At 32.2% G+C, this 122,902-nt stretch overlaps 13 protein-coding genes and 1 pseudogene across 21 annotated transcripts; 3 read left to right on the top strand and 11 right to left on the bottom strand.

Moving 5' to 3' along the window:
* Positions 1-1,612: 1,612 nt before the first annotated feature.
* Positions 1,613-3,287, bottom strand: LOC100788853 (multiple organellar RNA editing factor 9-like). 2 transcript variants are annotated; one of them, NM_001369244.1, is made up of 5 exons: positions 2,886-3,287; positions 2,615-2,712; positions 2,469-2,534; positions 2,211-2,384; positions 1,613-2,023 (listed from the first exon to the last, which is right to left on the bottom strand). In NM_001369244.1, the coding sequence occupies exons 1-4, from the start codon at positions 3,224-3,226 to the stop codon at positions 2,212-2,214; spliced, it is 678 nt and encodes a 225-aa protein (NP_001356173.1). In that variant the 5' UTR covers positions 3,227-3,287; the 3' UTR covers positions 1,613-2,023; position 2,211. The 2 variants fall into 2 exon arrangements, with proteins under 2 accessions (NP_001356173.1, NP_001240266.1); NM_001253337.3 differs by having other exon boundaries at positions 1,613-2,015.
* Positions 3,288-19,512: 16,225 nt separating this feature from the next.
* On the top strand, positions 19,513-22,626 carry LOC100805087 (transcription factor bHLH112). Of its 2 annotated transcripts, none has more exons than XM_006594582.4 (7): positions 19,513-20,152; positions 20,343-20,877; positions 20,992-21,093; positions 21,227-21,292; positions 21,450-21,509; positions 21,655-21,708; positions 21,993-22,626. In XM_006594582.4, the coding sequence occupies exons 1-7, from the start codon at positions 19,818-19,820 to the stop codon at positions 22,146-22,148; spliced, it is 1,308 nt and encodes a 435-aa protein (XP_006594645.1). In that variant the 5' UTR covers positions 19,513-19,817; the 3' UTR covers positions 22,149-22,626. The 2 variants fall into 2 exon arrangements, with proteins under 2 accessions (XP_006594645.1, XP_003541762.1); XM_003541714.5 differs by having other exon boundaries at positions 21,450-21,515.
* A 5,782-nt stretch (positions 22,627-28,408) lies between these two features.
* LOC100788328 (probable NAD(P)H dehydrogenase (quinone) FQR1-like 1) lies at positions 28,409-30,468 on the bottom strand. The gene is made up of 2 exons (XM_003543050.4): positions 30,376-30,468; positions 28,409-29,230 (listed from the first exon to the last, which is right to left on the bottom strand). The coding sequence occupies exons 1-2, from the start codon at positions 30,396-30,398 to the stop codon at positions 28,645-28,647; spliced, it is 609 nt and encodes a 202-aa protein (XP_003543098.1). The 5' UTR covers positions 30,399-30,468; the 3' UTR covers positions 28,409-28,644.
* A 2,405-nt stretch (positions 30,469-32,873) lies between these two features.
* LOC100500685 (quinone reductase family protein) lies at positions 32,874-35,651 on the bottom strand. Its single transcript, NM_001251012.2, has 4 exons — positions 35,444-35,651; positions 33,976-34,069; positions 33,440-33,702; positions 32,874-33,344 (listed from the first exon to the last, which is right to left on the bottom strand). The coding sequence occupies exons 1-4, from the start codon at positions 35,464-35,466 to the stop codon at positions 33,113-33,115; spliced, it is 612 nt and encodes a 203-aa protein (NP_001237941.1). The 5' UTR covers positions 35,467-35,651; the 3' UTR covers positions 32,874-33,112.
* Positions 35,652-40,999: 5,348 nt separating this feature from the next.
* LOC100804552 (U-box domain-containing protein 8) lies at positions 41,000-42,655 on the bottom strand. Its single transcript, XM_003541713.5, has one exon. The coding sequence runs from the start codon at positions 42,445-42,447 to the stop codon at positions 41,326-41,328; it is 1,122 nt and encodes a 373-aa protein (XP_003541761.1). The 5' UTR covers positions 42,448-42,655; the 3' UTR covers positions 41,000-41,325.
* Positions 42,656-46,165: 3,510 nt separating this feature from the next.
* On the bottom strand, positions 46,166-50,095 carry LOC100804024 (G-type lectin S-receptor-like serine/threonine-protein kinase At4g27290). Of its 2 annotated transcripts, none has more exons than XM_006594581.4 (7): positions 48,587-50,095; positions 48,230-48,352; positions 47,958-48,115; positions 47,334-47,544; positions 46,980-47,217; positions 46,733-46,883; positions 46,166-46,639 (listed from the first exon to the last, which is right to left on the bottom strand). In XM_006594581.4, the coding sequence occupies exons 1-7, from the start codon at positions 49,857-49,859 to the stop codon at positions 46,331-46,333; spliced, it is 2,463 nt and encodes an 820-aa protein (XP_006594644.1). In that variant the 5' UTR covers positions 49,860-50,095; the 3' UTR covers positions 46,166-46,330. The 2 variants fall into 2 exon arrangements, with proteins under 2 accessions (XP_006594644.1, XP_003541760.1); XM_003541712.5 differs by having other exon boundaries at positions 48,572-50,094.
* Positions 50,096-55,736: 5,641 nt separating this feature from the next.
* LOC100803488 (G-type lectin S-receptor-like serine/threonine-protein kinase At4g27290) lies at positions 55,737-60,091 on the top strand. 3 transcript variants are annotated; one of them, XM_041008329.1, is made up of 7 exons: positions 55,737-57,204; positions 57,522-57,656; positions 58,093-58,217; positions 58,296-58,506; positions 58,661-58,898; positions 59,188-59,338; positions 59,462-60,091. In XM_041008329.1, exons 1-7 carry the CDS (start codon positions 55,911-55,913, stop codon positions 59,744-59,746), a joined length of 2,439 nt encoding a protein of 812 aa, XP_040864263.1. In that variant the 5' UTR covers positions 55,737-55,910; the 3' UTR covers positions 59,747-60,091. The 3 variants fall into 3 exon arrangements, with proteins under 3 accessions (XP_040864263.1, XP_040864264.1, XP_014621330.1); XM_014765844.3 differs by having other exon boundaries at positions 55,738-57,204; positions 58,087-58,217; XM_041008330.1 differs by lacking the exon at positions 57,522-57,656.
* LOC106794219 (receptor-like serine/threonine-protein kinase-like) lies at positions 64,994-69,931 on the top strand (annotated as a pseudogene).
* On the bottom strand, positions 71,359-76,980 carry LOC100802437 (receptor-like serine/threonine-protein kinase SD1-8). The gene is made up of 7 exons (XM_003541709.5): positions 75,414-76,980; positions 73,242-73,400; positions 72,955-73,148; positions 72,648-72,858; positions 72,296-72,533; positions 72,059-72,209; positions 71,359-71,967 (listed from the first exon to the last, which is right to left on the bottom strand). Exons 1-7 carry the CDS (start codon positions 76,699-76,701, stop codon positions 71,656-71,658), a joined length of 2,553 nt encoding a protein of 850 aa, XP_003541757.1. The 5' UTR covers positions 76,702-76,980; the 3' UTR covers positions 71,359-71,655.
* A 3,760-nt stretch (positions 76,981-80,740) lies between these two features.
* LOC102660295 (G-type lectin S-receptor-like serine/threonine-protein kinase B120) lies at positions 80,741-84,457 on the bottom strand. 2 transcript variants are annotated; one of them, XM_006594577.4, is made up of 7 exons: positions 82,946-84,457; positions 82,651-82,761; positions 82,309-82,538; positions 82,012-82,222; positions 81,673-81,910; positions 81,432-81,579; positions 80,741-81,234 (listed from the first exon to the last, which is right to left on the bottom strand). In XM_006594577.4, the coding sequence occupies exons 1-7, from the start codon at positions 84,246-84,248 to the stop codon at positions 80,932-80,934; spliced, it is 2,544 nt and encodes an 847-aa protein (XP_006594640.1). In that variant the 5' UTR covers positions 84,249-84,457; the 3' UTR covers positions 80,741-80,931. The 2 variants fall into 2 exon arrangements, with proteins under 2 accessions (XP_006594640.1, XP_006594639.1); XM_006594576.4 differs by having other exon boundaries at positions 82,309-82,550; positions 82,946-84,455.
* Positions 84,458-89,820: 5,363 nt separating this feature from the next.
* LOC112998788 (uncharacterized) lies at positions 89,821-103,909 on the bottom strand. The gene is made up of 16 exons (XM_026125153.2): positions 102,442-103,909; positions 102,177-102,326; positions 101,568-101,716; positions 101,272-101,482; positions 100,878-101,112; positions 100,640-100,790; positions 100,236-100,540; positions 98,687-98,850; positions 94,448-94,968; positions 91,815-93,096; positions 91,582-91,689; positions 91,210-91,406; positions 90,924-91,134; positions 90,513-90,750; positions 90,278-90,428; positions 89,821-90,144 (listed from the first exon to the last, which is right to left on the bottom strand). Exons 1-16 carry the CDS (start codon positions 103,826-103,828, stop codon positions 89,836-89,838), a joined length of 5,769 nt encoding a protein of 1,922 aa, XP_025980938.2. The 5' UTR covers positions 103,829-103,909; the 3' UTR covers positions 89,821-89,835.
* LOC100801370 (uncharacterized protein At1g08160-like) lies at positions 93,953-95,046 on the bottom strand. The gene has a single exon (XM_003541708.5). The coding sequence runs from the start codon at positions 94,943-94,945 to the stop codon at positions 94,334-94,336; it is 612 nt and encodes a 203-aa protein (XP_003541756.1). The 5' UTR covers positions 94,946-95,046; the 3' UTR covers positions 93,953-94,333.
* A 2,191-nt stretch (positions 103,910-106,100) lies between the features above and the next one.
* Positions 106,101-110,021, bottom strand: LOC100800296 (G-type lectin S-receptor-like serine/threonine-protein kinase At1g11300). 2 transcript variants are annotated; one of them, XM_014765841.2, is made up of 7 exons: positions 108,604-110,021; positions 108,411-108,530; positions 107,885-108,045; positions 107,584-107,794; positions 107,205-107,442; positions 106,938-107,088; positions 106,101-106,825 (listed from the first exon to the last, which is right to left on the bottom strand). In XM_014765841.2, the coding sequence occupies exons 1-7, from the start codon at positions 109,883-109,885 to the stop codon at positions 106,517-106,519; spliced, it is 2,472 nt and encodes an 823-aa protein (XP_014621327.1). In that variant the 5' UTR covers positions 109,886-110,021; the 3' UTR covers positions 106,101-106,516. The 2 variants fall into 2 exon arrangements, with proteins under 2 accessions (XP_014621327.1, XP_014621328.1); XM_014765842.3 differs by lacking the exon at positions 106,101-106,825 and having other exon boundaries at positions 106,960-107,088; positions 107,169-107,442.
* Positions 110,022-117,334: 7,313 nt separating this feature from the next.
* LOC106794168 (G-type lectin S-receptor-like serine/threonine-protein kinase At1g11300) lies at positions 117,335-121,436 on the bottom strand. 2 transcript variants are annotated; one of them, XM_014765843.3, is made up of 7 exons: positions 119,883-121,436; positions 119,584-119,703; positions 118,886-119,046; positions 118,585-118,795; positions 118,203-118,440; positions 117,968-118,118; positions 117,335-117,853 (listed from the first exon to the last, which is right to left on the bottom strand). In XM_014765843.3, exons 1-7 carry the CDS (start codon positions 121,150-121,152, stop codon positions 117,545-117,547), a joined length of 2,460 nt encoding a protein of 819 aa, XP_014621329.1. In that variant the 5' UTR covers positions 121,153-121,436; the 3' UTR covers positions 117,335-117,544. The 2 variants fall into 2 exon arrangements, 1 of the variants encoding a protein (XP_014621329.1); XR_001384203.3 differs by having other exon boundaries at positions 117,713-117,853; positions 117,968-118,101; positions 119,883-121,285.
* Between the last annotated feature and the right edge of the window lie 1,466 nt (positions 121,437-122,902).

Genomic DNA, 122,902 nt, shown 5'->3' with positions numbered 1-122,902 from the left:
AGGTGTTCAGAAAACAAACTTTAAAAAACACAAATATACTATTAAGTATGCTAGACAAACAAATTTTGGGAAACAGAACTATTTTTCAAACCAGGAAACAAACAAATCCTAAAATTGTGTTTTCATTTTTTTTTTTTGAAGAAAAAATTATGTTTTCATTTTAAATATTTTATTTTAAAGATGTGTATAAAATACAGTAAAAAGGAAAATAAATAAAAGAAAAACTACCTTCACCCGTTTTCTATACAAACTTTTGAAAACAGAACAAAATAAAAACAATTTATTTTATAATTAAAAATGAAAACAAAAATGATTTTCTCAAACCAAAAAAGGTCCATAATTATATTTAATTTTTCCTAAACACTAAAAAATCGTGCAAAATCCAAAAAAAATCTCTCATCAGTGAATAATGAAAGGAGAAAGACTTTTAGTTTTTAAATTAGGAGGGTGAGTTTTTTTAGTCCTCAAATTTAAAAATGTTTTTTTTAATCTCTGAAATTTGATATTATTTTTTGTAGTCACTAACATAATAAATAATACTTTAAGGCGATTTTTAGCACTATGTAACAATTTCAAAACACAATTCAAGCAACTAAAAAATAAAAAATAATTTATGCCAATTAAAAACTACCATAAAATATCAATTATATCGGAGACTAAAAAAAGTAATGTCAAATTTCAGGAACTAAAAGAATATTTTTAAATTTCAGAATTAAAAAAAGTACACACCTTAATAAGAATTTTTTTTTTCAATAAAGAATTGTTTTCAATAGAGAATTGAGTTGATTTTCTTACATAGAATCCTCATTTATGTGTGAATAACACATACGTTTTTTCTATAAATACATTTGAAATCTTTTATTAGTGCTTGAGCTGGATGATGAAAAATTATCATATCCTATTCTTTCACAGGATGGATCTATAAGAATTCACCTATCCCAAAAAAAAATTAAAAAATAACTGACTTGAATGATATTGTATTAAGAACTAAATTGACTAAGGAAATGGGTCATAATTATTATGAAGAACCCGCATGGCCCAGTATCGTAGGCTTAGCGGTTCCAGAACCTAGAACCATCCATGATTGGGGACCCGTGGTGGATTCATTTGCAACTCCTTTGGAAATATTACCGGCGTGGTTTCTTTCTGGTGTTTCAAATAGTTCATACAGTACCTAATAAGTTATTGGGTGTTCTTTTAAGGGTTTCAGTATTAACAATACCCTTTTTGAAGAATGTTAATAAATTCCAAAACCCATTTTGCCGGCAAGTAGCAACCACCATCTTTTTGATTGGTACTGTAGTTGCCCTTTGGTTTAACGTTACCTACCGAGAAATAATTATATTTTCTTTTTGCAGCCAAACAAAGCATAACTGTTGCATACTTCCACATAAAAATCATCTCTAGTTGCCCTCGTCAATGCTGTTAAATTAACTATCCTCAACAAAACAACTGCTATATTTTATTTGGCAATCATGGATGGTTTATGAATGCACCGATTTCCAAGTTCTAACAAATTTGCATTGGCCTACTACACTGATGGGGGAGTCGGCAGGATGAAGCCCAGCAAAACTGAGATTATTGTAGCAAGACTAACTTAAGGATTCATCAATTGGCTGCTTAAGATAATGACAAAAGGCTATATATGCATATTATCTAAACTTGTACAGTTCATATCAGTCACTTTATGTGTTAATATTGTAGCTGCCATGAAACTTGCAGAAAAAGTTATCACGAAAACAAACTGGTTGCACGATAAGTAGCTCTCCAAATTACACAGACAAATAAACCTAACAATTGTCCCACATGTCATACTCATAGTCCAAAAGCACATATTCCTCAAGATGAATTGTGAAAATACCAGTTTGAGCTTGCAAGAAACATTGTATGCATCTGATGAGAATTCAACCCAAGTTCAATCTTCTATTTGATAAAATGACCATGAGCATGATAGAGCTGTGATAAGGAGCAGCTTTCACTTGGCATTAGTTACTATCAGCAAAACTGAAACTCACCTGCAAGGCTGCAATAATAGCCAAATCAAGAAATTGCAGAGCTTGATAAAAAAAAAAAAAAAAGTAATGAAACAGTGTGACATTTAGTGTAAGTTAAAAATGAAGCCAAGGATTTGTGATACTTGACTCAGGTATCAATAAGTAACGAGAGACCAAAAACATCCAAAGAGTGGAGTAGATAATTCAATGCACAACCTCATGTAGAGGATGAATCGGAGGCAGCGGCCTCTTGTCTTGGCCTTCTGCGGTCAGGGGGAGGGCCATCTCTCCGTCTCTCATACCTTCTACTCTCATTCTTTGGTGCGCTACGTTTCGGTTGGTAGGTAGGGTACTTACAAGGAATAATCTCCCCATTTATGTACTTGTCACCTAAATCCAAAGAAGAACAACATAATCAAGCAGTAGAATATGAAATACTACAGAAATCAATTAGTGTAGAAATTAAAAAGAAACCTCCGTAGTCTTTATTCTTAACATCTATATAGGAGTCTGGCAGTACCCAAAGAACCCCAGGCAAACCTACAAGCATAAATAAGAGATGGTGAATCAATATTCATCATCAAGTAACCAAACAGGGGAATTGGGAATTGAAAGATTACCCTTGAATTTCTCGGAGGTTGCTTCATCAACAGTGCACTGAAATCCAGTGTAAGTGGTGGTGCTAAAGGCATACATGTTCTTTTTAGCTTCCTCCATGCTGATATACAAGCACAAAACGGAAATTTGAGGAAAAATTGACAAAAACAAAGTCCTCCGCAAAACAGAACTTGCATCTAAATTGGTACATAGACTAATAGGAACTATATGGCGCATATGAATTCTACGTGTATTCCAAATTGAAAGATAACTAACGGTAAGAAAGAGAAGAACCTTCCCAAGACAGTGGCAAGAGTGTCGAGGTACGTGTCAATCATCTGTTCACGGGTGGGTGCAGGGTCCTTTGGAAACTCCATCACAATCAGCCAATGGTTGTAGTCACAACCAGGTAACATTATCGTCTCCCTCTGGTCGTTGTTGTTGCTGCTGCTGCTCCTTTTCGCCGAGAAATCCCCATCCAGCGCCGCCCGAATCCGGTTACAATTGCGGGTTCGGGTCACGATAGAAGGAGGGAGGCGAAGATTCGTTACCGGGGTAAAGTTGGAGATTGGGGTTTTGGGGTGATAAGGTAGAGTTAGGGTTTTAGCGGAAAAGGAAAACGTGACTGTCGCCATTGTAGGATCGGTCGTGAAACTGAACTGAGTCCAAGAGAGCGTAGTAAAACGATAAGGCTCCCTCGACGACAGATTTTTTTTTTTATTTGATACGGCGTCGTCACCGACAATCTTGTAAGAAGATGCTAGACTCATTGGGTCAAATTTTCAGTCCAGTTTCATCAGAAAAATGGGCCTTGGGATGACACTTAAAGAAAATATGAGTGTAAAGAACTACTCCCTTAACCTTTTCCCAAGGCTGCATCTTGGGCCTTCGTTAGGGTCTTGTCTCTTCGTGTTTGGTTGCCTTTGACAAAATTATTATTATAGTATTGCTACTAGTAGTTTGCATAAAAGAAACGAAAAAAGATGACATGCAAAGACTAAATTTCAACGAAATTAACTTCTAATCCACAAAACAATGTTTCATTTAGTTTTTTTATTTTATTTTTCGTAGGGGGAGAAAAAACACGGTTTTTATGTCACATGTAGTGATGTAATCATGCACTTTTCAATAATACATATCCAAGCGCTAATTAATCTGCGTGGTTTAAGTAACTTACCCTGGAACTTATATATGCAGTTGACCGAACAACAAGAAGAGCTCAGTATATAAAGCAGTTCTGATTTTAATCAAAGACTTAATTAAATAACTTGATTCAATTTGGAGTCCGGACAGAATCTTGAGATTAGGTGCAACTTACACCTGGAGGATGGAGAATAATAGATTTCAATTCAACAAAATTGCCATTCCTTGTATGCCAATCATGGTTTAGTCTCGTTAGAAAGTATGTTTAATTTTCACTTAGAAACCTAAACTCATTATTTTAGTAAAAGTTACAAAAATATATTGGCTCAAATTTGAGATTTTCCAAAGCAGAAATCAATTAAAGGAAGAACATTCAAAAGATAAGGAAGAAGAATTATGTTAACTAGTATTTTAGGATTACTTGTTCATAAATCAAATGAAAGTGATTTCTTTTAAAAAAATGTATGATGTGTAATTCGCAACAAAATATTTTTATAATTTTTAATTACTGCTCTTAAAACATTCGTCAAAAATCAGCCATGCTTTGTTACCCTCGGAAACAATTTGTTTGTGGCAACTTGTTGAAGCAATGAGGAAATTGGAGATTCATTATTTACTTTTGGACTCTGGTTTTTCTTCTTTTTATCATTTATTTTTTTCATTGTCGTCTTGTATTTGTTGTTTCTGTTTCGGACAAATTCACGATTATCCTCTCTGTGTTTTCGCCTTCAGTTGAGTTAAATAACCTCTTTATTTTTCCTTTCTCTAAACTTGAAGAGTAGACTACCTTATCAGTAAATGGATAGGCAAGAGCAGTTTAAACTTCTTTTCGTGGGGCAATTGGAGTTTAGCACTTGGATAGTTGGATGTAAGAAGCATTATCGTTTCACGTTTCTATGACAAGGAATTGTTAAGACTTTGGTAAGTGCACCAAATCGTTACAAGTAGTGAATCTCGAAAGTCCGAGTATCGTGTCCACAGGGATTTTATTGCACTTATTAAATACTTCTCAATTTGTAAATGAGAGTAAAATAGTAAAAACAGGAATGAAAGTAGGAATAGAGTGCTATCACAAAAAAAAGTAAATATGATATTCATTATCAATGGTATTCGTGCTACCCACATCTGTTAATTACTTACCCCTGATGCCTCACATTGACAAGCCTATCTTAACTACCTATCTCCCAACTGTTTTTGGGAAGATTCAATAATTAAAATGCATTAGGATTAAGTCCCTAAAACTGATGCATGCATTGAATCTTAAATATTTATTGGGGATTACCCTCTCCCGAGCGAATAAAACCCAAAAAGAAATCTAAGAATGAATGCAAGAATACAAGAAAAGAAATAGAACAGAAAAACCTGGAATAAATTCCTTTGCATTGATAACTCTTGAAGCTCATTGTACATCGTTGGCTTTTTAGGCCTGCCAGGCCCTAGCTAGGGGATTAGCCACTCATGGCCATTAAGAACTTACAACTGGGGATAAAAGGAAGAATGGGGCTAATAAAACAAAGATAGGAGATTAACCACCCATGGCCGTTGAGGGCTTACAACTGGGGATGAAAGGAAGAATGAGGCTAATAAAACAAAGAATAAGAAGAGAGGAAGGAAAGCTCAGACTTAGAATGCTTAGAATAGTGCTCTGAGACGAGGTGATGTTTCCTTGGGACTGCCTCTCTATTTATAGTTGCTGAAGTGGGCTTATGGGCCTTCGTAATCACGCTCAGCGCCACACCTCGCGCTTAGCGCGTTCAGATCGCGCGCTGGGCGCACCATGCACGCTGGGCTTGTGCTTCTATTGGATCACGCGCTGTGCGCCTAGCTGGGCTTAGCGCGCGTAACGGTCTGCTCCTTTGTGCTTAACGCCACGCTTAACGCCTGCAGTTAGTTGCGCGCTTAGCGCTTGATGCGCACTTAGCGTCCCTGTTGGGCTGGGCCTGCTTCAGATTTTCTTCTTTCTTTCCTTTCTGTTGTCATTTTTGCTTAATGTATCCTCATTTTCCGCATCTGCAACCAGAAATTCAGTTTAATTAATTTTTTCAACTTTTAATTATAAATAACTGCTAAATAATTAATTTTAAGTCAAAATTTAACTATTTAACTCCTATAAATTCACAATTATTTAGCAGTTATCAGGAATTATCTCAGATTCTCAAAAATGGTTTGACTTGTTAAATAAACATAATAGACCAATTATTGTATTTCGCTTCTAAGATTGTATTTAAGTTCACTTAGCATTCTGTAAAAAAAAATAAAAAATACTTAGTATTAAGACGATGTTGCGTGACAAAAACTAATAGATCTCAGGGACCATTTTCAGTTTAATTAATTATATCCTATACTTTTACTACTTAAATTGATTTCAGGGACCATTCAATTTAAATTAAAGCTGTTTTGCCTTTTGCACGTATATGTTGCGTGAGGAAAACTTATAGATCTCAGAAAATATTAAGATGATGCCTTAACCAGTAAATTGGGAAAAATGACTTCAAGTCTCTTTCATACGAATTTCAAAGAGAAAAGTATTTGATGGAAGACAACAAATATTGAACGGTAATATTGACCTAAGTTTTTTGTTAATAAATTCTTTTGGCCGTTCAACATTAATTCTCTTATTTGCACAATTATAAATTTTTACGACTTTCTAATTTCAATTTAATCTTTTAGTCTATTATTTTACTTAATTTGGTCAAGTTTTTTTTAGTGAGATGGTTTTTATTTAAGTTTCTTGTTATTTAATTGAGTTTCTTTTTTTTTTTACTTATTAATGTTTTTTTCTTCTTTACTTCATTTCTCAACTGACAGAGAGTTTTCTAAATGAAAATATTTTAAAAAATTTCTTGTTTATTAATTATACTTTCTAACTTATCACCAATTAAATAATAAAATATGTTGGACTTTTATTTCTTCTTCATTTAATTTATATTTTCTCATCACCTCACCAAATCAACATTAGAAACTCCCATAGTAGCTTACAAACCGACACTATCCAATCTCTCTTTTTCTATACTTTTTGTTATCCATTTTGGGCCTCCAACCGTGATTCTAAAATTAGCATTTGATAACTCCTCAGTATACACTATTTTTTATAATGGAAATATCTTTAAAAATGATTATTTAGTAGTTATTTATACTTAATTGTTAAAAATTGATATTTTTCCTATTCATTGCTTTCAGATATAAAAATGAGGGATTCAAAGCCTAAAAGATGAAGAAAATAGCAAAAAGTTGAAAAAAGGTTCAGTCCAAGACACGCTCAGTGCGAAAACAAGCACTGATGCTAAGCGAGGAAGAGACACGCTAAATGCGAATACAGGCACCCATGCTAAGCGAGCATAGCGCGAGTACGCAGACTCAAGTCCACTCCAATAACTATAAAAAGAGAATCAAGCCAAAGAACACACCAAGTCTCAAAGCATTCTAATATACACCTAAAGCCTGAGAACTGTCCCTTAGGAAATTCTTTCTTCTTTTTCATCATTTTCTATTTTTTTTTTCATCCCTTCTCCTCAATCAATTCCTATATCCCTTTTCTAGTGTAAGGCCTCTTATGGTCAAGAGAGACTAAACCCTTAGTTAAGGCTTAGTAGACCTAAAAAGTGTATTGTATACTTCATATTTATTAATGCAACATGTGTTTTCTTTCCTATTAATTATCATTTCTTACTTTTAATTTCATGCATCATTCATCCTTGCATCATTTTGGGGGTTAGGTACTCGATGCATGAAATTAAAAGTTTTGCATGCATCAGTTTTAGGAATTAATCGCTCAACACAGGATAATTTCTAATAGAACTAAAAGAAAGAGATATCTTAATAAAATCATTGTTAGACATAGAATGATTGCATTATGCCCATGCATCAAAGCAAACATCTAAAATTAGAACTTCATACATTTCATCTATTGAATCTTTGCAAAAATATTTAGGAGATAGATAAGTCAAATAAGCTTATCATCGTGAGATATCGGGGACAAATATTCTAATAGACATGGGTATGATAAATTCACCTGATTGATAGAGAAAAATAAAAAAAATACATCTTAGACAAATAAGGCATGATAGGTCCTAGCATTCTCGTCTCATTGAATTCCCTATTAATTCTTTTGTCTTCTATTATTTCCTATGTCTACTAATATCTATTTAGTTAATGTTTTTTTTTTTTACTCATCTTTTATCCCATCTTATATTTTCTTTTTATAAATTAAAAATTATCTAACGTAAGTACAAAACAAAATTCCTGTAAAAATTTATATTCATACTTGTGAGTCTTTACTACTTAAATGTTTGCTACTTAAATGTTTGGTACAATTGTTAAACGGTTAACATCATTACAAACTAATTATTAATCTCAAATTCATCCTGATTATTATTAACAATTTTCATAATGATCTATACGTTTATAATGAAGAATCAAAATATATATCATCTAAATTAAAATTCAAACAAAAGGAAAAAATGATAAAATAAAAAAAATAACATAAAAAACTAAATTTTGATAAAAAAAAATGTCAAAAAAATAATTCAAAGACTTATTTTAAAATCTATTTTTATGTATAAATAGAGTAGTAGACTTGAAGATTACCTCCCACTTTCTTCACTTTTTTAAATGGTTCACCATCTATAATGAGACTCCCATTTACAATTAATGAGAGTAATAAAATTTTCTCACTCTTTTATATCTATGTAATTTTTTTATTTTAATTTAGGTTTAAGTTATAGAAAATATAATAAAAAATTATTAGCAAATAAAATATTTGTTATCAATATATAATATTAAATTTATCCTTATCAAAAGTTATTCATGTCACTTTTAATCCATTTAATAAGTATGTTATAGTATTAAAAAAGGTTTTTAACATTATGAAAATTTGAATTTCCTTTTATCTAAGTACTAATCTCATGAGTGTTTTATTTAGTTTTAAATTATAAGAAGTAAACAATTAGTGAATTGAAAAATACTCTTATCTTTTGAAGTTTTTAATTTAAAATTTATTACTTTTATATTTATTTTTTCAGTTTACTTTAAATAATATATAAAATTTATCGTTGCGTTATATAATTAGAAAATAAAGATTACTTTAATTAGTTTGTCTTTTTTGTTAATTTATACACCTGGCAGGAGTGGAACTAGTAGCAAACAGAAAGGAGAAAAGTAGGTGTGGCTTTGTAAGTTCCATATTCTTTCTTGTGTAATAATGACAAATAGATAAAAGGAGAATGCGTAGATTATTTTCAACACATTACTCAACTCCATTTTAGATTTCAAAGTCCTTTCATCCATTAGAGTATAATTGACCCCACGCTGATCATGAAAAGTAAAAAGTGAAATTTTAGAATGAAAAAAGAAGAAGAAGAGAAGAAGAAGAAGTCACCCGTCGATGCAGTAATGATCTCATAAAATTGGAGTCAACGTTTTTTTGAAAGGAAATTGGACTCAACGTTAAAAAACGAGACACACACACTTCACTTGATGGGGTTTATTTCGTGGTATTATTGATATATAGTGCTATTTTTACAAATTTAAAGTTTTTAATATTTTAAGTCTATATTTTTTAACAAAAATTTATAAGTTTTTCCTATTGAACTAATTAAAAGTTACATGTTACTGAAAATTACAAAGTTTTGTTAAAAGTTGTAATTTTTGTATTTAGAGAAAATCAGATACTGGTAATAAAAAAAATTATGCTATATTAAAAATAGCAAAGTGAACTTGGTTTTGGTTTATTTTATATAGACATGGATGAACTGATCAGTGGTATGAATAGATTGTGAAGAAGAAGAAAAAAAAGATTTCTGTACAATACAACGCACGAGGTTTGAAGAAAGAAGAACGAGAAGTTTGTGGCGACTAGCTAATTGAAAACAGCGAATTTCATTTCAGCTCAAATGAAAATCGAGGATTTTGGATGATAGGCTGAGTAAGAAGTAAATTAACGGATTTAAAATAAAAAACATGAAATTAAGTATAATTAATTTAAATAAATATATCAAAAGAAATAAGTAATTAAGATTTAGGGGGGGGGGGGGGGGTAAATGCTACAATTTAATTAATAAAATGAAAAAATTAAGATTAACTAATTGATATTTCAAAAATAAATTTTAATATAAAATATTATTATAATTAAAAAGAAATTAAAAATAAATTATAATTTAGAATTTTCAAAAAAAATGAAATTTAAAAAATTTCAAAATAAGTAAAAAATGATAATAATTCCCTTGAAAAATTATAATAAAATTTTCCTAATATTCAAAAAAGAATTTTTGAATTTACAACATACAAATGTCCTAAGAGAGGTGATCATGTTTTTTTTAATATACAAATGTGGGACCAAATGTTGACATAGGGAACGTTTCCATCGATCAACAAGGGTCAATCATCCATGTCAACCCCACCAAAGACGAAGATTAATTAATTTGGTGAGATTTCCTTTTGTCCACGAATCAATGATTAAAAAAAGACTTGCCACTCTTTGGAATGCAAGATAACCGTGTGAAATGTGAACACTTGACAGACTTTTCACATTAAGCAAGTCAATTCTGATAGGGATTGCCGCGAGTGGAAACAAACCCTAATTATGATTATCTGCATAATATTTTACAGCTTTTAAACACAAGGGAAACGTATTCTCATACTAGATAACTTAGATTATATTTGCTTCCCAATTGTAAATGCAGCAGCAGAAATTTCAATGAATAAAACGCAGAAATAACAAACTTGCTCTTTTTGAGTTTTGTGTCCCGTAATGATACAAATTCCATTAGAAACGGCTACAAAAACATGGCTCGTAAAACTTGCTTTTATTTTCCATTCTGGGAGCTGATCATACGAATAATTATTTCTCGCATTATTAGGAAGCAGACAAGCAGTCCTCAATTTAAGTTGACCTGAATAGGTAAGCAATAAAATTATAAATGATAAGAATTTTAAGCTATATATTAAGAGTTGATGTCAAAGGTTCTTTATGTTATAGTATACGTGTTTAATTTTCTTGTATATATGCAACTCGGTTTGTATTATCCGGTATTGAAAACTTTGAAAATATGTTAAACTTAATTACAACATATGCTAAATGCTTTGCATTTTTTATAAGTCAAATTAAATGCATCTTCTTAATTAAAGAGTACAAGCAGTATTCTAATTCAGCAAAAAAAAAAAAAGAAGAAGCAAGATTCTAATTCTAAAACAATATTATAAATGAGTTAGGGAGCCTTTGTAGGGTTTTGATGTATACAATTCAAAAATATCCACGTTCCTATGTTTCCATAACGTCAATGCTTTGCATTTTATCCTTATGTATATAACTTCGTTGTTCTGAAAAAATTATCATGATATCTATTTTAAGAGAAAAAAAATATTTATATGTAAAATTTGTACAAAAATTGTTCGATAAAGGGAGAAATAAGAGGAGGGGAAATTATAAGATAAGATTATTTGATGTGAGAAAATAAAGAAAAAAATAATATTATTAAAAAGATATTATATAAATATTATTTTTAAAAGCTATCCTATATATAATTCATTCTCACGTACAACACATATATTGGATAACTAGGGCGGCATGTGTTATGGACTTGTGGAATTATGGCTGAATATATGTTTTCTAAATCAACAAATTCAATTATTTTAAACCCTAGCTACCTTACCTAACTTAACGCATTAAAACGTTTTACATTTTACGTATATAATTTTCAGGCAAGTTCTACCGTGAACTTATGAAGGATATGGTTCACGCATGAGTCGTTAATTTTTTTTATCGTGTCCCAAAAGATACCTTGTTTACAGACGTGTCCAAAACGCACAGCTCTTTTAAAAGTGTTAGCTATTGATGCGGATGAATCCAAAGATGGCTCTATATTTATTTATTTCCTTATGCACGTAGGTTAGCCCTAATATTCAATATAAAAGAAAGAAAGAAAGAAAGAAAGAAAGGCTAGTTCTAGTATTATATATAGTAGTACTATAAAATAATTAGTGGGCGGCTCTTGCTCTTCTGAGAAGAAGAAGCTTTAATTTGGAGTTGACTCGCCAACAACACTACAGGGCCATGGCCACCCTTATTAATCTACAAATTAATTAAGCAAGGGCGTATAAAACACATGTCTTTTTCTGGGAAGAAAATTAATAAGAAAGCCCCATACTAATTCTATTTTTATTTTATACTCACCCATGGAAGTCCAAACTCGTGGCCACAAATCTGCTTCATCTTCATTTAGGATAGGTTTGGTCGCTAGGAAGCCAAGAGAAATTAAAGAGAAATTTTTACTATTTAGTATGAATTTCACATTTATTTTAATTTAAATATTTATTCTCTTTATTATTTCTTTTCATTTTTTTCACTCTATCAAACCTATCCGTAGTCATTTCTTTCTCTCAATTTTCTGCCGATGTATAGAGCTCGTATTCATATGGCCAAGAATATTGTGTCACCTTGTGTATTATTTTCTTAATTTCCTTTATATATATATATATATATATATATACCAGTTCCAGTTTTGTGAAATTGCACACCTCAATATTACATAAGCATGACATCAACGATAGTCACCACATACTATTTACATACAGTAGTTATTCCAAATCTGGCCTAAATTTAATAACTTTTTATTAATGCTACACTTTGATTGTTGATTATTTTGCATCAATGATACACTTATTACTTGATTGTGGTGCCTATAATATAATTGCCCAAATGTAAAAGCTACTTCATTTTTTACTGTTAATAAATTACATGATGTCGGTTAAAAATGATTAAGAAATGTGTTTTATATTGAGTATTATATTAAAGGCTGAACAGGTCTCTGCCGTGACATGAGCAACAATGGGTCCAGGATGGTCATTTTCTCCTCTGTAAAAGGAAGGAACATTTTGGGAACAAAAGAAGACAACAAAGAAGCTCCAAAAAAGGTTTTGGACGGTCATGACCTAAACAAACAAGAAAGCGATCGTATCATCTAGACAATCAATGATATCCTCTTATAGTCTTAACTCTTATGGCCTTGTAATATATATGTTGCTAACGGGGTCAATACGTCTTTAGACGAAAATGTGGATGTAATTTGATCAAAATCATGTGATGCCATATCTCTCTACATTTTTTTCGTAGAAGGAAAAAGATCATTGAATGTCTTAGAGTATAGACACCGTGTAAGAGATAAAAAGACAGAAGAGGTGATTACTATAATTAATAATGTAATATTATAAGAAGAGATAAATGAAAGATGTTAACGAGGTAAAAAAGAAAATGTTTGTGTAATCGGAGATGGATCTAAAGGAAGCCAGCAAGGATTCGAGTCCCCTCAGAAACTTTTCATTTATATATACATATATATTTTAAAGTTAATTAGTATAAAATTATATAAATTATTTTTTTACATTGTTATTATAATAATAATTAGTATAAAATTCTATAAAATTATTTATATTTGTTGTTTTATTGTAATTATTAAAGTGATAACCAGTGTAAAATTGTATAAAACTAATTAGGTGTTTGTTGTTATTATAATAACAATTAAAATTATCATCATTTAATATAAAATTAGTTTTAATTTTATGTGTAAAAATAGTAAAAATATTTTAAAAAATTATATTTATTAAAAAGTTAGATATTTAAACAATTATAAAAAAAAGAAAAAAAATCCAGCCCCCCATATAAGTTTTATAGATAGTTTACTTTCCATAACCACAAAGTCTTATATTATTTTGGAGTCTAAGTCACATGTTATTTATACAAACATTCTCTTCTTTCAATCCATAGAAGTGTCTTTTAAGAACAAAATCGTGATGGTTAATCGTGCAACTAAGTGGATAATACCCTTGGATACAGAGTCCTAATAATGTTTGTGGATTTGAGATTGGAACAATGGCATTATAAAGAGGATTTAAGTCTCTCTTGTCTCTTAGTCTCGACTAGGAACTTGTTTTGATAACTACAAAATATCATATTGCTTAGAAGTCGATGACATGAGTTGTTTATAAACACTCTCTCCTCTTAATCCATTAAGACATGTTTTATATCGACCGAACCATAATGATTAACCAAACACCTAAGCAGATAATACCTTTAATACAAAGAACCCAAGAAGAGTATGGCTATTATTACTCAAATAAATATTTCATTAATAATAAAGGACAATGTAAGGCCGTGTAACCTATTTTAGTTCGTTTATATGCTCTTCTTTTTTTCAAAGGAAGAAATTCTTTTCTTTTTGTCAGCAAATTTATATAACTCATGGTATGGTGGTATCTAAACTCATATATAAAGTGTTTTAGTAGCGACAAAGTTATTTACACATCATTTAAGAATCAAGGTGAATGATCATTTGTAAATACTTTTTTTCTCAACCCATTGAAATATATTTTACTAAAGATAAAAGGGTAACAGTCCTTCAAATATTTAAATGGACAATACATGTTACATATGCTAAATAACCTTTTGTACACATTTTTTAACAATAGGGTTAGAAAATATGCATACAAGGTTATGAGACGTATTATTTTGTTATAAAAACTGAGATTATATCTTAGTAACATATACAACAATGGTTGACACAGGTTATTGATGATAAGCTTTTAATTTTGATTAAAAAGTAATACTAAAATAACTAAAATATAACATTTAAGTTTTGTATTAAAACTAATGGTAGTTAATTATCTTAATATATTGAGTTATATTAGTTTTATATATTTCATATTAATATTTAATAAAAATTATTGTCTAAAAAATTGATTCCTATTTTTTTATTTATAAGATTCAAGTTTAAAATAATGTTTGTTTTTTTTTTTATAAGATTCAATTTATGATATTATTTGTTTTAATTATTTTTAGACTTGAAATACTCTCACTAAAGAAAAAAAGAAAATGTATTGATGAACTATTAGAAGAGAAACAAATATTAATGATAAGGATAATTTTAGAAAAAATTATAAATTTAAGAAAAAAATTTTATTTTTAATTAAATTAATTATTTTTCTTAATTTTAATAAATTAGGTAATTAAGTCTTATATATAGGAATAGAGAAAATTAAACTTTTTTTTTATAAAAATTATAGAAATAAAAAAAAATTATAAGAACATACTTTCTCATTTACTTTTATGCATGCATGAACACAACCCACAAACTTAGATTCAAAATTTGTTTTCCTTATTAAAAAAAGTAGTAGAAAAGGAGTTTTTTTAATAAAATATTATGTGTAGTATTGATTTATGCATAAATTAAAATGAGATTTTTATTGATGATAAATAATTTTTCCTGAAAAATAATTATTCTAAATTACTGGAAAATTAGTAAATAAAAAAATAGAATGCAAATGAAAGAAAAATGAATGGGTAACTGGGTAATAAGTGTGAAGACTTGAGAGTCATACCTTTAGCCTTTGACTCATGGTGGGTTGGTGGTAAGAAGAGGTCCCACTTCCTATTGCACGCGCGCATGCTTGGTGGGTCCGTTGTTCACTCTTGCCGCCTTAACTGTAAACCAGGTCATAAGCATGACGTCATCTTTCCTCGTTTGCAGAATACTTTGGGTCGTAATTGATTTGCTTACTACGTCTAATTAAACTATCCATGGAAGTTTACAAGAACTACTGTACTAGTACTATAGTATAACGATTTTTTTTTAAGACAGGATAGTACAGCGAATTAGTTCCTATAAAAAAGATTATTATGGTTTCAATTCTCACTGTGCATGGGAGATATTCACATTTACTATTTGGCTATATTTTAATTAAGATTACTTATTCTTAAAAAAAAGTAAGATTATTATTATTTTTTCCTGAAAAATTAAGATTGGTTATCTGTGCGGTTTTTTTTGTTTTCTGAATTGCTTGGACAAGTCCCAAAACAGAATTATATATTATTTTTGGTAAAATATTTTCTCATATTATTTTTCTAATATAGTACATTCACAATGAAATAGGAAATAAATTTCCCCTTGATCTTCACAATCTTAGAGACAAGATCTACAAATTGGTTTTCATGATAGCTGAGATCCTCCACAAGCTTAACAACTTTAGTTCATTGAGTTTCAACAATAATTGCTCTATAACTCAAATTGCAAGCCATATTCATACCAAATAAAAATGGTCCAAAAGCCTTCACAATAATACAATGTTTAAGTCTTCTTGAAAGTACTTTCAGAAAATTTTCTTTATCATTTCAGAGCAAAGCAGCACAAGTAGCAAGAATTGTCGATGCAAGATAAAAATCATTACAATTAATTTTCATAGTACCTTATAGAAGTTTCTTCCACCTTCCAAAAATTTCATATTACCATTATATCATTCTTAATATCATGAGTAAACTTAATTCTACTTATATTATGTACATCACTTCAAATACTCGGAACTAGATTTAAAGTGTTTGTTCACTTATTACTGAAGATGAATTCATTTATTTTTGACCAAATACAATTAACAATAATTCTAAACATAGTGCTTCACTTCATTTTTATGAATTTTTTTATATAAAAAATAGCTATACATAATATATACTTGTGGAACTTGAAAGTATAATAATTGTTTTACTCTTTTATGTCACTCTGTATGATATTTTTTTTAATGAATGATTATTTTTGTGCAAAATATACAAAGAGATATATTATTTAGAAATAGTTGTTTATAATATTTTTTACAATACTATTTTACTTTATCATCACTAATCTTATTTAATCTCGCATTTATCTTTCTTTTCTTATTTTTATTTGTTGTAAAAAAAATATACAAGTATGAATAATTTCGCACCTGTAAATTATATATATATAGTGTCTGTTTTGTCTAGTCAAATTTTAAATTTTAAAGAAAATATATCTGTGTCCAAATACCAGCTGGATGGTTTGCCAAACGTTTGAACCTTCAAGCTCCAAAATTGTGAACTCAATATTAGGCAGTGGTCCATAACATAATATAACACGAATATGTTGCATGATTAGTACGTAAAGTAAACCAATAAATTCAACAAGCCACTCTCTGACAAATTAAAATTCTAAAGTTGAATACTTGCACTGTGGGGCGGAGGCTATGAACCATATGAAACAAGCATACTTAGGTTATGTCAAAGTAAACTTCATCTATTTGAAAAATGACAAAGTTTCTTACATGTCAATTTCCTCGCAATTTCAAAAGAAACAGAAACTTATGGATCTGACCTAACTTCTGTTACTGAATCCGAATGATCAAGTCCGACTTTTTTTTTTAATTTCTTTTTCTTGTCCTTGTCAAATATATATTTTATTTTATGTTGACAATTTTGTTTTATAATGATATTATAGTTGCTAAGAATTTCTTAAAACGGCAGTAAAAAAAGAATTACTCAAAATTGGATTTCATTTGCACTAATTAATTGGTATTTGATGTCAATTAATATACAATTCAAGTATAATATTTAAATAACCTATATTTTGGCTTAGGGTTAATAGTAATATATATTGAGCCCGACACTCGAAAGTCAATACATTTTTCTCTTCTGAATGGGCTGGGCAAAAGCCCCTAAAAGTCAATGCATACAAAGTTTTATACAAATAATTGAATATAGAAGTCGAAATACAAATCGTTTACTCCATTTGTAATAGAGAACTCTTTGCTCTTCCTCCTCCGGACTAACCATACTTAAATGATAGCAAATCTGAATTATCAGTTAGTAAGATATAATTAGTATGCTTAACGTATAAGTTGTATTATTACATGTTCTCTGTTCATGTAGATTTTGTTTATTTGTTGGACATGCCAAGAATTCAGGGCCCATATATCTAATTACGCCTTATTAGCTGATTGACCTCTTTATAGCGACCATGAGAATGTTAGTACACCATTGTATCAAATTTGGCCAGTTTATTTAAACTTAAAAAATATTTTTTTACAATAAGTAATTTTTTAAGAAATAGATAAAATTTATTTCTTAAAACAAGTATGTTTTTTTAAGTAAAAATAATTTAAACAAGCATACCAAAAAATTTGCATATTTTATTTATAAATAAATATTTTTTTAACAAATAAGTTTAAACAAAGAGGTCCAATTACATGACAATTTCTTCATAAAATTTAGTTTATATCAGTTGTGTAGATTGAATTAATTTACATTTTTTTGTCTTTGACCAATATTTTTCATAGGTGAAGTTATGAGATTCATAGGCGTTTATGAATTATGATTCGTTTTAAGTAATTTTTGGAAGAAAAAAGAACAAAAAAAATTATGATTTGATTTAAATCAATTTAAATATTTGAACCAAAAAATCAATTTAAATATAAAATCAATTTATGTGCAGGTATTTTAGAAATTCTGTATGTATTTGTTGTTTATTAGTGAAAAGAAAAACTCAATAGGTGTGATATATATTTTGAGGTTTTGGATGCTATATTGTATGTTGATAAATTAGAAATTATACATGCGCTTAATTAATGATGTGCTATTTATTAGTGACCATTTTAAAATTTAAACCCTTAATTGACATTGTTCGTAAAGTTTATGGACTCACACCACTTCTATATATTGTGACCAACTTTTGGTGGGTAAATTAATTACCAATTGATGAATTATTATTTTACACTGATTAAAAATTATATACATTTTTTTTGTCACATAGTCATGTTACATTAATATTTAAGTAAGAGATATCATATATATCGCCAATTATTTTATTTAGTTTATAAAATTGTGTAAATAAAATATACACAAAGGTGTCGCAAATTATAGACCTTAGTCAAAATGATGAGATAATGTATATATCGCAATCTAATATGAAAGACAGAGAACAAAAGCTCGAATTGTACGCCAAGGATTAGGGGTTGACATTGATTTAATTACGTGGTTTATCCATTATTCTTCTTCCTCCAAAAAGAGGGCTACTGCATTTAAAAAGTATTTGACATCAAACACAAGTATTCTGCAGTAGTTGAAAGTATCTAAACTAATATGTATTAACTACCTAAAGCCAAATATGTATTCATTCAGTGTGGAATATTGTCTATCTCAGCTAATTTAATTTCTAAGGGAACAATGCCATTGTTGACATATGAATCTGGTCCCTGCTACAGTTATGTTAGGTCAAGTATTAGTTACATGGTCGTGTTTTAGTTTCACTAACCCGCGTGATGCACACGCTCCTACTCACAGCGATTTGGCCTTCCAATGCTCATTTAAAAATTGAAATATTAGTGCATTTCCTCACCTACTGGGTTTATTTTATTCACCGTAGTGGTACTACAATGTCTTCAACGATAAACATTTGGACCAATAAATGGTCCTCATGATCAAGTTTATCAGGGAACACACCTTTTTGAATTATTATAATCGTGTACTACCACATCAACAATTTATGAAAGAAAAATGGAGGATTCAATGAAAACTGAATGACTAAAATGTCAAATAAGTAGGAAACTGATATTTCGTTATATAATTAATAAATAGTTAATTAGTTACTATTCCATTATTAATTATTAATTTTTTTTATCAATTTTATGGTATTTTGTTTTTACTGTATTTGACTTTTCAAAAAGCTCAATATTGAGATTTTTGAAACCACAATTTAGAAACAAAGTGATTTCAACCATATGATCTTATATACATCCAAGACATGGCATGTAGATCAACTCCATCACTGTCACCAATATAGTGACCAAACTTTACACATAAGGAACACAAAGTCATGTATTAGTTATAATTCTTCATCAGATACTATTATTTTATTACATATACTTTTTTTAGAAAAGTAAGAGAGAGAGAGAGAAACAAGTCCGGGACAAATAATCATATAAAAAAATACCAGTTAAATATATTTGAAAAGAGAATTGGAATTGGATTCAAAATTCTCTATTAATTTCTCTTTCATTCATTTGTCAAATCATCTCCATGTAATGCCAACCGCGTTCCGGTAAATTCCCCTAGTCGTATCCTTCCAACCGTTCCATATATAAAATGTCTCAAACCCCCTAACCTTTCTTACATCCCCAACAAGCTTCTAAGTGTGTAACTGTGTTAGAACAAGAGCTCAAAGATACAAAAAATTCAGGAAATTCAGAATTGAAGGACAAACAGATTCTGCAGATATAACATATAGCTAGTAGCATCAAGAAGTCTTGCTTGCCATGGCTGAGGATTTTCAAGCTGCTATCTGTGGTGAAAATTGGTGGAATAATATTAATCCAACAAGAAGTGTCTTTCCTCTTATGCCATCAACTTGTTCGGTGGCAGCAGCTGATCATGCAGGAAACTACAGCACTTGGCAAAGTACTACTGATTTCGTTGATTTGAAGGGAACAAGGTCTTGTGCTGAGCTGGAGACTGATAATAACTTGAGTTTTCTTGATGCTGAGAAGCCACAGCAGAGTGAAAGTGGTAGCATCTTGATCAATTCCACCTTACAAATGATGGGTTTTGGCAAGTCATCTTCAACTTCATCGAATTGGAATCAATCTTTATTGTAAGTTTAATTTTCAGAATATATATCAAAACAAATATATGGTGTTGTTATTAATTAGTACGGCCCAAAGCTTCCCACCATGGAAGAAAAAGTTATTTTTTCTTTTCTTTTTCTTATTGTTTCTTTTGAAAAAGGAACTTCATTTTATCAAGCATATGCTTATCTTTTGTGAACTTCTTTCTCTGCACAGAGGGAGCGGTTTTGATTCTGTGCTTCAAGAAGAAACAGGCATAGGTGGTGGCAGCCAAGTTTCCACCGTTGATGCTTTGAAGCCAATGAACCAAGAATTTTCCTTGGATCAGCAGAGTCTGAATTCTGTTGTTACAAGCACTGGATCATTATCTGGTGGTTTCCCAGTTGTTTCAGCCTCCTATGGTTACCCTTCAACATTGATACAAAGCTTATATGAGCCTGAGCCTCAACCACAACAACAGAACTCACTTTTCACCAACCCCTCCATGTCCTACTCATCATCTTCCGCAAACTATGGGATATGTTCCAATGAACTGTCACCAACTTGGTCCAAAGTTTCTTCCCTTCCCAAACCCTCAATGCCAAAGCAACAGCTCAGTGGATTGCACTTTTCCAACAACACTGCTTTCTGGAATTCTTCAGCCGAAGCACTTAATGACATAAGAGCAGGTGTTTTTACTTCATCACAAGCCCAATATCAAACGGCAAAATTTGAAGAGAAACCCAACTGCCCCAATACTCTATTAAACAAGGTAATTAATTAATTAATTAATTAATGGTTTCCAAGTTTATAAATAATCCATGGCTGGCTAGCTAGCTAGGGTTTTTTGTGGATTAAAGGTAATAATTTGGTTTAACTACTTCAGCTCAAGAGAGAAGAATCACCAGACGCAGCGAAGAAAAATTCTCCTGAGCCTGCATTCAAGAGGCAAAGAATTGAGACTCCATCTCCATTACCAACTTTTAAGGTACTTTAGTAATATATTCTATTTTCCATTATCAAAGCTTTATATATATATATATATATATATATACTGGTTAACTTTCATTTATAATAATAACTCTTTAGAATTGATCATGTTGATATGGATATATGGACAGGTTAGGAAAGAAAAGCTGGGGGACCGCATCACTGCTCTTCAGCAATTGGTTTCACCTTTCGGAAAGGTAAATTTTTTTGTATGTTCTTTCTTTCACTTTATTTTTTTTCCCTTCACGGCAGCTTTGACAATGATATGGTAGAATTTAAACCTTTACATTTTAGACTTTGAAGGGTAAATTGAAAACTCACCAGATATTATTATATTCTTGTTGATTTTAATAGACGGATACAGCATCCGTTCTTCACGAAGCCATCGAGTACATCAAGTTCCTCCATGACCAAGTCAGTGTATGTTTCCATTGTTCGAAGTTCTAACTTTGTTTTAAAGAAAACCCTAGTTATAATTTTTATATTCTACAAAAAGAAAATGTTAAACGACAAGGGTTTTCTTATGTGTTTAAATATAATTTTTGTTTCTTAATTTCAGGTTTTGAGCACTCCATATATGAAAAACAACGGAGCTCCCATTCAACACCAGCAGGTACTCCATAATATTTATGTCTGAATACTCTAGTTACACACACATGTACTAGGCATCTTGATTAATTCATTGCAGCTGTCATAATCACCGCAGTGAATTATATATATATGTTGCAATATAAACCGTTTGATAATTCTATATATGCTCATCCGTCCAACAGTTTACGTTACACTACATTAAATGTAGTGAATGTCCTAACAATAACTTGACTGTAGAGAATATATAATTAATATAGAGATTTCAATTGTGAATTTTGAAATATTTGTATATTTGTGTGTTTGAAGGATTGTGATAATCTGAAGGACTCAGAAGGGGCAAAACAAGATTTGAGAAGCCGAGGGCTGTGTTTGGTGCCGATTTCAAGCACATTCCCAGTGGCTAATGAGACCAGTGTTGATTTCTGGACGTCTACATTTGGAGGCGCACTCATTGGCAGGTAGAGACAAGTGGAGAACTCGTGACAATAATAACTATATATTTATAAATAAACTAAAAGGAAGAAGAAGAAGAAGAAAACACGATTATGCTAAAGAGAAAATTAAAGCTGAAGAGAACAAAAGAGCAAAAAAGAAAAAGGAAGCTACTCTTCAAAGAGGACACGTAAAGCAGAATGATGTACACTAGTAAATGATTAGTGACTACTGGAAGAGATCGAATAATAGATTAATTAGCTATAGGTGCTTTAAGAAGTTTTAGTGTTTTTATTATTAACATCGATGAGGGGCAGGAACAAGTGCTAAATTCAGAGGCATTTGACATATTAGATTAGAGTTTTTGTTGCTGCTGTGGTTAGAGAGTCAGTATTATATGCCTGAATTTAGCAGATGGGGCTAGCTAGCTAACACGCCTTTTGTTCCTGCTATAATCGATGTATTATTGTAGTATATATTTTGAATCATTAAAGGGGTTTTACACCAACTTTAATTTTTTTTATTATTTATATGAAAAAAAATAATCAAAATAAAGCGGATTATATTGTACCGTTCAATTAATGTTCATTTTTTTCAGGTTAATTTAATCTTTTATTTGCTTATTGTATTAAAACGGGCTAGTGGTTACATAGTGGCTTACTTACCACTTCCCGGTTTTAGGGTTATCTATCTCTCTTTGTTTACTCATTCAATTAGTGTGTTTATAAATAAATTATACACGAGGGCACGCGGCAATGGCTTTTCAACCTAGCACTTATCAAATCATTGTCTTTGGCAATGAATCATTATTCTCCATCCTTATAAATTCCTATCTTCCCAATCACAAAGCTTTTGTATATAGAAATATTCAGATTACGAGGCAAGATATGATACTGTATTTTTTTTTACAATAATATAATGAATTTAGTTATTACATTAATTTTTTATCGACAAATATTAATCCTTAATATTATTAGTTTTTATTATTACATCAATTATAATTTTTTTTTTAGAAAACTGACTTTCAATTGTACTTTTGTTTGTCAATATTAGCGTTGTCTTAAATCATAGTTGTTTTTTTTTACCCAAAAATCATAGTTGGTTGTTTTTTTATGTATCTAATATTTAACGAGAAGAATGATTATATATATATATATATATATATATATATATATATTAAATTTATTGATTTTTATAATAATTATTTTAACAATTAATTATAATTTAATGGTAATATAAAAAGTATTTTATACTATCCGTGCATGACTATTAAATTCATATTTAATATTTTTATTGAAAAATATAATTTTGAAATAAATTTTAAATGTTTTTCTGATTAAAATTTATATTTTACTTAATTGTTATAAAAAATTATATTAAAGATCATTATAAGTTTACAAAGTTTAACTTATATACGTACTTGACGGAATAACGAGACTCTACTTTATTTGTCTCTTTACTGGTGTGTGTTTGATTTCTCATCTCTTCCTATTTTAGCACATCCCATATATATATAAAGCTAAAAGGATTAACTTTTTGCATATTGTGTATATTTTGACGTGATTTTTACTCTCAACGTACGCATTAGATGTTATATACCATATGAGTGTCAATTAAGTAAAAAGTTGTTGATCTGATTGAAATTAAATTTGTATATGAAAATATAATTAATTAAAAATAAAGATCTCATTAGAGGTTATTCAGATTTTTATAAAAAAAAATTATCACAAAATTAATAAATACTTTATAATAAATAAATACTTTGCATGTTATAGATAAAAACACTTAATATAGACCAAGTGGAAGGAACAAGTGCTTCGTATGTGTGGAAGTATAAAGTGATGTTTATTACCTCTTTATTTCAGTTATTAATATTTTTTATTTAAAGATTTTATTCGCATGTAATTAATCGATGCAAATATTCACAGTACTGTTTAGATATTAATCATCTCATGCAGAATTTTCACATAGCAGCAATTTAGATATTAATATGTATGAACAACAATATTCAACAAGAGTTTGTAACTCTGTATTTTTTTCTCAACTTTGTACTTGTATATGAACAAAAGTATTTCTTGTACTTTCCATTAACTTTTACCTATTAAAAACATTATTTTTTATGTAATTTTTTTTATTCACACATGACATAAATAATTACCCCTTTTAAAAAATAAATTGTTTTCATGTAAATTTTTATCCTTCTGTGATGTAAAAACTTACTTTTATAAGTTAGATATTTATATAGTTTTACATATATAAAGTTTAATTTTCACCTTTTTATGATACAATCTATAACGTGTTCATATAAAATTTTCATTCACTTGGATTTTAAATATTTATCTTGTGATTTTAAAAATGAATATATATATATATATATATATATATATATATATTTATATTTATATTTTCAGTCTGTAGCGGTAATTAAAATGACTTGAGATGTAACATTTTTCATTCCTTGTGATATAAATATTCACCATTTTGATTTAAAAATAAATTATTTATAATATGTAATTTCCATCTCAGTTGAAAAAAAAATTGTTTATATAGTTTAGATATTAATATAAATTTATGTGAAGTTTTTATCATCGTATAATGTAGTTACAACACTGTAAGTATTTGGTTAAAGAGTAGTAAATAAAGGACGAAGATTAAATAGAAAAAGAATGATACAACTAACTACATAAACAAATATATCTTCATGTTGCATGAATGTAATATTAATATTTAAGAACAATATTGAATAATACTATTGTAAATTAAAAATAAATAAATATGTACGTAACACATGGTGAAGAACATTAATTTTAGAAGCATGCAACACGTGTGATACATTTAAGATGCAATACATGAAATGAATTATATACTACTATGACATTGTGTTACAGAGGAATATCAGATAAATCATTATTTGAGAATTTTGATAATACTTAACATGCAATTTTACACATTTTTTTATGGATTTATATATAATTAACGTACGAGAAAACAGTGAGTGAAAGGTGAATGAATCAAAGTAGGGAGAAGATAAATTAACCATGTATAAATAAAAGCTGATATATATGCAGACTTGATATAATAACGGTGGACCAAGGATATAGCAAAACAAGAATTTAAATAATGAGAAGAGGAATAAGCTTAAAGCTGAAGAGTGGGCGTATGAGAAGTGACTAATCATGAAAAAGTACCACTTTAGTAATTAAAAATGTAATGGCCAGTATCTCTTGGCAGAGGCTTATCATTTTAATTAATTTATTTACGACTTTATGAGTTGACGATCAAACGCTAAATATTGCACCATACCGTTACCTTGAAGCATCTCGGGATCATATATATCCACCCTTTGTCTGGAGTACTCCGTGGATATATCAATATCAAATCTTTTTTTTTTTTCCTGTATAAAGGTGTGGTTACTTAACATAAAAGAAGATACATAAAGGAATTTCATAAAGTAGGAAATAAAGAAAAAAAGACACGAAGCATCATTGCAATATAATAAAGCATGCGTATTATTAATGACTCCTCACACATCTTTCTTCTTTGGTTGATTTGGCTAATCAATAAGTCCGTGTTTCAATCTTGTAACTTAAGTTTTTATTCCTTCCTTTCTGATTTTGCTATGCCGTCATTCACACATCAAAATATCGCTTAAATGCATGTCAGATTCTTCCATAGCTCTCCCTTGAAAATTAAACTTTTTACCCCGTTTAGTATTGTCAACACAACAATATGCTAGCTTGACCTAAATGAAATGTTCTCATTTGAAAAGGACACAATGATTTTACGGTGCGATAATAAGTACAGATTCTGACTTAAGCATCATGTTACGTTGTCTCTGATTATTGATCCCAAATTATAAGAGTAATAATTAGCTAGGAATATGATGATATGCCAAACATGGGGCTAAAAGTAAAAAGTGAGAAATGTATTGGATTTGGGCTGGCAACTTGAGGTAGACAGACTCGAGGGAACTGCTTAGTGTGGGTATTACTGTTTGGCCCAAAAATCCATGTATGCATGGGCTTAAACATGATGAAGCCTAACCCACGCACACAAAGCATTCTGAAAGGTATTTAATTAGTCCTTGATACAAAGAATTAATTAGTTACACTTATTCGATTTTATATTTTAGCATACATGTGTTTTCTTTATTCCTTTACAAGTGCAGTGGGTTTTTAGTTTGCTCCTTTTAATTATTTATATTTAGTTCTCTCAAAAAATTAATTCTCACTCCAAAATTTATTTAATAATTCACAAATCAGTGTCGGATAGGGAATCCACTAGCTAGGCGAACGAGTGTTAAAATGGAAGGATTAATAAAATGATATACGATCATGTAACCTTCTAATAATCCTTTTCAAAACAAAAATATATAATGTTCAGTTCAGAGGCAAATTCTCTCATGCGAAGCTGTTCTCATGGAAATCTGTTTTTCTAATTAATCCAAGGGATCTTTTTATCCGGCTGCTTTGAGGACATAATCTGAGGACGGATTAGACCATCAAATTAGCATCTGTTTTGATCTATGTGGGGGTTCTGATTTTTTGTTAAAAAAAATGGTTCTAGTTCGGTAGTTATGAGTTGGGGTGAGGCAAATGAAGTAATTATATGCATGTTTAATGCATTTTGAGTTTATATGTATTGCTATGCACCAACCTGGTACATCTTGTGCCACTTCAGTTGGTTTTCAATAATAAAATTCATATATTGCTTCTTCAAATAAAAAATTTAATTAATCGTTCTTTTCCTTTTTCTTTAAACTCATTCATATATATATATATATATATATATATATATATATATATATATATATATATATATATATATATATAGATATAGAATCCTTACTTAAAAAAACATATTATAGAATCAAATTATTAACTTATTTTAAAAATGATATATCACATGCAATGATCATAAGATATTATTGAAATAAATATGAGTTAATTATTAGCTAAAAGAAAATGTCAAAGTTGTGTAACATCTGATAGCTAATGAACTTTAACTTTTTCAGAATTGTCTAATCTAATTACTCTGCATCATCACCATAAAGTCAATAATTCTCCTTTCTTTTTCTCCCCTTATAAATATTTTATTAAAGCGTATCATATCATATCATATCATAAGTACATTCCAAATTAAATCTTTTTTTTACGGATCCATATTAAAGATATGTATAAAATTATGAAAAACGGGTGAGAATAAAGTTATAAAATAAGTCGGAAGAAACATTAGAGAACAATTCAATGTGACACTCCCTTAATATATAGTTAACAAATTAAAAGTATCGGAGTAGGACAGATGCCGTCTTGAACAGCATATTCTTTCCAAAAAAGAAATATATTATTTCTAATGTTGCCTTCTTAAATATACTGTATTTCTTTATTTTCTTTTACTTTTGTCTCTTTTTTATTTCTTCTTTTTCCAATCAGAATATCACATCTTTGTTTAAATAAATATATGAAATACCAAGGATCTAATTCAATTAATTAAATATGGTACGTGAATTATTATAAATATCTTTGATATTGGTTTTTAATTTTTACGGATAAGTTAATTAGCATGTTTTATAACATCTCTTCTCTCGAAGTTTGTTATGGTTATAAGAAGATATGATATGATAATAGGATTATAAAATCGAATACATATAAAAAGTTTAAGAGATGGGTGGAAAGAGCCAAACTGACCATGATGAGTTAATCTTTTATCTCTTTTAATTTCTGCTGATGAATATATAATTATTTGAGTCCTTACTTTTTTTTTTAATTTGATCCTAGTTAAGTTTGACTCTTTTTTTGTTTTATAGAAATTTATCAAAATCTAGTATACAAGACCGACCCAAGTATAAGGCGTCCTATGCTCTTGCTTTAGGCCTAAAAAATTGTTCAATATTAAAATTTATATAATTTCTATGGTGAAGCATCTTACACATGGTGTATATACGGTGAAACATCAAAGATGACTTGAAACAACATCAAAGATTATCGCTTCAGACTGAGTTATAACTTTTTCCGGGTATCTGATGATTGAGGATGAGGGTGAGGTTGAATGCCCAATCTTTGTGGTCCTTGTTATATAAATATCTTGGTTCGCATCATACCAAGATTTCACTTTCAGAACAAAACCTAAACTTTGATACTAAGCCTACCAAAATTTGTAACTATTTAATTTACCAAAAAATTAATAACAATATGACTGAGACGGGAATTTATTGCCAAATTATATATCTAGATAATCACTTTAATTATCAAGAAGCGCATGATTAGCACCGAGCTAGCTATCTTCCAGTATATATTAATCACCAAATTCTTGTTATTGACAACAAACACTGCATTACAGGATACATATATTATGACAATTAAGTGACAACAATTGTATCGAAGATGAAGTATTAATTCATCATTATCTCACACGTACGTACTTTTATTTTTTCTACTAACATGACCTTATTCTGGTTTGATATTAATAATAGGGTAACTGGAGAGAGAGTATAGTGTGGGAGATAGATGAATGAGATGTATCTTATCTATCCCTTGAGCTTTTTTGCAATGGCTGCAAAGTATTTACCCTGATGAAAAGCTTGAGCCAATTCCAAGTCACTAGGTTGCCTTGAGCCATCCCCGACAACAGTTCCTGAGCCATAAGGGGACCCACCTTTGACCTTCTCCATCTCATACATGCCATCTCCAAATGTGTACCCAACCGGAACAAAAATCATTCCATGGTGAACAAGCTGAGTGACAGAGGTCAACGGGGTCTCTTCTTGTCCACCTCCTTGAGAACTAGTGCTAGAGAAGAACCCTGCAGGTTTTCCTGCTAGTGCCTGTGTATGCCACAGCCCTATAGTGCCTTCTAAAAATGCTTTGAATTGAGAAGCCATGGTTCCAAATGTTGTTGGAAAACCGAACAGAAAGCCATCGGCATCGGCAAGCTCACGGGGTTTAATAATAGGAACATCATCACTCTTTGGAGGTGCTCCCTTCTTCACAAGGACTTCTTCAGACAGTGTTTCAGGTACCTGCCACAGTTTTGCTTCTACTCCCTCCACGGAAGCAGCACCTTTTTCTATCTCTCTAGCTAGCTTCTCAATGTGTCCATACGTAGAATAATAACTAAACATATATGCGATATGCAAATTCCAATCAGATTTTAACCATAGAGAAATAGTAGACGCTAGCTATAACTTCTTGAACAGGATATGATATACTATTATATATTATTGGTCTTATGATACTGATCAATATAAAAGTTTGTCAGAATTAACTGATAGAGCTTGCTTAGAAACTCTCTACTAGTCGTTTTTGAAAATAATATTGTAGGCTGAAATTCACCTATTAATTGCCCTTGGGAAACCCTCTTGTCCCCAAAAATTAAAGTCAAAACTCTTTCCCTTGGCTTCTATATCTTTTTATTTTTTATTTTATATTTTATGTGATATGATATACAGTCCAAAAATAAATATTTTTAGTGCAGGATATGCGGGGGAATCAAACTTAATTATAGATAAAAAAATGTAATTAAAGAAAAAGATCTTACCAAAGATTATTAGTTAGATTTTTTTAAAAAAAAATTAATCATAAATAAAATCAAGATATTTCACATCAATAATATAATGACTCAAAATTAATTACATATGAATAAAATAAATGGAATATATGGATTTATAAATTGACAAATTCTACAATAGTGAAGTGAATTTATTAGAGGTTTCAATCAACTTGACTCACTTGGGTTGGTTCACCATGAATTTAACTTGAATTACTTTTTTGGTATGCAAAAAAATACATAATCTAGCTCAACCCATCACAGTTTGTTGAATTAAATAAGTTGGCTCACAAACAAATTCACCTGATTTAAAAAAAAATACAGAAAAATGAAAAAAACCATAAATATAATAAGTCCAACAATACACTAATTCATAACAACAAACTTATAGAGAATTAAAAAATAAAATGAAAATTTGAACTCATAAGATACATTTAAATTTAAAAATAAAAAAAATGAGTTAACACATGTTGGTTCACCTCAATCGACACAAGTATTAAATGAGCCGAGCAAAATCAATCAAAAAATGAGCCTACATTTTTAATCCTCTGTTTAATCTGTAATTGAGTTGGACTGTATTGACTCATAAGTTAGAATTCATTTTGACATTATTAAGGAGAAAAGCATATAAGCCGACGAAAATAGAATGTATTACTGTATGTTCAAAGTCATCAGAGTAAGACAAGATGGAGGAGAAAGGAGAATGTCTTACACAATGTAAACCTTGGTAACCATTATTAGTAACCTATATTGCCCTGTGTTGTCTCCAAATATCCGTGGAAACCAAAAGGTGTTGATGAATGACACTTGACAAGGTACCTATACTTATAGTGTCACCTTTCACCATTTTTTTAGATTTAAAAAGTGGTGAGATTTTTTTAAAGTTAATGATAATATTTTTATAGTGATTTAGTTGGGGTTGTTACATGCACTTGGTACTTCCGTTGCAAACTTTGACACTCCTTAATGTCATGTTTGGATTTTCAATAACTATTCATGTTTTTTGTTGAGAGGGTTAAAATAAAAATTTAGACCGCCTAATGGTTAAGAAGCCTTATGCCTAGGCCGGCCTTGTCTCCCTCAATTATGTGATAACTTTATTATTATTATAAGAGAGCCATTTAATTAGTCGTATTGTTCCCAAAATTACATTTGCTATCACAGATTTTTTGTTGTGTACTGCTGGGCCGCCACACTTTTGGATAGTTGTTTTCATCTTTGAGCCTTTCTTGGCCAATCTTAATGAATTCTGTTAAAAAATATGCTTTTAAGGATTTTTCATACAGAAATTATCAAAAATAAAAGAACAGGACAAAAAAGAGAAAAAATGTTTCATCAAGAACATACGTAGGAATTTTTCTACTTTGTAATTATGCAATAATTTCTTTTAAGAAAATAATTATGTAGTAACTTATTTATTTAATCATTATTGTCTTTTGTCAATTATTACTATTATCATTTTTTTTATTGAGTTTCACTTTTGATTAGTCCAACTGTCCAAGACGATGGTGGCTGATGCATAATTGGTGGGTCAAATGGTCAATCCTCAAACTTACGTCATACAAACGGTTAGTAGCTAAAATCACGTCCATGTTCTCCATTAGTTTCACAATGATTTATAATTTCTTATACTATTGCACCATTATAACATACTTTGTGGATAAAAAAATCTGTCTTTTGCTCTTGAACTAGTGTCCTAGCTATCCTCTAATGTTGGGTTTTCTTCTTCTTTATTCTTAACATATAGAAAAAATAATATGCTATAAAATATAATTAAATTTTAAAATAATATATTTATATCTCATCCCATCATCCCATGTAATGTATATAGGTATTAATTATTTAAAAAATATAAAAACTTAAAACGTGGTTAAATAGAATTTTTATCACCATTAAAATAATAGTTTGTTACTACTATGAAATAAAAATTAATGCATAAATAAAAAATTTATTTATAAAATTAATTATTCAAAACATTTTACGTTCTTTGGAAAAAGTCCTTGTACATACAACAATTTTATTAGTTGATAGTTGTGTTTTTCATCGTTAAATAATGGGATTGGGTATAAGAATATAAGGAATGCTAGCAGCACACTTGATCTCTAAACTCTAATACACATTTTACTGTTGATTAAAATTTATGAAAAAATATAAAAGTAAGAGAGCCATTAAATGGTAACATGAGATTTAGGTGTGGAAAGTCATATAAGATTTTGGCAAGACAATTGGTTACATGAAGAGAGCTTTGCAAAACATGATATCAGAACAGCAGAATGAGGTAGTTGGAAAAGTGGGAAAAAATGGGTTGGTGAGGATTGGATTTGGGAATTTAAGTGGAGGAGGACGAGATTTCAGTGGGAAGAAGATTTGGTTGAAAATATGAATAATATGCTGAGGAATGTCTAGCCAAAGTTAGATAGGGAAGACAAATAGAAAGCTCTGAAGAATACTCGGTTAACTGAGCATATAAGGCTTTATACAGCTTACATCTGGATACTCATCAAAGCTATCACATTTTTTCGGTAATGTGGAAATTGTTTATTCTTCAAAACATTGTCATCTTCATATGGAAACTATGTAATGTATAGAAAGGTTGCCAACTATAATCTCAAGAAAAGAAACATTCAGTTGCATAGCAATAGTTGGTTGTGTCCTTATTTGTCAACAAGAAGAAGCCTAAACAGTGGCTCATGTTCTTTTCTTGCTCTAAGGTGACACAAATGTGGTTTGATTGTTATTCCTGGCTGCAACTCACGACAGTGCTACCAGAAAATCCACAAGCTCATTTCTAGCAACATAGTCTTATTGGGGGATCAAAGCAAACAACACAAGCTAGGTGCATGTATTTTTAGAGGAGGTAGTCTTGACAGAAACAAAACCGTGGAGGAGATTTTGTTAATGCTAGGTTGATGGGGAGATTTTTTGTAAAACACATGCTATACTATTGATGTGTTGGGTACATAGATAGGTGGGAATTAACTGGTACGGGAATATATATAGTTTAGTGTTTTATTTTGCGATAGCAGATTCTGTTGTAGAGGCATACATGTTTTTATGCAGCAACAAACTTGTAAGGGATGGTACCCCTTATATCCTGTACGCATTCTCCTCTTTAACTATATAATATACAAAAATACTAAACAGTACCTATCTATAAATTCAAATCCTTGACCTGATAGTGATCAATTTAACACAAAGCACACATTAGTTAGATGGCTGATAGTGATCAATTTTATTAGCACCGAGTTTCCAGTATTAATTACCAAATTCTTGTTATTGACAATAAAAACTGCATTACAGGATACGACGATGACAAGTGGTGACAACAATTGTATCGAAGATATATGAAGTATTACTTTATTCTCTCACACTTTTATTTTATTTTTGCTTCTAACATCTCATTTTATTTGACACAGAATATGGTGTGGGAGATATATGGAGGATAAAAATCATTGAGATCCCTTGAGCTTCTTTGCAATGCCCGCAAAGTACTTTCCCTGATGGAAAGCTTGAGCCAATTCCAATTCACTAGGCTGCCTTGAGCCATCTCCAGCATAAGTTCCTGCACCATATGGGGAGCCACCTTTCACCTTCTCCAACTCAAACATGCCACCGCCAAATGTGTATCCAATGGGGACAAAGATCAATCCATGGTGAACAAGCTGAGTAATAGATGTCAACCTGTTTAATCAAAAACAAACACTGGCTAAGGTTAGTTTTAGATGCCATGTTGAGTGGATACAAAATAAACATTAATGAAGAATTCAGTGACTCACGGGGTAGTTTCTTGGCCTCCTCCTTGAGAACTAGTGCTATAGAAGAACCCTGCGGCCTTTCCTGCTAGTGCCTGTGTACGCCAAAGGCCTCCAGTTGCATCAAAAAATGCTTTAAATTGAGCGGCCATAGATCCAAATCTTGTGGGAAAACCAAACAAAAAGCCATCAGCCTCAGGAAGCTCATTGGGAGTAATAATTGGAACATCACTCTTTGGAGGTGCTCCCAACTTAGCAAGGACTTCTTCAGGCAATGTTTCAGGTACCTGTTTAAGTGCAGAAAGGAAATTCCTTATTTCTTCTGAATTATATGAAGGGTGTATAGCATGGCTAAATCATTTTAAAGAAATTACTATGAATTCTTGAATACTTTGGTGACATGTCATGTCCTCAAGATTGAAAAATGTTGTCAATTCCTCCACACATCAATAATTCTACCAAATTAAAAGTTTCATTAATATCATCACTTATGCGCTGCTAAAAGAGGTTGAATAACTGAGCACTTATTGTTTGAATGAAAATGAAAAGAGTTTACAAACCTGCCACAGTTTTGCTTCTACTCCCTCCACAGAAGCAGCCCCTTTTTCTATCTCTCTAGCTAGCTTCTCAACATGTCCATACGTAGAATAATAACTAAACATGCGATGCAAATTCCAATCAGATTAACCATAGAGAAATACAGTAGACATTTAACTTCATGAGCAGGATATGATATACTATTATTGGTCTTGCTATATTGAACTTTAGGGGTGCGAAAAATTAGTTCGGTAAAAAATTTGAACCGATTACAAACTATTTAAACTGATTCAATTTTGTGTTCAAATAGTCAAACCGATTTGAAAACTGGTTCAGAATAGAATTAGTTTAAAAAAAATAGACTGATTATAAGAATAAGATTAGTTTCAAACTAGTTTTAACCAAACCAATTTTATAAAATCAATTCAGTTAACTGAATTGATTTTATAAAACAGTACACTTTTTTTTTTTCATTTACAATCCAATTTAATCTAAAATGGTTCTTTGATGGAGCTAGTAGCTTAGAAACTCTCTACTAGTCAAAGGGAGCACCGACATTTATGTAGGATGGAATTCACCAATTGCCTTTGTCAAACCCCTCTTCTCCCCGAACTTCCAAAGTCACAACTTTTTTTTTTTTTAAAGTGATATGATAACTAAAGGTGGCGTTAAATCAATTTATAATGAATATACAGTTCAAGAATCTAAAGTTCTAAACATTTCTACTGCAAGCATTTTGTTTATTCAAAGAAAGGACAAAAGGCTTCTTATCTACTCCCAATTTCCTTCCTCTATCTTCCAGAAACATAAAAGGGAGAGAACAGGATAAAGAAATAACAACATAACATAACAATGCAAAAATTTCTCCTCCTTGGCTGCAATAGTAAGAGCTGAAAAGCTATTAATTCATTCTCTCTTCCAAACAGATTTGATTTCAGGATTATGCAAATTTATGTTATTAGTATTTAATTTGGTTCCCTTGGATTCGACACAAGTTCAACTGCAAAGAAGTAACAGGTTCCAATTCTGGTTTGGTGACAGAAAGCAGAATCTCAAAATTTCAAGGAATATAAGACAAAACAGCATGAGATTATGGGAGCTATTCTACATGAATACAAACCCTCGATTCCTTCAAATACCATAAGGAAGTGACGAGATAATACATACACTAATAGTTGACTTTCCGTGGTGAAAATTCTTCACAAGTAAGACACATACTGTACGAAAAGTCAAAAACTTAAAGCCAATACTACTGAAGACTCACCACCCCTTCCTTCCCAATTCATCAATCTACAAATACTCAATACAATTATAAGAGATTAAGAAGAAAAAAAATTCCATCAATCAATCATTAATTATATGTGGAGAAAATAAAGCAGACCCAGGATACGAGGATTTATAAATCGATGAACTATACAAATACAATAGTAAAGTAATTAAGACTAAACCATCAAAGTAGGACAAAAAAAGAGGAAAGTTTGAATGTCTTACACAATGTAAACCTTGGTAGCCATTGGTAGTAATCTGTACTACTCTGTCTTGTCTCCCTGTCTCTGTAGCAACCAAAAGGAGTCGGTGAATGAAACCTTGACAATGTACCTATTCTTATAGTGTCGCTTATTATTATTATAGGAATGGCGTACGTTTAAGGATTTTCAATATAAAACTATGAAAAACATAAGAGCAGGAAAAAATGTTGATCAAGAAATGATCAACTCTTATCCAGAACATACCAACGAATTTTTTAACTTAGTAATAGTTATACAATACTAACATTTATTTGATCATTATTGTATTTGGTCAATTATTTTTCATATTTTATTATGATGAGTTCCAAGGCGTGGTGGGTGGTGCATGATTGGTGGGTCAATCCTCAAACTTACATCATACGACGGTGGAGTAGTTGGAATCACGTCCATGTTCACTCTTAGTTCACAATGATTTTTAATTTCTTATTATTGCACCATTATAACATACTTCTATGACTTAAATATGCCGTAACTGTGATAAGGAAACTTACCTTTTTTTTTTCCTATTATAAATATTGAACCCCTCTTCTCCTCGATTTGACTCGTATAATTCGTCTGTTTTAATAGAATAAATTGCCGTTACTTTCACCTATTTTTCATTTCTATAATCCACGAGTCAAGTTAGATAACACCCGTCCGCCCGTCCGGTTGTGTTTTTAAAATTTATAATTAAAAAGGTTAGAACTTTTCTTTTCTTAATCACTCAATTATTGTATGCATTTTTTTTTTGGTACATGTGTGCATAAATTTGATTAACTCTAAAAATTAATTTTAAATGTCAATTAGTTTTATCATTCTTTTAGGTGATACTTTGATATTTTTTGTACTTTATTTTACGTTTTATTTTTGTTGTCTAATTTATTAATTTTTAAATTCTTAGTCAAGTTAGTCTATTAGTAGTTGAAAATTAAGGGTTACTTGGGAGGCAACCCAAGCCTATTACATATAGAAGTTCCTAAGTACGCGCCTCCTATTGTGTACCTTGAAGCATATCCATCATTCACCTTTGATGGCAAGCCATGAGAAACCCTTGTGAAGTTTTTCCTTCATCTTACCACTCCTAGTTCACCTCATAACAAATTTGAATTTTATATATAAAAAAATGTGCACTAAAAGAGTTAATCTTACTATATTATAAATATCTTCTTTTTAAATAAATTTATTTTCTGTAAAAGAAATAGTACAGACATGAAAAAAAGATGTTTGAATTGTCGTATTCTCTTTCTTTCTCTCGTAGATATGGGACCCATGTATGCATAAACACCAGCAAGGCAGCAACAGTAATTAGTGGCTTTTGATGGACGAATACATGCCCGGGTTCCCATCATAGCGAATACTTGAGATGGGGAAACACAATGAGTCCATGCCAAATGTGCCCGAAAATGAATATAGGAGCAAATGAAGTATATTTGCCCAAAAGTAAACCAATCCCTGGGCTTGCTACGAAAAATATCATCTGATTTCTGATTTCAAATAGCATGACCTAATTTAAAAATTTCACCCAATTGAGCACGTCTAACATATTTTTTCATAGTAGCTGAATCGCTATAACTGACTCCATTTAGCTTGTCACCATTAAGCTTGTCACCATAGAACTCAACAATTACACATACTTGTTTGATACTATATTTCGATTCTGCCCTTTTAGAAGAACTGGCCATTTTGATCCTTTGGGACAACATGATGAATTTAGTAGATCTTTATAGGAGGCTCTTGGGATCAATATCGGCAATGCAATTCATCCAACGATAAGCCTAACTTGAATTATAGAGTTAGATACAATTAAACCCAAATAAACAACATGTTAAATATTGGGGTTATTACTCATTTTTGTAGGTTTTATTCTCAAATTATTTCTTCAATTAATATAAGAAATAGCAATAATAAATAATATATATAAAGAATTCTTTTATCCCATTCGGAAGGATATCATTTCATTTCATAATTATCTATGACTATCATCTTTGATCTTGCTTTCCTTTCTTTTGTTCTCTCTTTAACATTTACTAAAAAATTCTGTATACTTAGTGGAAGGGCCACTGAACATTCTACTCCGCAATCATGGCCTTTAACATCATAGAAGTTTTCTAAGTGAATGTTCCTAAGTTCACCGCTGACATAATTTTGTCGCCTAACTGCAAATGTTCTAATTCCAAGTTCCGGATTACTGATTATATATAGGTTCTGTTCTACGAGGTTGACACAGTAAGCTGACCTCTACCACTTTTATTAAGGAGATTTGGATTTGAATTTTGGAAAATGCGTAATACAAATGTAAATTAAGCATGGGAGGGAGGGAAAATATATTTTTTATTATATAATTATATTAAAGTATTAATTAATTAAATCATGAGATTACATATTTTTTATGTGATAAGATCAACTAATATTAAATGTCAAATTATAAAAAATTACATATTTAATCATTTTTATTAAAAAATTATCAATCAAATTGTTAAATATTACATATGTTTTTTTTTCTTAAAATATTATTTTATTGGATAATTAATTAAGAAAAATATATTGATTCAATTTGATGTAATAGTCCGTAAAATAAAAATACTACACGGTTACATGAGAATGAAAACAAGTATAAAAAGTTTACACTTACTTTCATTCTCATAGGTCGTTCTCATTTTATAACTGAAGATAAAGACTTAAATTTATAATATAAAGGTAAACTTATTTTCTTTTAATAATAAAAAATAGAAAACTGAAAAATGATATGGATGTTTGAGATTGACAACATGTTAGAATAATTTTCAGTAAGCTTTATAAAAAATATTTTTTTTTTTAACTTTGAGAGAGATTTTTAAAATAAATAAACATTTAAAAATAGTCTATCTTTAATACGTACTCTGGACTTTTGTTTTTGTCTATATAAGACTGACATATTTGGGCTTCGACTCAGCCCTTAGACAGGCTCTAAGTCGTCTTGGGCTGAAGTACGACAAATTTTCTAGGGCTTTGCTATAGGCTTCCCTCTCGTTGCTATTTAAACATCCTCAATTGTTTTTTTATAACATGAAAATACCCCTCACAAAGGAAATTAGTTTCCATTATATATGTCTACCACTTATACAACGAAAACTTGCTTCCATTGTGTAGTTGGATGCCTATATACAACAGAAATAAGCTTCGTTGTATAATATTTTTTCACACCCTTTGCTACACAATAGAAACCTTTTGTCATTGTGTATTTTTTTTTTTCGCGTACAGGAATGGTTCATCATGAACCAATTTTAAACTTAGCCGTGTTAAAATGCACCCTGAATAACAGAAAAAAGTACGTGATGAGCAAACAAATCTGGTGTCTGAATAAGCAACGTAAAGAAAACTAGACAATCTGACAAGCTTAGTAGCAACCTTAATAAAGCAAGCAGTGAGATTTACATTAATATTGATTAGGTAACCAGTGACTCAGCGAGTAAGGGTCTCTTTCGCGAACTTAGTGGAGGGTGAACTAACTCCCTGCCAAATACCACCAATAAAAACACGAAAGGCAATATGAACAAACTTTTAAAAATAATTCTAAAAGTAAAAGTAACTTTTTAATAAATAAAAGTTTTATATAAATTCCAGAGAGAGAGAGAGAGAAACTAAAAGAAAAAACGGAGTTAAACATTACAGGTTAAAAAAAGTTCCTAATCCAGAAGCAGAGTGGAATACTGAAATGTATTAAGACCAAACAAATTAGCAACTTGCCTCTGCAACATACAGGAGGTTCAACATGACATAATAAATCGAACAACCTCCTTGAGGGCCCCACCGAGTTAAAAGAAGCATGCATAGTAGTAAAAATACAAGGAGATCAAAGAAAAATTCCTGAAGCAATTTTCTATCAACCCTGACAATTAAACTTCAAGAACGTTCTCAATCTTAAGTTAGCATACTGGAGAAGGCGAGAAGCCATAATATTACAATAGACATAGAATCCAGAGTTTTTATTTTTTGGTTACAGAATTCACAGTTTATTTAGAAGGAAGAGATGTTTCTCATCTCTCAAGCTAAAATTGAACCATATATTCATTATCTGCAATTTCAGCATCTAGCACTTACTATGTAACGTACACAAACCCACTCAACCAAGGTGGGTTTGCTTCAACGGCCAAGAAAAAAACAAATAGGTGGTTCAGTGGTTTTGTACTAGCACAGTAGTAAGTAATGCTTTCGTACAAACCAAATATTCATAACACTTCCCTAACTCCTAGATAGCTCATTTATTTAAGGTAGATAAAGGTAATAAAATTATCTAGATGAAGCTTTCCATGCTACTACATGCCAAGTTGCCAACCAAACCTATCCACAGAAATAAAAATGAAGCAGCAATAACACACAATTTAGTGTGCTGCACCCTGTGCAGTGGATCTGGTGATGAATTTAGAAGAGGACAAAATTTAGGTACGATACTTTAAATGCCTTTTGATACTATTATTCAATTAAAATAAAAATTGTACTTCAACATGTAAAATATTGTACTTCAGTTTTTTTTTCTTCAGAAAAAGAAGACAAGTACTTCAAAGACCACACCAGCCGTCCGTCCCCTCCCCTTTAAATTGACCACCCCATATTGAAAGTAAATTGTCAATAACAGAACCATTCAAACAGACAGTTATTATACCAACAATGATATTTGGCCACTCTTTAATTACAAACACCTCATCCAACTTTTATCATTTTTCTTTATATCCCTTTTTTTTTTTTATGACACGAAAAAACTTTTCTTTTCTTGAGGGTGCTCTATATTTCTTCTTATTATATCATATCCGCTGTTATACTTCAATTTATTTTTTCTACTATTGTTTTGTCTCTCCAAATGCCAAATAACATACATGGTGTCACATATCATTTTTATCATTAGACATTCAGAGTACAGTACAATGGGTCAATGGCAGTCTATTACAGGGTAAAAAACTCTTATGCAACGTTTGATGCTCAGTTCCAAATCATAGTACAAGTCTGGAAGAGAAGATAAACAATAGAGGAGAATGATGGTATTCATTACACTTTTCAACACCTTCAATTCTTTTGTTTATAGCTGTTCAAAAGATTCTTTGGTCAAAATTTTCATAGAAACTGGACTATTTAATTACATCCATCGTGGTATCTAAAATACTTTTGGCCAATTAATTGGCGGCCAACACTATTATTTGTTCTATAAATAATTATTGAATTGAGCAATAATTATAAAGACATTGATTTCTAAAATTTCATACATTAGGATTACGGAATATATTTCATCCAAACATTAACTATTAATTATATGCATTAAGGAAAGTTTGTTTTCAAAAGCTCTGCCTGAAAAATTCTAAATTCTTAGATTGCATATTCTGAAGTAAGTTATTGTGATATGGCCATTCTCAAATGTACGCTTCGAGTGACATAACGTGGCCGCAAGGAAGTTGTTATCAGTTGCTTTCATTGAAGTGTTAACCCAGTATTGCATAGTTGCTTGGATTCCAAGAGAAATTTTCAGACAGGAAGGAAGCATAACAGTCCAATTGGAATTTCCAAAGGATGAACAAGAGAAAGCTATCCCATCAAATTATTTTTTTTCCAATGTACAACATACAAAAGAACCCTATATCTATATGATACAAGAAAAAAAAAAAAAAAGGATCTGTCATTTTGTACAGGAGGTCAGGTAGCTACCCATCAATATAGAATTTTACAAAAAAGGGGAAAACTCACCTGACCTCCACAGAGGAGGTCAAAACTGACCCTTCTCCATTCCATATCCAATTAAAGATGATTTTGAATACATAAAGTGGAAGCAAGATGAGTGTTGGATTGGTTTTGTTATTGTAGAATGAATCGAAGTGATATCCAAATTCCAAACTGAACTCAACTCAAGCGATGGGTGTTCCCACGGAGAAGCTGAACCAAACACGAGGAATTCCTTCTGACCGTAACATTATCATCCTCCACCAACCCTTGACATATTTCCAAAACCCCGTTTTTTAAAGCCTCGACAACAGTTTCTTGACTGTGACAACAGAGTGAATAAAGAGCCATAAGAGCATACTGAACTCCCCTGGAGCTTCCATTCCTGAAAACGCGCGTAAGAATCTGCACACACCCGCAAAACCGTTCCATCTGCTCCCTCCCCTCTTTGGATTTTGACAAAACCCCAATAACCTCAACGCTCCTCTCAAGTCCAGAATCGGCACACCGAAACAGAACGGGAACGGCGCCGCACTCCACCGCTTTACGCCGGTTATCAGGGAAGGAGCAGAGGGCGTAGAGCGCCGTGGCGGCTTCTTTTCTTTCCCTTCCCTTCCCGTCGCGGAGGAGTGTCACGAGGGCATTGATGGAGCCCGGGAAGGCTCCGATGGTGGCCTTGTTGACGTGGAGGACGGCGAGGCTGGTGAGGAGGGTGGCGGCGAGGGCGCGGCAGTCGGAGGGGGCGGCGGAGGAGAGGAGGAGAGAGATTAAAGGGGAGAGGAGGCCCTCGGCGACGAGGCCGACCTTGGCGTCGTCGTCCAGGGAGAGGTGGAGGAGCAGGGAGAGGGCGCGGTGGCGGAGGTCGGCGGCGGAGATGTGTTGGAGGAAGGTTAGGAGGGCGGGGACGAGGGCGGGGGAGTTGAAGAGGCGGCGGCGGAAGAGGGAGTCGGAGTGGGAGAGGCGCGTGAGGTGGTGGAGCGCGTGGAGTTTGGAGGGGAGAGGAGAGGAGGGAGAGGTGAGGGTGGAGATTAGGGTTTGAGGGTGTGAATTGCTACTATTGATGAGAGGGTTGATGGGGGCGTAGTTGGAGATTAAGCTTCGGAGGGCGTGGTTGGGGATGAGAGAAGAGTGTTCCGGGAGGGGCAGTTTGGTAATTGGGCAGGTGCGATGGCCGGCGTCGAGCCAGCGCTGGATGGAGGAGCGGTCGAAGGTGTGGCCGGAAGAGAGGATGACGGGGTCGGACATAATTTCCAGGGAAATCGGACACTTTAAGTACTCCGGAAGCTCAGCCTCAGCCGCCATTGTTTGTTAGTGAGAAGCCTTTACGAGGTTTCGTTTCCAAAATTCTTCTTATGGTCACACCTAGTCATTCTTCTGCTCTGTTTCCGCTGCAAATACCACACTACTACTATCCTTCTCCTTCCCCCCCAAATACTAATCCAAAAATAAACATTTTGCATCTTTAAATATTTATTGATTTTTAAAAATGAAAAATATTATATATATATTTATCTATTTGATCATGTATCATTTATTAATTTATTACTCGCCAAAAAATGGAGATACAATTAAAACTATTTTAGTATTAAAAAGTAAATACATTGGCCTAATTGGAAGATTTTCTCTTATTTCTGGTGGAAATTGGTTTATATTATTATTATTTTTTGTTGGACAGTGAAAAAATTCATAACAAAATTGTTTTATCCTCCTCTTAATGTATTGAATTTGTCTTATACAAATAAATATTATCTAAATTGAGAATAAAAATACTATTAAGAAATTTATAATTATTTAATTAATTGAGTTAGATGTGATTAATGTGATAACTAAATTAAGAAATGGAAGGGAATTGACGAAGATAGAGAGCTAGTATTCATAAATTTTTACATACAATAACTAAATTAAAAATATGCAATATATTTGAAACAAAGTACACAACCGACAACCCGCACGAGAATATAATTGAAGAACACGAACCACGTATTTGATCAGTAAGCCAAACGACTCGTATATACCTATGAATCTCCATTCTTGACACACCAACGTCAACGGCTCAAAAAGTCCAAATTTGTGAGCTGACGATTTCCGTCCTCACACGTGTTTTCCTCCTTGTGCCGCTTTCGTTTTATTTTCTCAAATACATATTTCCACGATTATTAAACATAATCATTAAAAATATTTTTCTTAAAAATCAAAAAGTGATTTTGATCGATCACGCAAATTACTTCATCTTGTGAAGTAGCGTTAAGTGTAAGATTATATATATGGTCGAATCATGATGGGTCTAGCAGGGTTAATTAAATAAAGATTGTTTCTCAAGATATCCCGCATCATCACGTGATTCTAATGAAATGAAATATTACTATTAGCAGTACTGCAAAAGAATATAAAAAGAATATGAGGAAAGAGATGCCCTTATCCCCGGGCAACGGATCAAAGGGATAGCTTGATCGATGTAAAAAAGAATTCCTCTCATCATCTCAAGTGTTGGAAAGTTTGTTTCCACTTGTGTAGTTGTATGTATCAGTATCAAGTAACATGCAGATTAAAGAATGCCGTTAATATATATTGCGTTTAGATTGAAAATGACACTTTCCATGCATCTAGAAAGTGGTATACAAAAAATGGGGAAGTGGATAATGAAGTACGACTCAGCATCAAAGTACCACGCAAGCTTGTAATCTCAATGGACACTAGACAGTAAATTCTATATGATATGATTGAAGATGATAAGATTAAATCTTTTACTTTTTCTGCAAAAGTGGATTTTTCGGGAGCTTATTACTTTCGTTTTTAGATCGTAAAGCAATTCTTTTGGAACCTTACTAGTCTATTTGGTAATTAAGGAAGTGGTAGAGAAATAGAAAAGAGAAAGATAACGAAGGTTGCTAGCTTGATGAAATTGCTTTACAAAAGGCGTACGTGTATAACAATATATTCTCTCGCAGTTAATTAAAACAGTTAGAAATGTATATAATGAAAAAAATTCATCAATTTTTAAACAATTGATGGTTACTATCAACAACGAATTACTATCTTGTAATTTTTTTTTCTTAATTTTCTCTTCTCTATTTCTTCTGTAAATCAAACACCTCTAAAATTGATCTTATTTCTCAGTTGTCACAATTTTTTTCTTCACTATTTTAATCTCTGATATTTCTTTCCCTCCTTATGATTATACATAAAATCATATTCACCTTCATCAACAACCTGATCAAGATTTCATATTCTTGTAGGTGTGTACAACAAATTTCAGGAAGAGGGCTAAATGGTGGAATGCTATTCTAAAGATGAAATGAAACAAGTTAGTGAAGAAGTAAGTAGGAGGCAATGACAATTAATACTAGAAAAATGCTAGTTGGGTATCCATGCACATAGAAGCGTGGGACGAGCATTATCTTGAACTATAATATTTATTTAGTAAGGGGAGAAAGGGACGGGGCTTGTAATGTAACAACTAACAAGCCAACAAAGTGAAGGGCATGAGGATCCGTACAATGATGAGCCACGGCTGACAGCTGTGCTGTGCAGAAAATGATGGACTCGAAACTGTTTTATTGTTAAGAAGGCTAAGATCAAGTGATAAAAAGGTTCCTCATTGGGGATGCAACGACCCTACGCAATTTTTGGACCACTTGGTGTCAATAACCATTTTTGGCCCATAGTTTCAATCTTAGTAGGGGCTCTAGCAATATGGGCTTGGCGTCTTGACTTGCAGGCCCTCTTCTAAGGGAAAGAATTTAGTTCACAAACTTTCCCTGTAAATATTGGATCCCAGTAAAAAGAATGAACTCATCAAGTCATCCCTGTAAATATAGGATCCTCTGGCTTCTTTTTGTGTTTCCATTATTGGCTGTTAACTTGAACCAAGTCCTGAAGTCGCTAGTGATTGATTGAGTTATGTCCGTGTATCTAGCTGGAATTATTAAGGATAAGAAAAGTGTTGAGAACAAATCTTGCTTTATTATATCTGATAGATTTTCTATATACATAATTGACAGTATGAATATGCTAAGATACAGTTGAATAACTCAACTGCTTAACTAACTCCAAATTGTAACAGTTTAACTAACACTAATACTCCTCAAGTTGGGAATTCCAGGTCTAAAATTTCCAGATTGGATATGAGAGGCGGAAAAACAGTAGCTGCTAGAGGTTTGCTGAAGACATCCGCGAGTTGATGGGCTGAGTTAACATTTCAACTTGGAGGATTGAACAGTTTCTTGAATGAAATGACAGTCAATATCTATATGCTTAGGCAGTTCATTTCATTTTTATCGGCCCAATGCTTAGAGAGTTCATGGAGGCCATGTGGATAGTTGATTGGTTGTCACAAAAACCATAGAGGAAGAAACTGAAAGTTCAAAATTTGAGGAAAGTCTTTGTAGCCAAATGACTTCACTTGCTATAATTGCAAGTGCCCAGCATTCACTTAGATTCAGTTGATAATCTAGAAACAGTAGGCTGTTTCTTTGATTTCCATGAAATCAAGGCATCTCTCAAGAAAACACAATCCAGTGGTTGACCACCTAGTATCAATACAACTCCCCCAATCTGCATCAGCAAAGCTGACAGATGAAGTTGGTTCACTTTTGTTTATATATATATTTTTTGGTAAATGGAATTAATTTTAAGTGTATAACATAGAAAACTTGTAAATACATATTTATACATAAATACCAACATTTTCTGAGTTATTATACACTTCAAATCAATTCCATTTACAATAAAAAAGTTAAACATCTTTACCTTTTACAAAATTAATTTTACTGATGATAGAATGAATTCTAAGAATCTAAAACCTAAAACAAACTACCTAAGCCCATGCTAAACTTATAATTTGTCCCAAAAAAGAAAAAGGTTTGCTAAACCTTTAACGATACAGTTGTAGAAGAGTTGAACAGATGTGAGTTGCTTTAAGGTCGTTACTTGTTGTTTTACTTTTGGGAGGGAATGGAGAACCAATTAATCACTTTGCCTTGAGAATGAGTTTGCGTAACTGATGTGACTGATCAGACACTTAGCCAAAAAGAAAAATAGTAACATTCTCATCACAGAGCCTACAACAAAAACAAGTCTAAGCGTGATGATTCCCAGTATCTGCTTTTGAATCAGAATGCAGAATGCCATGCATATTTATGTTCCATGGGTTAATGGCAGAGACATGTTCCTAAGGAGTCATTAGTCAACGACCCTCTACTAAAGTAACAGTTATGTCATTGGAACCAGAGTTCAGTCCACCACGTGATGATGAATTTGTCCCAGAGAAAAATCTCTCGGAATATAATCCTGGCCTTCCAGGTTGGGGGACCAACACACTCTCACTGTCGAACATCAAAAGCACTGATGACATTGTTGGCCTATCTTCTGGGTGCTGTTGAATGCATGACAGACCCACTTGAATACACCTTAGAGCTTCAGATGTAGGAAACTGATTCTCAAGCAATGCATCCATCAGCTCCAAGGCCCTATCTTCATTCCATAGCTTCCATGCCTAGCACATAATGCAAGTTATTCATTTAATGAGATTATGATATGCAAAATTCAATGTACGAATTACAAGAAGAAAAAAAATCATTATACTCACATGGCCTAGGAGATTCAGTTTGTGATCTGGGTGAATAAATCCTTTGTTTTTCTTGCCACTCAACAGCTCCAAGAGTAAAACCCCAAAGCTATAAACATCTGATTTGAAAGAGAAGTGTCCATCTATTGCATACTCTGGGGACATATATCCACTGTAACAATGGCAAAGGGTAAAATGATTTTAGCAGTTAAGTTCAGAAAAGCTGTGGAAAGTTAAAAGTCATATGCCATTGTGTCTTTGTGCTTACTAGGTTCCCACTATTCTCTTGGTCTTTGCTTCAGTTTGATCACCCCCAAACATTCTTGCCATTCCAAAGTCAGAAATTTTTGGGTTCATTTCACCATCTAAAAGAACATTGCTTGCTTTCAGGTCTCTATGGATTATTCTCAATCTTGAATCTCTGTGAAGGTAGAGAAGTCCCCGAGCAATGCCGATAATTATGTCTAGCCTCTTTTGCCAACTGAGCACAGAACGCTTGGTTTCATCTGATTAAGAATATTGCTAGTGTTATACAGTATATTTTGATCAAGTGAAACGTGTTTACTCAAAAAGTATGTGTTTCTATGTGTAGATGTGATTGTGGAGTAGTTGAGAAACCAACCAAATAATAAGGAGTCCAAGCTTCTGTTTGGCATGTATTCGTAGACCAACATTTTATCTTCTCCATGAATGCAACATCCCAGAAGCTTGACAAGATTTCGATGCTGAAGTTGGGAGATCAAAATGACCTCATTCTTGAACTCCTGCAGGCCTTGTCCAGAATTCTCTGACAGCCTCTTCACAGCTATTTCCTGTCCTGATGGAAGTTGACCCTACAAAATCCAACAGAGCCAAGATATTATCATTGTTGTTGTAAAACTGAGATGGAAAATAGCTTTTCTTGCAGGAGAACAGAATCGACAAGCTTGTTTGCTTGGTAAATGGAAAGTTTGACGGTCACTTTGAATATTTGGACTGATCTACTATTAGAAGATGACAATGAGTTTTATCAGAAAAGTTAACTTTTATTGAAAGAACATAATACTATTTTGAAGAGCATTTAGATATCTCAGATGGTGAAGTTATATAGACCGAAGAAATGAAAGTTCATTGTTTAAATGGGTTAAAACTTGAAATGGGCTTTTTCCTACTGTCCAATCTGCAGGGCAGTTGTTAGAGACTAGTATGCAGCAATGATTGAAATATCATTTTCTTTCTAATTAACTACAAAGAGAGAGTAATTTACTTTGTATACATGACCAAATCCTCCTTCTCCAATCTTGTTGTAAAGAGAGAAATTCTCGGTTGCGGCTTCAATTATGGCAATCTCAAACAATGGGAGTTTAAATTCATTTCTTTCACTCCTAGCTCTGCCAACACTAAACTGACTATCTGTCTCTTTGGCTGCTTACAGAGGCAAAGAGCCAAGGATTAATCAGTAATCTAATAAACGGACACTATGGTTTAAAAAGTACAATAGATCTATCTTCTCAAACTATAACTACAAGATATATTTACCTCTTTTTCTTCTGCATTTCTTAATTATCAACCATAATGCTGATACAATAATTGTTGAACTTACAAATGCAGTCACAGGAAACAGTATGAGTTTTTTCCTTTTGTTTCCATCAACATTTGGACCTAACACCACAAATAAGGAGAAAATATACAACATATATATGAACGTATTTTAAGAAAAATCAAAACTGCATTTACTATAGAGAAACAAAGAATCTTTAATATGATAAATAAACTATTGTACTAAAATAGTATTTGTTGGCTTACTCAAAAACAAGTGAGCCATATTTCTGAAGACGGCTAAAATTGGACTAAAACATGACATGGATCGGGAGCATATACCTTTAATCTTCTTACCTACTTCTGAAGCTGGAACTCTTACGTAAAAATCTTCTCCATTCACAGAAACCTCTCTTATATCAAATAAATCCCCAAACCATACAATACAGCCTTTGCCGCTTGCATTTACATCTAGTTTGGCATAAGCAACACAAGAGCAGTTCATGGAGCATTCTGCCTCACAGTGATCACTGCTGATGGTGTAGTTTGTATGAAACTCAGCAGCATCTGGTAGTTTCATTCCTGTAAACTGCTTAAATGTGTCTCCATTGCTGAAAACCTGTGAATTCTTCCTAACACATCCACCTGACCACTCATTCTTCTCCCATTCTTGCGGAAGCTTAGGATCAAAACCCTTCAAACATTTGCAAACAGGGGAGCTTTTGATGTTACAAGAACCATATGCACCACAAAGGCCATAATCATCACAGCGGTCCCCTTGAACTGAGAATTCTGAGAACCAACTGGAATGATGATCATTCCATGAAAAATGCTGAATCAAACCAGACTGACTCAGCACAAATCTTGAAACAATGGTGTCTTTGGTCTCATAAGAGTAAGACACTTCATCAGAATCAAAAACAAAAATGGGTTTGAAAACTGGATTTGCACTGAGAACTGGATCACCTTTGAATTGTTGCCCATACCATGGTCCACTTCTGAAGACCTTCTTGTTTCCCTTGTGAAGAAAAAGCTGAGGAATCCCCCGGGGATCCACACCGTAAGTGTATTCACCTGAAGAAGGATTAGAAGAGCTTTTCCAGGAAGTCAAATGTCGGTTCAAGCCAGTTTTGAAGTTCCAACCAAGCTTCATTCCTGGTATCAATGTGTCAGATGGATAATCAAAACTCTCCCACAAATGTCCCTCATTTCCGTAGTCCTTCAACACAAAGTTTCCAGAGTCTAGAAGATGTGCCACTGGGTTTCTTGCAGGTCCAGATGAGTTTGAAGACCATACAACACTTCCTGTGTGGCTGAGAAGGATGAGCTTGCCATTGTTGCTGAATGTTAAGGAGCCACCAGAGTTAACTAATGGTTTGTCTCTATTTGCAACCCAAATAACTGTCTGTTTTGGGATATGCTTGTACCATATTCCAAGATAGATGTGAGTGGAATTGCCAGGACTGAAGAAACCCAGTTCAAAATTTTGGGAAGGTGAGACTAGTGTCTGGTAGCCACTGATGGTTTGTGGTGGAGTTATTGCATCCTCTGCTTCCAAAGCTGTAGGAAACAAGGATAGCAAATAGCAACAAGTAACAAGAAATAAAAGGGTGAACTCTGTTCTCTCCATGAGTCATTCGATCCTTTCACGTTACTACTTATTATAAAAGAAAACTTTGGTTCTTTAATCTGGCTAGCTGTTACCAAAATCTTATGTTGATCACTCTGTGTATTTAATTGCCCTGTTAAATTAAGCAAAGTAATTCTACAAATGGGAGCAGGTGTACCTTGAGGGGCCTGTTTTCTTTTTGAAAGGTCAGATTTAATGTTCTATTTTTTTAACCATCGTGTAACTGTTGTTAGAAATTCATGTTGTGTGATTTTATGTATTTCAAAGCTTCATGATTGTTTGGTGTTGGAACTTTTAAAGCCTTTATAAATTAATGTGTCATTGAACCTTGCAAGCAAATCAGTAAGAGGTTTGAAGTTGTGTATCTAATTGGTAAGAAATCAGGTTTATATCCTACAATATCGTGAGTTTGAATCTCTTGATGTGAGAACCCGTTAGTGGATAATTGTAAGTTGCTCTGTGAATTCAAATTTAATACAATGAAAATGTGCAAAATTTTAATGTAAAATAATCCATATATAATTACCGTGAAATATTGAAGAGTTAATTTTATGTCTATCGTATGTAACGTCAACTTTAGGCCATCAGACTCAACAACACCAACCTTTTATTGTTAGGACAACATTGGAGCTACACCAAGAACAAGGAGGAAAGATGGGGCAAATTTTGAAATTTGTTACCACAAATTCATCTTATTCGTGGCTTTTGCAGATCTTAATCATGCTCGATAACTAAATAGTACAAAATTTTAACGTGACATGTCAAGTGATAGGAACTGCAGAGACTCTAGGTCAATGAGTGCTGGAAGATGTTGATAGCAGCAAAGACTTTTTACCAAACTCTACCAATAAAGAAATATATAACCATCCTTTGGTTTCTAAATAATAGAATGTTGTAAGTCTCGATATCCTTACCCCACATTCAAAACTTGTTTGTTTCTTTTCCAGTGTCTCCCTTTCTCTGCATCTAGAATCTATATTTTCCATTAACTTGTGTAGGTGGTGACCAAAACGTCAAAAATTTGGGAATATTGAACGAGAGTTTCTTGGTATACGCAAATATTTTCACTACTACTCATGTACGTAGTATGTATGATGTGATGTAACCTTGTTAATAATATATTACTTTCTTCTGCCCATGCACAGAGTGAAGTGAAGAAACTTGATGTAATTTCATATGCTTGCAATTAATCGCATGACCGAAAATTGGATTAACTCAAACTCCTCTGCCATCAATCCGCTGCTCTCCATCTCTTTTATGTAAATGCTTCCTCTTTTTTTTTTTTTTTCTTTTTTTGTCAAGAGATCAATTGATCATTCACTAAAATGTATAACGGCACTTACACAAGCGTACTTGATGTTAATCAGAGTGCTACAATCAAGCACGCATGCATACTGAATGCTAACAAGATAGCAATCTTGAAAATACAAATCCAAAAAACAGAAACATATAAAATACACATATAAAGAAACCTAGAAAGTACCATGAGCTTTTTCTTTTCTTTGTAATTCCTTCTGAACATGCACGCGCTCCACAATATCATATAAATTAAGACAACTTAAATATCATATAAATTAAGACAACTTAAATCCAATCTCTGATTGTTAGACCAACTGCAATATGGAACTCAAACTTCTTCATTGAAAGGAATAAATGTGTCATATAGAGATAAAACAGTGGGAATTTTTTTTAAGTGATCCTCTAGGCTGTTTTTTCCCCCTTCAAATCTGCTCATGATTTGAACCACTCATCATTCATCTTGGGCTTTGTACATCATTTGACTTGGGTCGAGTTTAATTGGAAAAAATGGATTTTAAGAAGCTGAGAGATTTGGATGGTGGAGTTGCTATTTAAACCTCTTTTTGCTATTCAAATTGAGAGATGTGTCCACAAACAATATTACTTTTGAGAGAGGATATTCGGTCACGAAAAACATCTGTTTGGTTTTGACGGAGCAGTATAATATTAGATTTTTAGACTTGAAAGTTCAAAGTTTCAACTTGCAAAGGTTAATTTTTTCGTCAAGAAATTTCTGAGAAGGACGATTTCATTTTTAAAAGTTAATGTAATATTTCATTTTTCATAAACTAATTTAAAAATGATTTTAAAAATGATTGTTATTTGTAAATAAATAGAGTTTTAGAAAAATGATGAGACTTTTATAATTAAATAAATAAAGAAAAATAAATGTATTAAAATGATGGTGTGAGAGAAAATAAAAAATGTATTTTATTTATTCATTTGATAGGAAAGAAAATAAAGTTTCTTTTTATAAAATAATAAAAATAAATAGAGTAAACAATAGGCTTTGAGTACCCTAGCTATAAATAGACGCAGATCAGTTTTCAAAATGATACTTTCTACCCCTCCTCTTCTTCTCAATTTAGTTTTTCTCTCTCTTCCTTTTAAAACCCTCTCTTTTTCTAGTATACCATCAAACCTATCTTAGAAAAACGATGATCTTGGACTCATTTACCATTGGATCATCGTAAAATTTAAGCATCAGGTTCAGAACTCATTTCCGAACATTCCCGTTGGAAATTATGAAAACATGTCGGAGCTGAGAGAAATACCCCGTGCATCGTAGCTTTTTCTTTTCCCATAGAAACCCAAAACTGTCTCAGTAAAACTACGATCCTGGATTCGTTAATCGTTGGATTGTCGTGAAATTTTGATATGTGGTTCGTGATTTATTTCCGCACATCTTCACCATTGGGATTTGCAAAAAAAAAAGTCTATAAAGGGAGAAATACTTATCGCACGTAGATAATGGAATGAAGGCTTCAATCATTTCTCTTTCTCTCTAACATTTGAGAACCCTATTAGAGTAGTCAAAGGAAAAACTTGAGGAATCTCATGAAATTGCTAGAGATACCGCTATTGCTGTCACAATTGGGGAGTATTGAGAACATGTGTAGAGATCCTTAGAGTATAAACTCAAATGAGTTTTTGAGTGTTTTTGCAAATTTTGATTTTATCCTTACATTTATAATTGTGAATTATATATGTTTGACAAACCAATTGATATCCTAATGAGAAGTTGCTGTGAAATTGATGTGTTCTTGTATTGAGTGTGAACCCTTAAAAAAATTGAGTTTTTTTTATTAACGCGAATTATATTCTAAATAATATTCTTTAATGATTTATTTTATACAAATTATTATCTTGTTCTAACTCTCCCACGATGATGATCAACATGTTATTTGTATATATATATATATATATATATATATATATATATATTGTAACATTAAAATAATAAATTAAAAAAAGTTGTAAAGTTAATGCCTAGTAGTAATTTCTTTTGATGTAATCTTAAATTAATTGTTATAGAAACTCTTTTGATTAAAAATAATATAGTTTGATTTACTCTCTCTCTCTCTCTCTCTCTCTCTCTATATATATATATATATATATATATATATATATATATATGTTGTGTCATGCAAATATTATTTCTGTGTTATGCATATATGAGTTATGAAGCGTGATAAATTATTAAATGAGATTATAATATTGTTATGAAGATTGAGTAGTGCAAAGTGAAATGTGTCAATTTGTGAAATACGTATAAACATGATATGGTTGATTGTGACATAATGAGATGTGAAATTGTGAACATGAGTTTTAGTTGTGAGTAAGTGTGTGGTTAACACTTGATGTGACATTACTTATGTCGTGAGTTGTGAATTGTATAATAACCCGACCAATGTTTATCTTGAAAAAAATGTTAATGCGCAGTGTTAAAGGGAAAGTGTAGGTTTCCTATTTAGGAACTAATGTTGAATCGTAGCGCAATTGTGTTGAATGTGTTTAAAACACAAGTCTGAGGTCATGTGTATTGAACATGTAAAAATTGTTTTAAGGTTGGACCTTAATTAGGAGGGAGATGCCCTGACGGACTTTTCAGAATGTAGGCCTTGAGGATAAATACATCTGGTTTGAGTGCTCTTTTAAGTCCGTGCCGATCGCACATGGTTGGAGCATTCTTGCAAAACAGCATGACCCTGACTGGTCTCCTTATGATTTTACTTAGTGAGAGTAATCTGACGTACTCATTTTGTGGTGTGTTTTGTTATGTACTCCTAAGTGTCCCAGGGTGGTTTTTCACTGACGTGGTATCACATTGCATATAGGCTTGGGTCTTAACATAACTGTTGCATAACACTTGCTAATTGTTTATTATGAAATTGATGTGTTATCATGTCTTGATCGGATTGTGTGATTCATGTGTAATGTGATTAATGATTGAAAAGTAAATTTTAAATGACAAAGTGGTAGAATTATGTGAGTTATGTTTAAGTAAGTTGTATCTCATTTTATATGATATGTACATCTAGTTGTCTTGTTTCTCTATTAGTTAGGAATGTGATAACTCACTCCCCATGTGCTATTTGTGTTTGGATCCTGTGATGATCTTGAACCTTGTGTTCGTGGGAGCAGATGATTAGGTAGATGACTATGAAAAACCTCATGCTAGAGGACACGGGAACACAATGCTCTGATAGGATTTGACATTGGGGTATAAGTTTCTATATTAATTGCATGAAGTCTTGGACAAACTTGTTTTGAGCCGAGATAATTTATTATTTATTTGGACAAATTTTATTTTAATGTTAGAAAAGTGAATGTGAGTCTTTTATCTTTTGAAAGACTTGTATTTAAATGTGTTTTAAAAAAATAATTAATTATAAATTCTTGTTTCTTTTATTTTATATATATATATATATATATATATAGTGTTACAACAAAAGTCTTCACGTGTCACATAACTGGCAAATCACCATTCAAGGGCTCTCAATATTAAAATCTTCTAACAACAACCAAACTACTCTTGTTTGAACCGTGTTACTTTCCTTCTTTCCTATCCCTGGTCTGTCCTCCGTAGTGGAATATACAATAAGACCATTAACAGAAATTGCTTATATTATATATGACTAGAAGCCTTATGTTTATTCAGAAGTTAAAGACCATCACTTATTAAAATGTTAGGATGTAAAATGCAAGTGCAGCTTTATGTAATAGAAATAGGTTTTCAAATTTGACGAGGAGGAGATTGAGAATGAAGAGAATTGTTATCATTATTTTTGCTCTTGCTTGTCTATCAATCCTTCAGAAAATGTCATATAGATACCCAAGAACTCATTTCTGCGGGACAAAATTTTTCGCTTGGATTCTTCACTCCAGGGACCTCCAAAAGCCGCTACGTAGGGATATATATGGTACAAGAATATTATGCCTCAAACCATAGTTTGGGTAGCAAACAGAGATAATCCACTTAATGACACGAGTGGAAATTTAACCATTGCTGCTGATGGTAATATTGTACTTTTTGATGGAGCACCTAAAAAAAATTGAAGTCGTGAGGGAAATAAAAGGGGATTACCCACTTAACAGGACAGATATGAATTGCACAACATTAACATGGAACTTATATGCCATTACCATTAATGCGACGAGATTGTTACAGTTTGTTAAATGGAACACTATGATAGCAGATTAGCAGGAACTTGTCATCCTACCAATTCTCTCACCTTAACTAAAAATCAAGGGATTGTAACGTATTAGAAGAGCTCTTTAACAACAAATTAGTTTTTTTTTTTTCAATTATTTCAGTAATTTATGATCGAAAGAAATCAGTTTGACTTTGACTGAGCGATAAAATATTAGATTATTACTTATTAGAATTCAAAGTTTCAAATTGCAAACGTTAATTTATTCCTTAAGAAATTTGAGAATAAGGCTTTTATTTTTAAAATATAAAGGTTTTCACCTGTCATATCTTTTTATAACTGGTAAATCACCATCTCAATATTAAAAACTTCCAAAAAAAAAAAATAAACTTCTCATGAACTTTGAACCGTGCCACTTCCATTCTTCCTCATCCCTGGTCTGACTTGGGGGATTTTATAATAAGAGATATTAACTGAAATTGCTTATATGACTGGAAACCTTTTGTTATTGAATTTTAAAGTAAAAAACATTCTATCTATGATAGGATGTAAAATGCAAGTGCAGATCTGTGTCTGTAATTGAAATTGGAGGTCAAATATGAGGAGGAGGAGAGTGAGAATGAACAAAATTGTTATTATTTTTGCTTGTCTATCAATGCTTCAGAAAATGGCATATGCAGCTGATGCCTTGACTCCAACATCCTCCATTAATGATGGCCAAGAACTAATTTCTGCTGGACAAAATTTTTCTCTAGGATTCTTCACACCAGGAATCTCCAAAAGCCGCTACGTAGGGATATGGTACAAGAATATTATGCCTCAAACCGTGGTTTGGGTAGCAAATAGAGATTACCCACTCAATGACTCAAGTGGAAACTTAACCATTGTTGCTGGGAATATTGTACTTTTTGATGGATCAGGTAACAGGATATGGTCTACAAATTCATCAAGATCATCAATTCAAGAACCAATGGCAAAACTGCTGGATTCTGGAAATTTAGTCTTGATGGATGGAAAGAGCAGTGATTCTGATAGTTACATATGGCAAAGCTTTGATTATCCAACAGATACAACGTTACCTGGCTTGAAATTGGGTTGGGACAAGACCTCAGGTCTCAACAGATATTTGACTTCTTGGAAAAGTGCTAATGACCCTTCTGCTGGAAGCTTTACTTACGGCTTTCACCATAACGAAATTACTGAGTTTGTATTGCGCCAGGGAATGAAAATCACATTCAGAAGTGGGATTTGGGATGGCACTCGTTTAAATTCAGATGATTGGATATTTAATGAAATTACAGCCTTCAGGCCAATAATTTCAGTAACTAGCACTGAGGCACTGTATTGGGATGAACCTGGAGATAGATTGTCAAGGTTTGTGATGAAAGATGATGGAATGCTTCAAAGGTATATATGGGACAACAAAGTTCTTAAGTGGATTGAGATGTATGAGGCAAGAAAAGATTTTTGTGATGACTATGGAGCATGTGGGGTGAATGGTATTTGCAATATTAAGGATGTTCCTGTTTACTGTGATTGCTTGAAAGGCTTCAAACCCAAATCACAGGAAGAATGGAATTCATTTAATCGGTCTGGTGGGTGCATCAGGAGAACACCCTTAAACTGCACACAAGGTGATAGGTTTCAGAAATTAAGTGCGATAAAACTACCCAAGTTGTTGCAATTTTGGACTAATAATAGCATGAATCTTGAAGAATGCAAGGTGGAGTGCTTGAAGAACTGTTCTTGCACCGCATATGCAAATTCTGCCATGAATGAAGGGCCTCATGGATGCTTTCTTTGGTTTGGGGACTTGATTGACATTAGGAAGCTTATAAATGAAGAGGCTGGACAACTTGATCTTTACATAAAGTTAGCCGCTTCAGAAATAGGTATGCATGGGTTCTGCACTGTCATAACATCTTCTTTATTAGTATGAAAGGGGAAGTTAAAATTCAGGAGTCTTTGCTCCCTTTCAGGTCTCTTTCTGACCATTTTTTCATCCTAATGTCATGAACTATGTGTTTTGACATGCTTTTTCTAGGCAAACAGCAATAACATATAGCGAAAAGACAATTAGACAAATCATTCATTCATTTGCACTCTAATAAAATGTATTCTTGATTAGGTTTTCTTCTATGTTTAAATCTGCATTCTCTTGAAGAAGTATATGTTCTAAAACTTTAGCATCTGCTTGATTTTTGTGAAGAGTCCACTGCTAATGCTATTAAAAGGAGAAAGATAGCACTGATTATTTCAGCATCTTTGGTGGCACTGCTGCTTTTGTGTATTATTTTGTACCTTTCTAAGAAGTATATAAAAGAGAGGACCACTACTGATTTGGGTAAGATTCTTAAGCAAGTTAACTTGTTTATTCATATTATGAGTTGTTCTCAACTGTTATTCTATCATCCAAGAGGCAAAAGAAGCTTCTCATATCTTTGGTGGACAGAGACCTGAATATTTGAGAAGAAAGAACATAAACTGCATTAATAGCTATAGTTTACTGTGTGAAAAACCTTATTTGTTTCAAGGTTCAAGTTGATAAATTCAGCCTAGAGTTCAGATGATCATCAGATCAATTAAGCCTAGCAATCTTTCGCATCATGTTTTTGCTGTTTCAAAGTTTAAATAGAGAGGTAAAACCAAATAGTCAGACTAAATAGTATATAACACATATGCATGCAATGGTTGAGTATGTTTATCTTTGATAAGTTACCAAGAAAATGGCTGGCTGTGATAGGTTCAAGCCATGTGAAAATTGTTTCTTCTAGTCGCAGGTAATAGAAATCATAATGAACATCAAGCATCGCCTCTTTTTCATATAGACACTATTCTGGCTGCTACAAACAATTTTTCTACTGCAAACAAGATTGGAGAAGGTGGTTTTGGCCCAGTATACAGGGTAAATGTTTTTTTTTTCTTTCCATGAAGAAGTGTTTTATTTTTCATCATCAGTTTTAAATGTGTCCTATAAAATCAGGGTAAATTGGCAGATGGACAAGAAATAGCTGTGAAAAGGCTATCAAAAACCTCAAAGCAAGGCATCTCAGAGTTTATGAATGAAGTTGGATTGGTAGCCAAACTCCAACACCGTAATCTTGTGAGTATTTTGGGAGGGTGCACTCAAGGAGATGAAAGAATGTTAGTCTATGAATACATGGCAAATAGTAGCTTGGACCACTTCATTTTTGGTAATACATCCAATGCAAAAACACTTTCCATAATTTCCCTTGCTTACAACTTGGAAAAGCTCTGCTAGAATATCACCCATTATGCTACTTCAATCTTTTGCTTCAGATAACCTATTCTGTAATGGCTAAACAAGTTCTCTCTGATCTTCCTCAGATCCTACACAAAGAAAATTTTTGAATTGGAGGAAACGGTATGAAATTATTATGGGGATTTCTCGGGGACTACTTTATCTCCATCAAGATTCAAAGTTAACCATTATTCACAGGGATCTAAAAACTAGTAACATTCTACTAGACAGCGAATTGAACCCCAAAATTTCTGATTTTGGTCTTGCCCACATCTTTGAAGGAGATCATTCTACAGTAACAACAAAAAGAATTGTTGGGACAGTGTAAGGCTGTAAGCTATGTGATGAATTTCTGTGATTTACTTAGTATAATATACATTTTTATAGTATAATTTATTTTTAAAAGGCTTACTTATGTTTTTAATTCTTCAAATGAGGGGGGATCTGTTTTTTTTTTTTTGTTTCCCAAATAAATTCGAAAAATGTTCTTTTTAGTCTTTCCTCCAAATAAAAATTTACATTTTTTAAACATACTCTAATTTGAGGGATTAAAAACATAATTAGGCCTTTTTGAAAATATTAAGTTCATGTTGTTTATTGTTTTTGTGTGTAGTGGTTATATGTCCCCCGAGTATGCAGCAAATGGGCTTCTTTCCCTAAAGTCTGATGTATTCAGCTTTGGAGTTATAGTGTTAGAGATACTAAGTGGCATCAGAAATAATAATTTCTACCATTCAGATCATGAGCGCAATCTGTTGGTGCAGGTAAGGTAACCATCCAAGTGTAATGCAATATTGACTTTTCTATAAAAGTCGCTCCTAATCTTTCTTTTTAATACACTAATTTGTTTCATATTACTAGTATTAACCTTCTCTTAAAATACCTAGGCATGGAGATTATGGAAAGAAGGTCGAGCTGTGGAATTCATGGATGCTAATTTAGACCTTGCAACTATTCGATCAGAATTACTAAGGTGTCTGCAAGTTGGTCTCTTGTGTGTGCAAAAGTTACCAAAAGACAGACCAACTATGTCATCTGTGGTTTTCATGTTGAGCAATGAAAGCATTACACTTGCCCAACCAAAGAAGCCTGAATTCATTGAAGAAGGATTAGAGTTTCCAGGGTACAGCAACAATTCTATGACTATTACTCTATTAGAAGCTCGAAATTAGTTGCTAACTTACAGGTTCCATTGCAATTGCTATTAGGCCGTTTCGGTAATATTTTGTGAAAGAGAACCAGATTTGGATGAAAGAAAGAGCATTGTAGTAGGTGATTACATAAAGGCCCTAGCCCTGCACAATAACTTTCTTTTCTTAGTTATATTCTTATTAAAGGATATTTGCACTATATAGGAAAATAAAATAGAAAACAAGGCAGTGAGTCTCCAAAATCTGAAATAGACTAATGTTGACATCCTGTAGTGCCTCAGGGGTTTGTGTTCTTGGATATTCCAGTGCTCAAAGATCTTCCTTCAACACTTCGAATTAGCGGAACTCCAATGCTCTTCTCTGCTCATTTTAAGGTCAATTTTTCTCGTTTTCATTATCTAACACAAAAAACTAGGATTAAAATGAGTAAACTCTTAAGTAATACTAGAACAGGGTTTTATTTAAATGATTTTTTTTTCTTAGTATCATAAGTTACACTTTCTTAGAAAAATATAATTCATTTTCGACCAAGATAATTTTCAGAAAAAAAATATTTTTTTGTCTATAAAAAGAACTAATGATATAATTTCTAGAATTTTTCAATTCATTTCTATTTTGATATTATAATTTAGATTTTATCTGTTTGTTTTGTTGTAAATTTCTTCCTTTGAGGTTGAGTATAAAATTTTATTTTATAAAAAAAACAATCCACATGATTCTATTTGTTTTATTTGTTAAGTATTTATGTGACTAAAAAAACAGGGATCAAATAAAATATTGTGGAATTTGTAGAGATTGAATAGAAAAGTCACGTAATATTGAGACCTGAATATATAGACTTTTTTTTTTTACATAAAGATACTTATTTCATTTCATTTAAAATGGGATAAAAGATACAATTTGGAATATGATGAAATGTATGAGAGCTAACATAGGACATTGAAGCTATTGCTAGTTTACGAACAACAATGGTGACATTCCTCTTTAGAAAGAAAACTCAGCATTGAGTTTGAATAATTTTGTAACATGAGTCTACAAGGAGAAATCTGTCTTGGCTGTTACACGTTGCTGCAGCTCATCCACCACTGGTTTGCAAATTGCAGTCGAATTCGATGATCATACTATGACAGCACAGCTCTTGAATCCATTTAAGACCCCATGCCTGGGCCTCTTTTGAATTCGGAGTGTGTGTCTTTGCTTGAATTCATGGCGTATATATGCACAGCCCAATGATGTTGAAACCTGCGCGAGAGGTTGATGACTTCGTTGTTGATGATGCGCATTCCTAGCACGACTCCATTCTTCATAATACTGAAGCGCGGAACATATAGAGATCTGCAATAGAATCTCTGCTGACTCCCAAAGTTTCTGGTTTCTCCTTTTCCAAATACACCATAAAATCATAGACATTCTTATTTTATGCTCAGGTTCAAGGGAATTAATAAGAAGATCAAAGACCAAGTCACGTATACCTTCTCTCTCTCAGCTGCTTCAATCTTAATTTTGCTGTAATAATAAGTGCAATAAAAAATAAAAATAAAATTAGCTACATACCCTCCGAAACTTGAGCTTATCTTTCATGGTAAGGAATTAGTCCCACTGATTTTCCTAAAAACATTACGATGATTGCATCCTGCCAAGGCACCTTAAGCGATTAAACCACTTGTTCATCAGTGTAAAAATCTGGCTTTAACTTGTTGCTCTCCTCGTACTCAATCTTAAATAGATCATGATCATGACTAATGAGATCAATATTTTCCTTCCTTTGGAATTGCATCTTTACCTGCTAAAACCTTATCTCAAAATGAAACTGAATTACAACTGATTCCCCAATCATCTGGTGGCTTGGCCGGGGGAGATTGGGAAAGCAAAACTCCCCCTAAGACTTCATATATATGCATTAAATAATATAACAATGAAGTTACCCCTTTAGGTTTCTGAAGATTTTTTTTTGAAACAAATATATGTTTGCATATAACAGATATGTAAAAGTTTTTTATAAACCAAGGATGGGTGAAACTTCACAACAAACACAAGAGATCCTAATTCGTTTGACACTACAAACGTCATTGATCCTAAGCCACATGGGCGGACCCAGACGAGAATGAGAGGGAGGACCAATCACAAAAAATAAAATTCATCTAGTAATTATATTTCATCAATTTTTATATAAATTTTTTATAATTTGATGTTCAAATATGTTAAATATTTACATTAATAATCTATCAAAATACACAACATATTTCTTATATGTCATGAAAATAAATTAATAATCAAATTTATACTAATTTTTAATAATTTTCTTTTTGATGTATACTAACAAATAGTCAATAAATATTTTATCTTTCATCTTATTATGTTGTGTAGTATTTGATACCAAAACATTAAATATCATATTTAGAAATTCATTTTTTTAGTGTGGTGTTAGTGTCTTTGAACTTTTGTTTCTTATCAAGGTTGCAATCGCAACTCATTCATTATTACAATGACTTTCATAATTTGAAAATTATAATATTTTTTAATCAATCCAATAACACTTGTTTATGTGAGATTCTTTCAATGACAATAAATAGAGTTTGTCAATTAGATATTAAAAAAAACTAATTATATAATAAGTAAAATTTGATAAAATATAACATTTAGATAAAATTTCTTTAAAAAATAAAACTATTGTTGATTTTATAATTTAAAAAAGTTTAAGAGATAAAAATTAATTATATAATAAGTAAAATTTGATAAAACAAAATATTGAGAAAAGGTTTCTTAAAAAAAGATTATTATTAATTTTATAATCTAAAAGAAGTTAAGAGATAAAAAATAATTTTATAATAAAAAATTATATTCAATTTCAAATCAAAATTTTAATTATTAAAGGGGTCTAACTTAATTAGTTCAGCAAGATGAATAAGTCTTATAAATTTTTTTAGTACCATCTTTGATTCATACTAATAAAAAAATCAAATTTTTACTTAATAAAAAGTATATTTTTTTATAGTAAATAAATAATAATCTATTTTTTAAAATGAAAAAAAAAATCAGGAGGCCAAGGCCCCCCTCCCCATATGGTAGGTCCGTCCCTGCTAAGCCACCCACCTTGAAAATATCATTGATAAAAAAAAGATAAAAGGAAAATACAAAATAAGCATGAGGGATAAAATTAAAGTTGTGCATATTTATCGGAATTAAAACTAAATAAGAAAAAACATGATTGATTTAACACATTATAGAACAAATTAAAATTAATTATATATAAGTCAAGAAATATTACATCACAACAAAATATTTAACATATAAGTGTAAATATTTTTATTATTAGTATACTATTTAAAACATTACATATTATAAATATTACAAAAATTACATTGGAAAACAACATATTCAAAATATAAATATTTTTACTAATACTGTAATATATAAAATATTACCAATTAAAATTATTACAATTTTTAGGTCACATATTTTGTGTGATTGATTAAATAACATACAACTTTGTGAAGATTTCTCAATATATGACTGGATTATATTTTTGGAGTTGAGGAAATATATATATGACCGAAAATAAATATGAGAAACTTTAATATGCATTCATATAGAACTAAGACAAGAAATTAACAATAGCCTTTTAAAGAAGAATAAATTAAATGTACGTACAGTTATTAAAGTTGTCAACACATACTATAAATGAAGACAAACAAACTATTGACTATATATCACATTACATTTAATGAAAATTGTGTTATATGTTTATAATAGTATCTCATTCGTGCCCTGTAGTAATTATATGCATTATAATTACAATATACTTATAATATATATATATATATATATATATATATATATATATATATATATATATATAATATTTGTATACTTAGTTTTATAACCTAATACAATGAATTTGACGGTATTAATTAAGTTGTCATCCTCATTCCACCTTCGTCAAATTTGACAGTCAATTTCAATAACAAATCTTTTTTATTGGGACTATTGACACTTAATTTTACAACCTAATTCAGTGAGAAGGTTTGACTTTTGATCAATCTATCTAAAGTGTACAATTGAAAACTTTCCTCTGTCATGAGTTACTTTTTAGTTTTTTTTAATTATAATATATTTTAACAATAATTAATTATATATATAATTGATTATTGAAATCATCTGATTTTCACACCGTCTAAAACACACTGTAACAACAATGATAGATTGTACATATAAGTAATTATTGGAATAATCTAATCTTCAAAGTGACTCTTTAACCGGTCTAGTTGAGGATTTTTTCCTTTATTTCTGTGCACCTATTTGAATATTTTAATTGAGATTTTGTACTTGGTTTGATGTTAAAATTTTAAATTTTAATTGTTTTTTAAGTTTATCAAATGAGCTAATCTATATGTATAAGCTTTTTTATATCATATATATATAATAAGTATATTGTAATTATTAATTACTGTTATATTAATAATATTAAAAAATTGAATACCTTTGAAATGTTCAATAAATTATTTCTAATTTTAATACTAATTAATTTTCTATAATATTAAAATTAGAAATGATTTATTAAACATTTTAAACCTATTTAATATTATTAATATAACAATAATTATAATTACAACATACTTATAATATATATATATATATATATATATATATATATATATATATATATATATATATATAATATACTTATAATAAAGACAAACAAACTATTGATTATATAACATACTACATTTAAAAAAAGTTAAGTTATGTTCTATGTTTATGGTATAGTATCTCATTTGTACCAAGTAGTAAATAATATACTTATAATATATATATATATATATATATATATATATATATATATATATATATATATATTAAGTACACTATATTTTTTTATAAGTATATTATTTATAATGTATATATTTACTACAGGATACGGATGAGATACTGCTATAAACATATAATACTACTTTCATTAAATATAGTGTGTTATATAGTCAATAGTTTGTTTGTCTTCATTTATAGAATGTGCTGACAACTTTAATTACTGATTTTTATTGTATGTACTTTGAAGATTAGATATGATTATTTTAATAATTAATTATATGTATAATCTACTATTGTTGTTACATGGTGTTTGAGGTGGTGTGAAAATTAAATCATTTTAACAATCAATTATATGTATAATTGATATTGTAAAAATTGATTATAATCAGAAGAAGAAAAAAATTACAAAGTAACACATAGCAAAGGAGGAGAGTTTTCAATTGTATACTTAACAAATAGACTCAAAAGTGAAAACCTTTCTCACTTTAGTAGGTTGTACAATTAAGTGTCAGTATATAATCTCAATCTAAAAGCTGTGTTTGTTTGTCAAATCTGATGAAGAGGGGAATGAGGATGAACAAAGTTGTTACCATTATTTTTGCTTTAGTTTGTCAACCAATCCTTCAGAAAGCGTCATATGCAGGTGCTGCCTTGACCCAAACATCATCCATTACAGATGGCCAAGAACTCATTTCTGCTAGACAAATCTTTTCTCTTGGATTCTTCACTCCAAGAAGATCCAGCAGCCGCTACATAGGGATATGGTACAAGAACGTCAAACCTCAAACCGTGGTTTGGGTGGCAAACAGAGATAACCCACTTAATGACATAAGTGGAAATTTAACCATTGCTGCAGATGGGAACATTGTACTTTTTGATGGAGCAGGTAATAGAATATGGTCTACAAATATATATAGATCAATCGAAAGACCAATTGCAAAGTTGTTGGATTCAGGAAATTTAGTGTTGATGGATGCAAAGCATTGTGATTCTGATACATACATATGGCAAAGCTTTGATTACCCAACAGATACAATGTTACCTGGCATGAAATTGGGTTGGGATAAGACCTCAGATCTCAACAGATGTTTGACTTCTTGGAAGACTGCTAAAGACCCCTCTCCTGGAAGCTTTACTTACAGCTTCCTCCATATCGAATTTCCCGAGTTTTTAATCCGCCAGGGAATGGATATTACATTCAGAAGTGGGATTTGGGATGGCACTCGTTTTAATTCAGATGATTGGTTATTCAATGAAATTACAGCCTTCAGGCCACACATTTCAGTGTCTAGCAATGAGGTAGTGTATTGGGATGAGCCTGGAGATAGATTGTCAAGGTTTGTGATGAGGGGTGATGGACTGCTTCAAAGATATATATGGGACAACAAAACTCTAATGTGGATTGAGATGTATGAGATAAGAAAAGACTTTTGTGACAATTATGGAGTATGTGGGGTGAACGGTGTTTGCAATATTGAGGATGTGCCTGTTTACTGTGATTGCTTGAAAGGCTTCATACCATGTTCACAGGAAGAATGGGATTCATTTAACAGGTCTGGTGGGTGCATCAGGAGAACACCATTAAATTGCACACAAGATGACGGGTTTCAGAAGTTAAGCTGGGTAAAACTACCCATGCCATTGCAATTTTGTACTAATAATAGCATGAGTATTGAAGAATGTAGGGTGGAGTGCTTGAAGAACTGTTCATGCACCGCATATGCAAATTCGGCCATGAATGGAGGGCCACATGGCTGCTTGCTTTGGTTTGGGGACTTGATTGACATTAGGCAGCTTATAAATGAAAAGGGTGAACAACTTGACCTTTATGTAAGGTTAGCCGCTTCAGAAATAGGTATGCATGGGTTCTGCTTTAACATGGCATGTAATGTTTAACTTCATATTATGTCTCTATATATTAATATAGAACTTAGAAGTCTGTGCTGTGTTCCCTTTCAGGTCTCTTTCTGACCTTTTTTTTTCATCCTAATGTCACGATTAATCTGAACTATTTGTTTGACATGCTTTTTTCTAGGCAAACTGCTGCAACATATAGTGAAGATAGACAAATCATTCATTCATTGGCATTTTGATAAAATGTATTCTTGATTAGGTTTTCTTTTATGTTTACATCTGCGTTCTCTTGAAGAAATATGTGTTTTAAAACTTTACCATCTGCTTGATTCTTGTTAAGAGGCCATTGCTAAAGCTAGTAAAAGGAGAAAGATAGCACTGATTATTTCAGCATCATCTTTGGCACTGCTGCTTTTGTGTATTATTTTCTACCTTTGTAAGTATATAAAACCGAGGACCGCTACTGATTTGGGTAAGATTCTTAAGCAATTCAACTTGTTCAATTATTTATATTATGAGTTGTTCTCAACACTGATTCTTCCATCCCAGACCCACCCTTCTCATATCTTTGGTGGGCTTTGGAAATGTATATTTGAGAAGAGCATAAGCTGCATTAATAGCTATAGTTTACTGTGAGAAATTAGCATTTTTGTTTCAAGCATAGTTATTAGAATTTCACGATTCATGATTCGAATCTTACAATTCGGCAACCTACCTATTTGTATCATTAGATGAATTTTAAATAACTTTGTATCTTGCTATACATGAATGAATCTATGCAATTCAATATTATCGATACGATAACATGATTCAATGATTCATTATATTTTTTTTATAACTTTTCTTTCACCATTTTTCCTGAAAAATATCCAAAATTTATATAAACTTAAATTATTAAATGAAAAGGAATTAAAGGAACTCTTCTAAACTTATTCTATTCTATTATTCTACTACTTTATTTGTCATTCACTCATTCAATTATGTTGGAAAAAACCACCTAAATTGTGGTTATCTCTAGATAGAGGAGGTGTTGAAAGCCCCACATGATGGGTAACTGTGGGCAAAAAAGAAACATGTTAAAGTCTCACATTGACTAAAAATCATGTTGAGATAGATTATTTAAGTGGGAAATAATTCTCAACTTATAAGTCGGTTGTGTAGAGTTGAATTAGATACATAACTCATTTCTGGCATGGTATCAAAATTTATCCTAGGCTCATTGATGGGTCTCTTGTGTTTGTCACGCTAGAGGCGGATAGTTTTGAGTGTGCGGGATGATGTTGGAAAAAGCCACCTAAATTGTGGTCACTCCTAAATAGAGAAGTGTGTTGAAAGTTCCACATGACAAGTAGTTGTGGATAAAAGGGAGACATGTTAAAATTGCACATTGACTAAAGATAGACTATATAAGTGGAAAACAATACTTATTTTACAAATAGGTTCATAACTCATTTCTGACAAAAGCTATTTAGGGGGGGGGGGGGGGGGGTGTTTTTCCGTTCAACCACACTCAAGTGACTCAACCGAAGTTCCTCACTTAGCTTCCATTCCTTTAAAATAAAGCCTTCAAAAACTCATATATAACTAATAATTTCTTCATAAGACTTTGGTTAAGTTGTTTTATCTATTTTTTGTTTAAACTTTTTACATAGAACACTATATATATATATATATATATATATATTAAAGTAATTTTTTATTGTCTATAAGTCTTACAATTCGATACAAATTGTGATTTACAATTAAAAATTAACTCGATGATGAATCATGAATCTCTATTTGATAAAAAAAATAAAAAAAAAATTGTTTCAGTCTTGATTTGATAACCTTGGATTCAAAGTTTAATTAGAGCAGTAGAACCAAATTATTAACAGACTAAAAAGTACATCATATATGTATGAAATGGTTGAATAAGCTTATTTTTGATAAATTACCAAGAAAATTGGTTTTGCTGTGATAGTTTCAAACCATGTGAAAATTGTTTCTTCTAGTCCCAGGTTGTAGAAATCATATTGAAGATCAAGCATTGCATCTTTTTGATATAGATATTATTCTGGCTGCTACAAACAACTTTTCTATTGAGAACAAGATTGGAGAAGGTGGTTTTGGTCCAGTATACAGGGTAAATATTCTTCTTCCCCCCCCCATTAAGAAGTGTTATTTTATTTTTCATCATCAGTTTTAATTGCTTCCTATAAAATCAGGGTAAATTATCTAGTAGACAAGAAATAGCTGTGAAAAGACTATCAAAAACCTCAAAGCAAGGCATCTCAGAGTTCATGAATGAAGTTGGATTGGTAGCCAAATTCCAACATCGTAATCTTGTGAGTGTTTTGGGAGGGTGCACTCAAGGAGATGAAAGAATGTTAGTCTATGAATACATGGCAAATAGTAGCTTGGACCACTTTATTTTTGGTAATACCACCAATGCAAAAACACTGTAATTTCCCTTAGTTGCAAAAGCTCTGCTAGCATATGTCCCATTATACTATTTTTCTTCAGATAACCTATTCTGTAATGGCTAAGTGTGTTCTCTCTGATCTTCTTCAGATGCCGTACACAGAAAACTTTTGAAGTGGAGGAAACGATATGAAATTATTTTGGGGGTTGCCCGAGGATTACTTTATCTTCATCAGGATTCAAATCTAACCATCATTCATAGGGATCTAAAAACTAGTAACATTCTTCTAGACAAAGAATTTAACCCTAAAATTTCTGATTTTGGTCTGGCCCACATCTTTGAAGGAGACCATTCTACAGTAACAACAAAAAGAATTGTTGGGACAGTGTAAGCTATATGATGAATTTCTGTGATTTGCTTGGGATAGAATACTTTTTTTATAGTATAATTTATTTTAAAAAATAAAATCAAATTCATGCTGTTTATTGTTTGTGTGTCCAGTGGTTATATGTCCCCTGAGTATGCAGTAAATGGGCTTCTTTCCCTGAAGTCTGATGTATTTAGCTTCGGAGTTATAGTGTTAGAGATATTAAGTGGAATCAAAAATAATAATTTCAACCATCCAGATGACAGTAATCTGTTGGGGCAGGTAACCAAAACAAACCACATGCAATACAATATTGACTGATCTTTCTTAATTTGTTATAAGTCTAATTTTACCAGTATTAACCTTCTCTTAAGTCTTAAAATACCTAGGCATGGAGATTATGGATAGAGGGACGAGCTGTGGAATTCATGGATGTTAATTTGAACCTTGCAGCTATTCCATCAGAAATACTAAGGTGTCTGCACGTGGGTCTCTTGTGTGTTCAAAAACTACCTAAGGACAGACCAACTATGTCATCTGTGGTTTTCATGTTGAGCAATGAAAGCATTACACTTGCCCAACCAAAGCAGCCTGGATTCTTTGAAGAAGTGTTACAGTCTCAGGGGTGCAACAACAAGGAGAGTTTTAGTAACAATTCTCTGACTATTACTCAATTAGAAGGTCGAACTTAGTTGCTAATTTATAGATTCTATGGCAATTGTTGTTGGGTAGTTTGGTAATATTTTGTGACAGAGAACTAAATTTGGATGAAAGATATTAGGGCTTGTCCTAAGAGATTTTTGGTGTTCTGGCAAACGGAGAAAATTATGCCATCATAATCATTTGAATATTGTACTTCTTGCATTTTTTGTTGCAAAGTCATTAGTAATTCGTTAGTTATCATGATTCTTTAAAAAATCATCTTTAATAGAAATCAAAGCAAAACTATTACTCTATCTGACATAATAGATAGAGAATTAGATTTTAACATTTTAATCTCAATAAACCTTTTTCTATAGACGCAATATAAACAGGAATAATTAATATTACTTTGTAAATTGTGCATACATCAGGAAAATAATTAAATGTCTTCAAAAGGCTCAATTACTTTAAATTCTTTAAACAAAATTACTCCATCAAAGATCATAAGAATTATCATGTTATAAATTTCAATTTTTATTACTTTCTTTTTAATTTCCTAGCTTAACCCTCTTTATATTTTGCATCGGGCCATCATTGGCTTTGCTATAAATAGTAACATTGTACCCGTAAACCTAATTTCCAAAATTGTTAACAATTAGACACACAGTTGCAATGAAGAAACAATTAAACTTACCAAAAATCATTGGAGGCAGCTGCATAATGGAAAGAGAGATCAACGATAGTCGAATGCCACAGAGAAGCTTGCGGCGATTGACGGATGAAGGTTCATAGTTCAATTTCGAGATTCCAGCTGAGCAAGAGAGGTCACGATTAACGAATTGTGATTTACAACACAATTTTTTTACTGCGAAAGCACCTAGTCGCTACCCTCCACCATTGTTTCACGTCTTAGTTCTCATCGTTATGAAACAGCGAAGCGCCCACCACGACGACGGTGAGACACAAAATAGCATAAAGATTAAAAAGAACGAGACACAAATTGACAGTGAGAAGACACGACAGAAAGTGGTGCGGCGCAATTGTGTGTGCAAGTGACTGGCACGATGGGACAACAAGGAGATTAGAGGGAAAAGATAAAGCTAGAGATGCCCGATAAAAATTTGTGGGTAGAATTTTGTTGAGAAATGAAAACATGGTCGATAGACTGACTAATTACTATAGTAATTGTTTTCCTAAAAGAATATTGTTATTATTCTGTCTTTTAATATAATTTTAAAATTATATAAAAATATATTTTAATATTTATATAGACTAAATAAAAATATAAAACTCTTGCGGCCATTCAAAGTCATCATAGATGACATAAGGAGACCTAACATCATATTTTAATCCAAAATTTTAAGATTTAAATTTACAAGTCTTTTTTTTTATTTATATAATATTCAACCTTTCTATTTTTATTTGATGTCTGACTTCACCTTCCACTTGAATAACAGATGAAGAGAAGAGAAGAAGAGATGAGAGGAGTTCCCTTATTGCATGAGTGATAAGTAAAAACTGGATATCATCGGCTGAAAAGCCTTAAGCTAAGGAGTGTGCTTTTCTTTTCACTGAAGTTATCTCTTACATATTACATTAAAGCAAGATCAATATAGATCTCAAAGATGCCGCAACTATCAGACAAAGGAAGATTTACAGAATACAGATTTTTTTTGTTGTAAGGAATATACAAATATGTTAGGTGACGTCATGATGGTTTCAAAGTATTTTGAGACTCCACAATCACATCATGACTATAATTGCGGCCTCATCACTCTCATTTTCCCACAATTACACCTAATATAAAGGTTTTTTTGCTGACCACAACCGTATTTTAGAATCGTATTGCTTCTTTGACTACCTAGCATCTAGTAATGTGACTGTGACTTGGTTCACACTCCATGATTCATCTTTCTTGCTTGAAGAAGAATCAGTCTCCGCAGGATTCTTCCCTATGGAAAACCCAGGGTTTCTGGGTTGTGGCATTAACACGGATTCACTACTCAGCATCAACAACACTGAAGACATTGTTGGCCTATCTTCTGCACGTTCTTGGACACACAAGAGTCCAACGTGTATGCATCTAAGAACTTCAGATGGTGAATATGAATCGCCAGTGGACGAATCAATGAGTTCCAATGCACTGCCATCTCTCCACTGCCTCCATGCCTACAACAAGAAAATATCATCAATTGTTTATTAACAGAAAATGATATTATCTACTAAGTAGCACTCTAATTAAAGTAGCACTCTCACGTACATTCCCTAGAAGATTCATATCTTCATTTGAGTAATAGAATCCTCTATTTTTCTTCCCAGTTATAATTTCCAGCACTAAAACTCCAAAGCTAAAAACATCAGATTTCACTGAGAAGTTCCCGTCCATAGCATATTCAGGAGACATATAGCCACTGCGCATTAGAAAAATATACAAAATAATAAGGTCACCATATTTAGTCTTAAAGAGAGTGCTATTTTGCGATATTGTGGTACTCACTATGTCCCAACAACTCTCGATGTGTTTGCTTCTGTCTGATTTGAGCCAAAAAGTCTAGCCATCCCAAAGTCTGATATCTTTGGGTTCATTTCACTGTCAAGTAGAATGTTGCTAGCCTTGAGATCCCTATGGATAATCCTAAATCTGGAATCATGGTGCAGATAAAGTAGCCCTCTAGCTATGCCGCATATAATGTTGAAGCGTCTTTTCCAGTCCAATATGGGTTTTTTGGCTTTGTCTGGAACATTATCATAAAGCATATTTGAATATAAAAATAAGACTAGATTAAGCAAAACATGTCTGCATTTAAAAAAACAAAAAACCTCAGGTATAGAATGCTACAAATACTTACCAAACAAAATGGAATCAAGACTTCTATTTTCCATGTACTCATACACTAGCAACCTCTCATGCATCTCAATGCAACAACCGAAGAGCCGAACAAGATTTCGATGTTGAAGCCTGACAATTAACTTGATTTCATTCTTAAATTCTTCAACTCCTTGCATGGAGCTTTTTGATAGCCTCTTGACAGCAATATCTTGGCCTTCCATCAACCTTCCCTGTTATATATACACACAAGCACTCCTATTAGTATGGTTTCTGTATGGGTGCTTTGTGATTTTGAGTTATGGTGGGAGCTATAAAAACAAACCTACCCTGTAAACAATACCAAATCCTCCTTGTCCAAGTTTATTTGCTTCAGAGAAGTTGTCTGTGGCCATTGTTATGGTATTAAAATCAAACATTGGCAACTCTATGTCATCCATGTTCCTTTCTCCTGAGTTTTTTCTATTAGTTGAAAACTTCCTTTGTACAGTCGTCAGCAAATCCCGACTTCTTTGGAAAGAACCTGGTTTTGTGGAAAGAACCAAGACAACACATGTCATCATCTAGCACCACAACATTTATACCGTATACTTAACATTATATGGAGGGGCATTACCTCTAGGGCCTGCCTTCACATTTGATATACTCAACAGTTTCCTCTTCTTCCAGAAAATGACAACCAATCCCAATATTATTACAGCTGCAGAAATTGTAATTCCTACAACCTCACCTATATGGTTTTTCTTGTGAGAGCCACCTCCAGATCCTATGTCATCTGTGAAACACAGGTTTCTTTTAGTACTCTTATCCACTTAATATTTGTTAGAAGACAGGTTTTCTAATGCTAACATGCACTAGCAATTTTCTTGTTATAAAAAATTTTAAACTAAAATGTATCAATGCGGGCAAAGTATATGTAACTAAATTGACTCTATAGTGTATCAATACTCTCTGTTCATCTCACATTAAACGTTCTACAGATAACAACATTATAAATGCAAAAAAATCAGGGAAAAAATGTAGATTTTTTGTTTCTTGTCGAAAAAAATATTGTAAACGTGAATGTAACCATTATGATTGAGAAAAGAATATAGCATTAGTCTGACCCGAAAAGAAAATCGAACGAGTCAAAAAGGTCGGGGATGAAAAAGGTCAGTGAAGAAATATAATTGCGTTCATATTTTATTATTTTCCAAAGTCAGAAAGATTGCCTCGACCTGCAGACAGAGATCTCTTTTTTCCTTTCCTTTAGGGCGGCACCAAGAAATTGAAAAAAAGAATCTTGTGAAAATTGAATGCTAAAAAAAATTGACCATTTATTTTTCAAATCAACAACTTTTTTTTTTCCATGAAACAAAGTAATGGTATCGTACCAGTTGAAAATTATTTTTTTGTTACTTATGTAAGCTTTTTTTCCGCAAAAGCTATACGCGGATATTTATGTAGTTAAACTCTAATTTAAGAAAATATAAAAAGTACTTTAAATTCAAGCATAATCACTTGAGTCTTTATGCGCAGTTTAGTCATTCAAAGATAATAGTTCTCATTGATTTCAGTTTAAATAGTTTTTTTTTTTAAACTGAATTCAGTTTAAATAGCTTCCTAGTAAAATCATGAATTATACAGTAAGCATATACAGTATAAAAATAAAGATAAAATTGTGGATAAAAAATTAAAGGAAAATCTACCTGATTAAAAAAATGAGAACCCAAAATATTAAAAACTTTACCCAAAAGCTCAAAGAGGACGAGGATCGGTGGATGCAATAACTTTTCCTGTTTGAACTTTGAAAGACCTAATTCTTTTTTTCTTTTTCTTTTTTTTGTCTCTAGTGAAAGTCAAATTCCTCTGATTAAAAATATCCCAAATAATATATGCATTTAAATAAAAAAAATATCATATTTTTTCTCCAAACTTTCAATCCAAAAACTTATTTTAAGTCTCCAATTTTTTTTTTCCAAATCAAAATCCCAGCTAGTATATTCACATCGCAAGGAAACAAACCGTGATGTAGATAGTTTTGTATGTTTCCCGTTGATTGATATGCCTACAAATTTTTATTTTGTAATTTTGATCGAGACAAACAGGTCATAGACTCCTAGTTTGGAAGGATTAGCGGGAGACTCAGCATGTGGAAACGTATTCCATACATCTCTCTGTCTTGTAGCCAAACCAACGTTTCCATCACAAAATGTAATTATTCTCATTCTCTTATTTTAAATATTATTGTTTTTAGCAATTACTCTCATTATCGTAGTTTCAACACTAATCTAATCCAATCTAGTAACGTCAATTCCAAAAAAATTCTTAAATCATAATGACCTATTATTTTATAGGTGTTGTTAATCAGTATTCTTAAATATTGATTAAGGAACTAAAAAAATATATTTTTATTGTAAGAATAATAAGAGAAGGTAAAAAAGTTATCAATAATACAATTTTATTTTGTGTATTTTAAGATCAGTGTCTAACATTTGTCCTGTTTTATTATCTTTCTTTCAAAATGTTTCAATATTTTAATTCCATTCCAGCCAGCCAAATGCGTAAACACCCTTAGCCCAATTTCTAATAACCAACCGCACGAGTATGAAACAGCATAAAATTATTAGGTAGTATCGTACCACTGCATGTCCAATTTCTATGATCAATGCAATCTATATATTCAAGTTTTTTAATTTGGCAAAAAAATTAATAAGTTTTATACCAAATAATTTATTGTGGGACAGAGAATGGAAGATTCGAAAGCAGAACAGAACCAACAAACTGAGACACGGGAGAGAGCACGTACCTACGTCAGAAGCTGCTAATCTAACATAAAGATCTTGTCCACCCGCAGGATACAGCCTCATATCTATGAGTTCACCAGTCCACGTCACGCACCCGCTTCCACCGTTTGTGATCTCAATGTTGGCATAAGCAGTGCAAGAACAATTCTTACGGCACAAATCCTCACACTCCCTTAGGTTCATAGTCCTGTTCGCAAACACATAGGTTGTCTCTGGCAGCTTCACGTTCTCCAAATGCAAAAACTTGTCCCTCCCACAATCCAAATCCGTGTTCCTCACACACCCATCAGAACCATCTCTCAAATTCCACGCTTGCAAGTTCCTCGGCCTGAACCCTCCCACGCACGTGCAAACCGGCGAAGCGTTGGAGTCACACAAACCATAAGGACCACACTCTCTGTAGCCATCACACTGATCCTTACGCGCGTACCAAAACTTGGTCCAAGTGTTTCTACTTGGCACCCAAGTAAGACGCTGAAGTTCACCACCCGAAGTCAAAACCAGCCTCGACAAAATAGAACGGCTTCCAATGGAAAACAAATAGTACACACCATCTTTATCGTAAGAAAAATCAAACGTAATAGTATCTGTGTTGGGTTGCATCTCTGGCACCCCGCTGAATCTCTCACCATTCCAAGGGCCACTTCTGTATGTTATGTTCTGGTCATCCCTTAAGAAAATTTCTGGTATTCCACGAGTGTCTATCTTGAAAGAGTAATCTCCGCTTGAAGGGTCGCTCCCTGTGGCTTTCCACGATGTTAAGTGTTTCTCAACGCCAGTGTCTAGGTTCCACCCCATTTTCATGCCGGGTAAGAGCGTGTCTGTTGGGTAATCGAAGCTTTGCCAGAGATATTTTGTTGGGTCGGTTATGTTTGCTTCTCTGAGAACTAGGTTTCCTGTGTCCAGAAGCTGAAGCACGCGATTGTTGTTGTTGGCTTTGGTTGTTGCGTTGGAGGACCAAACGGGGTACTTCTTCATTGATGGATTTGTAAGGACTATGTTTCCGTTTTCTGCGATGGTTAGAAAACCATTGGAGTTCTCGAGAGGGTTGTCTCTGTTGGCTACCCATACTATGGTTCTGTCGTTGATGTTGTTGTACCATGTGCCTAAGTACCAAGTGGAATTGGTCCCCGGAAAGAAGCCTAGAGCGAAGACTTGGCTTGGGGATATGAGGGTTTGGTTGGTTAGAAGAATTTGTGTTGAGGTTAATGTGTCTGCGGAGAATGAAATTGTGATGTGTTGCGATGATGCCAAGAAGAAGCAAAAGAGGAAGAATAAGAAACCAGGCATGTTTGGAGAGAGAGAGAGAGGGAGGGAGAGAGTTGATGAAGTGTTTGGTGAGGAAGATAAATAATAGTTTCATTCCATAGTTTTGGACTGTGGTATTGTGGACGGTAGTGAGGAAATTAAGAAGGACAAATTGACCCTGGCATTGGCATTCATTCGCATCTTGGTCTAAGTTGTTTCTTCCTTTGAAAAGTGAACCCATCCTATTGTGTTACGCCAGTGACTCTCTTATGTGACTCTATTGTTTTTGCCCTGTCAACAGTGTGAATATGGTTTGCCATCCAAAAGATTTTCACAACTGCTTCTTGCATAAGTTGATTAGATGTTTAATGTTTTCTTTTTTACACAAATTAGATGCTTACTATTATACTCCTTTTCCTTTTTCTTCTGTGCATGAATCATGACAAACTGGTGAAAATTTATTGATTCTATATATAAACTTACCAAAACATTCGTATACTCCATTTTTTTTTTACCGGAAACATTCATATATTACATAAATAATTTATATTTTTCATAAAATATTTATTTTATTTTCAGACGTGGAATCAAATCACAATATTGATGCGAGAATATATAAATACATTTATAAGTATTATTTGAATCTTAAGATGTTGATTGACCTTTTAAGATTCAAATTATTTAAATTTCTTATTATAAAAAGTAATAAATGCCAATAAGAGTGATTGAAACAAATATACTATTTTTCTTTTATTTCTATAAATTAATCGTATTATCTTTATAAGTTTTTTGCCGCGTACTAATAAGAGTGTGTGAATTAATAAATATGAGATTGTTTTAGTTTAATTAATAATTTTAAATTTAAATCTTAAATATTTAGAGAGGACAATCATAAATGATTACAAACAACTTAAATAAGATGGCAAACATTTGTCTCCACCACAAAATTCTTTGCCGTATGAAAGGGTGACTGGATCACAGTATAATTAACAAAGCTAGCTAATTATGCTTTAGTTCTGGTTTGGTAATGACTTTTTTTTTTCTCTTCCAAATCTGAACTTAGTTAATTATGTTTTAGTGGCGGCCCAATTAGGTGACCGAATTTGGTTGCAAGTACCAAGTATGGGCCATATTTTATAGGGTATTTTTAGTTTTATTTTTTTTTCAAGTTTTTTTAATTATTTAAAGATTTAATTTTTTTATTTTAGTCTCCATTACATAATAATAACTAGCATTAAGTGATGATTCAACAGTCACATATTATTTTTCTGGTAAAATATGTTTTAAATCTCTATATCAACACATCATCAATTATTTTAAACTAATAAAAATTTAAAATCATAGTTTATCAACAAAAATTAGGCGTTATTGTATTGTCAAATTTCTTATGGTATAATTTAACTAGTTGACAAGTCATTGTTACATCATCATGGATTTAAAAAAAAATTAAAGACTAAAATTGAAACAAAAAATCTTTTAAACAACTGAAATAAAATTTAAAAAAAGTATATCATCAATTTGAATTTCATAAAACCAAAAACTGATTGTGAGGTTTCTATTTGATATATCCCTCCATTAACAGATACATGTGTACAAAGGGCTCTCTTAGGTTAGAAAAAGTAAGTTAGGTTCTTCGGAAAGTTCGTAAAAGCACTAATAAATGGATCCAAAAAAACACTTGTCCTCTTTTTTTTTTTTTTTTGAGACACTTGTCCTCTAATTGCGTCTTCATTCTTGTCCCACCAATAAAAAATTACAGGTTAATATTTTAAATGATATGTTAATTTTTAATTGATGAGTCAGGGATAGAGACACATCTAGAATCTGGAGAGGTGTTTTGAATCCACCATCATTTTTTTGTTCAGCACCAAACACTACACACTATTGCAGTAGAAAACCCGAATATTTGCATTAAATATTGGATACCAAATTCCCTTTTCCATGTCTCCATAATGTTAATTAGTGTCCTAAAAATATTAAATAAAGGAGTAAATTTTTATTATTATTAGTATTATTTATTTTTTATAGCCATCATAATTACAACTTTTGATTTTTTATGGAACTATCCCCACACACTAATTTTCGATCCACTATGATTTTTAATCTATTCTTAATTAAATTATTTTCCTGTAAAAAAAAGTTAACTTAAATCCTAATAAAAAAAATTCATTAATATTCCAATGCCTTCTTTAGTAATTTTGATATATAAATATGTAAACTATTAACTTCCTTAGAAAATACACACAAGAGCAACCTACCAAGTACCAACTATTGTATACATTAGTCCTAAAAATACGAAACTAGAACGGCGTCTTTAATTATAAATTTATAATGCTTCTTATACGACTTTTTTTTTTATTAATTTCTAGAGTACATTACATCTTGAGATTTAATAAAATTTGATTTGAAAGTGCTCCTCTTTTTTTTTACTCCACACAAATCTTCTTTAATTTGTATAAAAAATATATTATTTCCATTAACACTTTTTTTTTTAATTTCTTACAAAATTGTATAAAAGTTAAGGAACTAACTAGTGAGATCATAAACTTATTTATAGTCAGTAATTACGGCCGGCAAGTTATACTAAACGTTAACTTGAGTGAAGTCTGTCAACGAAGTTATAGTTTACTGATGACCAGTTATGTTTCCGTAATTCAAATTCTTTAAATAGCTCTTGTTTGTGGACAAAAATTGTATTTTGATGTTTACGTAATTCTAATTCATTAAATAATTTATTTCTAGACTCATTTTGATTCTAGATCCTCGTGACGAAAAGTAGTTGAAACTTGATCATGATGGGGTAGGAATTAAATTTTAAAACCATGGAATTTTCCAGGAAGTTCTATCCAACTCAGATAGATATTGTATCAAAGGAAGCTTCTTCAAAGAAAGTGGCCGTAAGTTTATTAATACGTTTGATGGAGAGGGGGGAATCATAAAATCGAGTTCTTCAAATGTCTAATAAGGCATTAGAGAAAAGGAGGATAGTGATAGAAGAGTGAAATATATTTACCCGTCTTTTGTTCAAGTGTTTTGATTTTGATAGAAATAAATAAAAATATATTTTTATTGATATTTAATTGATAAAATCTACGCCCCTTGGATAAAATTAGGATAAATTCCACTTACATTTCTTGAAATTTAATGACATTTTATCCAATATCCTTTTTTTTAGATTACTTTGTCTTTCCTTAACTTAATATAATTTTGTAAGAAATTAAAAAAAATGTGTTAATAAGAAAAACAAAGGGACTAAATTCAACCTACTAAATAAATTAAGGGATAAAAAATAAATTTAACCTATAAATTAAAGAATATTTTTGTGGAGTGAAAAAAATAAATAAAGGAGTACAATCAAATCAAAATTTATTAAATCTCAAGAGATATGTAAGTGTAATTTATCCTTAAAAATTAGTGAAACAAAACGTATAAAAAGCATTATAATTGAAGACACCGTTCTACTTTCATATTTTTAGGACTATAGTTTACAATAGTTGGTAGGTTACTCTTATGTGTATTTTTTAAGGAATTTAATAGTTTAAATTTATATATCACCTTTAGAAATAGTGTACATGTTTTTTTTTTTTTAAAAAAAAAAGTGTGTACGTTAAATGAATTTTTACGTTGTGGTATATGCAATTTTAATTCTATTTTTTGCTCTTTCTAACTTACATTTTCCTGTCGAAACAAATCCTAAAAATATGTTAAAAAGAAAAGGACTATGAAAGTTAATGGCTGAAAATATATTTTATCTACTAAAGTAATTCCTGCAGTTGAAAATAATGGACAAATCACGTGTAAAAGAAAAAGCTAGTTTGTTGACTTTCGGACTTATTCTGTGCATGTGGAGCACGTACAAGAATCATGATTGTTGTCCACCCAAGTTTTTCTGAAGACAAAATTACCTACACATGCATACATGTAACATGATAGCACCTGAAGTGAAGTCGACAAACTCAAATTTAAATTTTCTTTTTTTATGATGTGAAACTAGTTCAATTTTTCTATGTTGCATACTTGCCTACCCCATATAAAGTGATCCTAGTCATTTTTCATTCTATTTGTCAGGTAACAAATCACATTTCTGAAGTCTCAAAATACCAATTGTCATTGATATATACAAATGTGTATTCAATATTAAGAGTATAGTAAAGTTTAATTTCGCCAGGGTCATAAGGGAAAAACTAAAACAGTGAGCCCTATGAATGTATGTGTGAAGGGTGAAAGAGAAGTGCAAACAAAACTGACACAGAAAGGGACTGGAATCAATTTCTATCTCCCTACCACCATTGTGACTGTCAAATCATTTGAAACATCAAGGCCATCCATGTAAAATTGTCTGTCCTCAGTTCTCCTCATTGAAGTAATCAAAGGTTGCGTAGGCATGGGAAGAGTTGTTGCTTCACTTTCCAGCATCAACACCACAGCAGACATGTTTGGCCTGTGAGCTGCTGAATCTTGCACACATAACATCCCTATGTGTATGCATCTCAAAGCCTTGTTTCTAGGACTAGAATCACGAATGCAAGGATCAAGAAGCTCCATTGCTCTGTGTTCATTCCAAAGATGCCATGCCTACACCCATTCCATCATAAAACATTAGCTTCTTGCATTTCAATTAACTCTGTATTAAAAATGTTGCAACTTGGCACACATTTATCAAACTAGTTTTTCTAAACAAGTTAGAAATTTCAGCAAAACTAAGAATTTGCATAACATATTTATGCAAATTGCACTGATACAAAAAAAAAAAAGTTTAATAGGGTACTCACATATCCTATGAGGCTTGAGTCATCTGAGTGACGAAAGCTAGTGTTTCTGCGGCCACTCAAAATCTCTAGTAGTAATACACCAAAACTGTATACATCAGACTTGACTGAAAACAGACCTTCCATTGCATATTCAGGGGCCATATAACCACTGCAGCAGAGTTATATATTAAGATTAGTTTGGTCCAAGTAAAAATTTACAAATGGATGATTCAACATTCAAGCAAAATCAAAGCGTACTTACTATGTACCAACTACTCTGTTCGTATTGGCTTCATTCTGGTTCCCACCAAATATCCTGGCCAAGCCAAAGTCTGATATTTTCGGGTTCATGTTTTCATCCAACAAAATGTTACTCGCTTTTAAATCTCGATGAATTATTCTAAGTCTTGAATCACGGTGCAAATAAAGTAATGCTCTCGCAATGCTTTCAATGATTTCAAAACGTCTTGTCCAAGGTAGTTGTGTTTGTTTGACTGGATCTGTCAAGGCGATAACCAAAAAGTGCAAAATTGTTAAGAAAAAATTATGTTAATTAAAAAATGCAGAAAGAAACAAGCATGGTTAATGTGAAGAAACATACCAAATAAAAAGCAATCCAAGCTTTTGTTTGGCATGTATTCATATACCAGCAACTTCTCTTCCCCTTGAATAGAGCAACCCATTAATCTAACTAAATTTCTGTGTTGTAGTTTGGCTATCAGCATCATTTCATTCTTGAACTCCTCTAAGCCTTGGCCAGACCGTCTTGAAAGCCTCTTAACAGCTATTTGTTCTCCGCCTGGAAGCTTTCCCTGGTAAATGGAGCAAATAATTTTCATTACATTTTAGCAAGACTTTTTTTATTACTAAAAGATGGGCTTAATAGAAGCATTTTTACCTTGTAGACAGGGCCAAAACCCCCTTGCCCAAGCTTATTTTCTTCAGAGAAATTGTTTGTGGCTATAGAAATGCAACTAAAATTGAAAACTGGAAATTCTGGTCCACTTAATTGGTTCCCCTCCAAAGTAAGGTCAGCTGATCCTGAAAATTCTGCTGACATCTCTCTGCTCTTGTTTTCATCAAAAACTGGTAGTACATTACTACTCTTGCAACAAGAAACTGAGGAAACTGTAGGCAGAACTAGAAAGAAAATGAGAAACACACACTAAGTCAAAATCAAAAACAGCATTTCAAATATCTAAGAAAAAAAGATTAGGATGCAGGGAGATGAATATTTCACCTTTCAGTTTTGCCTTGAATCTCCACACCAGCCATACAAAGATTCCTAGGCAGATTAACCCCGCCACAACAGTTGATATTATCACAATTCTGTTCGTTTTTCCACCATCATCTGTATAATTTGAAAACACAAAAGTCATGTATGTTATTAGAACCTGACCATCATAGAAGCTCGTGAGAAATTTTAAAGATTCTTCCCTTCTCATAATCTTCATATTCATAGACAATTTTAAAGTCAAAATCAAAATTGAAATGTTATTCACGGAAACTGAAATAAAAGGGACTCTTTACCTTACCTAAATCAGAATGAGCGAGGCGTATGTACAATGTATTTCCTCCACTTTCCAAATGTTGAATATCAACCAAGTCCCCATGCCACACCATGCACCCTAATCCATTAACATTAGCATACGCAGTACAAGAATCATTGCTAAAACACTCTCTGTCACAATCATTCGTGCCAACCACAAGTGCGAAATCCGGCAACTTCATAGACTTACGATCCAAGAACCCATCCTCTCCAACACTAACGCCAGTCCCGGAAGTAACATTAATCCTCTGAGCCTTGAGTGGAGTCATCCTCGTACACCCACCCGACCAGTTCCCCTTATCCCACTGATCCTTATGCTTCGGTTCAAAACCTCGTATGCAAGTACAAACAGGTACTAAATCCTCGGGGGACAACGTTAACACATCACACGCCGCGAAACTCCCACACTTGTTATAAACATCACACTCGTGAAAAGGCCCTTTTTGAATCTCGTTCCAACTTTTCTCATCTTCATTCCATCGGAACTCTCTCTCATACCCATCCCACCCTATTTGAAACCTCACCTTATCAGTGCCGTTTAAGGGGTTATATATGAAGTACCTACCACCTTTACCATCCCCATTAAGCGTGAAACCGTAAAGATAACTTGCTGCGATGGACAACCCTTGAAACATTCTACCATCCCAATACCCACTTCTCCACCTTCTTTTTTCCCCTTCCCAAACCACTATCTGAGGTAACCCTTCAGGATCCACCCCCATAGTGTAGTTTCCCTTTGAAGGATCCGTGGCTGATTTCCATGAAGTGAAGACATGGCTAGTGCTCAATCCACCCACTGACACCTTCATACCTGGCATGTATGTATCCGTTGGATTCTCGAAGCTTTGCCAAACCTCTTTCCTTTCGCATGTGAGTACGAGATTGCCATCGTCACGAAGAGTTGCTGAGGAGTTTTTGTTGTTATCATCAATGGAAACATTGGTGGACCAGACATGGTTCATGGCTCCATCGAGGACTACGAGGTTGCCGTCATTTGCGATTGTGATGGCTCCTACGGTGCCGTTGATGGGTTTGTCGCGGTTTGCCACCCATATAACTTCTGATCCGGGAATGTTGTCGTACCAAATTCCGACGTAGCGGGAGGAGGAGTTGTCGAAGCTGAAGAAACCCATCGCGAAGTTGAGCTCTTCTGAGACCAAAGTTTCATGCTCTTTGTCCCTGATCGTGACACCCTGCGTGATCCTGATCTTTGAACTAGCTGCTAAAGAAAACAAATTGTGGAAAGAAAAGAGAAAAAGATAAAAGGAGATCATCATCGCCGCTGCCATAGTATTATTATTCTTATTATTTCTTGGGGTGAGAGTGGCAGTGATGAAAGCATAAAAGGATAATTTTTTAGTTAGTGGGTGTGACTGTGATGAAATGAGAAAAGGGAGAAGATGGAACGTATTAATTTGACAGAATGAGTTTGGGATGAAGGGGGTGAAGAGGACCGGATTTCATTTATGAGAAGACACGTTTGTGTAGTGGTTGTTGAAAACACGGCTCGGAGATGAGAGAAAGAGTTGAAAATGGAACACGACGTCACACTCATTGTCATAGGCATAGCTATAGGTAACTTGATGTTAAAATTTTGTTTTTATTTGTCAAAGCAAAGAATGAATATTAAATAAAGAAAAAGGTACGGCATTAAGTTGTATTATTAATGACTAATCCTTGACTTAATGGCTTACAATGCGGCAGAGAAGAGAGACAAGAGAATCCACCTCAGCTGATACACATTATCGCACTTTCTTTTTCACGGCTATCCTTAGCATTAAAAAGTAACACAGTCTTACACTAATATACTTACTTACCTTAAATATGTTTTTTTAAGGTAAGATATATTCCTTTTTCTGCTACTTATTAAAAAAAATATTTTCCAATATGAAATTTTTATTTTTATTTTTCTTTTTATACTTGTTATTAATATAAGACGGTTAAGTGATAACATCATAGATAAAATGTTACATCATTCTTTTAATTTTCACGTGATTAGATTATGTTTAGTAAAATATTTTGATTAATTTAAATTTTTTTATTACTTAAAAAATTAATTTGATTATTTAATAAACAAATATTTTTAATAGCTTCTCAGTCTTTTTTAATTTTTTTATATTTTTTCCTATTTGTCCTTAATATATTTATCATATTTCCTATCTACCATTTTTAAATAAATTATAATTTTATTGTTTTTTAATTATTTTACATTTTTTAATTACTTTAACAGTTAATTTTACTAATCACTTATAATTTAATAAGTTTTTTTTTTAATTTCCAATTAGTTTTGTTAAACATAATTTTAATAATTTTTAAAAATACACATTTAGAATTGACTTGACCGACTTTAAAATCGACTAATCAAATTTAACAAATCTCCATCTTCATTGCAAATTTCATGAGGTTAAAGATAGGCAAAGGAGGAGCCACCGCTGCCACCGTCGTCTAAAAGAGGTGATATGGAAGTGATAGAATAACATTTTATATGTTATTTTATTGCTTAATGGTCTCATACCAACCACATGTATTGAAATCAAAAAATTGAAAACGTCAAGTAAGAAAATAAATAAATAAATATATTAAATAAGAAGCAATCTAAAAAATAGGTATATTTCAAATAGGAAAAACATATATTAAGTCTAATTGTATTGCACACTACTATAATTTTAGGTGTACAAACCAAGAGAAAAATAGAAAATATCAATTTTTATTAGTTAAAATGAAAAATAAAAAAATGAAAGATTTTTAAAGACTTGTAAGATTTTTTTTATCCATAAAAATTAAATATAATATCACAGGTTTAGAACATTGAGAGAACATGCTCAATCACTTAAGCTAGACTTTCTTGGTAGATTTTTCTTTTCAACGGACATAAAATAAAAGTGGAAATTTGTGCTCTTTTTCATTTTTGTTTTAATTTCTTAAAAGGTTAAATATTTTTATAGTATAAAAAATTGAAAAATTATTTCTTACGGATTTTTTTAAAAAATAAATTAAAAGTGGAAATTTTTTGTCTCTTTCATTTTTGTTTTAATTTCTTAAAAAGTTAAATAATTTTTAACATATAAAAATTAAAATATAAGTATTTTTATAATAAAATAATTTATAACAAGAAAAAAATGATTTTTAGATTAAAATATTTTAAATAATATAAAACACGTTCATTTATTTTTTTAATTTTATCTTATCGTACTTTTTCTCTCTATTTGACTTCTAATACAAACATAACATAAACGCCTACCAAACAAAACAAGTATAACATAAACGTGAGCGTGCCGAGTAATTCGAATATTATCTCACAATTTGTTTAATCATTTTTCTACGTACCAGCAACCGAAAATTCACCCAGAAAATAAAAACAGAATCGACCAAAAATAAAATAAAAATTAAGCGCGACTCTTTTAAATAATTAAGTCAAATTTTAAACTTAAGTTAAGTTATAACACTTAATCAATCAAATCCTAATAATTAACAAATAAAATCAACTCAGCTATCATTTTTTTTTCTTATTCTGACTCTCTATCCTTTTCATTTAACAAAACAGTTGCCAACTCTGACATTTTCTTCTATTCTAAAATGAGTTTTACCAGTTTGCCAGTTTGGTGGCAAAACATTTAGCGTATATATGTATGAACATGTGAAGATGGAGGAAAATAAAACAAAAGTACTATTTTTTCGTTATTTAGAATAAGGAAGAAAGAATCTTTAACACTTCGTTTGTTTGCAAAAAGAGGGGAAGAAATGGATTGGAGAGGAACAAAAACCTTTAAAATCTGTTCCCTTCCTTCCTTGGTTGTTCTAAAAGGAAGAAAGAAAGTTCTGTGGAGTACACTAACATTTTTAAAGAAGCATGACTAAATTGACATTGTTTATTTATCATGTTTTTCCTTTTCTTTTTTAGGTATATATGTCATTCTATTTATTTTCTCTTTTTTATTTTTTATTTTTTACATTAATTCAAAACTTTATTTCTTTTAATTTTATTTTTTATTAAACAATTCAAAACTCATCTCATTTTATTACTCTTTTTCCGTTCTCTTTTTTCCTTCTTTTTCCTTCACTTTCTTTCATAAACTAAAAATAAGATGCTCCAAAACGATTAGTCTCCCTTCAAGTGGAGTGAAAATGATGAGTGGGAAGCTTTTTTATTTTATTTTCTTTTTATAATTTTTGCAGTTAAATAAATGTTTTAGAATATATAATTAATTTTCTAAAAAATAATGAAAAGTAAGAGGCTCACTTTTCACGTCTTCCTCACATGTTTATGAGTTTTTTTTTCAAACATTAATTAATTCTTATAATTTTTATGTATATAAATCGAATGAGATAAACTTTATGTCTGGTATAAATAATTTCAAAATTATACTTGAAAAATAAATAAATAAAATTTAAAAATTTTAAAGGACTAGAGTATCATTAATTAAATAAGAAACTATTTTAAAAACATTTAAAATTTAGGATGACTCTGTACTATGAGTATATGATCAATTAAAAGATGAAGGCATAACTTAATAATTACTACTTTCAATATATATATATATATATTGATATTTTAAAGTACCATTAATTATCTTTTATACCAATATACAACCTTATTTAATAATTATTATAATAGTAATTTATTATATAAAAATATTATAATCTAAATATAACAACATTTCACATTAATTAAATATGTATTAAATAGTAGTATATTAAGCTCAAACATCAATCAGATATATAGAATCGAAGTAGTACTTGGTTTCGATAACTCTTGAATGGCGCCTGTTTGATGGAAAATTGGAAATTGCATGTACTTGGAATCTTTAGAGTTTAGACATTACGTATGAATGTGAAGTTGACTTTCAACAGTCAACTAAGAAAAATCGGAGCAGGGTCCAAATATTCTGCAAGTGGCAATTCACATATTTTTTGTTGCTTTCACAACTCTCACATATTTTTTCAACCGTATATTAGTAGCATTTGTTTTCCATTGTCGTGATCATGGTTACTAAAATACCTCAATTTTGGTTTTGAAATAATTCTCATATATTCATTAATTGAGTGATTACTTTAAGAATAATTTTTAGTAGAATTACTATATATATAATTTCAAGAATCCAATCGTTAAATATTTTATTATTTCAGTGGTCATGCATAGAGGTGGAAATGAGTCGAACAGCTTGTCGAGGGCCTTCTGCTGGATTTATGTAAGGCTAGACTCGGTTTGACTTGTTTACTATAAAGGTCAAACTCAAACTTCTTAAAAAACATTTTTATATAAAAAGAGCAAGCTGAAACCATAAAAAAAAAATTTGTTAAACTTGACAAGCCGGCTTGTTTAACTACTACTAATAATAATAATAATAATAACTTTATTTTATCAAATCTTATCTTATCCAGATTTTATTCTATCTAGATTTTATTTCATCACATCTTATCTTATCTTGTCCATATTTTATTTTATTTCGTTTATGGGCTTTGACTTACAATAAATTTGTAAGCTCTGGGATTGAGGACCTATATAACAACACCAAGGTTTTAGTTTAGGGAGTTTTTTTTCGGAGAGGAGAATAATTCTAGGATTTTAGAATTCCAGTTTTGCACACTGTTCACGTAGAATAAAATTTATTTTCTGCAAATCATCTCTAATCCATACATTTTTTAATATTATGCTCTTTTTATTTTCTTTTAATATACTTTATACTTTAACGACTTGAATTCAATATGATTTTGTTTATTAATTATTTTTCGATTTGTACATTACTTATACGAAATTTTATAAGTTTCTTTTTTTAGTTAGTATTTCACTAGGTTTTAAAATAATTAATTAATCAAAGACATCTTTAAGCAGACTTTTAAATAGGCTCGTGGGCCAAGCCAAACTTTTATATAAGTCGAGCCGAGCCTAAAAAAAACTTATGACAGGTAATAGTCAAACTCAAGCCTTACATATTCAACTCAGGCCGAGCTCAAGCCTAATAAAGCTTGACTTGACTTTCATTTTCACCTCTAGACATGCACAATAATTTTTTAAAGAATCAAATATTCTAAGTTAGTTAATTTTATAATCAATTAATTATATTCTAAAAAAGTGTATTTTACGTTCAACTTAGGGTGACGCATGCCTTCTACACCTTCGTATAGTAGCTATTTCGTATAAAATAAGAGTGATAGCAACAACCTTGAATATCATATTTGGGCCTCAACTAATCTGGATAAAAATATAATAGAATAAAAAATAAAAAATATTAACAAAAAGATAAATGTTTTTTTCTAATGTTAATAATACTATCTAACATATTCTTTAGAACATATTTTTTATTATTATTATTATCTGAAGTTTTATTAGAAATTAAAAGATTCTATGAGTTTCATTTTTTATTTAATGAGTTACACTTATAATGTTATAATTTCTAATAAATTTTAATAAAAAATAAAAGGTGTGTTAGAAAATGCTGTATGTTGACATGTTATTTGTTAAGGTGTGGAATAAAAACACTATTCCTATTTTTATTTTAGAATATAAAAAATTAATGTTCCATAAACAGAGAAAAGATGGATGGTTACAAGTCTGTTTCCATCGGCCTTGTATGTTTGTGATAGTAATATTGTAAATGGAGCATCCATCTCTTTCTTGAGAGCAGCCTGCACCTAATGCTTTCTGCCTTTGGAGGAGGTGTTTAATGTCCTTCTCAAAGCAGGGATATGATTTCAATATAAGTATATTGTAATTATCTTAATTGATTTTAAATCAACAAAAAATACATTCTTATATTCTTATTTTACATATTTGTTTACTTTGAAAACAAACTAATCGAAGCATTATTGATGGAATTACATTTGTGAGTCTGTTGAGATGACTCTCTTCTGAACTCAATTTGTCATACTCAACTTCTATCTACCTTGCAAATTTGTGACAGTGACATTATTGATGGAATTTGAATTGTGACTCTGTTGAGACGACTCTCCTCTCAACTCAATTTGTCTTTGTATGAACGCGGGTTGCTGTGGAGGAGGAAAATTCACAATCTCACTATTAAGCATTGAAACCACAGTGGCCATAGTAGGCCTCTCCTTTGCTAATTCTTGTACACATAGAAGTCCGATGTGTATGCATCTCAATGTGTGATAGACATTATCGGGACTAAATATTTCTGGATCAACCAGAGATACAATCTCCTCTTCATTCCATAGTTTCCATGCCTTCAAAAAACAAAAAAAGAGATAAATGCTCGCTTGTAAATTTGAAGGTTTATCATAATTATTATTTGTAGTAAGTAGCAAAAGAAAGTAGAGATTTATGAATCAAACTAGGAATTAATTTGAAAAGGCTTACATATCCTAAGAGGCTCAATGACAGCTCGTGATTACGAAAACTTGAGTTTTTTCTACCACTAATTATTTCCAACAGCAAAACTCCAAAGCTAAAGACATCTGATTTCTCTGAAAACAGCCCTTCCATTGCATATTCAGGTGACATGTAGCCACTGCATTTAAATTTCAAGATGAAGTTAACTATTATGGTGCTTAGCATGATAATATGACCTTGGATAAAAAGAAGGAACACTTACTATGTTCCCACCACCCTTCTAGTATTGGCCTCATCTTCGCTGCCTCCAAAGATTTTGGCCATACCAAAATCTGATATTTTTGGATTCAATTCTCCATCCAACAAGATATTGCTTGGCTTCAGGTCTCTGTGTATTATCCTTAATCTAGAATCTCTATGGAGATAAAGCGAGCCTCTAGAGATTCCTTCAATTATATTAAATCGTTTTTGCCAATCTAAAACTACCTTTTTGACTGGATCTGAAGAAACAATAGACAGTGAGGTAATCTTGAAGAAGCTATATGAAAAGAAGAAAAATTGTCTTTTGAAATTTAGTAGTAAAGTACACTAGTGAAAAGATAAACGGCTTTCATATTTGTCCTCACAACAGAGATAAAAAAAATAAATAAATAACAAATCAAGGTGGACTAACCAAACAGATAAAAATCTAAACTCTTATTGGGCATGTACTCAAAGATCAACATCTTTTCCTCCCCTTCAATACAGCAACCTAGGAGTCTTACGAGATTACGGTGTTGAAGTTTTGAAATTACAGTCACTTCATTCATAAATTCTTCTGTCCCCTGTCTAGATGTTCTTGAAAGTCTTTTCACTGCTACTTCTTGTCCATCTTGCAATACTCCCTAGAAGAAAATTTTAATAAAATTTTCAAATTGCACAGATTATTGTTGGAATCAAACTTCACATGACTATGGTACCTTATACACTGAACCAAAACCACCCTGGCCTAGCTTATTAGCTAAATTGAAGTAATTTGTTGCAGTTGCAATGTTTTCAAAGTTAAATACTGGAAGGTCCTGGATTTTAACTTGATTCAGATCTCCACTAAGACCTGCATTTCGGTTTTCTGGAGGGGTTTCCCTCAGCACCAACGATGGTTGGCTTTCCATTCTTGCTGATTGCATGGACATGAACCAAAATCCAACACAACAGCCACCCGGGCACAAAAAAAAAGAAAATTCACAGAAGAAAAAAGACATCTGATTAGATTAAGTTTGCCATTAAAAATAAAGAACACGAATAGTTTAATAAAGTATTAAAATCAAGATTTTTAAAACAAACAAACATACCAGAACTCTTAGAAGTCCATGTCCACAAGAAATATGCACAAGTAGCAACAAGCAGTGTTCCTACTATCACTGTAACTATGATAATTGATGTCATGTTTCTCCCCACATCTGTATTGTATAGCAGTTAACATATATTCACATCAGAATCTGAATATTGGACTAGAAGTTGAATAAAGTATTTACAAGGTTCCGGATTTAAATACATTAGAGGAAAAAAAAAAACTTGCACTTACCGAGTTCTGAATGAGCTTGGCGAATGTAAAGATCAACTCCTCCACGTGAGAACCTTACTATGTCAATTAACTCTCCACTCCAAGACATACAGCCAATGGCAGCATCATATGCATATGCTGTACAAGAGCAATTATTCAGGCACTCAGTTCTGCATGTGTCAACAGAAACAGATGACTGGTGTGCAAAATCTGGCACTTTAGACATCTGCAGTTTCACAAACCCATCTTCTTTGCTGGCTCCACTCCTCTTACACTGCAGTGCTTCCCTTCTCACACATCCACTAGTCCAGTTTTGCCTATTCCATTCCTCTCGGTTTCTCGGCTCGAAACCTCTCAGACAGCTGCATATTATTGGCAACTTATTCGAATCACAGCTTCCATAAGCGCCGCAGAAGCCATAAATATCGCAGTTACTTTGTTGAATTACCCGCTTCCCAACTAGTTGTCTGTTGATCCAGGATGTGTAAACCATCCTGCCTTCTGGACTCAAGAAAATGGTGCCAAAGAAAGAATCATTTGGCAAAGTATAGGTTATCTGAACAGTTACGCTATTTTCCCTTTCTACGCTGAATCCATTCAGATATGCAGAAGTATACATCGTAGCCAAACCAATAAAAACCTGACCGTTCCATGGACCTGAGCATGGTTGTGTTTGATTCCAAACAAACACTTCAGGAACACTGAGACGCTCAAGGCTTCCAGAGAAGGTTCCAATGGCTGGATCAGAAAGGCTTTTCCACGAAGTAACTTTAACTTTCTCTCCTGTCACTTGGTTAGTGCTAATTATCATATTTGGTGTGAAAGTGTTAGAGGGGTGTTTGAAACTCTCCCATATTGTCTTGCCTGTGATGTTATCCAGCAAGACAAGGTTTCCGGTGTTTAGAAGTTGGGCAGTTGAATTGGATTCAATGTTTGAGACATTTGATGACCAAACCACTTGTTTTCTTCCATTCAGCACTACAAGGTTTCTGTCGTCGGATATGGTGACAACACCTGAAGAATCCTCTAGTGGTTGGCCTCTGTTGGCCACCCATATGACATTGGATTCGGAGAGATACCAGATTCCTACATAGCGATTTGATGTGTTTCCGGGGCTGAAGAATCCTAGCTTGAATGCACCATCGTTAGAGGTCACAGTTTCAGGGTCTTTCATTAATCGAGACACTGTAATGATGTCTAAGGCAGTGACCCAATTCATGTAAAAGTTTGACAGAATGAGAAAAACAGGTAACGTGTTTCCACCAGTACTGAATCCCATTGCCAGAACTGAACCAGTGTATTTTTTTTATGTTCAGGAATGGAAGACAATGCAAACGATTTACAATATCACACGTTAGAGCACCGTTTGTGAAATTTTATATCAAGAGTTGAACAGATAAAATTGATAATCATTTCCATGAGTGTCCAGTTCTTTTCAGTCTGAAATTTTACCTGGCATTTATAGGAAATACACTGTCAATATGTGAATTTTCGCGTGATCATTCAACTAAATTCTTTTGAAGAAAACTATGTTTGAGGTTGGAATATATCAACAAGTCCTTCCTCGACCCTCAAAATTCACTGCTTACATTTTATTGGCTGTGTGACTTCATATTTCACAATATTACTTCATTGACACGCCAATCCTGATAGAGATTGATGCTCTATTTGTGTGCTAAGATTCGTGCGTGTATTATACTCAGATTTTAATTCATGGATTTTTTTTTTTGTATTACTTAAAAAGATGTATCATTTTACGCCATCAAGTAAAATTTCTTAACAAAATTTTTAAGCCTTGATTATGTGAAAACCAGTAACCTACTCAACTTATTTGATAAATATTATATAAAAGTATATTATAAATAACGTTAATGCGTGGAGATTAAAAGTGCATATATATATATATATATATATATATATATATATATATATATATATTTGCTAGTACTAAATAAACAATATAATTATATATAAGACTAAACAAATAATTACTTATACTTTTAATAAGCAGATAGAAAAAATATTTTATTTAACCATAATTACCTGTTAAACTATTTAAATTCATTCCTTAACAAATTTGATATGCAGGAATGAGGTTTCTTTTGTTTCCATTCATAGGTTGCAATTCTTGTACGATTATAATCAACGAATTCCATGAGTTGAAAAATCTGAAATCCAATCTATTCATGAGTCTCATGATATGACCACTGACCAGTCAAAGTGTCACTATATGCGGTAGCCCAATAAATTAAAAACTGTATAACTTTGAAGGACAATACGTGCAGAATGATTACAAGTTACAATCTTGCCTCAATTGGATGAATAACAGCCAATTTTCCTTCTTTCGTATTATATCCACACATGACACAACTATTTTTCAACATAGGAAAACCAAAACCAATAAACAAGCCAGGAATAAAATTACAACAACGCTGACAAAAGAATGATAGCATCAACTAACAATGACAAACTCAGGAAAAATAAACCAAAAAAGAACAAATAATAACAAGGGGTAGAGAGAACACGTGAGTGAGCCTTGTTTAGAGTTCTACATCACAAGGGGCCCTTTCGAAACTCTTTCCTTTAGAAAAGTGCACCAAGACAGGAGAACAAAAAATCTTCAAAACACGATGCTTTGACTTCCACACTCCAACCTTGAACCTTATCCTTGCCCTCATCCACACATCCAACTCAATATCCCCAGAGGATCTCTCGAGCCTAAGGTCCTTAGGCACAGAATCATACAGGGCCACGGTTTGGGCCGTGAGGCCCACATGAAGCCTGGTCACATTCTTATGTGACTGGAAAAATGGCTGAACCGCATTGGTTGCTAGAGTTTGGTCCTCATAACGCACTGACACCTCCACAGTGTCATAGTATATGGAGACTCTAGAGTTGGGATTGTAGGATCTTATGGTGAAGTCAAAGTTGGCATAGAGGTGATTTGCATCGGTTAAGTTGAAGTTGTGGATTGCAGCATTCTCCACAGTGTATTCCAACCTTTTGGGCTTCAAAACTAGCCAAATTATGATCACAGCAATGCCCACAAGGATGATCAAGGCTAGTATGAAAATGGCAATGCAACGAAGAAGGTTTGAGCGTTTTGGCTTATTGGCTGCTCTAGACTGCGATTGTGTGGGAGGATGAGCCATTTTTCTGAAGGGGTGCTCTAATTCTATTAGGACAAGATAACTAGTGCTTTTGTTTGATTGAAGAAGCAAATCTAATGTGATGTTTATATATTGTTGTGAACTATAAGTCTACCTCTGAAACCTACCTCTGAAACCTTTTCTGTTAATTGGTATACTTCTATCGCTTTCAGAATTTCGTGCATGAAACTCAAGACATCTATGGGATTCTTTGGCCAACGATTTTGTTCCTTTCTTTAGATTCAAGTGTTATGTTACATACAGTAACATGCAATCGCAAGCAATATAGCTGTCGGCATAAAGTGCCTCGCTTATATAAAATTTTTATGCTGTATCATTCACAATACTTTAAAAAACACAAGAAAAATTATATAGAGATGTCATTGTTTGAGCCATTGCATTGTTTAACTTGGAAAATTTACAACAAAAGTGAGGGGTGGTGATGGGTGTTAAAAAAAAAGTGTACAACTCAATATATATGAGGAATAAGGATTTTAATGGCGTGTTCTTTAAAAATACATCTAATTACAATACTCTGTTTGGCTTTTTGCATTTTCTTAATACAATTGTGACAATAAGGTTTTTTTTTTTGAAGGAGTGACAATAAGGTTAGAACTTAGGATCTTGTGTAATTTTTTCCAACTCTCACCACTAAAATCAATCCAAATGGGTATTTTCTTTTTATTTTTTTTTAAAAATAATTGATGTTTCCTTTTTGAGCAAATTACACTCACACACCCCTGAGATTAATGCTTATTACACTTATATCCTCTATCTAAAATCATTTTTTTTTTGTTTTTTTTAAATAGTCATCGTTACTAATGATGTTAATTTTTGGTGAAATACCCTAAAAACCTCTATAACTCTTGTTCAAATCTACTCCCAATCCAAATTTACATCGGGTTTCGCCTACGAAAACACTATCAACTCACTCCTCACCTCCATTGTCAACTCCGTCGCCTTTGTCAACCACAACAATTTCACTGTTTCAGCCTCCTCCAACGCCGTCTACGGCCTCTTCGAATGTCGCGACACCTCATCAACGACCAATACTCTCGCTATGTGTCACTTGTGGTCACCCAGCTCAACAACCTCTGTTTCACCTCTTGCTGCGACGCATTGCAGCTTGACAACTGTTTCATCAAGTATGACAATGCGACCTTTATAGGGGTCGAGAACATGATGGCGATGTCACTATATCCTTACTTCTTTCTCCTTTTTCTCATTATCTTTGACAGTGTTAGTGGGTTAGAAGATCACAATGTAATGGATAGTAAAAAAAATAAGAGAGTCTTGTATATGATAAAAAAGGAGTGACATTGAATACAATAAACACTAACCTCATGGGAAGTATAATTTGCTTTTTTTTAAGTCAACAAATAACAAGTTTATCTCACTCTCGGCCTCTTAGCAGTTAGCATATATAAACCAGCCCAATAATTTTGTTGGTGCCATTTATCTATACAATGAATGAGACAGGCCTTAACTTACCTATACAATGAATAAGACGGGTCTTGAGCTTAACATGTCTTAGACATAGTTCTTAATCTTCATGTTGACAAATTTGTGATTAGCAACGGGGAGATGGAATTTACACCACCATTTTTTTTCTTCGCTTATATTCTTTATAGAAATAAGTTTTTTCATATGTTTATATCTTAATACATTATGGAAACAAAAAAAATCACAAAAGTTAGTTTTCGTAATATATAAAAAAATTATAATATAGAAAATAATTTTCATAAAATTTGAAAAAAAAAATTAGAGGATGTGAGACTGAGAGGAAAGAGCAATATTTTGGGAAATATAAAAAAATAAAGTAAAATTTATGAAAAAGAGCAAAAAAGGGAATGTGAATAGCTTGGGCCTTAGCAAGGCCTCGTAGGATCAAATGGGTTTTAGAAAAGGGGTTATTCTTCCTACATCCAACAAATTTCTTCAACACCCAACATATTTTTAAAAAAATTCTAACTTTACCTTTTTTTACTTCTTCGTTCCTTCATTTTCTCTTTTCTTCGTATAGCCTACGGATCGGCAATTTATAAGACACTGTTTATTTGGAATTTTTGATACGTTCGTTGGTTTCCTCCTTCTCCTCTGTGAAACTAGTGTTGGTATTGTTCATGGTGTGTGTTGTTCATGGCTCCTCCATAGTTTCTCCTCCGACAATTTCATGTCGTCCTCCGTGAGTTTCCTCTCCTCTTCTATCGTGAGTAGCGTTGCGTTGTCACTGATAAGTTTTTTTTCCTTCGTTTACTCCATACATATTGTTAATCTGTATGATTCATACGGATTGTCAATCCATATATTCAATACAGAAAGAAAAGTGCAGAGAAAGCAGAACTCACGATGGTGATTTTGGACAACGATGTACACCAACGACGACCACACACTGCTTGATGAAAACGAACCACGAATTAAAGAGAAGAAGATGCAAGAATTTGAGAGGACAATGAAAACGGCGTGAATGATGTAGCAGACGGATTCCCAATCCATAGTTCAAGTTAAAGTTAAATGAATAAGGAGTAAAATTAATTTTTTACTCAAAATGTTGGGTATAGAAATAGTATTAAGGGTGCAGGAAGAAAACGCCGTTAGTCCAGTGCCACACCACGTGTTCATACAGTGCTAGGCCAATTCGAACATATTAATTTTGCTTAGACGTTTGCCAATGGGACATATGCAAATTGTACTAGGCCTTTACATTTGAAAGCGCCACATAATTTTTATATATTCAAATCTTAGAATCCATTTGCATATGTGATATATATATATATATACAAAATGTGATACTTATTTTTAGAACTTATAATGTTTAACTTCTAAAAGCATTAAAAAAAGTTCAAAATAAACATTTATAAAAACTTATATAATAATCATAAATATTTTTAAGCATATCTTTTAATTTATAAGTCTCAAACAAAAAAGAAATAGAATAACCATATATAATCACTCATATATCAAACACTTTATTAACATACTATATATTTCTCTTTATTTATTTATTTATTTCTATTACATCATATTACCGATCATACATATATTTTTTTGTCGCACACTCTTGGTATCAATTAGCACTTAAAGTTTCTATGAACTTATTTCGAATGAAATATGATAGCCTAATGAGAGAGGATTCCTTTCATTCTAAATGTGGTGTTTACTCTATATAGTGACTATGTCAGCTTTAAAGGTTTCTTATGGTTCCAGCTTAGCCACCACGGTTTAGCTGATGCTTTCCTTGTTTCCCTGCTTTCCTTTGCTTACCCGGTTAGCACCAAAACTTATAATAATAATTGCATGTAATGCATATTGTCTTTAACGTGCCCATTTTATTAATGACCCCCAAAATATTTATGCAGGTGAAATGTATATCTTTTAAGGAAAAAGGCCAATGTGTAATCAAGAATTTTTGTTAAAAGAACAAGGTATCATGCTAGTATTAAATAATAATAAGTGCAACTAGAGATCCCCTTTACATCAAAACTAATCAGCTGCAGCAAAGGAGCTGGTGGTTCCTCATAAATCATATAATCAGCCTCCATATCACATGCGAGACTAACCATAGCATCTGCACACCTATTAGCCTCCTTATATATATGAATAACATAAACTGACCTCAATTTGTTTCATCAATTCTATTATTACTCGAACCAAGGGTGCTCCAGATATGCATCCAACTTCCCCTCCTTTAATGCTTTTTAACAACAGATTCTGAATCTACTTGCAGCAAGATATTTTGCATACCTTGATCTCTAGCAATACGGAAGCCCTGTAAAACTCCCCATAACTCAGCAAGAAAGGTTGTAGTGCACCCCACTTTTTCGCAAATCCTATTTTCCATCTGCCATGATGATCTCGCAGGAGACCTCCACAAGTAGCCATACCTTGTGATGATTTCAAAGATCCATCTGTATTCAAGCAAAACCAACCTTCAGGATGAGAACTCCATTTCCTCTTTGACATAATTTCCAGAGGGATTAAATTGAAGTTGGGCAGATTTGTATTTCTTCTAATAATGACAGATTTCTTCCCAAGGTTTGCATGCATAAACAAATGAATCATCATGTTGTTGTATGTTCCTCCAATACAAAAAATAATAGCAAGTTGTGGCCCATAATTCAGGCCAAGGAGAATAGCCTTGAGGACCAACATCACTCTTAAGATTAAATTCTATCAAATCCTGAAATTGCATACCAAAGAAATCACTTTTAAATTCTATAGCAACAAGGTGATTCCAACTTCATAGGGTCTTCGAATAGTCTCTTAAGACATGCATAGAAGTTTCTTGAACTAAGGGACAATGATTGCAATAAGGAGAACCAATTCCCCACTTTGCAAGCCTATACCTGTAGTTTCTAAATTATGAAAATTATTTATTTGTTTATAAGCACTAGACACCAAAAATTGGCTCAATTTGTTGTCTGACCATAACTCATGTCAGTTTTGTATCTGCTAAGATTACTCTGTGATTGAACAATTTTAAGCGCACAAATAATCCTGGCGTTGCTTTAGTGCATTTTAAGAGAATTTTTTTTTCCGTGTAATGAGTCCTGAAATATAAGTGCAACGCCCTTACTGTATGGAATACGTCAACACTAAATTTTACAGCACTTGAGAACAAGTGGTGATTGATTTTTTTTTTTTTTGAAGTTAAACATATTTATTTCATATCATTTTGAATAAGTGCATAGATACAAAGAGGCATCCACTCAAACAACTGGATACTAGCATGAAACCAAATGATTGTGTACCTTAATATCATACACAAATATGTACCTCAGGAACAAAGTATATGCCTGAATTTCCCTCTTTATAACTAAGATCTTGATGGGAAGAGTATACAATTAGAGATATAGCAATATCCTAGCGGTTTGACTTCTGAGTTTTCATCATTGATTGAATTGCCAATATTGACCACTTTATTTTTCTCTATTTCAGATTTGGTCCATTGTCATTTATTCTTTCCAAAAGCTTCTATTGTTAAGTGGTTTTTTGTTGTTGATATTTGATCAACTCACTTTTCATTTATTTAATTGAACATATCCTTAATCTATGTTACTTAGCACTACTGCCAGTTAGTATTATTAAATGCCATCCTTAAAGAATTACTGTTATATTAGAAGTCCAGAAAAGTCAAATCCCAAAGTTCCCAATTCTAACAAGTTGAAGGATTTCTGATAATCCATAAAACAAGACTTCTAGTCTATAAACATTATTGAATAATCATCTATTTAATATCTTCAGCATATAAAATGGCAGCTATTTTTACAGTTAAGATGATTCATATGGTTATCTGCCTTGCATCTCGGTAAGAGTTACATGGTTGTTGGAGTTAAACTGATTTTCTTGAGAAGAAGACTCTAAACTTGATGAACTTTGCTTCTGAACAAATCCGACTTGCCTAGGAGGAGGGAGGTGGGAAATCTCACTATTAAGCATCGAAAGCACAGTAGTCATAGTTGGTCTTGTTTTTGCAACTTCTTGCACGCATAGAAATGCTATGTGAATGCACCTAAAAATATGATTCTCGGATCCTGAAGCTGATATCTCTGGATCAACCAAAAAACTAATATTGTCTTCGTTCCATAGATTCCACGCCTAATTTAAAAACAGCATAGAACATGTGTGAAAATGAATGGAAATAATAGATAGCAACCAAAGGTAATTAAGAAAGTTCTGAGGTAGGAAGAGACATACATATCCTATAAGGCTGAGAGACTGGTCATCATTACGAAAACTAGTGTTTCTTTTTCCACTAATAATCTCCAATAACAAAACACCAAAGCTATAGATATCTGATTTCTCAGAAAACAGTCCTTCCATTGCATATTCCGGGGACATGTAGCCACTGTATTTATTTAGATCACAAACGAGTTAATTCTCAAAGCAAATAATATGCCAATAATGTCAAGTACAACTAGGCATATATACTTACTATGTGCCAACAACTCTTTTGGTATTAACTTCATCCTCGCCTTTATATATTCTAGCCAAACCAAAGTCTGATATTTTTGGATTCATCTCTGCATCTAGCAAGATATTGCTTGCCTTCAAATCTCTATGTATGATTTTTAATCTAGAATCTCTATGAAGATAGAGTAAGCCACGAGCAACTCCTTCAATTATATTAAAACGTTTTGTCCAGTCTAGCAGTTTCTGCCGGAGTGGGTCTGAAAAGAAAAAGAACAAGAATTTTTTTTAGCCAAAATGATTGCTAGCTTACAGGAACAGAATGAATTGGAATCAAAATAAACTGTTCATTTTTCATTTTACTAATGTTGAGTGACCTGAATGTTTAGAAGGTGAAATACATAGATGTATAAACTAACCAAAGATGAATGCATCTAAACTTTTATTTGGCATGAACTCATAGATGAGCATCTTTTCATCTCCTTCAACACAGCATCCGAGAAGTTTTACAAGATTGCGATGTTGTAGCTTAGAAATGACCCCCACTTCATTCATAAATTCTTCTAGACCTTGTCCAGATGCTTTGGCGAGTCTTTTCACTGCAATTTCCTGGCCATCTGGCAATAATCCCTAAGGCAAATTGAACAAAATTAAATTGGAAGAATTAGAAATACATGATATGTATATATGAATGCCACTAGACAAAATATATTACCTTGTACACCGGACCGAAACCGCCCTTTCCAAGCGTATTAGCTAAGTGAAAGTTGTCTGTGGCATTTGCAACGACTTCAAAATCAAATAGCGGTAGCTCATCCAGTTTAGCTGGTTTCTGGACCTCAGTCACCCTTTGACTCTGATTTTCTGGACATGTTCCAAATGAATTAATATTTCTGGAAAGAATAAAATAACAACTGTTCTTCTCATCTCGAATTTATATGAAATAATAAAAAAAAAAGTAAAAAACCACCCATGGAGAAACCATTTATAATCTGTTAGTGCTTAAATAAACTCCATTAAATGAGTAGAGATCGATATTCATCTTACTCTTTACTATTTAATTAGATCATAAATTCTTTCCAAAATACCTTTGTACCACAGAAAAGATGTCATGCTAAATTGTTAAAATAATGACCATTTGTATCATATTGCCTATGAAATATATACAATCTTTAAACTTCCAAACTCAAAGTTGTTATAAACTGTTTGTATTAAGCGAATAAGTGGTTGGCATCAAAGTTAGAAGCAGATATGGAAAAAAATAAGCACCATTTACTCTTCTTAAATATAAGTTTTCCTAATTCCATTAAGGCTTGATTATTACCCGAATCTTTAGCAGTTCCCTTCCACGAGTTAAATCTACGAATGGCTAGATAAGCACAGATGGCAAAGATAATTGTTCCAGCAGTTGCCACTGTAATTCCAATGATTAATCTCTTGCCTCTTGTCTTATTAGTATGCTCTTGTGCATTACCTACAAAAAGTTAAAAGAAATCCAGCATCAGACTAACAAACAATAAATTGTAAGAATATAATCTATCACTTGTTAAGGTTAAACACAAACAGAGAACAATGAAAAAACCTCATACTGGATTGAAATTCTGAACGGGCGAGACGGATGTAGAGATCAACTCCTGCAGTTTGGAATTTTTGTAAGTCAATTAAGTCTCTAGTCCAATACAAGCATCCAATGCCAGCATCATATGCATACGCCAAACAAGAGCAATTCTGCAAGCACTGCGTTCCACATTGACCTTCCTCGACATCCAACCTCTCCGCGAAGTCTGGAACTTTCATAGTTTCAAGTTTCAAAAATTGATCTTCTTGCTCATCTTCACTCCCATTTTTAAACCTCTCACACTTGAGTGGCACCTTTCTCACACACCCACTAGTCCAATTTTGCCTACTCCACTCCTCTTGATTCCTTGGTTCATATCCACTCAAACAGCTGCATATTGGTGAATTCTGCCCATTACAGCTTCCAAATGCCCCACACGTGCCATAAACATCACAATCAGAAATTCCCAAATCCAAAGTCAACGTGTGCTTTCTGTTATAATACCTTACCAATTTAAGCTTTCCTTGTGGAATCAAGGTAAGGATTCCAAACGAAGAAGGATCGGCGAAACTGTAAGTTAGATAAACAGTTTCATTCCCTTCATATCCTACATTCCATCCATACAAATACCCAGTTGACATCAGTGGTGTCCCAATGAAGATTCTACCATTCCATGGACCAGTCCTCCAATAAGGGCGAGTTCCATTAATCCACAAAAACACTTCTGGAGCATCCAAACGTTCAAGGGAAGCAGAGAAGTAGCCAGTAGAAGGATCAGAAGCGCTTTTCCTCGACACAAACCGTATTTTCTCACCTGTGATTCTGTTAGCACTGATCCTCATGGTTGGCACTGCTGAATCACAAGGATGCTTGAAGCTCTCCCATAGGGTCTGTCCAGTGGAGTCATCTTTCAGCACTAGATTCCCGGAACGTGAAAGTTGAGCGGTGGAAGTGATTGTTGCAGTGTTTGACACATTTGACGACCAAATAACATGGTTTTTTCCATCAACTAGCACGAGGTTACCGTCTTTGGAGATTTTCAAAACCCCAGAAGAATCTAAGAGTGGTTTGTTTCTGTTAGCTATCCATATGACGTTGGAGTCAGAGAGGTACCAGATTCCTACGTAGCGGTGTGTTGAATTTTGAGGGCTGAAGAAACCAAGTTTGAAGACACTGTCGTTTGAAGTTACTACTGTCTCTGAGTCTCTAATGGATTGAGAAGATGTAAGGGTGTCCGTGGCAGAGGTCAAACCCAGGAAAATGATGGGAAATACTATGAGCAAAGCATTTAGGAATCCCATAATATTAGTGCTCAACACTGTCACTGTGTCTGCAGAACTGTGAATATAGTGTGATGATGTCTTCTTAAACCATGCAACTGTGCAGTTAACGAGGTTTATGTCTATCCCGTGATTCATTCAAAATTCCTTTGGGACTTTTTATCTTTCTATTGTTGCGATCTGTCTGTTGAATAGAAGGCTCAATTAGTTTGATCCCCTACTGTTTTTTTAACCACCTATTTAGGAAAAAAAATCATTACGTGTTTTTGGTCAGTTGATTTTTACATGACATATAATCAAACTTCATTAACCTTCTCTTAAAGTAAAAAATTTCATTACGTATCATATGGTTGAGACTATAGTCACATGATAATCCCCTGACCATATAATAATTCGTTGTGAGATTAAAATCTTTACCTATTTTGTCAAATCCTAAAATATTTTTACAAGTTTAATTCTTTCAGTCGACTACAAAATTAATCTTTGGTTCTGAGTTTGTCATATTTAAAAATTTTCCTTCCTTCATAAAGATGTAATATGGGTAACCGAATTTAGGTTCTCTATAAATAAACTATATTATTAACTGAGTTAAACTCAGAATAAATTTTCAGTTTGTATTAACATAAAAATGAAATTTATAATTCAGGAAGCATATGCCATTGGGTTAGGACGGAATCAACTGATACTTAGAATGCAGAGCACTGTGAATTAAAAAAAAAAAAAACTCAATATTTTAACAAGAACTTTGTTGTCTTTTTATTATTTTAATATATTTTGAGTTTGTAATTTGATTTGCTTACGAACATTATAATTATCCGGAAATTACTCGTGTAAACGTGTGGATTGTTATATTTCTTTTCCCATTTAGTTGACTCACAGTGTTCCATTCAGCTGATGAAAGACTAGTTGCCTGCTTTATTATTTTTCTAGAGGGCCAGGTTTGTCCATATCTTGAAACCGTGAATAGTGAAGTCAACTTCATCCTATACAAAGGGACAAGTCAAGTCAATTAATTTGTTGCCTTGATGCTTTTGCGGCATGGAAGAGTTATATATAAAGGACTAATTATTCACTAAATAATCACATAAGCTGATAAGATTGTTATTAGTTTACCAATCTTTTTCTTAATTCATTTAGTTCACTATCTTTGACTTTCTCATATTTAAGAACTTACGAATGGAAACGCGTCCCGCGACCAGAATATTATATTTAAGAAGCCGCAGTTGTTGACCGAGGTTAGACTGCATTGAGCACCATTGAATGTTATCATGTTAACATCATTGCTAGCAAACTACTGATAAATGTCCTGCAGAAACCAGTTACTATCAGTTTGATTCTGGTTTAACTATGCCTTATACTCAAAAAGTTATTTTTTTAATCAGTAAAAATCAAACACAATATCTGAAATTTAAAACATTTATCCATATTATTTAATTAACTGAACTATACTCAGTAAATATTAAAACAAAAAAACTATAATTTACTCAAATATAAGCGACCCATTTATAAAAAAAAAATGTAAAACGACCATGTGTGACTGTGTTGGGCTTTGAAGCACTTTTAACGGTTTTAAATAAATGGCATCCTAACAAACAACCCTTCCCTTATATCTGCACGCTTTAAAGACTATATATATGTTAATTATTAAATTTTATTATGAAAATTCAGATTAAAATATAACAAATTAATTGTTAGATTTTTAACCGATCATGTGATATTTTTTTGTGGCAATCATGTGATATTTTTAAATAATCATGTAAGTAGTACTAATAATTCTCAAGAGAAAGAGATACGAAGGAAATAAACTAAGAGCATATGCATCGGTGGTATCCATTATCGTATCCAAGAAACAGAACGGTGCTTATCGAGTTGTTGTTGGAGCAGAATCTTAAAATAGGACACGAGTGCTTGTATAAGTACAAAAAAACTGTGGGACCTATTTGTTTGTATTTTTGTGAAAAAGTGATAAAATATAAGGATACGTGGTTATTTGTCGAACTTAATCAACTTAGGCCCTAAATTTTGTAGAGTTGCTGAATTGGAGAAGTAAGGTTGTTAAATTATAAAAGTATATATGAGTGATATGTAATTGTGAAACCCATTTAAGAACTTTAAAGTGGGGTGTTGGGTTGTAAAAGCTCTGATAAACATTATAGGCAGAAGGTGGAAGCTGAGTTGGCCGATATTTGCTGTGAGATCATTTTCATGACGCATGAACATTTCATGTGATACATTATAGAAAAATGCATATGTAATGCATAAAGTATCACATTAGTTAAAAGAAAATCTTGTAAATCTTTTCCTGGTTATTGTATAGAAAAATGATGACCATCAGTTAATTGTTCTTTCAACATCAATAAAAGCTCTAATAATTATAAATATATCATAAAAAATTCAACTTTTAGGGAGTTCAAATGATAACTAGTTAATTACAATTTCCAGTGCAAAGAATGCATAAAAGTGGCTCAATTAATTACAACTCCTTACAAGAATTACTATAAACCAAAACTTCTACTCTGCATTTACTTTTACGATAAAGGTAGTCAAATAATACCTTACTCAGACTTTAGGTACGCAATGGCTAATAGTAATAATCAACAATGTTACAAGAGAACAAACTTTGATATTGAAATTAAACCCAGCACACAAATTTAGTTCAAACTGATGACCTCCGTTTCAAGTTTGATGATAAAAATAGAAAATCAAGTTCATAGGTTCTGACAATAAATATCAATGTCTGATCTGGATTGTCTACAGTTTTTAAAAGTTCAAGATCTTTAGGAGTATATTCAGCCATAGGCCCATAGTTTTTTTATTCATAATTTGCTATCTACCTTGTATGCCTGTGACAGTAACATTGTTGATGGACTGTGTTATGTGATTCTGTTGAGATGAATCTGCACATGATACAATTTGCCTTTTGATGAATGCGGGATTTAATGGGGGAGGAAGATCGACAATCTCACTATTAAGCATTGAAACTACTGTAGCCATAAGTGGCCTTTCTTTTGCAAGTTCTTGTGAACAAAGAAGTCCTATGTGTATGCATCTCACAATGTCATTCACATTATTTGGATTAGATATTTCTGGGTCTATCAGTGATTGGATGTCCTTTTCATTCCATAATTTCCAAGCCTGGAATCAAAACAAGAATCAATTTATAAAAGTTAAAATAACTAAGCATTTTCACAATTATCAACAGGTGAATGTCTTTTCAAAACTAAGTAAATAATTTAGAAAGGCTTACAAATCCTAAGAGACTCAATGATTGGTCATGATCGAAACAGCTGCTGATTTTTCTCCCACTAATAATCTCTAGCAACAAGACTCCAAAACCAAAGACATCTAATTTCTCAGAAACCAACCCTTGGAATGCATATTCTGGAGGCATATAACCACTGCATTTAAGCCATATATAACAAAGTTAAGTCACACATCATGGAATAGTGGGAGAAAAATGTGAATGGCCACATATAACCTCTGCTGATTTTGATGTAGAAGAAGAGCTGCTTACAATGTTCCAACAACCCTTCTAGTATTGGCTTGCATATCATTTCCTCCAAATATTTTGGCCATACCAAAGTCTGATATTTTTGGATTCAGCTCTCCATCCAACAAGATGTTACTAACCTTTAAGTCTCTGTGTATAATTTTTATTCTAGAATCTCTGTGGAGATAAAGCAAACCCCTAGAGATTCCTTCAATTATATTGAAGCGTTTTGGCCAATCTAGATCCTGCTTTTTAGCTGGATCTGTAATAGAAACTAAAAGTTAAGTAAAATAATATTAAAGATATAATCGTATTCTGTTGAATAACAGAGTTTTTGGAATTGAAGGCCTCAATTGTTTAAGATACTCTTATAAGCATAGATAAGAAAGAATCTTGAACTAACCAAATAATATTACATCCAAACTCTTGTTAGGCATATACTCGTATACCAACATATTTTCCTCCTGTTCAATACAGCAACCAAGAAGTCTGACAAGATTGCGATGTTGAAGCCTTGAAATCACTAATACCTCATTCATACACTCTTCTAGCCCTTGTCCTGAGGTTTTTGAAAGTCTTTTCACTGCTATTTCGTGTCCATCTTTCAATTGTCCCTGATAGGCAATTAAAAACAAGATAGATTTTGTACTATTTTAATTAATGAAACTATTTGAAAATTGATGTTTACGCAAAACAAAACTTACCTTATATACTGAACCAAAACCTCCTTTACCTAGCTCGTTGGCCGAGTGAAAATTATTTGTAGCATTTACAAGTTCTTCAAAACTAAAAAACGGTAAGTGATCATTCAATTTGACTTGTTTCTGATCTTCGTTCATTCCTTGCCGTTGTGAATTTATTTTTCCTGTGATAATTAATACTTTATCATCACGTCAAACTAACTGCACGCAGTTGAGTATGAGATTTTACAGCAATTAGAATTAAATATTTAAATACTTAATTTGTACAACTATTTTATTTCAGATTATTATTTTTTAAGAAGTTCACCATCTCTTAATCCCTTCCTCTCCCTTCATTTTTCATTGCAGTAGCAAGCAACATATTTCTACAGAATATACATATTTCTCCTAGCAAAAGTAATTAAGGAAAATGAGGAATGACAGTAGGAATTTCAACTTGGCAGAAATCATTTTACATCTTTTCTAATTGCAGTGCCGCGAATATTCTTGACTCAAAAGTCAAAATAACACTATAATTTAACACACATACCTATTGATTTAGCAGTCCATTTCCGTGAGAGACAAACACAGCCAGCCAAGGCAACCATTCCTATAGTTATTCCAACTGGAATTAAAATTATCTTGTGTCTTCTTTTGTCTGAATGTTTTTCTGCAGAAACACATATCAAAGAGCTTTGATTTACACTAATAGTACTTGAAATACGTTACAAAAAAAAACATACCAAGTTCTGATTCTGAAGGTGGCACACGAATGTAAAGATCAATCCCTCCACTTGAGAACTTCTGTATGTCGATCAAGTCTCCACTCCAAACCATGCATCCTATGCCATTGTCATATGCATAGGCCACACAAGAGCAATTCTCCAAACACTGTGCTCTGCATTCATCTTCCAAACAATCTAACCTTTGTACAAAGTCTGAAACTTTCATATTCTCAAGCCTCAAAAACCCATCTTTGCTGACTTCACTTCCATTTGTTTGTTCACCACATTGCAGTGGCTCACTCCTCACACATCCACTAGTCCAATTTTTTCTATTCCACTCCTCTACATATTTAGGTTTATATCCACTCAAACAGTTGCATATTGGTGAACTCTGCCAATTACAGCTTCCAAATGCCCCACAATGACCATAACGATCACATGAGTTTCCTTGCAACACCTCCCTCCACACTAACTTTCGGTCCCTCCACCATTCGATTGTAGGGTGACCCTGTGGATTCAAGGTCATGACTGCAAAGTAAGATTGACTTGGCAAATTGTAAGAAAGATAGACAGTTCCATCATCTTCATCATTCATCATATTCCATCCATATAGATAACCACGTGACATCTGAGGCGAGCCAATAAAAATCTGACCATTCCATGGACCAGTCCGATAATACGGTTGCGTTTCATTAATCCAGTAAAACACTTCTGGAATGTTGGGGCGTTCAAGAGTAGCAGAGTAGTACCCAAGAGAAGGATCAGAGGGACTTCTCCATGATGTTATGCGTACTTTCTCGTATGTTTTTTGGGTAATACTTAGTTTCATCTTTGGCACGAGAGCATGACAAGGATGTCGGAAACTCTCCCACATACTTTCTCCTGTGGCATCATCTATCAGGACTAGATTTCCGGTCTCTAAAAGTTTGGCAGTTGAATTGGTTGCAATATTATGTGTCACATTTGATGACCAAACAACCCTTTTGTTGCTATCTAGAACCACAAGATTGCCATCCTCAGAAATTTGAACAGTTCCGGAAGAGCTCGTCTTTAGTGGCTGGTTTCTGTTAGCTACCCATATGACATTGGAGTCAGAGAGATACCAGATTCCCAGGTAGCGATTTGATGAGTTTTGAGGGCTGAAGAATCCTAACTTGAAGACACTGTTAGGGGAGATGAGAGTGTGAGGGTCTGTGATGTATTGGCCTGATGTAATGGTATTGTTGGCAGAACTTAAGCACTGACAAAAACAGTAAACTATGAACAGAGCAAGTATGAGACTTGTGATATCCATAATCATTTCTGGTGAAGTGTTAGAAGAGAACTATGTTGAATGCTGATTCAGTAAGCCATCAAGTTATATGTTGAGATCCGGTCATCTGATAATGCTTCAATTAGTTGAGGCATACTAACAAAGTAGTACAACTTTTGAAGATATTATCTGTAAGTAAGTTGGAGTTCTGAGGGTTGACTCTGCTTTTAAATCTCCAAACTTTTAAAAGTCCAACTTACATTATAAAAATAACAAATTCAGAAAGTTATTTAAAAAGGTAAGATAATTTTAATGGTAAACCACTCTAATATTGTGAAAAAAAAACCCGTAAAAATATCCAAAAGTTATTTAAATAGTGTAAGATAAAAAATATTTACCCTTTTGATAGAAGATTTTCGAATTTATAGGACAATGAGACATTCACATTATCAATCTATTATTTTTCCTACTAAATCGTCAATAACTTGGTGAACTTATGCAGATATATTTTGTTCTTAATTTAACATTCTTAACTTATCTTTAGTATTCTTTTAAAAAAATATATTGATAATTAACCATGGCATCGTTGACTATGATATTATTTTTATTAAAAGAAAGTTGAAAGTCTACAGTACGAGTGTGGTCTTCCTTTAATATTATGACTTTAAATGTAGAGGTTAATACGTTGGGAACTCTTCAACCATCTTTCTGGTGTAGAGGTTAAATGTAGAGTAAAATTAAATGTAGCGGTTAATATCTTTTCAACTCGTCAACCATCTCACTGCTCATCCAGGACAAAAGACACTGATCGTAGTTGACTATAGTTATTTAGTATTTACTCATTCAAAATATTATTGTGTTCTCTATTTACCTTTTCTATGTTGGAAATAGACTCATAGAAGTCTATTTTGAAATATTTTATCTTATGATACATTAATTAACATATATCCTGGAAACTATCATGATAGGTAAGTGAATCCTTTTGTACATATTTAATTAGTGGAAAACTAATAGTAATAAGAATCGTAAAAAAAACAACAAAAATAAATTATATTTTTAATCCTTAAACTTTTAGAATTTTTGTTTTTAGTCCCTAAATTTTTTATTTTTGTTTTTAGTCCTTATTTTTTTCATCCTTACTTTAAATTCTTTTAAGAGATTAAAAGTAATAACAGAAAAAAAAAGTTCAAGACTAAGGGAGTAAAGAAAATATTTTTTTTATTTTTCCACAAGCTCATTATATATTTTATTCAAATAATAATTTTAGACATCACCAATTTATATTTCTTTCCAAAATAAAAAGTAATATATAGGATTACATTTTTGCATCTTTCATTTCGTAATGATTATTTTTCACAAACGAAGTTGTGAAAGTCACTCCTTTTGGAAAAACATAATCTCAAAATATGAAAAAATAACTTAGATCAGTGGGCAAGAAAATAGGTGTGATCACCTCCATCATGGTTAAGGAAGTCAAAGGTTCCAATTTCCATACATTTACTATTTTTCGAAAAATCTATATTCTTATACATTTTCGCGTCCATGATTATGATTGTATTCCCTCATTTGTTCACTCTACTATCCTAAATGAAATGAAATGACTTTATTTTCGGTAAAAAAAACATATACCAGGAATTACTATGTATTTATATATAATATCATCCATGGCATATTACTCTAAACTTAATTATATTTCTTTTTAATAATTTTATAATACAAATATATGTAATAATACTTATTTTTAATATTCTCATTCAACAGTCACATTAATTACACGCACAACCGTATCATTCACATTATCCCGACAACCTTTTTCTCCTAAATTTTAACAAACTTATATTTTTTTACAAGGGAAACATATGTTTTTACATATAAACATTATGGATTTTTTGTTTTATTTTAACACATATTTTACAATTACTAAATTTTATAATTTTACCTAATATTTTTAATATGTCTAAATTATATAATACACATCTATTTATAAACCCAGGCAAAGCGCGGGTCAATATCTAGTTTAAATAGTAATGGAAGGCAATAAAACATTTGCGCGATATTCAGCCAAAGCCCATCTTGGGAAAACATTTCTATATATAGAATGGGTACGTAATGAACCAAACAATTTCTCAAGTATACTCCAAGAGTTTCATGCCATAAATAAGTCAAATTAAACAAGAATTAAAAATGAAAATTAAGATTGATCATAGTCACACTATTGAATTCAAAAGATTGAGATTTGAGAGGTACTTGTCGGGCCCAATCGCCATCTTCTCATTGATAATTAATGAGTAACTTTGCTGCATTGTGAAGGGGAGTTGGATCTCTCTCGACCTATATACAAAATTAAAAAAGGAAGAAGAAAAACAATTATATAACATTTATTTTGGATATAGTAATAGTAATAAATAAACAAGTTGAAATCCAAGATACAATCAAATGGACATGTAGTCTCACACACGTGCACGTCAAAAGATACAATCAACATGAATTAGAGCCATTAAAGCCCAAGCTGTTTGTACAATATTTGTTCGACTTCCTTCAAGAGGTACGTACATTTTCATTATACACATACATTCATTAAGACATTATTAATAATATTACTTATAATTAGCATTAAAGTTTAACTAAACTATTACCACAAAATAATCATTTAATTACAAACCTTCCTTGGGCAAGAAAGATAACTCTCTCCCCACCCACCATCCTTATTTTGTATTTTGAGTAGAAATTTCACAGCTCTACGAATAGTAACACAATTTTTATAAGTCTTAAAAGCAAATAGACCTCCAAGTGCAAACCAAGAGCTGTAAGTGAAGCAAACTGCCCAATTTTCATACCAAGAACCATCCTCTAATTGTGTATCTTCCATGAATGTTACTGCTTTAGCAATGAAGTTCTATATCTCTTCCTTTCTATGCTCTGGATAAAGCCTTTTGAACAACACTAAAGCCTGAATTGCTGATGCAGTGCATTCAATATATTCGTGCTCAACTACTATGTCAGCAAAAAATTCCATAGGATTGAGTAACTAGAAATTAACAAAGTTAATTTATCCATTAAATTAGGCAACAATAGTTTTTTGTTAATAATGAATTCATACACATTACAACATTAATTAATGTAACACTTACTTCCAACCATTTTTGAGTTCCTGCGGGCTCCCATGCAGTCATACCTCCATTTTTACTCTATAGTAATTAAAATTAAAGTTGTGTAAAAAAAAAAGGATTGTGTTCAAGAAAATTAAATATTAAGTAAACTTTGATAAAATGAAAGAAAAAAATCATTAAAGAATTTAAATTACAAAGAAAGATATGCATAGTTAAAAAAATGGAAAAAAAAATTAAGAATGATACTGAAAAATAAATTACTCTAAAGATATTTCTAATTTAATATATTGAAGTACAGTGACTAAGATTTGGAGGAGAAATAAGTTTTAAAATAAATTAATTTAAAAGTTTATCCTCTTAAAATTTAAGGCGTAAAAAATAAAGTAAATGGAAAAAATGTATAAAAAAAAGAAAGTCTTAACATAAAAAGAAGAGTTCCGAAAGAAATTTAAGAGTTTTATAATAAAAGAAGTACAACAAAATTGAAATGACATGTCCTGTAGAAACAAAAAGTATAACAAAATAATCCCATTCTAATAATAACTACTGTGCATTATGCAACCCTTTACTTTCCATTTCCATATAACACAATAAGCATGGCATAAACAAAAATTAAGCAACAAAAGAAAAGGACAATTGATTACCTGAAGTGATAATATGAAATTGACTAAATCATATAACTTTTTAAGTTCTATTTTTTTCTCCCACGATATCTTGTGACAACATTGATAAAAGTAGACAACATTGGAGCATAGGATAATTAATTAGTTAGGTTGATATATATAGAGAGCTAGGAAGGGAGAGGGAGGGAGAGTTTAATTGTTATATACTGTGAGTAAGTTTTTTTTTTATTAATCATTTATGATATATGTGACTTTTATTAGAATAAGACTAATTTTTTTAGATATAACTGTTTATGGTTGGTTGATAATGCGAAAAACAATGCATATCAATTAAATTCGTGTGTATATATATATATATATATATATATATATATATATATATATATATATATATATATATATAAAAGAAAGTTTTTTAACAAATTAAAATGTATGTGGCCTAGCTAAGAAGTTACTTACCTTCAAACATTCTGCAGTGGTATTAAAATCCTGCCATGCATGGTCTCTATAGCAAGAGTTCATCACCTTTTACAAATGTGATGACACCCTTTACCTCGTACATATATGTACTAATAATAAAAGAAATAAGAAATCAAACTTAATTAAAAGTTTTTAAAACACATTTAAATACAAGTCTTTTAAGAGGGTAAAAGATTCACATTCACATTTCTAACATCTTACTCAAACTTGTTCAAATAATTAATAAATTATTTCGGCTCAAAACAAGGTTGTCCAATACCTCATACAATTAATATAGCAACTTATACCCTAATGTCACATCCTACCAGAGTATTGTGTCCTGACGTCTTTCAGCACAAGGTTTATTAAAGCAATTCACCTAGTCATCTGCTCCCCCGAATACAAAGTTTAAGATCATCACAGGATCCAAACACAAACAACAGAGAAAGTGAGTTATCACATTCTTAATTAATAGAGAAAAAATAAAACAACATATAGGTATAAATATTATATAACAAAATACAATTTACTTGAGCATAACTCACGTTATTTCACCACACATCTCATTCGTTTTCACAACATTCGCATACTCATTAATCAAAACACAATATCATCAAATCAATAAATATAGAACAATACATAAGCGTTATGCAGCAGATACACTAAGATTCAATCCTATATGCAATGTGATACCATGTCAGTGAAAAACTTCGTCGGGCGCCTAGGAGTACATGACAAGACAAACCACAGACTAACAAGTCAAGTCACTCTCACTAGATAATATCATAGGGAGACCAGTCAGGGTCACAGTGTTTTGCAAGAATGTTCCAACCATATGGGATCAACATAGGCTTAAAGAAGTACTCAAACCGGGTGACCTCCAAGGCCTACACTCTGAAGAGTCCGTCAGAGCTTCTCCCTCCTGATTCAGGTTTAACCTAGAAAATATTTTAGCACACGCACGGACTCTATCTATGAACTGTACAAAACACGACTCCTCAATTGTTCTCAAAATTGTTTTAACTGACCGCCTTTAAAAGATCTTATAATTAACTCACCACCCTTAAAAGATCTTATAATTAACTCATTGTCGTTTAAGGGTCTTATAAAAATAATTTCTCCTTATAAAATAGAAACGAAGCCAATCAATATTCCTATCAAAATTAGTAGGCGTATCATTAAAATCCTTGTCTATGATAATTTTTTGTACATTTTTTTTATTCTGGCAGTCAAAACAGAAACGAAGCCAATCAATTTTTTTTATTTCCGCTAGAAACATTTAAAATACAAAATTAGATTCTAGTAGTAAAAAACCACCGTAAATTATAAATTCTTTAAACCCACACGGTAGACAGGAACTAAAAGACCATTCTTCAAAATTTAGGGAATAAAAAGGACATTTAAATTTGTGAGACCAAAAGCAAAAATAACTCAAATTTAGATAACAAAACACATGTTTAAGCATTTCATATTATCGAAAAGAACCAATAGTTCCTTTCTATTTTTTTGTTCATTTGTTTTAAGTCCATTAACTTTTATCAAAACACAAGTCAGGTCTACAAAAGAAGATTTAAAAAATATCAAATATCATTGAATAGAATCGAAAATTATGATAATATTTAAATACAACAAAAAGAAGGAGGATGAACCCGGTGGTCAGGTTGTTAAGGATTAATCTTGAACGATTCACTCTAACGTGCACAACACATTTAATTTGAAATTATAACCATTTGCTTCAGATTGATCTCATATATCTTGCTAACTAAAAGAACACTTCGTCCTTTATATAATGAGATGAGTCCGTCTATGAACGGTATTCAATGAAATCGACGATAGCATACTTTCAACTATCAAATAAATGGCTTTAATATTCCTATTTTTTAACTACATAATTAGAAATTTTGTCTTTTCACTATGGAGTATTTTATAAGCTTGGATCTTAGGCCTGCTGTAGATCTAATTTTAGAATTTATTAAAGCTCTTCACTCATTTCCCAACATATTTCTACGAAAATGAAATAAAGCCTTTTTTTATCACAAGCTCAACGTTATTTCATATGAGTCTTTGATTTTTGCCAACATTATTCTTTTTATTTATTAGGAGGTCCCAACGTGAATTGACGATTTAAAAAAACTCATATAACATATTACTCTTACTTTCCCATTTTGTTTCACGTTTAAGATTCTGACATAATTTTTTTAAAAAAAAATTGCAGTTAATGTTATAGATTTTATAAAAAAAATAATTATATAATTTTCAAATATACCAGTTGTTTTCCATATTAATTACATTCTCTTTCATTTATAATTCATATTAATATGCAGCCAAATGCCAACGTCAACCATTGTTCTCCTGATCCAGGACATGCAAAAGACAGCGATCGATCGTGTAGTTGAGTAAATTTAATATGTTATAAATTCGTCAACCATATCACTGCTCATCCAGGACAAAAGACACTGATCGTAGTAAACCACGTGATGTGAAATAAATGAATTTGGTGCATATATTATCATTGTCCCGGTTTGAATAAAGTTTAAATAAATGAATTTTCTATGATCTTTTTGTGTAATTAAGTTTTAGTTTTTAATTCAATTGAAACTGAGATTTTGATGTGAAATAGATATATAGTGTGAGCTTATATTAATTTTTGTGAATAGAGTCAGATATTTCATGAAAATTATTATGATTAGTTGTTATCAATCATAAACAAGCATGTGTGGAATTTTAGATTAAGTTTGGTATTGCGAATTAAATAATTAATATTATTGTATCCGATGTCAAATGCATGTTTTACGAGAAATTTTTCTAGAGCTGACAAATACCCTTACCAATATAATGAGAAGGATACTATCCCTTAAAACCATTGTGATGACTGATGTCTACAAATTTTAAAATAGGAGTGGAAATATTAGTTAGAAGTTCATTTTCTTTTAAGAAAAAATGGCCTTGTTAAAATGACAAAATGCTCCAGATCTAAGGGTTCATTTCTGGTGTGTTTGATATAACATTCTGAATCAGTTAAAATTTAATCGATCTAGAAAAAGTTCTACAAGTACTGGGAGCAACATCTGTCGCGGAACTGACGCGAAACTCCCGTTTAAACCGATGTAAAACACTTTCCCTGTAGTAGTGAATTTAAAACCACATTAATTGAAACAAAATCTTGTAGCAAATAGTAGTATTAGTGAATCACTCCCTACAAGAATTACTATAAAGAAAAACCTCAACTTCGAATTTACATCTACAACGGTCGTCAAATAATACCTTACTCCTACTTTATGTACGCATTGACTTACCAATTTTGTCACAATAGAAATCTTTGATATTGAAATTAAACCCAACATACACCTTTAGTTAAAACCACATTTAAGTTTGATGATAAAAACATAAAATTACGTCTACAGTTTCGGAAGACAAATATATACATAAATACAGGATTTGGATTATATATATTTACAGTTTTAATGAGTTGAAATCGGCATGGGTATATTCATTTACAATTTTATCATTATTTGCTATCTACCTTGCATGTCTGTGACAGTAACATTGTTGATGGACTGTGTTCTGTGGTTCTGTCGAGATGACTCCGCAGACGATACAATTTGCCTATCGACAAATGCAGGATGTGATGGCCGAGGAAGATTGACAATCTCACTATTGAGCATTGAAACTACTGTAGCCATAATTGGCCTTTCGGTTGCAAGATTTTGCAAACAAAGAAGTCCGATGTGTATGCATCTCTCGATGTCATTCACATGATTTGGATTAGATATTTCAGGGTCTATCACGGATTGGATGTCCTTTTCATTCCATAATTTCCAAGCCTGAAACCAAAACAAGAATCAGCTTATAACAGTTAAAACAACTACAAATTTTCATAATTATCTACAAGTGATTGTGTATTTTCAAAACAAAGAACATAGTTTAGAAAGGCTTACAAATCCTAAGAGACTCATTGATTGGTCATGATCGTAATAGCTACTGATTTTTCTCCCACTAATAATCTCTAGCAACAAGACTCCAAAGCTAAAGACATCTAATTTCTCAGAAACCAGTCCTCGGAATGCATATTCTGGAGGCATATAACCACTGCAATTAAGCCATATATAACCACTCCAATCAAGCCACTGGATTATTATAGTGGTATAATCTTGATATAGAAGAGCTACTTACAATGTTCCAACAACCCTTCTAGTATTGGTCTGTATATCATTGCCTCCAAAGATTCTAGCCATACCAAAGTCAGATATTTTTGGATTTAGCTCTCCATCCAACAAGATGTTACTAACCTTTAAATCTCTGTGTATAATTTTTAGTCTAGAATCTCTGTGGAGATAAAGCAAACCTCGAGAGATTCCTTCAATAATGTTGAAGCGTTTTGGCCAATCTAGATCTTTCTTTTTGACTGGATCTGTAAGAACAAAATGAAAGTGAACATAAAATAATATTGGAGAAACAATCCTAATTCAATTGAATAACCAAGTTTCTTGAACTGAAGAACTCAATTGTTAAAGATACTCTTATACGCACAGATAAGAAAAAAGCTCGTACTAACCAAATAATATTACATCCAAACTCTTGTTAGGCATGTACTCGTATACCAACATATTTTCCTTCTTTTTAATACAGCAGCCAAGAAGTCTGACAAGATTGCGATGTTGAAGCTTTGATATAACTAAAACCTCATTCATACATTCTTCTAACCCTTGTCCAGAGGTTTTTGAAAGTCTTTTTACTGCTATTTCATGTCCATCTTTCAATTGTCCCTGGTAGAAAATCAAAAAAGAAAATAGATTTTGTGCACTTAATTACATGAAATTATTTGAAAATTGAGCTTTACACAAAACAAAACTTACCTTATATACTGAACCAAAACCTCCCTTGCCTAGTTCGTTGGCTGAGTGAAAATTGTTTGTAGCATTTACAAGTTCTTCAAAACTAAAAAGTGGCAACTGATCATGCAATTTGACTTCATTGTGATCTCTGTTCATTCTCTGTCTTAGTGAATATACATTACCTGTGACGAGTAATAATACTTTCTATTGTCAAGTCAAATTAACAGCACTTGAGTATCACCGATTATTAACTAGCTAAAACATGTCAACAGATATATTCTGGTAATTTTAAAATTAAATTAGTTTAAAAGTCAAATCAAATTTAGAGTTACAATAATTTTATCAAGTATTTTGTAATTGACAGGGAAATATTCAGCATTATAAGAACAATAAATGTAATGTTTAACTTGATTTGAGATTTTACAAAAAACAAAATCAAATATTTAAATCATTTGTACAGCTATTTCATTTCTGATAATTTTTTCAGAGGTTCAATAATCACGATCTCTTAATTTATCCTCTTCCTTCTCTTTTCGTTGCAGTGGGGAGCAACATATTTCTATAGAATTTATATACATATTCCGACCAAAAGTAATCTGGAAATGAGGAATGATACACAAATGTCAAATTGGCAGAAAACATTTTCATCTTTATCTAAATGCAGTTGGAAACCGTGAATATTCTTGAATCAAAATTAAACTATAATTTAACACACATACCTGTTGGTTTAGTAGTCCATTTCCATGAGAGATAAACACAGCCAACCAAAGTAATCGTTCCTATAGTTACTCCAACTGGAATTATAAATTTCCTGTGTTTTCTTTTATCTGCAAGTTTTTCTGCATAAACACAAGTCAAACAGCCCACTCATAGTAATTGAGATACTAAATTTTAGCGTCGAAATAGAGTTACAAGATTGATTTGGTGGATGAAGGGAGAAGGGAAGAGGGAGAGGTCATGGTTCGAATTCCTCCCATTAATAACTAACATTTACAGATTAAAAAAAACGGTAACAAACCAAGTTCTGAAGGTGGCACACGAATGTAAAGATCAACCCCTCCACTTGCGAATTTCTGTATGTCGATCAAGTCTCCACTCCAAACCATGCATCCAATGCCACTGTCATATGCGTAGGCCACGCAAGAGCAACTCTCCAAACACTGAGCTCTGCATTCATCTTTCAAATAATCTAATCTTCGTACAAAATCTGGCACTTTGATATTCTCAAGCCTCAAAAACCCATCTTTGCTGACTTTACTTCCATTTGTGTGTTCCCCACATTGCAGTGGCTCACTCCTTACACACCCACTAGTCCAATTTTTTCTATTCCACTCCTCCACATTTTTGGGCTTATATCCATTCAAACAGCTGCATATTGGAGAATCCTGCATACTACAGCTTCCAAATGCCCCACAATATCCATAAAGATCGCAGGAAGTTCTTTGCATCACCATCCTCTTAACTAACTTTTCATTGAACCACCAGGAGCATACAATTTGACCATGTGGATTCAAGGTCATGATTCCAAAGTAAGATTGATTTGGCAGAGTATAAGAAAGATAAACAGTTTCATCATCTACATCATTCATTATATTCCATCCACTTAGATAACCAGGTGACATCTCAGTTGAGCCAATAAAAATCTGGCTATTCCACGGACCAGACCGATGATATGGTCGCGTTTCATTCAACCAGAAAAACATTTCTGGAGTGTTTGGGTGTTCAAGAGTAGTAGAATAGTATCCAACAGAAGGATCAGAAGCACTTCTCCATGATGTTATGCGTATTTTCTCACCTGTTTTTTGGTTACTACCAAACTTCATCTTTGGCACGAGAGCATGACAAGGATGTCGGAAACTCTCCCATGTAGTTTGCCCCGATGCATCATCTAGGAGGACTAGATTTCCAGTCTCTAAAAGTTTGGCAGTTGAATTGGTTGCAATATTATGTGTCAAATTTGTTGACCAAACAGCCCTTTTGTTGCTATCTAATACCACGAGATTGCCATCCTCAGAAATTTGAACAGTTCCGGAAGAGCTCTTCTTTAGTGGCTGGTTTCTGTTAGCTACCCATATGACATTGGAGTCAGAGAGATACCAGATTCCCAGGTAGCGATTTGAAGAATTTTGAGGGCTGAAGAATCCTAGCTTGAAGGCACTATTAGCTGAGGTGAGAGTGTGAGGATCTCTGATGAATTGGCCTGGTGTAATGGTATCGTTGCCAGAACTTAAGCACTGACAAAAACAGCAAACTATGACCAGAGCAAGTATCAGACTTGTGAAATCCATAATCCGGGTAGAACAGAGCTGAATGTTTATTCAGTAATATAGCCAACATGTTATATGTTCAGATTATACTGCTTTGTATGATGGAAGGCCTTGGTCCACGTCCTTTAAGGCCTTAGGCCTCATTTTCTTATTTTATCGGCTAATATGTGTTGACTAAGATAAGCTATCATGCAAGTTGCATTGGACAATCGTTTGATGGCTAGTTGCTTGTCATAATTAATAGGAGAAACTTTTAGATTCAATTCTACATGTAACTTTGGTGCTATTCTTCAATGAGCATGGTCTTCCGTCTTAGAGTTTCTAACCTACAAAATAATGGTTTCCATTAATTTTTTTTAAAGAATATTGATGATAAAGTGGTCAAAGGTTGCAGCACAAGGTGTGCCCATTGCCCAAGCCCAACAGTGAGAACTAGTATAAAAATGCTCCCCACACCATGCTGTAATACAAAACTCAGCAAGTATTCTATATCTGCCCCGGGCTGCACCTGAAGACAATTATATCTTTGATTTTATTTTTTATATTACACACCGGGTCAGGCCGGGCCAAAAAGGCTCACTTTTATTTGGGTTGTCTCCTTAAGAGCCCAGGCTTGCCCTATTTGCAAGATTGACCCATTTTGCCAGCATAAAATACGAACGTATGTATGCAGCTTATCTAAAACATATATACTAGTTTCAGTCTTGAAAATGCTATTTGTTCGTTGAGTGAAGGGACTGTCATGTCTTGAACCTGGGACCAATAATGTTTGCAATAAGCAAACCATTATAGTTCAGTCTTGAAAATACTATAAACAGTAACGGTACCAACTTCCGAGGAATGTAGAAACTATGTGAGGCCAGAAATGTTGTTATCCAATTGCAAGGAGAAGCTATGGATTAGAACCCCATGAGTCATGCTGACGATGTGCCTAGGTGGCAAGGGGTGAAGAATGTGATGGATATGTTAGAGTAGAATTTTTTGCCAATACTCCTGTTATGCATGTTAGAATCTGTAAATTAAAATTGCCAAAATAATGATTCCTAATTACAAAATCTTAAGAAAAAAAAAAATAAGACGCAAATTTATTTACTACATGAACTTAGGTTGGCATACTGATCAAGAGTAATAGATCGTATGATTATTGATTGTATAATATCTTAGCAGCCTTAGCTTCATAAAGGATATGCAGTCTTGCAGAACCCTGTTTGAAACTTAGCATTGACCTGTAGTTTAGTCTATTGTTTGCAAATAAAATTCTCATTTTGATAAGGAAAAATATATTTGGACTGTTGGACACACTAAATGCTATTTAAACTAATCATTTTTTTCACTATATATTTTATCTATTTTTCTCCTCTCTCTTTTTGTGGAGATATTTTATCTATTTTTCTTCTCTTCTTTTTTTACCTACTTTTTTCACTCCTATTTTCTTCCTCTTTATTAAACAGTGTTAATAGGAAACCAAATAGGACGATAGTATCAATTTTGTTCAACAAGAAATGACTTTTTATTTCAAGTTTATGATCAATTTTCCCTTGAAAATATATGTATGAATGTGGTGATTGCTAAATTTTCGTTCAACTCAATTTTGGCCGTGTGGGAGAAGCTCATTATCTGTAACTAATTCCATTTTACTCAAAAAAAATTATAGGAATTAGCTAATTAATAATATTCCAAACATGATTAAAAATCTACTTTAATTGTGACTTTAATTAAGATTATCAGTTACATGATTTACATCAATATTTAATTTTTATTAATTTATTAA

This window comes from Glycine max, chromosome 13, assembly GCF_000004515.6.
Source record: "Glycine max cultivar Williams 82 chromosome 13, Glycine_max_v4.0, whole genome shotgun sequence".
Lineage (NCBI taxonomy): Eukaryota > Viridiplantae > Streptophyta > Magnoliopsida > Fabales > Fabaceae > Glycine > Glycine max.
This window is presented reverse-complemented; position numbering and strand designations above follow the sequence as displayed.

What these genes read in the sequence shown, in the direction of transcription:
- LOC100804552 (XM_003541713.5), bottom strand. Translation starts at nt 42,447, where the DNA reads ATGGCGGCTGAGGCTGAGCTTCCGGAGTACTTAAAGTGTCCGATTTCC.
- LOC100788328 (XM_003543050.4), bottom strand. Translation starts at nt 30,398, where the DNA reads ATGGTTACCAAGGTTTACATTGT. An exon ending in GTTACCAAGGTTTACATTGT is followed by an intron (nt 29,231 to 30,375) that starts GTAAGACATTCT and finishes ATATATGTTTAG; the next exon opens with TTATTATTCTACGTATGGAC.
- LOC100803488 (XM_014765844.3), top strand. Translation starts at nt 55,911, where the DNA reads ATGAGGAGGAGGAGAGTGAGAATGAACAAAATTGTTATTATTTTTGCT. An exon ending in GAGGACCACTACTGATTTGG is followed by an intron (nt 57,657 to 58,086) that starts GTAAGATTCTTA and finishes TGTTTCTTCTAG; the next exon opens with TCGCAGGTAATAGAAATCAT. An exon ending in AGCGCAATCTGTTGGTGCAG is followed by an intron (nt 59,339 to 59,461) that starts GTAAGGTAACCA and finishes TAAAATACCTAG; the next exon opens with GCATGGAGATTATGGAAAGA.
- LOC100800296 (XM_014765841.2), bottom strand. Translation starts at nt 109,885, where the DNA reads ATGATTATGGATATCACAAGTCTCATACTTGCTCTGTTCATAGTTTAC. An exon ending in TTTGGATGTAATATTATTTG is followed by an intron (nt 107,443 to 107,583) that starts GTTAGTTCAAGA and finishes TTTCTATTACAG; the next exon opens with ATCCAGCTAAAAAGCAGGAT. An exon ending in CATTGAGTCTCTTAGGATTT is followed by an intron (nt 106,826 to 106,937) that starts GTAAGCCTTTCT and finishes TTTTGATTCCAG; the next exon opens with GCTTGGAAATTATGGAATGA.
- LOC112998788 (XM_026125153.2), bottom strand. Translation starts at nt 103,828, where the DNA reads ATGAATCACGGGATAGACATAAACCTCGTTAACTGCACAGTTGCATGG. An exon ending in GGGAACTGCTAAAGATTCGG is followed by an intron (nt 101,717 to 102,176) that starts GTAATAATCAAG and finishes GAACATGTCCAG; the next exon opens with AAAATCAGAGTCAAAGGGTG. An exon ending in TTTAGATGCATTCATCTTTG is followed by an intron (nt 101,113 to 101,271) that starts GTTAGTTTATAC and finishes TTTTCTTTTCAG; the next exon opens with ACCCACTCCGGCAGAAACTG.
- LOC100801370 (XM_003541708.5), bottom strand. Translation starts at nt 94,945, where the DNA reads ATGGCTCATCCTCCCACACAATCGCAGTCTAGAGCAGCCAATAAGCCA.
- LOC100805087 (XM_003541714.5), top strand. Translation starts at nt 19,818, where the DNA reads ATGGCTGAGGATTTTCAAGCTGCTATCTGTGGTGAAAATTGGTGGAAT. An exon ending in AATTGGAATCAATCTTTATT is followed by an intron (nt 20,153 to 20,342) that starts GTAAGTTTAATT and finishes TTCTCTGCACAG; the next exon opens with AGGGAGCGGTTTTGATTCTG. An exon ending in CTCCCATTCAACACCAGCAG is followed by an intron (nt 21,709 to 21,992) that starts GTACTCCATAAT and finishes GTGTGTTTGAAG; the next exon opens with GATTGTGATAATCTGAAGGA.
- LOC100804024 (XM_003541712.5), bottom strand. Translation starts at nt 49,859, where the DNA reads ATGGAGAGAACAGAGTTCACCCTTTTATTTCTTGTTACTTGTTGCTAT. An exon ending in GAAATGCAGAAGAAAAAGAG is followed by an intron (nt 48,116 to 48,229) that starts GTAAATATATCT and finishes CTCTGTAAGCAG; the next exon opens with CCAAAGAGACAGATAGTCAG. An exon ending in AACTGAATCTCCTAGGCCAT is followed by an intron (nt 46,640 to 46,732) that starts GTGAGTATAATG and finishes ATTATGTGCTAG; the next exon opens with GCATGGAAGCTATGGAATGA.
- LOC100802437 (XM_003541709.5), bottom strand. Translation starts at nt 76,701, where the DNA reads ATGCCTGGTTTCTTATTCTTCCTCTTTTGCTTCTTCTTGGCATCATCG. An exon ending in TGTGAAGGCAGGCCCTAGAG is followed by an intron (nt 73,149 to 73,241) that starts GTAATGCCCCTC and finishes CCACAAAACCAG; the next exon opens with GTTCTTTCCAAAGAAGTCGG. An exon ending in GATTTGGTATTGTTTACAGG is followed by an intron (nt 72,859 to 72,954) that starts GTAGGTTTGTTT and finishes TATATATAACAG; the next exon opens with GGAAGGTTGATGGAAGGCCA.
- LOC106794168 (XM_014765843.3), bottom strand. Translation starts at nt 121,152, where the DNA reads ATGGATTTCACAAGTCTGATACTTGCTCTGGTCATAGTTTGCTGTTTT. An exon ending in TGTGCCACCTTCAGAACTTG is followed by an intron (nt 119,704 to 119,882) that starts GTTTGTTACCGT and finishes GTGTTTATGCAG; the next exon opens with AAAAACTTGCAGATAAAAGA. An exon ending in AGAAGGGTTGTTGGAACATT is followed by an intron (nt 118,119 to 118,202) that starts GTAAGTAGCTCT and finishes GCTTAATTGCAG; the next exon opens with TGGTTATATGCCTCCAGAAT.
- LOC100500685 (NM_001251012.2), bottom strand. Translation starts at nt 35,466, where the DNA reads ATGGCTACCAAGGTTTACATTGT. An exon ending in GCTACCAAGGTTTACATTGT is followed by an intron (nt 34,070 to 35,443) that starts GTAAGACATTCA and finishes TCGCATGTTTAG; the next exon opens with TTATTATTCTACGTATGGAC. An exon ending in GGAGGCCAAGAAACTACCCC is followed by an intron (nt 33,345 to 33,439) that starts GTGAGTCACTGA and finishes TTGATTAAACAG; the next exon opens with GTTGACATCTATTACTCAGC.
- LOC102660295 (XM_006594576.4), bottom strand. Translation starts at nt 84,248, where the DNA reads ATGGCAGCGGCGATGATGATCTCCTTTTATCTTTTTCTCTTTTCTTTC. An exon ending in CCTCGCTCATTCTGATTTAG is followed by an intron (nt 82,762 to 82,945) that starts GTAAGGTAAAGA and finishes CAAATTATACAG; the next exon opens with ATGATGGTGGAAAAACGAAC. An exon ending in ATTCAAGGCAAAACTGAAAG is followed by an intron (nt 82,551 to 82,650) that starts GTGAAATATTCA and finishes TTTTCTTTCTAG; the next exon opens with TTCTGCCTACAGTTTCCTCA.
- LOC100788853 (NM_001369244.1), bottom strand. Translation starts at nt 3,226, where the DNA reads ATGGCGACAGTCACGTTTTCCTTTTCCGCTAAAACCCTAACTCTACCT. An exon ending in CTTGCCACTGTCTTGGGAAG is followed by an intron (nt 2,713 to 2,885) that starts GTTCTTCTCTTT and finishes CTTGTATATCAG; the next exon opens with CATGGAGGAAGCTAAAAAGA. An exon ending in AACCTCCGAGAAATTCAAGG is followed by an intron (nt 2,535 to 2,614) that starts GTAATCTTTCAA and finishes TTATGCTTGTAG; the next exon opens with GTTTGCCTGGGGTTCTTTGG.